The sequence below is a fragment of the Lepidochelys olivacea genome (genome assembly GCF_965140295.1).
Source record: "Lepidochelys olivacea isolate rLepOli2 genome assembly, chromosome: 5".
NCBI classification, from domain to species: Eukaryota; Metazoa; Chordata; order Testudines; family Cheloniidae; genus Lepidochelys; species Lepidochelys olivacea.
In genome coordinates this window covers 35,093,903-35,238,081 of record NC_140415.1, presented here as the reverse complement: position 1 = coordinate 35,238,081, position 144,179 = coordinate 35,093,903, and the positions used below count along the sequence as shown (strand labels likewise).

The window sequence follows — 144,179 nt, the reverse complement described above, 5'->3', positions numbered from 1 at the left end:
CTGAGAGTATCAATTCAGGATAAATTGCTTAGAGCAGGGCAGTTACAGCCCAAGGCTGAGTTTCCTTTACTATTAAGGCACACCAAACCAGCCAAACAGAGAGGACTTCGGTCTCACCCCACTGGCTAACCATAAGTCATACAAGCAATTCCCTTAGACACTCTAGTTTTCCAGCATCACCACCAGTGCCACTCGTTATGGGGACAAATGGTTATGAAAACCAGTACTACAGTAAAAGAAAAAAGGTTCTCCTGATTCCAAAGGACCAAGCCCCAGATCCAGGTCAAAATACAAGTCAGATCTTACCCACAAATCATGCTGATACCAATCCTTTAGAATCTAAAATCTAAAGGTTTATTCATGAAAGAAAGACAGACAGATGAGAGTTGAAATTGGTTAAATGGAATCAATTACATACTGTAATGGCAAAGTTCTTGGTTCAGGCTTGTAGCAGTGATGGAATAAACTGCAGGTTCAAATCAAGTCTTTGGAGTACATCCACAGCTTGGATGGGTCATTCAGAGCTTCCATGTAGCAAAGTCCCTCCAGAAGTAAGAAGCAGGATTGAAGACAAGATGGAGGGGTTTCCAGTGCCTTTTATATTCTCTGCCATGTGGAAGGACACCCCTCTGTTCTTACTGTGGAAAATTACAGCAGCAGGGTGGAGTCTGCAGTCACATGGGCAAGTCACATGTCCATGCATGACTCAGTTCTTCTACAGGGAGAGCAGCCATTGTTCACATGCTACCTTGAATGTTCCCAGGAAGACTTCTCATGTGGATTGGAGTCTCCCAAGGTCCATTGTCAGTTAAGTGTTTCTTGAATGGGCACTTAATCTGCAAATTCCTTTCTCAAGAAACGGACCAAATGCTTCACTAATGCTACTTAGAATGAAACACATTGAGATACAAGTACATAGCCAATATTCATAACTTCAATACAACAATGATACACACATACAGATAGTATAATCATAACCAGCAAATCATAACCTTTTTATAGATACCTCACACGACAACCTTTGTACAATATTTGCTGCAAATATATAACAATGGTTGCCACAATGATCTATGTGGTCACAGTTTGTGTCAATAATGTCACAGCAAAAAATATCCACCTCCCTTTATATTTTATATAAGGAGTCTTGAAGTTTAAATCTCCTCAGTGTTATAGATATGCTTGGTTTCATCTGCTTAGCTCTTGGAAGTCCCCAAGACTCTGGGCTGCTGGTCTAATGCTGTCCAGGGCCCCCGTGGACAGCTGTCCACCACTAGGGATTTTTTTCCCTTGAGAACCCCCTGTAACATTTGTGAACCCCCAGGAGTTCACGAACCCCAGTTTGGGAACCACTGGTCTAGGTGAAATTACTATAAGGTGGGTGCACAACTGGTTGAAAGACTGTATTCAAAGAGTGTTATCAAAGGTTTCCTGTGATATTGGGAGGATGTATCTAGTGAGGTCCTGCAGGGCTCTGTCCTGGGTCTGGTACTAGTCAATACTTTCATTAATGCCTTGAATAAAGGGGTGGAGAATATGCTTATAAAACTTGCCGATGACCCCAAGCTGGGAAGGGTTGCTAGCACTTTGGAGGACAGGATTAGAATTCAGAATTATCTTGATAAATTGGAGAATTGGTCTGATATCAACAAGATGAAATTCACTAAAGACAAATGCAAAGTACTGCACTTAGGAAGGAAAAATCAACAGCACAAATACAAAATGGGGCATAATTATGACCACTCAGAATGATGATAGTGGGATTGAAGACAGAGCCTCTTGGATCCCTCCCACTTGAGCCAGAGGGATGAAATATGGAGAGTGAAGCAGTATGGCAGAGAAAGATCTGGGGGTTATAATGGATCATAAATTGAATAGGAGCAATCACTGATGCTGTTAAAAAACCCAAATGTAATTCTGGGATGAATTAACAGTAGTGTTGTATGTAAAATGTGAGAGGTAATTGTTCACTCTACTTGGCGCTAGGGAAGGCTCAGCTGGAGTACAGTGTCCTACTTTGGGCATCACACTAAGAAAGATGTGGACTGTAATGGGGTATACAAACCCTACACTGGGCTGGAAGGGGTTAAAGGCCTGTACTGGGCCCTGATAGACTCATCCCTCCAGCACTGCAGAACATGTTCCAACTGGAGTCAGGGTTGAAAAGGGAGCAATCCAGCTCAGAAGGAAGAAGGCTGGGGAGGAAAACAGACCTACATGGAAGGCTCCTAACAAAGGCATCAGAGAAGTCTCCCTGCGGGAATAGGACTATATGCTGAGCCTGGCTGGGACTGATTGTTTGGTTCTCTTTTGTTTTTCCTTTGTACCTTATCCGGGACTGGAAGCTGAGGGAGGAAAGCAATGGTAGGAAGTGACCCAAGGTGTGTAGCTCAGGGGACCAAATGCTGTTCACCCTTCTAAGGCCTTGGGTCAGAGTGGGTGGGCCTGGGCTCCCCCACTACTGGGTGCATGCTAACCACTAGATCATCCAGCCTGCCAAGGACCCTATTACATGCATGAATTAGAGAGTCTACAGGAGACCCCCCCCAAAAAATGATAAAACATTTAGAAAACCTTTGAGGAAAGGTTGAAAGAACTGGGCATGTTTAGCTTAGAGACAAAAAGGCTGAGGGGCAGACATTATAACAGTCCTCAACCATGTAAAAGCTTTATAAAGAAGGCAGTGATCAATGGTTCTCTGTGTCCACTGAAGATAGGACAATATGTAATTGGCTAGTCTGTACCAAGGGCGATTTAGGGTTAGATGTTATGAAAATCTTTCTAACTATAAGGATAGTTAAGCACTGAAACAGGTTACTTAGGGAGGTTGTGGAATCCCTGCCACTGGAAGTTTTTAAGAACAGACTAGAGATAAAGACCTGTCATGGATGGTCTAAGTATACTTAACCCTGCCTAAGCAATGCGGGGAGAGAGAGATGACCTAGATTATCTCTTGGGGTCCTTTCCAGTCTTACATTTCAATGATTTTATGTGGAGAGCAATTAGGCAAATGTCTATAATTTTAAGGAAAAAGAAAAGGAGTACTTGTGACACCTTAGAGACTAACAAATTTATTTGAGCATAAGCTTTTGTGAGCTACAGCTCACTTCATCGGATACTTATACGTATTCATTTAAAAAGTACTCTGAAATATTGTAAGCTCTGTGTGTACTACTTCCCTCTACTAGATGAAACAAGCATTACACAACTGTGAGTCATCGGCCCTGTACTGTTAACACTGTTAACAGCTAAACTGTTGCTTCTACTTAAGTGTCTATTTTAAAACTTGTTTACTATGCACTAGCAGATACTTTCCATGGTTCCTTAGTGTTATTCCCTCTAGCTCAGGTGGGAGGGATGCAGGACGCTCTGTCTTTAGTCCCCACTACCATCATATCATTCTGAATGGTCATAGTGTGCAGAAGAGTGATAATTGTAAAAGTCCTAGGCAGTCATGGATTTGCCAAGATATTCTATTCATGATCACTTTAAAGTTATGTAAATCATAAACCTTAATTACAATGGTAGGTAAGGCATGTTTAAATTAAGCTTAATCAAAAATATTCCTTACAATTTATTGAACATTATATAGCTGTTTATTTAAAGCAATAAAAATCAGGGTAGAGCCTTAAACTCTTTTTATATAAAAGAGAAATTCAGACAAGATTAACCTGTTTACTGTACCAGAGAACCACCTAGAGTAGATTGTTACACTGTTTTCAGTCAACAGTTACAACATAAGTCCTGAAAGCTTATGAATGCATTTGAATGACGTTTCAACAATAGATGTATGTTTAATCAAAGTGCTGAAGCTTAAATTGCAGGTTCTGGAATGCATGAAGTTATTAAATAAAGTTCATGTCTTTTGTATTTACTTTTCTTCCTGGATGTAATATAAATACCTATAAAAGTTCAAAGGAAGACTAAATTCAAATAGCAGAATTGCTCTATATTTTTGTTTGACACCATTGCCACAGTTCAGGGCAACTTCCCCTGTATTCTCTGTCTGTGGTCCAGCAAAGGTTTCCTAGGCTCCGGGCTCTTCAACCATCACTTTTTTTAGGTTGAGACCCCATGTCTCTCTCCTTCTTACTGGGATTTTTCCAGGCTGCACAGTTCCTTGTGAATTCTGTAAATTCCGTAAATTCTCAAGCAAGTCAGACTTCCTAAGCAAGCCTGTTTTGCTTTCTCCTCAGAGGCTATAAACAGTATAATTCTCACAGTTAAGTTACCACACAGCCCTTCCTAAGCAAGCAGATTTATTTTTAAAGTGAAAGCATTAGAAAATTAAAAATAATAACCCTCACCCCCGACATTATAATAAGCTTACCAGAGATCACCCCCAACTCCAACAAGGGCTCTGCTAGGAGTCAGTCCTTCAAAGGGGTTTTCTGTGGGCACATAACCAGTTTTGCTCAGAACAACACACCTTGTGACTCTGAGTCACTCCTTTATACAATTTGTGACTTTGATCTTAGGACCAGGTAAACAGCAGACAAAGGTCCACTCCTCAGGGCGAAGTGTCAAAAGGCTGAGTTCTTGCATAACTGGAGGGGGCACTCTTGCATACACCTCCCCTACAGATTTCTCGAGAAACCCACCTAACATTGTTTGTCCCATAAATTCATTCTTGTCTGGAACATTTTTTCAGCTAGTCCTTTGAAGCTCAGAACACTTCCCAGTGTTTATATTGGTCATGTCTCCCCCTATGGAAATTCCATACAATTCCACAGTAATACCATAAACTTTGCATTTTTAATACAATTGACTCCAATGCTATTTAAAATTAATTCAGTAAGGTTTTATGAGGCTATTGCAAGAAATTGCCATATCTGTCACAATAATCAAATAGCTAGCCAAATTTAAAGCAAGGAGATCTTAAAAAGATCAGCTTCATCACTGACATAAGAACATAAGAATGGCCAGACTGGGTCAGACCAAAGGTCCATCCAGGCCAGTATCCTGTCTACCGACAGTGGCCAATGCCAGGTGCCCCAGAGGGAGTGAACCTAACAGGTAATGATCAAGTGATCTCTCTCCTGCCATCCATCTCCACCCTCTGACAAACAGAGGCTAGGGACACCATTCCTTACCCATCCTGGCTAATAGCCATTAATGAACTTAACCTTCATGAATTTATCCAGTTCTCTTTTAAACCCTGTTATAGTCCTAGCCTTCACAACTTCCTCAGGCAAGGAGTTCCACAGGTTGACTGTGTGCTGAGTGAAGAACTTCCTTTCACTTGTTTTAAACCTGCTGCCCATTAATTTCATTTGGTGGCCCCTAGTTCTTATATTATGGGAACAAGTAAATAACTTTTCCTTATTCACTTTCTCCACACCACTCATGTACCTCTATCATATTCTCCCTTAGTCTCCTCTTTTCCAAGCTGAAAAGTCCTAGCCTCTTTAATCTCTCCTCATCTGGGACCCGTTCCAAACCCCTAATTATTTTAGTTGCCCTTTTCTGAATCTTTTCTAATGCCAGTATATCTTTTTGGAGATGAGAGGACCACATCTGTATGCAGTATTCAAGATGTGGGTGTACCATGGATTTATATAAGGGCAATAAGATATTCTCCGTCTTATTCTGTATTCCTTTTTTAATGATTCCTAACATCCCATTTGATTTTTTGACTACCACTGCACACTGCGTGGACTTCTTCAGAGAACTATCCATGATGACTCCAAGATCTTTCTCCTGCTTAGTTGTAGCTGAATTAGCCCCCATCATATTGTATGTATAATTGGGGTTATTTTTTCCAATGTGCATTACTTTACATTTACCCACATTAAATTTCATTTGCCATTTTGTTGCCCAATCACTTAGTTTTGTGAGATCTTTTTGAAGTTCTTCACAGTCTGCTTTGGTCTTAACTATCTTGAGCAGTTTAGTATCATCTGCAAACTTTGCCACCTTGCTGTTTATCCCTTTCTCCAGATCAATTATGAATAAGTTGAATAGGATTGGTCCTAGGACTGACCCCTGGGGATCACCACTAGTTACCCCTCTCCATTCTGAAAATTTACTATTTATTCCTACCTTTTGTTCCCTGTCTTTTAACCAGTTCTCAATCCATGAAAGGATCTTCCCTCTTATCCCATGACAACTTAATTTATGTAAGAGCCTTTGGTGAGGGACCTTGTCAAAGGCTTTCTGGAAATCTAAGTATACTATGTCCACTGGATCCCCCTTCTCCACATGTTTATTGACCCCTTCAAAGAACTCTAATACATTAGTAAGACATGATCTCCCTTTACAGAAACCATGCTGACTTTTGTGCAAAAATTTATGTTCATCTATGTGTCTGACAATTTTATTCTTTACTATTGTTTCAGCTAATTTGCTCGGTCCTGATGTTAGACTTACTGGTCTGTAATTGCCAAGATCACCTCTAGAGCCCTTCTTAAATATTCATGTTACATTAGCTATCTTCCAGTCATTGGGTACAGTAGATGATTTAAAAGCCCGGTTACAAACCATAGTTAATAGTTCCGCAATTTCACATTTGAGTTCTTTCAGAACTCTTGGGTGAATGCCATCTGGTCCAGGTGACTTGTTACTGTTACGTTTCTCAATTAATTCCAAAATCTCCTCTAGTGACACTTCAATCTGTGACAATTCCTCAGATTTGTCACCTATAAAAGATGGCTCAGGTTTGGGAATCTCCCTAACATCCTCAGCCGTGAAGACTGAAGCAAAGAATTCATTTAGTTTCTCTGCGATGATTTTTTTACATGGTGCTGGTGGGAAGAGAGAATAACTCTCATCCTCCATAACCAGCTTCATCCATTGTCAGCATCTGCCATCAGATTGTTCAACTGGCCTGCAACTTCATGGTCCAGCTAGACTTTATACTGCCCTTGAAAACCCAATAGGCATGGCAGCAAAAAAATCCACTTGAATCTGCAGCTAGTTAGGAGGTTATGCCCAGTCCCATCAAACTCAGATCTGGCCCAGTGTTTGTAACATCTGGGATCAACTACTGCAGTTCCCTGAAAGCTCCAGCTTGTGCAGAACACAGCAGGTCACCTGGTCAATGGCACAGGGCTTCAGGAACAAATCTTATTAATTTAAGAACATAAAAACACAAGTGGCCATGAGTGGTTCATCTTGCCCAGTATCTTGTCTTCTGACAGTGGTCAGTGCCAGATGCTTCAGAGGGAATGAACAGAACATGGGAATTTCTCTCTGCGCAGGCTTCCCATTGAACGCAGAGTCCATTGCAAGGTCTGTGTCCTGATTTTCAAAGCCCTGCATTGAACTATTCTTACCTATCTGAGAGACTGTTCCTCTCTCTCTCCATGACTACGACCTCTCATGACCAGCTTCATTCCACTGGAACAAAGAACAGTCTACAATTGAGGAGGCTCACGACCTTTAGCAACAGAACCTTCATATGAGGCAAACCCAGACTATGGAATCAGTAGGCAAATGAGAATGATCATTCCCCTGATAGCATTCAGAATAAAATGCAAAACCCACCTCTTCGCACAAGTTTCCCCGCAACAATATCCTCATAAGAGTTAAAACCCAACAAAAACCCTGCACTCACCTTTTCCATCAGGGAAGAAAGGGATATAATTATTGCCATTCTTACTCTTAGGCAGAGTTCAATTACCATGGTGAGATGTACCAATAAAAGAACTGAGTGATAGATCTTTACTTGCACAAATTGAATCAGGTAATCACAGTAACAGAATCTAAGAGCATAACAGAATATAATAAATTGACTAATTTTCATGCTGAAGAGTGAGACTTTTTAGTTTTAGTACTTTTTCTTGACAGCCATGCCCTGGATATAAGACAGGATGTTATGGCTGTCATGATACCCAACGTGGCTATATCTCACCATCCAATGCAAAGGTCAAAGTAATTATTAGTCTCTCTCTTCTATAAGAAAGAATATGCAATGCCATCTGAAAGTGAACACATGAGTTATGAGGAGAGGCTGAGAGAACTGGGATTGTTTAGTCTACGGAAGAGAAGAATGAGGGGGGATTTGATAGCTGCTTTTAACTACCTGAAAGGTGGATCCAAAGAGGATGGATCTAGACTATTCTCAGTGATAGCAGATGACAGGACAAGGAGTAATGGTCTCAAATTGCAGTGGGGGAGGTTTAGGTTGGATATTAGGAAAAACTTTTTCACTAGGAGGGTGGTGAAACACTGGAATGCGTTACCTAGGGAGGTGGTAGAATCTCCTTCCTTAGAGGTTTTTAAGGTCAGGCTTGACAAAGCCCTGGCTGGGATGATTTAACTGGGAATTGGTCCTGCTTTGAGCAGGGGGTTGGACTAGATGGCCTCCAGAGGTCCCTTCCAACTCTGTTATTCTATGATCCTATGAAGTGGAGGTGATTGTCATGGAAATCATTCCACACCCCACTACCATTCAGTATGGGGAGTGAATTTTAACAGAGAGCTCCTAAGAGTTGTCTCCAACTCATCCTTGGAAAATATACTAATGACCTTTTACTGGCCTACTGTGAAACATCATCTATAATTCAGACTAAATAATGCTTTCCAAATAAATAAAGTACATTTTGCAATGTATTATCTTTACTTTTAAAAAAAGTCTGTTTGCTTACCGGCCAATTATTATGTTGGTTATGTTTCAAAAGTGCCCAGAGACGCTAGTCAAATCTGAGTCCCATTGTACTTAGTGCTATAGATAGTTTAAGTCTGTGCCCTGAAGAGTTTACAATCTAATTTAAGCCAGTATGCAACATATGGATGTAACAATCAAATGGCTAGTGAGGAAATTTGGAGAGTTTAACACATTTCAGTGGTTCTCCCAATTATTTGTGCAAATTAGCAAGTTCTACTCTACTGCACAAATTTTTAACAAACTCCTGTTAGTCAAGAGTGAGAATTATGAAATATTGAATACAACAGTGACTACTGAGGAAATCAAACAAACAATTAGAACATTAATAACTTGGAAATCTTCTGGTGATGGGTTCCTGTCTAAGTTCTATAATATTCTTTTTGCTTTGCTCATATTGGGCTCAGTCTAATGCCCATTTAGCTCAATAGAAAGACTCTCATTGACTACAGTGAGCTGTAGATCAGGTTGTGGGGAGAGGGCAGGGCTCCCTAGATTCTCCAGGTCCCACTGACCATCATTACCCTCTCTTCTCCCGCAGTTGGCAGCCACAAGCAGGGGGCTGACTCCTTTTCTTCCTTTCCCCTTGCAAGAAAGAAGGATCTGGCTGGAAGAAAGCCCAACCTCTCAGGCAGTCTCTAGTGAGTCAACTCTAAGGGCTCAGTCTCTCAGAGTTTATTGCCCCTTCATGGGGTTTACTTTCTACCTCTCTTCCCGTGGTGTATTGCTTTACTGTCAGTCAGGGTGGCTTCAGGAGCAGTGTTTCTCACAGCTGTCTTCTGAGATGGAAGACCTCTGTTACCAGCCATCTCTGGGTGGAGCAGCCTTCTTCCTGTTCATCCCTTTTAAGCTCCTCCCCCTCCTATCGGAATAAGCCTTGCGAGTGCATCTCATTAGCATGGAACAGGCCCAGAGGAGCTAGTTAGCCTCCTCTGAACCAGAGTGAGGGCATGTCCCTTCACACAGGCCCACTGCCAGCTGCTGGGTTAAACTCTCAATGGCTGGTGGCAGAACATCCTCATTGGGGACCTGGGCTTCTGGTACTCTGACAGGTTTTTGGTGGTATATTGATAAAACAAGTTCCTTACGTTGCTGGAGACAGCTATATTTAATTCTGATCTCACTGTCACAGATATAAATCAGGAGTAATTCCACCTAAGTCCACTGAGTTACACTGATATTAATGAGATCAGAATTAGGCCCACTGGGGCAGATTCTCCACTCTTCCTGAGCGCCATTTGTATGAAGTGTTTCAAGTAGTTAGTGCAGCTCTCTGAGCCTCAGCCACCTAGCCTTAGTACAAGCTAGAGCTGCACAGGAGCCATTCTAATTTATAGCAGAAAATTGGGTGTAACAAAGCTAAGCTCTTCCATGCCTCCTCTGCTCCCTATTCCACCCACCCCACTCCCATAACATGCACCCCTCCTGCCCTTTCACCCATGCGAGGGGGATAGCTATACAGGAGAAAGCAGAGCCACCTCCGGCAGAGAGTTCTCCACTGGCCATGTCTGGTTGTTTTAAAGCCACTTTATGCCACTTACATGGAGCAAAGTGGCCTGAGTGGACTGGAGAATCTGGCCCAGTGTGTTTAATTTATAGTGACATTGCCTACTGGCCAAGTTAGTGCAATCATAAGGCAATGCCAGAAAATGATTGCTGTATGAGTGAGCTGAACACTGGCAGGGGGCTGTGATAAGAAAAGAAAAGTACCTAAGTATCCAGTGAATTTTTCAGCAGGGAGATGCAAACACGCAGAATGACTGACATAGTTACCTTCAGTGCCATGAGAGCCAGCCTAAAAATAAGATGAATGTGTCATTTCAATACTATTGCACTTATAGATGAGCCTGTTAAAGGACAGCAACTCTGAACCACCTGAAGGTTGGGCAATTTGGATCTGATTCAGCAAATCTCTACTATTGTTTAACATCATTAGCCCGCCTTTCTCGTCCATTCTGTACCAGTGCATGTGCAAGCATGCACACACATGCAGAGGACACACACACACTCTCTGGCTCTTCAGGATTATTTTAAAAACGCAAGCAAAAGCAAATATATGTATATTAGATCTGAGATGTTGTCGCCAACCAGAAGGATTAGCTAAAGAGATGCTTAGAACTGTTATTAAGTCTTGTAGACTCTTTATACTCTCTGATCATCAGCCCAAGTCTCCACTGTTTTGGAGAGTGATAGTCTCCCCTCCCATTTGCTACCACATTAGGAGTCTGATTGTCCTCTTGCTTGTGTCGATTTTACAAGTCTGAAACTCCATTGACTTTGATGAACTTAGGCCCGTCGACAGCAATTCCGGGCCCTAGGGCAGAACAGTCAATGCCCAAGCTGCTTCCGGCTGTACTGCTGGTGCCCAGTGAGCTGCTGGCTGCGCGGCTGGACGCGCTCTTCCAGCATGGCCAGGGCTTCCACATGCCCGCCCGGCTGCCTTCACCGCCGCTGGTACCACCCCGCGGTCACCTAGGAGCCCTGCGGCCCACCCAGGGTATTTAAAAGGGCCCCGGACTCCCAGCAGCAGTGGCAGCAGCTGGGTGCCGCCGAGCCCTTTTAAATGGCCCAGGCCCCTGAGCAATTTCCCCCTTTGCCCCCTGCCCCCCCTGCCCCCCTCCCCGTCGGTGGGCCTGGACAGACTTACTCATTTTCTATGCCAACATCAGTAAGAGGAGAATCAGGCCCTACATCTCACAATGTGCTGTTTCTCCCAGTCTTTCAGTATGGTGTGGCAGGAGTGAGTGAACTGACACAATCTTACAACGGCAAATGCTTTTCTAAACTAGTTCATAATCTAATAAAATCACCATGTTTAAATGAAACACGTCCAAGTCTCCTTTATCTAAAAGCAAACATACCTGTGTAAATAAGGGGCATTTTGCTAACATTCAGTACAGTACAAATTAGCAAGTGGGTCATAATTTCAACATAATGGATATTTGTCAATTATGTTTGCATTACAGTAATACACAAGGGCTAGAATTAGGAGTGAATACAACAGCAAATAAAAGCTCTTAAGTAAAACCTAAGGACGGGAGACAAAGCAGCACGCAAAGAAAAATATTGAGGCATCACCACTGATTTTTTAAAAAAATGTGTTCAATTCTCTTCAAAGATAAAACCGTAAAATAAGACAAAGAAGAAACAGTGCAGGAGACAATACCCAGTAACCACAGAAGTATAGCAGGATTACTTGTCATCATGGCAAACAAATGAAAGCAGAAAAAGTCAGAGACAAATGGGAGGTCCACCAGTATGTCAGGAGAAGAATGCACTTGTATGTATTATAAGAAAGAGAAAGCAATAATTTTTATCCAGACTATAGGCTTGTTTAGAAGGATTATTGTGCACCACATGCCATTAAAGGGGCATGCCATGTTGCAAGGAGATTGTGGTTAGAAGCGTAAATCCCCTGACCACTTGTGCTGGAAACAGATTCCATGGAACTGTTGGCAAGAGTCGAGGGTTGGAAGGGTTTGATTTTGTTTTGCATTTCTGTAGTCCGTTATTATATGAAATTCTAATTGCAAAAGGCATGATAAAAGGAAACATGCTGTAGATACCAAAACATCCACCCTTGCTGAAGGTCAACAGGTAATTTCATTGCTTAAAGGTATTTGAATTACTATCTGGGATTGCTAACTTTAAATAAATCCTAGAATGTATACATACATGGGAGGATTGGTTTGCTTTTAGATAACATACTGCAACAAAAAATCTACTATGGTCTTGATCTGCAAAAATGTGTAGATGTCAATGGCATTATACCTGGGATTAGTGTGGCCCTATTTCTGTTCAATTCAGACTGGTTTTGGAAGGGATTTCTAGTGTCAAAGCAAGAAATTGATTGGATTGGAGAGAGTTTGTCTGCGAACATCTCTCTCTTAAAGCCAGTCCATATTGTTACATGTTCCTGGGGCAAACTGACTATAGTATGTGGCAAATTCGGAATTCACTAACTCACACAGGTGGCTTTTTTGAGGCTTGCCAGTTTTTCATGACCAGATTGTTCAAACTTGTAACTTTCCATCTGATTGGTGATGGTAGATCTGGACTGTTTCATTCTTCCCCATTGACGGTTCTGGCTGTAAGTGGAAGCTGCTCCAGTAATTTTTCTTATGGGTCATTTTCCTCCTTGTAGTTACAGTGAAGTTTAATTTTTCCCTCTTCTGGGCCTCTAACTCTTTTGTAGTCCCTCTCACCTGGCCTCTTACAGTAAGTTTTTTAACTCCCCATCACAGTAGCTTTATCTCACACTTTTTCATTCCATTGCTGTGCCTCTTATGAATCAGACAAACAAAAGCTGTACCTGGTCTCACGTTTACATTGCTATGCGGGCTCACTGATGCCTTTTCCCTATCCAGAAGTTACTCCTTGCACATGCAATATTGTCATTTTCAGCAGAAGTAGAACATATTAACTCTGTGTAACTTCATTCATAGTTTACAATACTTTCAAAAGGAAGGACTTGGTTTTCATTTTTGCAAAGGTTAAATAAATGTGAAGGTTACTCAGGCCCATTCGTCCCACCCTCTGCACTCCTCTTATAGAGACCTCGCTCATCACTTATTCTTCTTCTTTCTCCCCAGGCTTCCCCACACTCAGCCTTGATCTCCATTGCTTGTGTATATGGACTATGATTCAAGCCACTTAATTTGGAGCATTTACTCTTATAACCTGATATCTTTAGAACCTTCCAATCTTAAATGCAAATCTGTCTCGCTTTCAGTTTAGGGACAAAGGAGGGTTCAGTCCTCTTCTAATTATTGAATTACTTTAACCTGCCAGTTCTTTAGTTTTCTATATTTCTCCAGCATTCTCAAGCATGTATTTTTATATTTTGGAAGCAGCAAAGTTTATTCTGAGGATACAGATGGGACCTGTTCACTTTTAAAAGTGATTTTCTGAAATCTAGTTTATTCATATAGCCCATGACTTTCATAAATGGGCACGTTAGTCTAAAAAACAAACGACAAGCAAAAAGGAAAACCAAAAACTCACTACGTAAAATGCCCAAACTAAAGTATTGCTTTAAAATAACTCATTGTAGATGGCACATATGGAGAGTAGTAGTGCTGTGTCACGGTTATAGCAGGAAACTAGAAGTCTGTTCACACCTCTGCCACTGACTCACTTTGTGACCTCAACCAAAGCACATGCAGCTACATATTCACCAGTGGCCCCTGATGTTGGGCGCCTCAACTTTCAGGTGCCCAACCTTAGATAAACTGGCCTGCTATTTTTGAAATATACGATATGGATCTGAGTTTTCTTTGTGTTTCTCATTCCTGTCCTTCACATTCTGTCCTTCCTCTCTTTCTGGTTCCTATAAAATCTGATCATAAGAGTAATTAACACAATAAATGAGTGCTGTTTATTAATATCTAAAACTAAATCCAGCATGAAAAATTTCACGATGGTGCCTGTTCTTCATGTTGTTATGATCTATAACAGTGGTTCTCAAACTGGAGGTGCCGACCCAAAAGGGGGTCACGAGACTATTGTGGGGGCAGAGGTCATAAGAGTGGTGGCTGCTGGCTGGGGGCCCAGCTCTGAAGGCAGTGCCGCCACCAGCAGCAGTGCAGAAGTATGGTGGTGGTGGTGGTGGGGGGGTCATCACAGCCTGAAATATTTTCAAAGAGGGTCCCAGCAAAAAAAGTTTTGAGAACCCCTGATCTATAAATTGGGAGGACATGACTTTCCCAAATTCACCCCTCCATCGAGAAGAGGAAGAAGAGGAGGAAGGAGCCTTGACTGTAGGATCATTTCTGCCTTTCTCTCACCAGGATTAAAGAAGGTGATAGCTGCTGTGATCGTAAAATATTTTCATAAAATTAACACAGCTACTGTCAGAAACAGACGTGGCGTAAGTGGGACCAGTTCCTTTGAAATCGATGTTCCAGAATCCTCAGTGCGCCATTTAAGCAATCTGTGAAGGCAAACATCCATGAAAACTGAAGTGGAAAGGCATTCCTTTCTCACCATATATTCTGTCACATGTAGCAGAATAAGGTACAGCACACATTCCACAGGTAGGCAATCTGTAGGATGAGGGTGGGTGTGCACAAAAGAATAGAAAAGAAAACTCTGGCTGTAATTCAAAAATTGCAGTCCTGGGTGCTGTTACTCTAAAACCAGCCCACCAATAGATTTTGGTGCTGAAAGGACCTCAGCAATGCTGCCTGGAGTTCCACCAGGGCAGAATCTAGCCTTTATTTTATATTGACATTCCTGGGCCAAATTTTGCCCCCATTTCCTCTTTGTTGTTGTTGTTGTTGAACTTTTACTTCAGGAATAAAATGTAATGGAGAAAACAATCATGTACAATACATATCATCATACTAGACAACTGCACCATCAGTAGAGCTGTGCAAATAATTTTTTGGCTTGCTGGCCAAACTGGAGAAAAAAAATTGGATTAACCTGAAACAAACATGTTTTGGTTTCCTCAGTAGAAAAAAGGGGGGAAAAGTAGGTTGGACAAAATGTTTCCTTTAGATTTCAGGCATTTTTAACCTTTTATTTTTACTAAAAGCAAAGGAAATTTGGAAAAGCCATTTACAAAACGGCCAGAGGAAGAGATGGTGGTTCATTGAGCCTGAGAAACGAAGTGAGAATGACTCTGTAGCCTGGTGGTCTGGGAACTCACCTAGGAGGTGAGATACTCACATTCTAATGTCTGCTCCAATGATTAGCTAATTATTTATCCAAAGTGGAATAGCTTCAACAGGAAAGACTGAGAGAGACCTACCCCCGACAACCCAATAACCCATTAGGGCACTTATCTGCAATATGGGAGACCCAGAACTTGTCTACATGGTGACTTCAGGTATGTCTACGCGGCAATTAGACACTCGTGGCTGGCTCATGGCAGATGACTTAGGCTTGCGGGGCTTAGGCCCACAGCTGTTTAATTGCGGTGCAGATGTTTTGGCTTGGGCTGCAGCCCAAGTTCTGGAACCCTCCCACCTTGCAGGGTCCTAGAGCCCGGGCTCCAGCCGGAACTTGGACATCTACACTGCAATTAAACAGTCCCTTAGCCCAAGCCCTGTGAGCCTGAGTCAGCTGTCAAGGGCCAGCTGTGGGTTTTTAATTGCAGTGTAGACATACCCATAGTGGGCAGCAAACCAGGGTGTAAAAGGACAGTGCAGTAGATTGCTCTGTGGACCCTGCTACAACATTCTAAAAGGTCCATAGTGAGTTTTGATGTATTGGCAAAAGTGCACTGTACGTCAAAGCGCACTATGGAACTTTTATTATGCAGTAACGTAGCAGGGTCCACACAGTAATTTAGTGTGCGGCAGGCTAGCGCACTGTCCATTCACACCCCGCCTTGCTGGATATTAAGTCCCCATAGACACCAGCCCACCAGGTCAAATCCATGCACCAAATCAGAGTGGGGACTTGAACGAGACTCTCCCACATCCCAGGTGAGTGCTCTGACCACAGGGTGTAATGGGCCGGAGGGGGGAAGGAAGTGAAGACACTTCCTCCTCCAGTAGTTTTGTGAATGGTTCCTAAGTCCCTTTGTGACTCGAGCCTGCAAAAATATTTTTTGGTTGGAGTTACTTGGTGAATTCTCAAATAGTTTCAATCAACCTGAAATGGCATTTTTCAGCAAATAAACTATTTGTCCAAATTTTTTTGCCCAGGAGTTGGTCCTGCAAAAGCCTGAGCACCCACTGGAATTTGAGGGTGGGTAGTACTGTACTGAATCAGACTCTAAGGGCCAGATTCCGGGCCCTATTACCATTGCTGCAGTGGTGTGGATGTGAAAAAGGCAGTGAGCATGGATCTCCAGATGCTGGAATGACCCGAGAGACCAGAATCAGCCATATGTTATATAGAGCAGCTCTGGGGCTGCTGTATATCATGCTGGGGACCAGCCTGGGGGACAACAGTTACACAGGGCAATTCACCCTCTCTCAACCTCTCCAGAAATGCATTTACTCTGGGCCATACCCTGCTATCCTAATGCCTTACTCGGGCAAAATACTCATTGATGGCATTGGCATAGCAGACAATGCAATTTCCCCTAGGAGCTATAATATAAGATAATGTGTATACATGAAATTTAACTTGGGATCAATTATATGACAAAATGATCTGTCACACAAAGAGCTGCTAATTGTGTGGAGCGTTCCTGTGAAATAGTTGCTTACACTGATGGTGTGCAAACAGTGAAAGGTTTAAAAACACATGCTATCACTGCACTCTCTCTCTCTCTCTCTCTCTCTCTTTAAAGTACCCTATCAATTGGGCATGAAGTGCTGTTAACATACTGAACACATTTTACTTATAGATAGAAATATGATAACCAGATTACCGTATCTGTATGACATAATCCATGGAATTGACCATTCCAAATCTTCTCTTTTACAGTACAGTGAAAGAAGGAAGATTCCATCACAAATAAGTATGTGTCTATAAAAGTTCTTAAGGTACTGAATTAATTGTGACCGTCAAGAGAAAGCTCAACGTTTCTTGAAACAGCTAGAGCCTTTGAATTTTTAAAATAGAAGTCAATGGGAGTTTTGCTTGCATAGGTGCAGTGCTTACCTGGGAGAATCTCTTAGTTAACTAATGAGAGTTAGTTCTGTATGTCAAAGCACAAATCTTTTAAAACAGATTCGAGATTTTAAGGCCAGAAGGGACCATTATGATAACATAGTCTGACCACCTACATAAAACAGGCCATAGAAACTTAATCCAATAATTTTTGCATCAAATCATAACTTCTTGTTGAGCAACAGCATAGCTTCTAGAAAGACATCCAGCCCTGATTTAAAGACTTCAAGACTTTGTATCCCCTCTGGCAATTGTGACCTCACAAACCTCAGTATTAGGTCTTTTCATGAAGTCAGGATCAGATTACAAGGAAACAAATTGAAAGTGAAGTGAGGTGAGGAGCCATTAGTGGCCTCTCTCACCAGCTGCTCATGTGATGGATGGGACTGAACTGCAGTAAACCAGACACTACCATACATTCCCTCATGATGCAAAAAAGGGACTTCTAGTTAGGGGAATTCCTATTTTTCAGTAAAATATAGAATTTTTTTTTACTATGCCCATCCTAATACTTCTCCTAGTTCAAGGGATTTCAGTGAAGTTTTCCCCCTACTAATTTTCCTATCTATTTATATCTTTCTCGTATTGGTAGATATAAATGAACTATTTTACCAGTGGAAGGTTTTTTGGGGGGCACTTATTGCTGTAAAGGCCCTGATCCTGCAACTGCATATGTGCGAGTGGACTACATTCGAAGTCAGTGGGAGTTTTGCTTGCATAGATGCAGTGTCTATATGGGAGAACCCTTGGTTAATTAATGAGAGGGAAACGTGCAGTTGTAGGAGGAGGGCCTTAGAACTAATAACCTTTGGCTATTTGAAAGATATTTTTCTTTGTTAGAAGGAATTAGTTTTCACTGCTGAATATGGTGTTTTGAATATGCAAAGAACTATATGGGTCTCTCAACTGCTCTTGGGGCAGTCTCCCTGAGGTCTCAGATTTTTTCCTAACTGGCCTCCTTCTGTTCACCTCCAATTAGCCTGGTCCATCAACTTGACCTAAAATGAGTCAATCAGCCCTTAAACTCCAAGGCTTACAGTTGTTCTTTATCTCCTTGCCAGTTTCTTAGGGTATGTCTACACTGCAATAAAACACCTGTGGCTGGCCCATGTCAGCTGACCTGGGCTAGCAGGGCTCAGGCTGCAGGGCTATAAAATTGCAGCGTAGACATTCGAGCTCAGCTTTGGAGCCCAACAAGTGGGGAGAGTAGAACACAGAATGTTGCACATTCCAGATCAGTGTTTCTGGATCAGTTACACACTATTTTACATAGAGAACATAACTATCAACAGAACTGCCTTTTTTGGAAACAATTTCATACTCATAGATTTCTTTTCTGATTGTGTACTATACTAAAGTTTGTGAATTAATGGCAAATAGTTACAAATACAAATAGAAATTGGTGATAAGATGTTTCCTTATACTAATTTCAACCTGCCTTCCCACAGCTCTTTGTACCCTTAGGGCATTTTATATCATTTTGAATGGTGGGAGGTTAACACAGAGCTATGATGAAAATCTCTAAACCGTGACACATCAGAGCTTGTCTTTTAAATACCCTGATGCAGTTCTTTCTACTTTGGGATACTCCTTCCTATCATTCACATTGCAATTAGTTGGCTTTCCAGGCATGACTGCATATCTGAGGGAGAATTATACTCGGTATATGTGCGATAGATTCTTCTAGAACATTTTAAGCAAAATGTTCAAATATGCACTCAGTTTAGATTATTATGATATGTGTTATATGTACTCAAGTAATGTGCACAATGCACTGTACAAACACACAGAGCAAGTCCCAGCTACAAAGAGTTTACAATCTAACAACTCTAAAAAATGTGAAGGGGGAGGGAGACAATCAAAATATATAACTATTTTACATATGTTTTAATTGTACTAATCTCTCTGGCCCTTTGTATATTGCTTGTCTTCTTAGGTCCCCACCCCACAATCCACTTCATGCAGAGCCCCATTTACTTCAGTATGTCTCTGTGTGTGCAGAGATTCACTCATGCAGAGGACATTGCTGGTTTGGGGTCTCAGACTGTAAACTCTTCAGGGCAGAGACCAGGGGTGAAAGTAACATTAAGCACTTACTGGTACTGCGGGGCCTGGCTCCAGGCTCCTGGAAGGGGCGGGGCCTCGGGCGGAGGGGGTGTGGCTGTGGGTCAGCCCGGGGCTCCGATGGCAATTTAAAGGGCCCAGGGCTTCAGCTGCTGCTGTGGTAGCAGCGGCGGTGGCTGGGAGCCCTGGGCCCTTTCAAATCGCCGGCCCCAAGGCAGCTGCCCCTTTTGCCTCCCCCGCTGCAGCAGTGCTTTAACGTCAGCTGCGTATGGGCCGGTACCAGTGCCCACTTTCGCCCCTGGCAGGGATCAAAGGTGCTAATATTTTCCTGTGTGTGTGTAGAGTATTTAGCACATTGTGGGTGAATACAAATAATTTAATACAGTGCTGTGTATGGAATATTATGGAGGGATTATTAGAAGCACTAAAAACTGTAAAATAGAAGTATATCTATTCCATAGTTAAATTTGAGTTATGTGCTATAACTACGCTACTAACTAAATATGACACCTGATATTTAAATGTGAATCTAATGTATTGTTTCCATTTATAAGATTCACCTGTCATTGACTTCTAAGTGTATTTACAATAAAACACCACCACAATACATCAGCTAACTAATGTTACTTAATGTCACCTAATACTAACCACATAACTCCTTTACCAAACCAAATCAAAAATCCCCACTCAAGCCATGCTCCCCCGCCAGAAAAATCTTGGGTTGTTAGACAGGCCTTGCAGTTCTGAAAGTCAATAAACTTCAGATTTGTTGGATCTGTGGCCAGCTGAATGCCAGGAATATAAGATTTATAGAAAATTAAATAAGTACCATTTGATTATTGAAGTTCTCAGACAAGGTTGAAGAATGGTGTATTTGAGATGAAAGCATTGTGCAGTTGTTTAACTTCAGTCTAGCTATTTTACAGGCACTATTTTTAAATTTGTCCCAAACTTTCATAATTAAACCATAGTTTCAGGCCTGATCTTGTAAGCCTCCTGTTTGCAAGACGATGTGCAAGTTCTTAAAGTAAAACCCAGATTCACCAAAATCTAGTCCTGTGATTCCAGCTTGAGTGTGCAGGCCTGGTTAGAAAAATTTTACCTGTAAACAGAGCAAATCTGATATAGAGTCCCTGAAACAGTAAACCCTACCATGCAATATTTTTTTACATTGCTGTGGCAGTTAGACCCCTGAATTGGCCAGGGGAGAATTCTCTCTGGTGAAGATTTTGCATGTAACTCTTCCGCCAGACATTGTCAGCAGCAATAAGGCCTGGGTTCCAATGTTTAAGGGGTTACTCTGAAAATTAACAATCACCACTGGTTTGAACCCCAACCTGGAAACCTATGAAAAACTAAATACCTTCTCTCGGTGTTCTTAACACAGTATTGCCTATTCTCAGGATTTTAGGGCTGGAGCCAGCCTTGTGCCAAGCTCTAGCCCCCTAGGGAATTTGAGCCATGCCTTGGGGAAGACCCCTCTGATTGGCTGCCTGCCTCATTTGCCTGCCTGCTGGGGAAGAGAAACCAGTGAGAGCTGTTACAGGAAGAAATCTCTCGTCATCCCCTTCCCCTCAGCCATTCTCACAGGATGGGGGGAGAGGAGGTCAGGGAGCAGGAAGAGCCCAGCATCTCAGGGCAGCTCTGTTTCTCCTCCTCTCCCCTCTCCTGCCCTTCTATAAGCAATGGGGTTGGTTCCTCTTCTCCTTCCCCTTTCTTCCCCTCCCTGCAGCATCTGGCCTAGGAAGGGGCAGAGAAGGGTGAAGAACCCCTAGAACTGCCCCCTTCCCCCAGCCTGGAAAGGGTGCAACAGTAAAATCCTTTTAAAAAGTCTCCTGATTTTTGATGTCTTGAGGTTGGCAATACTGTTATCAGGCAATCCCTTCTAGCTCACAAGCACTGATTATTAAACAAGGAAAGATGTGTGTGAATGTGTGATAAACAAATGTCTCTAATACATCCCTCTTCACCCCATTACACCCCACTCATGGTTTGATGTCAGTGGGTAGTATAGTCCCAGAGTCCAGGAGTGCACTTTTGAAGGCCTGTGTGATGGGGTGTCCACTCTGCACAAGGCCTGAATCATAGAATCATAGAATATCAGGGTTGGAAGGGACCCCAGAAGGTCATCTAGTCCAACCCCCTGCTCAAAGCAGGACCAATTCCCAGTTAAATCATCCCAGCCAGGGCTTTGTCAAGCCTGACCTTAAAAACCTCTAAGGAAGGAGATTCTACCACCTCCCTAGGTAACGCATTCCAGTGTTTCACCACCCTCTTAGTGAAAAAGTTTTTCCTAATATCCAATCTAAAAGCCTGAAGGGGTTAAGGTGTCTAGGTGGGCCAATTAACTGCCCAGACTGCACCTGGAGGAGGAGCCAGGGATCAGGGATTAATTAGATGAGGCTCAACTGGAGAGGGACAGGCGGGGCCTGTATAAAGCCCAGGAGATGAGAACAGAAACAGGTGTAGGGAAGTAGTCTGCAGTCACTCCCTTGGAAAAGGGAGGTGCGTTTGGGGCTATAGAGAAAAGTAGCTTACAATTACTCCCTGGGAGGAGGGGGTTGTAGTGGACTGGCAAACCTGGGGGGCTGGGTGAGTCAGAAAGGTAGGAAAGGCTCAGGGGAGAAACAGCAAGGAATAGGATAGGATAGTGCTGACCTTGGCTGCTGAAGAGAGGGCCCCTGAGCTGAAACCTGGAATAGAGGGCAGGTCTGGGTTCCTCTACCAGCCATTGGGGAAGTGGCATGGAACAGGCAGTGGAGAGTAGACTGTCTGGACCATTTGCCCTGAAAGACTTTGATACTCTGGAAGGAGAGGACCATAGTGAACTGCCTGGAGGGCCAAGTCATGAAGAGGAAGCTGCAGCTCCTGAAGCAACAGGAGCCACTGGGTGAGAGAGGATGCCAGAGGAGTGCGCAGCACCTGGAAAGAATTAATCTCCAGAGTGGCCAGGAGGAGGTGATGCTAATGGTGAATGCACCCTGTGACAGCCTGTCTCCAGCCCTTTGGGGAAGTGCTGCCTACTGTGGTCGTCAGACTCCACCATCTAACCCGGCTATAGTGATTCCAGCTTTATTGGTGCCTCTTTACCAGGACCCTTGCCAGAATCCATGTCTTTTGCTACTGGAAGTAGAAGGTTTCAGAGTAACAGCCGTGTTAGTCTGTATTCGCAAAAAGAAAAGGAGTACTTGTGGCACCTTAGAGACTAACCAATTTATTTGAGCATGAGCTTTCGTGAGCTACAGCTCACTTCATCGGATGCATGCCGTGGAAACTGCAGCAGACTTTATATACACACAGAGAATATGAAACAATACCTCCTCCCACCCCACTGTCCTGCTGGTGATAGCTTATCTAAAGTGATCATCAGGTTGGGCCATTTCCAGCACAAATCCAGGTTTTCTCACCCCCCACCCCCCCCACACAAATTCACTCTCCTGCTGGTGATAGCCCATCCAAAGTGACAACTCTTTACACAATGTGCATGATAATCAAGGGTTTCACCACCAGCGTGTACCTGTTTGCAATTCACATGGCTGAAACATAAAGATACTTCTGAGGCTTTTTGAGGAACAGTTGCTTCTTTAGACACAACTCTTTCCTGCCCCCCCCCCCCCCGCTTTCGTTTTTTCTAAAAGAAAAAACCACAGGTCTTGTTTACAAATTCTGGGTGTTTGGTTTCTAAATGTTTCTCTTGCCTCATGCTTTCCTTTACTATCACTTGAAAACAAATAACAAGTTGTGGCTGTGGATTTTTCTCTAGTCATATAGATACACAACAATCCAAGCCTAATGTAACTATCATATTGTCTGCTTTTCTTCCTTTATTTAAATCAATCTTCTTCAGCCAAACATTTGCTACTTGCTCAGCACTTGGTAAAAGTAGTTCCACTGTAAAGATAAGCCTTCTCCTGTCTCTCTTGCAGTCCTCTTCCCTTATCTGCTAGAGCTGGTGTGGATTTCGTGGCTGGGGCAGAGGCTTCTATTTGCCCTTGGATCCTGGGCGGTGGGGGTGGGGGGAAGCATTCACCGGGAAGTCTCTCCTCTGAAAGCCCCCCAAAACACTTATGGCTCCCCCCATGAACCCTTCATGGCTCCCCAAGGAAGACACACCTCATGTTTTGGGTATCGTTGCTCTGTAGCATCAGGCCATGCACAAGGCAGATTAGATTACCCTACAAGGTTCCCCTGCGAGTCCTGGCATAAGGGGTCATGCTGGGGGTGAGGCCTGGCATGGGAAAGGCACGTTGGGAGGGAGGCATAGGGCCACAGTACATGGTGTCAGGGCGCCCCTTAGGGTGTCAAACAGGGAGCATGAAGTCTAAAATATTTACTGAACATTTCCCAAAATTTTACCCAATAGAATCAGTGGTGGAGGGAGGAGATTGGGGTAGAAAGCCCCAGGGGGCAGAAGAGTTTAGGGCCTGGAGTTTAGTGGGTCAAGGAGGGCAGGGGACAGGCCTTACCATGCCTGCACCACAAAGTTGAATTACTGGGTGGGGCTGGTGCTCTTCTGTGCCTCTCCCCGACACTGCACTAGACCAGCTGGGCCCTTCACTCCAGCCAGATGCCTGGGACTCAGGCAGCCTAGCCCTGCCCTGCACTGGGCCACCTCAGGTGTTACTGGGAGACAGTGGCAGAGTTTGGGCTCGTGGGTGGGGCCTGAGCAGGTTGCACCATAGAAAAGGCCTAGCAGTGGCAACACTGCAGGTCACCACTTTGATCTCCCCAGAACCAGCTCTGAGTCCTTGGCACCCCTCCACCCACACGGGCAGCATGGGGGGAGCTCCGGAGAGGCAGCACTGCCCCAGCCAGCAGCAGTCACAGCTGAACTCTGCTGCTGCTGTGGTCCAAGGGCGGTGGGAGGAGACCTGCCGGCTTGAGACCATGCTGCCTCTGAGGCCGCAGCACCAGCACTACTGGGGATGGGAGGGACGCAATTTTACTGAATGCGTCAGCAGCAGGTGTGGAGGCCTTGGCTACTCTCCATCCCTTCCCCCCTTTTTGGCACCCCCTGCATAGTGCCATGCTGCCACTCATTGCAGCCTGTCCCCAGCTGCCCATAATTTAGTCAGCAGCTCAGAACTGGGAAGGCTCAGAGATCGCTTAAAGCCATGTTAGGCCTGCCCACCCTCTGGGTTGTATGTTTTGTGGCCTCTAAGGAGCGCAATACAAAGTTGCATCCTAGGTATGTGCTTTAAGCTCCCTCCCTTCAGAGGTGTGTAAAGGTATGTTCTAAGGAATAATAATGGCTCAGAGTTCAATTTTTTGGACAATTTATTTTATGGTGTGTAACAATGATGATAATGTTCTGTCCCAGGATGCTCCCCACATTAGAAAACACATCCAGTGAACGGTTGAAACTGCATTTCCTTGTTACACCTTTTCAGTGGCCATAGTTTTTAACTGTCATAAAATACTGTACCAATGGGTCATACCTTATTTGAAATCACATGAGCGCACATGAACAATTTAGGATAACAAGTACACGCAGGAAAAAACACTCCCCTTCAAAAGTGAAGGATAAACATTAATGTTGTTAATCTGTAATAAGCCATTTTGACCTCTGACTTTCCACACTCCAACTTGACCTTCTTCTTGGCTCAGTCATGAGTGCAAAAGTGGCCATTAAACATCCACTTTAGATATACAGATCTTTACTTGGAGTTGATTTTTGGTAGTGATTAAGTGATTTAATCCTATTTGATATGAGAGCTGAATATTAACTATAAACTGGATACTCTTTTTTTTAGATTACCTTGCATTTTAAATTTGTACAGGGCCCAATACAATGTGGGCTCTGATCTCAATTAGGTGCCCTGGATGCTACTATAATACAAATAATAATAGGTTTCAGAGTAGCAGCCGTGTTAGTCTGTATTTGTAAAAAGAAAAGGAGTACTTATGGCACCTTAGAAACTAACACATTTATCTGAGCATAAGCTTTCATGAGCTACAGCTCACTTCATCGTTCTGATGAAAGCTTATGCTCAAATAAACGTGTTAGTCTCTAAGGTGCCACAAGTACTCCTTTTCTTTTTACAAATAATAATAATTATAATACAGACTGCAAAGGGAAAATCCCTTGTACAATTCCCTTCCACTGACAAAAGCAGTCTGGTACCAGAAATCTGATTCACAAATTGATAATTTTTTTGCAGCTGTGGAGGAAGGGAGAGACCTAAAGGTGGAGCTTTATGTACCCACTCACCTCTCTCTCCCAATCAGCACCACCATGTTTGGCAGGAGCTCAGCATAATATTTGTTTGTTGTAACTCACATTCTATAATGCCCACCCTCTGATGCTGATTATGTACCATCAAAACTAGTGTGTGCTATCAATAATAATTATTTGTTTAAAAAGAGAGTTTAGGGGTGTTGTATGGATTCCTGCACATGGAGTACACGCAGGCAATGCTCTCCTAATGCACACAGTCTGATGCTCTGGAACAAATACCACAAGAGTAGTACCAGAATGTGTGGAATATCAGTCATTAACGGCTAAGTTTTCAAAAATTGGTGTCTGTTGCGTCTCCAATGGCTTCTGCATATTTGCAATCAGTGGATACTGATCAAAGCTGTGGACTGGGGTCAAACCTTGGTGGGTTTGAGGCCATGAGCTGGGAGGAATGTGATGCGTGGGCTGTGGGGAACCCCCTGTTTATGTGGGGCCCCATGGGCTGGACCCCCTGAGCTACGGGATGCGGAGGGGAGGGAATTAAACTGTGGAAGGTCCATATGTAGTAGTAGGATTTTATGTTTGTATTTTGTATAATTTAGATTGAAGGATAAAGGATAATACTGTAGCATGTATTAAATGTATTGGTGTAAGATTTGATCATATCCTGACAGCCACCCTTTTTGAATAGCAGAAAGGAATGGCCTAATGGGCCATTGGTAGAGATGCATCAGCCAGAATCTGTCTGAGCTGATTTTCAAGGCAGTAACAGACCTTTTAGGGTCACCACTTTGTTGTAGGTTTAGCATTTTAAAATAAATAAAAGAATGCAATGATTGTTTTTCTTTTGCATTGCAACTTGATATTCCTGTTCAAATGTTCTGTGTAAATCAATTCTGTTTTGTGAGTGAATGAGGAATGTGTGTGTTAGAAGACAAGTGTGAAGGCCATCACTGAACAAGATGTTCTAGGGAGGAACCTAGGACAGAAGCAAGGATACCAGAAGAATACAACATACCCCTACTGAAATGTTAGAGGGCAGACTGATGACTCTAAAGATGAGACAGACACCTGTCAATGGGGACAAGATAGCTGTGATCAAAACCAGCATGGGGTAACTCCCTGAGAGACTTAATGAAAGAACAAGATAAAGGATGAGAAGAACAATTTAAGAAAACAAGCACTTGTCAAACAACAATTGATTTCAGCATGAGGATACAAAACTCATTGTTCCCAATGAAGGAGAATCCCTATATAAACAGGGTGCCTTGCCATGAAACTTTGGGTTCGTCCTGCCAAGACTTCCCCAGAGCATCGTGTCACGACCGACAGAACCCGGCTCCTCCCTACCCGTGATCAACCTAGCTGGCCACTAGATTGATCTGGACTCTTGACTGATAACTATAACATTGACTGCAGGACTGTGTGTGGGTGTGATTGAATGCATATGCTAATTGTTGTATCTTCAGTAAACACAGCGTATTGCCTTTTCCCCTGAAAAAGATCCCATGTGCTTCTTATAAGCATAACAGGTATGGTCTTTCTGTGGAAGCATTTGGTCTGTGGCCTCCTGAGCTGCAGACTGTAAGTGTGTGTGTGTGCTCTGAGCCAAGGGGCGTGTTTTTGGTGGGACCCTGAGCCATAGTTTCCTGAACTGGTTGGCTGTGAAAGCATGCCTTGAGACAGTAGGATGTGGCAGTCCTCTGAGTGTATGCCATTGGGAGACCACCTGAACCATGGAGTATATAGTCTGGTGTGCCAAGTACCCCTGAACTGAAGCTCATGGGGGGGGGAGGGCGTGTGCCATGTTGAATGAGCCAATGGGCTGTATTCTAGTGGGTTGCACAGTGTGGACAGCACCCTCAGCAAAGGGCCACGTGATCTCCAGCACTGTAAAAACCCCACCTCCACAAGGGGATTAGCTACCGGCACTGGGAGCTTGGCTCCCAGTGTACACCGCCACTTTACAGCGCTGAAACTTGCATTGCTCGGGGGTGTGTGTGTGTTTTCACACCCCTGAGTGAGAAAGTTTCAGCGCTGTAAAGTGGCAGTATAGACAAGGCCTTAGAGTTTATACATTTTGTCATTAGTGTAGCCTGATGAGACACATCTTGTTTCTGTGTAGCTCTCAGTGTGACAGCAGTCATATCAACTTTTCTGTATATTACAATAGCACACTTGAGCTGAAATGGCAGATGACATGAAACAGTGACTAATTCAGTTTTTTCGTGGGCAAGGCTGCTTAAGAAAAGTGATTAAAAGAGATGCAGTCTCAAATGCCAGCCTCCGTGAATCAGTTTTGGCTCTAGACTGTTTATTGTTCATACAGTGATATGAGTGAAAGGAATATTTTCAGTCTTCATCAGTATTCATCTATCCCCCACACAACACACCTTTCAAGATCCATGCGTCCCACACGTACCTATCACATATGGTGTTCCTCATCCAGTGCACTAAACGCCCCACTAACAACTATGTTGGTGAAATCAGACTATCGCTACACATCTGAACGAACTTGCACCATACCACCTCAGGATGAACATTTTTCACAAAGTGATCACTCCATATCTGACCTCTTAGTCCTCATCCTCAAAGGAAACCTGCAAAATACCTTCAAAAAGATGAGCCTGAGAACTTGAATTCATAACTTTGCTGGACACTAAAAATCATGAACTTAATAAAGACACTGGATTTATAGCTTATTGCAACAATCTGTAACCCACTAACCCTTCTTTTTCTTCCTGTGACTGCAGAGGTGTTAACTGGCTACTTCATCTTGAATGGTCTCTGGGAATATGTGTTAACTACTTTTGCTAAACATTCTATTCCACCTTGCATTTAGCTTTGACACTCTGAGTACCTTTCCCAGACCTGAAGAAGAGCTTTGTGCAAGCTCAAAAGCTTGTCTCTTTCAGCTACAGAAGCTGATCCAGTAAAAGATATTATCTCACTCACCTGGTCTCCAATATCCTGGGACCAACAGGACTACATGGATGGATTTAGTTGGGGTTTGCCCTGCTCTGAGCAAGGGGTTAGACTAGATGATCTCCTGAGGTCTCTTCTAATCCTAATCTTCTATGATTCTATGGCTACAACACTGCAGTGAACACATTAACATTTAAATGCCTTTTGTTGCTGTTACCAAGCTTTACCACTAAGTAAAGCTATGGTCAAGTTTGAATGGCTCATCTATCTGTTTTATTTGGTATTGCATTAAAAACTGGAATTGGGAAGGGTTTAATAGGGTTTATTATCCAAACTCTGGCCAAAATTCTCCTTTCAGATTCATATGGTAAACTTCAAATTTGATTTTCTGCTTGATGTGTGTAAAAAGAGAAGTGTACCATAGCTAAGATTTGCCATTCTGAGCACAGCAAAACTAGCAACAGTTTAAATCCATCAAATCTGCAGATTTCAATTGTTTCTGGCTATATACGTTGAGATGTAGGAGGATTGGTCCAGAATTTGGCAGGCTGCCCCAAATTATCAATGTACAAGAGAAAGGAGTTTCTGCCTAGCATATGACACTGCAGTTTCAGGTTTATCCTCTCTTCTGGGAGGGTGACTCCTGAGTACCCTGATTTTGTGTGATGTGGGCTATTTAATTTGATTTGTTTTAGTAACTGATGGCAGGGATACCTAGAGCCCTGAATAGATACCCATTCTTAATCTTTGTATAAATCTAGATTATTAATATTAATATCCTGCCTATTGCTGAAGAGGCAATGGAGAGACAGTGTCATATTTTCATGTGTAGTGGTGGCTATTCATTAATTCAGGAGGTCTGGATTTCAGTATGAAATATTATTGGACAAGGTAACCGGGATATCTCTGGCCATGAACCCAAAGATTTTGTTGTTGTGGTGGAGTCAACAGGTTAATTCCTTTAAACAGAGTGGAGGTCTTACATTGTATATAGTCCACAAAATTGACATATGATCATTTTGATTTTGAAACCTAGGCAAGATAAAGAAGGATTTTTTGATAAAACAACTAACGCTACTGGTTTTGAATAGCTGACTATCAATGTGCACAGGAAAAAAAAAAAAGAGCAGACAATGAACAATGGGATTAATTGAAAAACCCAGGGAAGGATCATCCACTATTAGAATTTTTGTCATATAGACTGAAAGATCTATAGGGATCTCTCCCCCTCTCTCCCCCCGCACCCAACAGGAGGAAATCAGGCATTGGATCAGGAAACAGATCTTTCTCTTCTAGAAGAGTTTCTAACTCATTGCTCTCTTTGCATTTCTTTTCTGAATGCATCCGATGAAGTGAGCTGTAGCTCACGAAAGCTTATGCTCAAATAAATGTGTTAGTCTCTAAGGTGCCACAAATACTCCTTTTCTTTGTAATGTGCTGTGTAAACAACTGTATTGTAAATTGCAACTTTTACCTTTCAATAAAGTGGTAAGTTAAAAACCCACTACAATTGTGAGCTAGCAGTGCAGTATATGTAACCTTGAAATCCTCAGACTGTTTACATACTAAATGATAATTCTCTAGGGCCAGGGTTTTAAATAGAGTACTAATTTGTTTTTGCTTTTTCATTGTTTAACATTTTACTGTTGTTTTAAACAAATAAGCCACCATTTATGAGCTACAGACTGACAGCTGACGCAAATCCTGTCGCATGCCAAAGTATTTCTTAGTCTACTTACACACACACCTGTGAACTATATTAGTCATTATTGCTAAATTTAACATGGAAAATAAAAGGAGATTGAGCAACGTTAAGGTGTGGTACAAACTGACAAAAGCCTGAAAAAGTTAAGGATGAAACTCCATCTTTCATGTGCCAGTTTGTGTCTACATAATGCAGTACACATACTTGAGGTTAGCTATTTCCTGCAATGTCTGTAATACCTCCGCATAATGGAGCACATGCAGAACAGAGTTCCTGCTTCAGCTTCGTATTTCCTGGTTTGTATCCATTTGTGTAACAAACGTAATGTTGTTTAACCTCTCAACTGCTGCATGGACATAATGGACAGTCACCTTCAGTTTTTGTTGCTACAAGAAGGATGCCTGGAATGAAAGGTTGTCCAGTGGATAGACCATTGTACTGGCAATTGAAAGACCTGGGTTTTGTAGCTTTACCAGTGATCTGCTGTATGACGTTAGGCAAATCATTTTACCTTCCTGGACTCTTTCCTGTTTCCCTTCTGATACCTCTTCTGTCTTGCCCATTTAGACTTCTCTTTGGGGTAGGGGTGGTCTTTTACAATGTGTTTGTATGGTACCTATCACTATGGGGCTCTGATAATACTGGGGGCTTCTAGGTAATAATAATAATGTTTAGTTCCCAGGGAGAAATGGTAGAAATAAAGGGAAGGTATCCTCTTCTTCCATGGTACTAAACCAGATACATCAAATTGCATCACATTCCACTCACTGGGAAAACAGAGCACTGTGTACTGTAGATATGCCCTTTGGGGATTCCTGTAATATAAATAAATACAGAGACTCCAGTCATGATCAGAACTACTTTATTCTCGGCACTGTAGAAGCACAGTAAGAAACAGTACCTGTCCCAAAGAACCCACACTTTAAAGACAGGACGTTAGCAGTGGGTGCAGCACACAACAAAGGGTGTTGTAGTAAGTGGAGGACCCAAACGGTGGTAGGAAAGTACGGCTACATAGAGTAGTTACGTGCGTAATTTGCAAGGTCACAATAAGGTATGGACGGAGAGTCCCTAACCAATATTTTTATTTGTATGTAATTTAGCATCTTGACTGAATTTACATCACTGTCATCAGCTAATCAAACAAGATTCCTTGAAATCCTGCCACACTTTCTACTCTCTTGAGTAGATACAGGATATTTAGAGACCTGTCATACTTTCCAGAGCCAAAGTGTTTGGGAAGCAGTTGTGTCATATGAACTCCTTAAATTTAGCATATACATATCTATAGAAGAGGATTCTGGTATTCCTATGACAGGTTTCAGAGTAGCAGCCGTGTTAGTCTGTATTTGCAAAAAGAAAAGGAGGACTTGTGGCACCTTAGAGACTAACAAATTTATTTGAGCATAAGCTTTCGTGAGCTACAGCTCACTTCATCAGATGCAACCATTACAATACAGTTCTTTGGACCATGAATGTTCTTCCATTGTTTTTATTCTCTGTGCAGAATTTCACACAATTGCTTTACATGCATTCAAGAAAGCATAAAAGGGAGAATGCTCTAATTCATTCATTGTATGCAGTGTTGGTCCCAGGATATTAAAGAGACAAGGTGGGTGAAGTAATATCTTTTTCTGGACCAACTTCTGTTGGTGAGAGAAACAAGCTTACCCAGAGCTTACTCAGAGCTTCTTCGGGTCTGGGAAGAAGGGCTCTGTGTAAGCTTGAGAGCTTGACTTTCTCACCAACAGCAGAGGTCCAGTAACCTCACCCACCTTGTCCCTCTAATCCACTCAGACATATCTGAACAGACAAGGGATGGGGGAAGAAATGAGGAGCTCTTCATTGAACTAAGAAATAATAGAGACAATACTGGAAGAAAAATTAGCATCCTTAGGTGTATGAGTCCACAAGAAAAGGTAGGTCAGAGTGGGCACTACATAAGTCTTCCTCCAAATAACCAAGCAGCTGGGAGCCCTTCAGATGGATCCGTTTCTCACAAGAAAAAGCCTCCAGCTAACAAAAGTGAAAGAGATCTGGGAGTAACATTGACAGATACCCTGTCACACAAGTGATCCAAGACTCTGTTGTACTTATTACCTCCCCTATGTCTGATAGAAAAATGATTCAGATGGTAAAGGAAGAATAAGGTGAAGTAATCCTGATCACCCCAAGGTGGCCAAGAAACGTGAATACAACTTTCAGTGACAAGAACAAGGACCAGTCCTTCATCTACACTCCAAACCTCTACATTTTAAAGCCTGGACACTAAAAGTGAATAAATGGATGAAAATGCCTTTTTTTTAACAGTTACATAGACCTCATTTTCTTCAGGACATCTACTCAGCAAGCTTATCATAATACCTGGACCATATTTTCTTTTTGATGCAAGGGTAGAAACTTGAACTCCTAAAACTCAGACCTTCCAGCAAAACTTAATTGCTGAAAAACAGGAAGACAATTTTGGAAAATTATAGTCAATATATTTTCTTTCAATTTTTTTGTAGCAATTCAGAATCTGAGTGAAAGTTTCACTAAATTTTAAAAAATGCCCACGGTCTTCAGTTATAGTTAAAAGTTACCTGGTTATGTATGAAGTTTTAAAAGTTACTTATTACATTTTGGAAGCACTAGTTTGGGCAGGAAGTAGATGGGCTATGGTTACGTGAACATTCTTACTAGGCAACAAGTCTTCAGCTGCCTCTAGTCCTGCAGAGGGGGTACAACCTAGAAGTCAGGACTAGTAGTTATGTTATTCAGAGAAAACTTTCAATGTCTCTGTAATTAGATAACAAGTTTTCTATTCCACGCACAATTCATGTGAAACTCTAGCGAAATGCTATAGGCCTGATTCTCATTTACGCTCAGGTCACTATTGCCAAAGCAATGTAATCTGGCCTTAGTGTAAATAGAAATCGGGCCCAATGGGATTTTTGCTTGAATAAGGCCTGCAGGATTCGGTCCTAAGACTATAAAACTAATTGAGATGGGAAATAATTGCATTTTGTTATATGAAAAACTCTGATGTTTTCATGCTATTGTATCTTAATTATTTAAGTTAAATACAGAAATTAATTTTGCAGAAAAGATAAGGATTTATGCTTATTTTGAATTTAAAAAGTCTTAAGATAATGGGTTAAAGTTGATTTTTCTCAGTATTTATGGCACCTGCATCCTGAATGGATAGATCTTTTCTCTCTAGAATAATTTGACATCCTCGCATTAGACAATGTGGGTGAGATAATATACCAGCACCACCTAGAGCCAGTAGAGGCAAATTGCACTGTTTTCATTTATAAATCCCGTGTTTTAGGGGTTTAGTCTATGCTGCAAAAACTTACTGCACACTGAAAATTGGAAGACCATGTTTTTCGCATGTAGGTAAAATAATTTTTATTTTCCAAATCACTAGTTTTTTGTTAAGTTGAGTCAATGTGATATTTAAGAGGCCTCCTAATTAAAATGGCTTTTGTTTTTTCTGTTTAACTCTGAAGAAACTTCAGTTTAAAAATACCATGGATTGATTCCTCAGATGCTCTAAATAAGCACTGAGGATAACAGAAGTTGTCGGCATCTCCCTGATCTTTAGGCCAGTTTTCTGCTAGTTCCATCCCCAGAGAAATTTAAAGCAGCCTCAGGGCTGCTTAAAACTACACCAGCTTGTAGCAGGCCCCATGGGCCATTACAACAGGTGGTGATCACCGGCTCACAACATGAACGAAGAGTGATGCAAAGAGACCAACATGGGATCAAAGATTTAAAGTGAAGCCCACAATCCAATTGATTCTAAACTGCTTTATACGGTTGTTATAAGAGTTGTTCTTTTATTTAACTTTAATAAATCTGCTTTAGTGAGACCCAAAACAAAATGTGTGTAATGTATGGCACAAAGGAAAATCTCCCACCTACCTATTGATTTAGTAGGATTAATACTGAGGGGAGCATGGAACCAGGGAATGAATTAAATGGAAACTTGTCACTGAGACTGTTTACTCCTTGGCTCCATCTGTCACTCTAATATGGCTCCCATAAATACATGCAAAACCCCAACTGCACAGAGTTGTCACAGAGAAGCTGCTACAGGCTCTGGGGAATCTCTGTTACCCTCCCCTCTGCAAATTTAGGGTCCTTTTTGTTTCATTCCCCTTTGCACTTCACAGCTCCTACTGACACACACAGAGCAGTGAGCAATCGGATGGGGCATAGAGACAAAAATGCTCTGTGTATTTGTATATGCTGTTCTGCCCAGACGGTGGTTCCCATTCACTCCTAATGCTCTCTGTGGGCTTCTTCTCCTACACTCACAAGTACTTGACAGAATAATATGTAGCAATTTTCTAACACTTTCCATCTGAAGGTCTCAAACCACGTTACAAAGGCGCACAAGCAGCCACATCCCTACTTTATAAATAAGGAACATGGGGCACAGAGAATTTAAGGCCAAAGGGCTCAAATTTAGGTGCCTAATGTTAGGAAGTTAAATCCAGATTTAGGCACCTAAATAAATTGCCTACTTTTCAGAGGTACTGAGCACTCACAGCTTTCATTGACTTCTAAAGAGAAGGGATGGGAAGGAGGGCGGAGGAAGGAGCAATGGAAATGAGAAAGGGATCTTTTTCTTGGTAAAGAGGCCTGACTGTTTAAGTGTGGTAATGCTGGTGATAGCTGTCAGCCTGTTGGAACTTTCTATCTCTTGGGCAATCGGAAGAGGCCTGGAAGAGCTCACCTGACCCACCTGTAATTGTAGGGAAGGTGTGTATGTGGGACAAGCTTCTCTCAGATCCTCAGGCAAAAGGAAGTGCCCCATGGCCCCATGGAAAATATGCTGAATAATGCAAAGAAAGGCAGCTTAGTGGTTTTATGCCCGATGTCAGCAGGAGCTCAGCCCTTAACTGCTATTCTAAAAACAAAACACTTTTTGTTTCAAAATTCAGTTAAGGTTCCTAAGCGACAACATTGTACTTACCTACCACATTGTTTACAAACCCCCACACACTTAAAACAAGGAAATGAGTATTAAGGCACATGCTAAGTCTTACTGTATTAATCAATAAACACTTTTTTTCTGACCAAGTACAAATAAATCCATATTTCACAACAACCCTAACTCTAAAGTTTTTATGTGTAGTAGGTGTTTTTTCTCTATCTTGATTTCAGTATTTAAATATGCTTAAGATAAACTGATAAATGGATAAACATTTTATCATCCTTTCTCCTTTGCTACCCAACATGCAGAGGAGATTTACAAAAAGTTCCTCCAAAATCCACTACATTATCTTCCCTCAAATTTCTCCTTAAAAATCACTCCTGATGTCTACAAGTAACAATGACTAGAAAAATGGTATGCTTAGTATACAAATCATAATAGTTTCACAGGTTTCAGAGTAACAGCCGTGTTAGTCTGTATTCGCAAAAAGAAAAGGAGTACTTGTGGCACCTTAGAGACTAACCAATTTATTTGAGCATAAGCTTTCGTGAGCTTGAGCTGTAGCTCACGAAAGCTTATGCTCAAATAAATTGGTTAATCTCTAAGGTGCCACAAGTACTCCTTTTCTTTTTGCGAATAGTTTCACAGTTATACTGTGCTTCCCCCCTCTGCTTTTGTATCCACCTCTTTTTTCTTGTCATATATTTAACTGTAAGCTCCTCCAGGCATATTTTCATTATATGGGTGTATAATGGCTGGCATTACGGGCCCTTGATTGGAGCCTATAGCCACTAGTGTAATACAAATAAATAAGGTTTCAGAGTAGCAGCCGTGTTAGTCTGTATCCGCAAAAAGAAAAGGAGGACTTGTGGCACCTTAGAGACTAACAAATTTATTTGAGCATAAGCTTTCATGTAGCTCACGAAAGCTTATGCTCAAATAAATTTGTTAGTCTCTAAGGTGCCACAAGTCCTCCTTTTCTTTTTACAAATAAATAAGTTAAATTTGTCAACGACAATGGATTTTTGGCAATGTATTTATAACAGGGTTCTTGAGAATGAAGTCTTATATATACAGTAGTTTAACAGGAAGGTGCATAACTATATATCCTTGGGAAATTTTGCTACAACTGTGGACTTGCATTGAGGCAGATGAATATATATCATTAATGTGCACATGTATGTTTTTTGTTTCTTCTTCTAAAGGGTTTTTATTGTATTTATATTTTGAGATGCTGTTGAATGAATACTATTTGTTTTGGATTGGTCTTAAGGTGGTTGTGTTGTGATGAAATATACATTTTTAAAAATCTCAAGAAAGCAAAGAAAATTGGGATCAACAAAAGCAAAGTTAGGCCAAAGCTGAGCACTTTTGAGAAACCCACACATTACATTTTGATAGATCATAATTAAAATTGACAAACAAAGGCCAATAATATTATTTTAGGAATTTACTCCAAATCAAATTCACTGAAGAGCTCACAAAGGACCAGATTGTGAACCCTTTGCTCACATTGTTGAACACTTAAACATGACTAGTCCCATTACGTTCATTTCAAGGCTACTCAGGTAAATAACTGCTCATCAGTGTGAACAAGAGGTTCATATTCTGGTCCAAATTGACAATTCCATATACATAATAGTTAATAATTCTTGCTTGGTTATTGCTTATTCATGGAGCATTCATCCACCAAATTGGTGGTTTCATATGCTGTAATGCATGCCAGCATTTACTACTGTCCAATTATTCTGCACTGTAACATTATATGACAATGTTTACTGAAGAATATTATTTTAAGAGGAATTAATATTCAGTTAAACGACTATCTGAAGTGTTGCAAATAGGACCGTGTGTGGGTGAAATGCTTACAAAACCTACTGTATTATTTATTTTTAAAGAAATCATGTAAAACAAAGTTAAGTGACTCAGACGCTTTGCATTTCACGAATAAATTGTGGGATTATGAAATGACACTTTTGAAATAAATCAAGCAGAAAGTATATTGTATTTGTATTGTGTGGTATTCATTTAAGTATTACTCAAAGCGAAAGTGCTAGCAAATGTTCTCCTTCATGACCTTGCTTCCCCAGTGCCTCATAAGAGTTGTGTGTACAGCCACACAGCTATAAAACTAAAGCTGGTTGTGAAACTGGGATTTTTTTCCTACAAAATAATTTGAAGGAAAAATCCACTTTTAAAAATTTCTGCTCAGAATAGTCCAGTCTTTCCACAGGAAGTTTAGAAAATGTGGGAAAGTGTTTCTACCCCACTTTACCACCCTAGAGGAAGGTGGTAGCGGCTCATCTGCCTTATTCAACGCATACTTTGGTCTTGTCCTTAAAACTGGTCACATAGGTGAGTAGTTTCACGCATGTGAATATTCGCAGAAGTTCAAATCAAATCTGTGAGATATTTTTATGTGGTGTGTTTAATGCTTTTGGCCAGCAGTGTTTCTAACACTGCTCTCCCCATACAGTATACAAAACATGAATGACATATCCTTTTTTTAAAAAAAAATCCAAGAGTTTTTTCTTACTGTTTTAGAGATATCACATATAGTGTAAAAAGAACAGGAGGACTTGTGGCACCTTAGACACTAACATTTATTTGAGCATAAACTTTCGTGAGCTATAGCTCACTTCATCCGAGGCATGCAGTGGATTATGCTCAAATAAATTTGTTAGTCTCTAAGGTGCCACAAATACTCCTTTTCTTTTTGCGGATACAGACTAACAGGGCTGCTACTCTGAAACCTGTCACATATACCCTAGTTCTTGCAAAATGACATCACACTAGTTACAACACAGATTATGCTAAAGACAGCACACAGATTTCCAAATAAATCAACATATCAATGATTAATTAGATGAATAGGACCATTTCTTAGACAGAGAGGGGAGGACTTGTCGATGCCCATTATTTCTGGAGTAAAACAGACACATCCCCTGCCTCCGCCCCACCGCATCCATTTTAGAGACTAAGCAGGCCTGTGATGACGGTTTTGCATCCAAACCGGGCCAAGACTCACACTTCCAAAGGGAAAACAGGCGTTTGCTAAAAGGTGGCATAAAATATTTCGCTGGCTCGCCATTTCATTTCATGCACTTTTCCTCTGTCCCGCCCCCGAAGTTTGGCATTAAGTGAAATGTGGGGAGGAGGGAAGGGAGGAAGAAAGAGCCCAACGTAACATTTGATGAAAGCCGGCTCGGGAGATTCAGCTTCCTAGCGCCTGCGGCCGGGATCGCTGCTGCTGCCGAGCGATCCTCTGCCCCGCAACTCAGCCCCAGCTAACGCGCCCCAGGCTGCGGTGGGGCGGCGAGCAGGCTGGGATGGGGGCAGGGCAGCTCCGCCAAGCCTGTTAGAGGGCCTGGCGAGCCAAGCCCCGCTTCTTTGCCCGCCATCGGTGGCAGCAGAGGGACCCCCGCGAGCCTTGGCGCTGCTGCCAGCAGCTCCGCCCCGCTGCAGACAATGAGGAGGCTCGAGCCGCCCAGCCACCGCGGGCCCGGGAGCAGGAGCCTCCAGGGAGGGAGCGGGCAGGCCCCGCCGTTTACCTGCGTTCCGCGCCCCAGCGTTCCCAAGAAGGGAATCCCCCTCAGTCACAGAGCCGGGCGGCCAATCAGCTGCCAGGGCAGGGAATTCCCGCTTTGCCTGCCGCGCGTGCGGTCTGTTTAAATGGCATGTCGGTCCCTCTGGGAGATCTCATCGGGGACAGGCAGGGGGAGAGTGGGGAGGAGGGGAGCGTAGCGGAGAGGAGTGGACAGGGGATAAGGGGGCTCCTAGAGGGCAGAGTGTAAGGCAGGCAGAAGGCGCAGGAGGGAGTTTAAATAAGAAGGGTGGCTGTTAAGGGCATCTAGCCCATCACTCTGTCCTTGAAAAGAGGCAAAAAGCCAGATTGGCTCCGGACCCTGGTGTCTCAAAAGTGAGTGATATTTATTCGCATGGGTGCACATAAGTTAATATAGCTACATTATAAATAAGTACTTTTTAAGGTAGATAATCCTGGCAGGAGCTTATCTTCAGAGATGGAGTGGAAATTAGAAAGATCTGCTTCTAGGAAGGTCAAGACAGATGAAGACATGTTGTGGGTAAATGCCATTCATTTTTCTTTTTATTCTAACTCACCAGTGCTTTGCTGGAGTAGAGTAAAGTGATTATCTTCTCACCGTTACAGAGTACAATAATTGTGGAACAAGTCATAAAGATCATACTTTTTCCTAACTCAGGCAGAACTCATGAAGTCAGCTGAGAGTTTTAGCTTAGCAGAGTGGGGAAAAGGTACCACAGACTTCAATAATTTTGGTACAAGAGGGGGGAGGACTGCAGGATTTGATCTTCCACAAATTTCTGGTTTCATTTGACCATTGATTTAGACTGGGGATAAAAATAGTTGTTGCTCAGATGATACATTTAACAGCATTCTTTGTACTTCTGTATTTTTTTAAGGAGAAAGTAATGAAAACACTTGGGAAAGATCTTAAGCAGATGAGAAAACAAAGTTTACAGAAGTTCACTAAGGTAAGTACATATACAAAAAAATCTGCTTTGTATATTTTTTAGGGGCAGGGAGGAAGGGACAGAAAAAGTAGAACATCTATATAATAATGAACACAAAAATAACATTTTAAGAGATTTTTTCCCTGTGTTATTAGAGTCACTACAAATGAAGCTCATTTAAATGCATAATGTGAAACCGTAGACAAAAGTGCATAAACTACTTTAGTGGCAAAGTGGCAGTGATATAATGAAAACTTCAGAAATAGATCCTGGGATTCTTTCTTCATAGGGTTATGGGGACCGATTACTGATTAATATAAGCTACTTGATCTGGTTGAAGTGGGTGCAGGCATGTGCGGAGATGCCTGTCCATGCAGCATCACAAGCCAGCTGGCACATACTTGTGTGGTTGCATGGTAAGGAATAGAAGAAACAATGAAGAGTGAAAACATAGTGGATAGATCTAAACTTAGAGTTTACCATGTGTTAATCACCAACAGTGTGCTTGGCAATGTACAAGATGCAAAATACAGACAGCCCTTACCTCAAAAGCTTACAGTGTAAATCTGGTGAGTCACTTTAGTAGAATCCTATGTGAGATTCAGATACACTTAGGGATGGAGGCAATGTAAAGGGAGACGCCTAGACTGGAAATTTTAGAGCAGATAAACAGGGTACATTAAAGACAGAATATAGTACAGAAGTGTAGTAATCACTGACACGCAAGTATATTACTATACTGTTAAGTATCAAGGGATAGCCATGTTAGTCTGTATCCACAAAACCAACAAGGAGTCCGGTGGCTCCTTAAAGACTAACAGATTTATTTGGGCATTTACTGTTAACATTCATACAAGCAATACTATTGGGAAGGCACAATGCTAGACTAAACATGTTGAACAATAGCTAAGCTATAGAAAGCTGTCTGTGGGACACAGAAAATGGCCAAGAAGCACTGATGGAGCACAAGGATGTGACAGTTTGGCAGTGCATTGCTAGCTGGCTGTTGAGAACTTGATATATGAACAGTTGCTAGCTGCACTCCACGTTGTTGCATTCAAAAGCATCATGGAAGTCATGGAAATAGCAACCTCTTGTGGACTGTGATGGGAATCAGATCCATATTAACCAACTCATTCATTTGGCTTCTGCCTAGCCGTGGCAACTGGACAAGTAATTGTTCATATAGGTGGGGTTTTTTTTTTTGATAATTCAGGAGTATTGCAAGATAGAATTCCTTTTGAGTGGTATAAGAGCCCAGTTTTGAAAAGCAAAGAGAAAGGACCACAATCTGTCCTTATTTACATCCATACAACCTCTTTGGTTCTGCCTTCAGTAACATCCATACAGCTCACTACCCATACGAGTCCTAAGATCCAAATTTATAATAATTAAACACTGTGAAGGTTAATTTTTATCAGCAACATCAATTTTGCTCATTACAGGCCTGATACAAAGGCCCATTGAAGTCAATGGGACTACTCACATGCTTAAAGTTAGCCACATGCTTAAATGCCTTGCTGAATCAGGGCATGAGCTAGAATGGTTACCAAAAAAGGGCAGAATTTAGCTTGATTCTTATTTAAATTACACCAGTGTTAATCCAGGGTGATTCCAGTTAAATCCAGTAAAACTGATGTGAATGAAAAGCGAATCTAGTCTAACACTCTCTGAAGTTTTGGCTGACAGTTTAGGGCCTGATTCAGATCTCACTTTTTACTGCTTTACACTATTGTAACTCAACTGACTTCCTTGGAATTAGTCTGTATTACCAGTAATTTAACTAAGATCAGAATCATGCCCTTGATATTTATTGCATGTAAGTATTTACATTTTGGGTTGAAATACATATTGAGTTAATTTTGAAAGAGGTTAGCAACATTGAAATTAGATGGAAAATGGAGTGATTGCTCAAATGGCTCTTTAACTTTTCCATCACTCCACTTTGCAAAGTTCCTGTTACGAATAAAATTCAGTCACACCATCTTTAAAAAGGAAATATGTTGCCTTGCTCAGACTCCCTGTGTCTGGTAGGCAGTGTACTGTTAGCTGGCTGCTTTATGTGAATCTAGCAGTCTCTACTACACTGTCACCTGCTGCAGGGACAGCTCCCTGTTATTTTAATGAGATGGACTATGAAGACATCAGGATACCAACTTGTGAGAACATTGGTGGTAACTAAATGTGTGTGCTAGGAAGGCAGTGTATTGTTAGCTGGTTGAAAATCCGACACCAGCTAACTTACACCTGCTATCTTATTGCACATACTGTGATCATCCAACTGCAGCAAAACTTATTTTACATGACAGGTTTCAGAGTAGCAGCCGAGTTAGTCTGTATCCGCAAAAAGAAAAGGAGGACTTGTGGCAACTTAGAGATTAACAAATTTATTGAGCATAAGCTTTCGTGAGCTACAGCTCACTTCATCGGATGCATTCAGTGGAAAATACAGTGGGGAGATTTATATACACCCATTGTTTCACGTTCTCTGTGTATATAAATCTCCCCACAGTATTTTTCACTGAATGCATCCAATGAAGTGAGCTGTAGCTCACGAAAGCTTATGCTCAAATAAATTTGTTAGTCTCTAAGGTGCCACAAGTCCTCCTTTTCTTTTTATTTTACATGGTGCATCTTGTAGGCCCTTTTTATTTTCTTTTGTTTAGCTCTTATAATGCTTTTAAATTTTGATCAGCACTTAGAGACCAATATGATAGGAGGCCTTATAAATACTTAAGTCAGATAGACAGATAGTAGAATTCAAACCAACAAGCAATGACTTTCCTAAATTCTTTCCTTTGAAATGTTCTTGCTGTTTTATATAGAATATGTCAATACATTAATAAAACAACATTAGGCAAAATTTACATTTTTTTCAATGAGCAATTAAAAGCTGATAGAGTTTAAAAATTGACAAACCCAAAGGTGTTCAATCAAATGTCCTACCAAATACCCCAAAATTATATTTTAGTGTCATCATGACATTTCCACTATTGTACTGGCGAGAGAGGAAAGGGGAACAGTGTCTTGAAAATGGTTCCCGTCTTCTCCAAGTGCCTTCAAATTTGTCAACATTTTTGTGGTTCTGAAGTACTAAAAATGTATGTAGTGTTTCTAGGGGTTCTCACCAGTTCCACAGAGAGAAGAACTCTAATCTGAATGTTATGATCGTGCATAATGAAGACCAAAGAGATTGATTTTTTTCATGTTGTTAACACACATATATATAGTATACCGGCTACAGTCACTGCATTACTGCTTTGCAAGAAATATCAGCCTCATACTGAATATTGTTTAATTTCTTTCCCTGTCCTTATGTTAACACACTTGATGGGTACAATTCCATTAGGTTCCAAAAACCACTCAATTCCCACTGACTTTCTTGTGTGTAAAAGGTGCTTAGAACTTTTTGGGACTGGTCCCTTTATCCTTGTGTATCATTTCTCTGTTCTCAATGATTTTTGCAACATCTCCTATTGTAGCATTACTTGTCAATATTATTAATGTTCTATTAACTCCTCTTCAGGATCACTAATTCAGATGTTCAGGAAAACTGGGGTTATTGTCTTCTGCAGCAAACTTATTGGATGCCTCCCTCAGATCAATGCACTGTCATTTACCATTCACATTGCTAGGCACTTTGTCAGTTTTCTGTTCAAGGGAAATGGTTTATAGCCAGCTAATTTAAATTAATTTTAAAAGAAATAAACTTAGTTTCTTGATAGGAGTATTTCAATATTAGCTTAAAGCATCTACAATCCTGGTGTCCAAATGCTGGTATTCATTTGATGAAATCCATGCCTTGTATTTGTATCTAGGCAGTTCTTATTTAAAAAAAAACCAGACTATTTCATTATATGAGCTCCCAGGTAAGCCAAGTAACATATATACCCCATCATTCTTGCAAACTCTCCAAGTGAAGACCTCCCAGTGAAACAGCATGTGTGTATATGTGGAGGGCTTGCAGCATTAAGGCCCATAATAGAACTAGTTTTGTGTATGTGCTGATTAGGCAGTGTATTGTTAGTTAGCTGTTGTTCACATACCAGCAACTAAATACACTTCCACATTAGCACACAATCTTGCATCAATATTTAGACAAGCAGATTACAAGTAGTTATTATGAGCCTCTCTCTGTAAAGATTGTGGGCCAGATGCTGAGCAGATCTGGCCCACAACTGTAAATGTGTGTTGGCATAGATCCATTGACTTTAGTGGCCACTAAGCCAAATTATACCAGCAGAGTATCTGGCCTGTAGATATTGTGGCTTGTTCGACATCAGGAGTTAATATGTTTGGGTCTGATCCTACAAAATTTTACTTATATGAATAATCACATTGACTTCAAAGGGACTACTTGCACATGTGAGTATTGCTTTAAGGTTTAGGTCCCATATGAAAATGTGCATTTCATACAATAGTATGTAATGTAACTTTATAAGCTGGAAACATTCAGAGAGGATATAAAAAGATTCCTAAGGGAACCAGAGACACAGTTTGGGAATTGTTTGGTTTTGCTTGACACTACTTCTGTTGGTCGTTTTGGGGTCAGAACATCCAACAGAGAGGAGGTAAGATACTCCAGCTCAAGTCAGGTTGGTTGAAATGTATTTGGAAAATTTATATTCCTGGTGGCTCTTTACGATGGAAAGGAGTCCCAGGTTAAACCATTCCTGCTGTAGATTATGGGGAAGAAGTGAAGATCTGTGAAAATGGGTAATTATTTGATTTCCAAGATATACCTAGACACCAGCGCTTAATTTGTGCCAGGGCTTGCCAGGGCTGAGCCCCGGCACCTCTAGGCTTGGCAGTTCATAGCCCTGGTACCTCTGGGCTTGCTGCATCAATTATGAAAGTAAAAAAAAATGTTGAGCCCTGGCACCTAATTGCTTGAGCCCTGGCACCTCTTTCATTACCAAACACACTTAAAGGACTCAAGACACAAGTTTTCCTTCAGGTTTCCCACTGGAGAGCTCCTTGCTCTCCCCTGGGTCTCTTCCTCAGCCAGCTCAGTACAAAGGCCTCTGGCCCTCAGGAAGAAACCATCAGTCTACACTCCTCCCCAGTCACCCTCAGACACTGCTGGCTTTTCTCCTTAAGTCGTACACCCTACCCAGGTGTGGTAGGGTGGTACTAATTGAATAGGGCTGCCAGGCCCCATGCCTCCTGAGCCAGAAAGGGGCAGACTGCCCTGTCACAATGTCCTTTACTCTCACTACCAGCCTGGATGGAACTACTAGTTGGACTAATGACTGAGGTGAATGCCCCAAATGCCTATCGTTCCCACTCGCCAGCACCTTTGTGTGGATTACAAAGGATATGTGGTATAGTTTGCCTCTTACCTAATCTCTGTGAAATTAGTATCCACCCACAAAGCTGTGTGAATAACTGCACATTAATGACTGCTGTTTACTTGTACCTACATTCCACAAACAGTCAGGGCTGGATCAACCGTTTGTGGGCCTGGCGCCAAACATATTTGTGGGTCCCCATGGAGGCAATGGAGCATGGTGCGAGGAGGTCAGTCCCCAGAGCAAGGGGCCAGCCAGGGGCAATGAGGCATGGCATGGCAGGGGCGGCCCAGCTCCGCCCAGCCCAGTGCGAGGGCACTGTTTACAAACCAGCAGTTGCCAGACGTCCAGTGGCCCGCCTGGCCCTGTGCTGCCAGCGTGTCCCTTCCCCTCAGGGGGTGGGCCCATGTTGTGCCACACAGCCCCCCCTGCCCAACATCCCCCAACTCCCTATGGCCAGAGCCCCTCAGGACCCACTATACCCAACACCCACCCCAGACCCCTCCACAAATGCACAGCGCCCTGCACAATACCAGCCCTGCCCAGCGCCCCCCTGCCCACAACCCCACCACAAGTGCCCAGCACCCCCCACAGAACCCCCACACCCTAGTGCCCCAACAAACACACCTCCCCCCCCCACAGACCCAGAAGAGACCCACTCCCCCATGCCCTGCCTCTCGGCCACACTCACCTGCCCTGCTGGGAGGTGTCTGTCTCCAGGCTGAGCTGGCAGTGCAGCCAGGGTTGGTCCCGGGGCAGGGAATCGCTCCGGCCCCTTGGGAGTGGCGTGATCAGCCAGGCCAGGGCCTGCCCTGGCCAGGCTCCCTGAGGGCCCACTTGCCTGGAGAGGCCCAGCCAAACCCCTCTCCCCCAACTGTTGTCCGCCCCTGCCGGCTGAGACCTGAGACTGGCCACGCTCCTGTACCAGTCCCAGGCAGCTCAGCTCCGGGAGACAGGTAGGGCCAGACAGGTGGTGGGAAGCAGAGACTTCCCGGAGCCGGGGGTGCACTGGGGTCCGGCCGGGGGACAGAGACAAGTAGGAGTGTGGGGATGGGGACGGTGATGAACCCTCAGTCAGCCGGCAGGCAGGCTGAGAGGAGCAAGTGGTGGGTGGGGGAGCCAGCGGGGTCTCAGGGCGCAGTGCAAGCAGAGCAGGCCGGGGCCCCTTCTGAGCATGGGCCCGGCTCCATGGCGCCATTGTAAACCTGGCACTGTGAACAGTACAAGGGTGAAATTCCTCCCTCCAGCTTGGCCCCATGTGCATCGGCAGATTCGTTTCTAGTGTTTCCAGTGCTGCTCTCCGTCCAGGTTTCTGGCATTGAGAACAACTTCACCTTCCACTTTGGCAGTTTTGGCTATGCCTCTTCCCTCCCCAGCAATGCCTTCTTTTGGCCTAGGGGCTCCCCAATGAAGCCACAGCCTCCAACCAGATTCAGCTTCAAGATCCTCACAGTTTCCCCTCTCCCACACCACAAATGGTGAGAAAGTGTGAATACTTTACTAACTTTGGTTTGAAAATGCCACACATAACCAGCCATCTTTATTCATCATTACACTTCAGCTCTTCCAGATGTGATATTTACTATAGCGTATCCACTCTTAGAATTATTCTAGTAATTTATCCTGCTTTGTCTCAGACTGTAAAATACAGCCACAATGCCTGATGAATCCCAGCTTGTCTGCTGCTTGATTCACAAAGTTTAGCAATCTAAGTTTGCCTAGCTCCAAATAAAATAGGGGCCAATCTTATCATTGCTTTAGTGTTAGATTCTCCAGAATGCTCTCACTGTGTATGGCTGCACAGTGTCACAGAACATTTTGTGAAATATATCAAAATACACACAATGTATGCTAGGAACCATTTTGTGATTTTTTTCTTTTTTAATAAACAATCTTCATAGAACTATCTATTTACAATTTTTTTTAAAACTTAGTTTGTAATTTTCACAATTCATCAACCTTCCTCTGTTAATGTAGCAAAGCTGGTATTTTCAGTGGCATTCAGTTTTAACTACTCTGGTGTGATGCTTCTGGATTGATACAATGGCCCTAAAGTAATTCAGTCACAGAAGTTTCATGATTGGCAATCAAATATAAAAAAAATCCCCAACACTTGTTACAAGTAGCTGGGAAACAAAGCTCTTGGCTTGATAAATTAGTCAACTTCATACTCATACAAACCCTCTGTCTTCTTTTTTAATCATTTTCATGTTGGTGACATTATTAACCATTGGCAGCAGTGTGAACTTACAGGGCACATTAGCAATTTTATGCCAAACTAAGGGTCTGATCCTGCAAAATGCTGAGTGCCTTGCAATTCTCATTGACTTTATTGGTGCTCAGTATGTCGCAGGATTGGGCCCTATATTAGCGCTTAAATAATTTGTAATTATTCTCAGTATTGCCATTAAAACCAAAGAGAAATTTAAACATTTGATGGTCTAGCTTCTAGCATCATTTAACAGGAATGTATTAAGATTGTCTATACATGCGGTAAAATGGATTCACAGACTGAATGGCCTTTTCAGAGATCTTCTTTCTTTTTCAAGATGATCTGCCTGATCAGGGATGCTACTTCTGGCTTGATGTTTTCTATGGGCTCTTCAGGTCTCCAAAATTTCACAACTTTACCTTCTGGGCTGACAAGATACTTCCAGAAATTCCACCTAGGCTCTTTCTTTGAAGAATCTGCAGAAAAGGCATCAGATACTTTTAGTGGCCTCAAATACTGCTACCCTTGCAATTGCTTAGCCACAGAGCAGCTATTCTTTAACATTCATTTGAAAAAAGGAAAATCCCATTCTGTGTTAAGTCTCTTGATCTGGATGTTTGGATGGTTCTATTGATCGAGGAGGGTGAAATGAAAGACTTTTCCCCTTCTCTTTGAAGCAGTGTAAGAGCCAAATACTCTCTTCTGCTTCCTGGGGAGCATGACATGGGAGAGTGCTGCCACCTCTGTAGTTAAAGCTCTTCTCCCTGCCCTACAGATGTCCCTCAGTAAGGGCTCCATAGTATTTCCAGCTCTATGGGCTAGCAGGGGGCAGGTGGGTACAGGAGATGGGGATGTTGGGGGTGATGGCTGGGTCAATTTCTGCATGATTCTACCCCCTCAGTCTCATGGGGCAAAGCCTCAGAGGTTACTCTGTCCTATGGAATTTCTGGGAGTGGAGGTTTCTGGGGACGACAGGCTGTTAAGAAACACCTGGCAGCATGGCTCCCAAAGGCAGCAGCAGTAGAGTCCCTTGCCTTTGCCATGTCCCTGGAGACCCTCATGGATCCTGCAGATTTAGCTGGTGGAGTCCCTGGCCCTTTCTTGGGGGAACTCATAGCCTGATGGAAGAATTTAAAGAAAATTGTGAGTTCAGAATTATCACTTCTATAGGGGAATAAGCCATGTAGTGGAGAATAGGGTCCCACATTAATTCATTAAAAGTAGCTTGGCAGAATTTGATGGTATTTTTTTTTCATTTTGATGGATAATATCAATGTTTGTTTTTAAGTAATTTAAAATTTTTTTTCAATTTAAATTTTCACAGTTGCATAAAACTATGGGTTTTAGGCATTTTTTCTGATTTTTAACAATTAACATTTTCATAGTAGCGGGAAATTAGGGGTGTATGAGGCAATGGGGGTATCAGACAATATTTATTTAATGACAGCAGACGGTTAGATTTAAAAAGTTAAAGCTTTATAACCGATGAAACACAAACTGTCACATCACATGTCAAAATATACAGATATACAAAGTAAATATCCTTAAGTCAACTCTAATAAGTTCTTAAGCTGCACTTTTCTTACTTTGCTTATCTGTAAATTTCAATGATCATCAATTGAAATATTTTTCGTCATTTGTGTATATACTGTGAAGTCGATGTGTACTGACATTTACAGATACAAATCTAATCCTTCCAAACCTAATTAAAAGCCATTGGCCCAAGTCTGCCACTGAACCATATTCATAACTTCCACAGCCTTAATAGGAATTTTCCATGCCAAGGAATGGCGGGATATGTTCTATGTCATGTTGACCCTTTTCTGTTTAATAATTGTATCTTGATTTAATTGTTATATCTAGGATCAAGCTGAATTGCACACAGTGCAAGTCAGAAGAGGAGGTCTTGTGGTGGTATAAATTCACCATTGCCCTCCTCCTGATTCTGGGCTAGAATACAGAGCTAGACTCCCAGTGTAAATTAGAGCAGCTTGATGACTGCTCTAATTTACAGCAGCTGCAATAGTTCCCACGGTCCAAAACCACTGCTGGGGATCAGTGAGATTTAGCAGTGTCCTGAGCATAACCCCATTGCACTGGCCAATCTCCCCTTTTGCTGTTACATTGGGATGAAGGAGTGAAATAACAGTGCTTAATTTGTGCCAGGGCTTGTCAGGGCAGAGCCCTGGCACCTTTAGGCTTGGCAATTTATAGCCCCGGTATCTCTGGGCTTGCTGCATCAGTTATGAAAGTAAAAAAAATGCTTCAGCCCTGGCACCTAATTGCTTGAGCCCCAGCACCTGTTTCATTACAAATTAAGCACTTCATAAGAGACTCTGTACCATCTCTATGCCACTGGAGGATCCTCCTTGCACTAGGATGATTGTTCTGGGGCTGGATATACTAGTTGTATGGTCAGAATCAATGGGTGGTGTAGTGCAAAACTGTCCCAGTGTGGCTGAGAATTTGACCTAGAAAGTATTGAATGTATAAGAGAGTGAAAATATCATCCTCTTTGGGCAGAAGCTGCACAGTAAATTCCTTTGAGGCAGGGGACTGCAGGAAGGGAAAGGATGAATTTCATAAAATACTTTCAAAATATACAAATAGCAAATAAACTGATTTTTTGTCTGTGTCAAACAAGGTATTATGCATTTTAGAACAGAAAGAGTGAATGTGGTATCTCTCTCCCTCCACGGGTATGGATAAGTATTTATTTAATGTAGTGAATGGGGCATAGTCTGCATTAATTTACACCATTTGTAATGTAACTGAAGTCAAACACTCTCCTTGTCTTAATGATCATAATGCTATCTGAGGGGATATTAGGATTGAAGGGAGTATAAACTAGTGCAGAATTTGATCCATTGTTTTTAGTTAGGTGAAAAGAAAACATATTTGAAATTCAGACTGGTGAAAAGATTTACAAAATCTGCAGTATCTTGTTGTTTTGCTTGTGATATGGCAAGTGATTTTTGAAACTTATCCTCTTTAAAAGTACTTAGTTGGCCCCCATCACCAGAGCAGCTGAGCACCGCATACTCATGGAACCCTATGAGGCTGGGAAGCATCACTATCTCTGTTTCCTAGATGAGGAACTGAGGGTAAGTGACTTACTCAAAGTCACAGAGGAAAGCTGTGACAGAGCATAGAATTGAACATATCTCTCCCAAGTTACGGGCTAGTTCCCTGACAACTGGACCATCTTTCCTCTATTATACAGAAATTCAATGGTAACCAAAGACCTGATCCAAAGCACATTGAAGTCAGTAGGAGTCTTTCAATTGGCTTAATTGAGCTTTAATTTAAGCCCTAAGTAAATACAGCCTCATTCCTATTTGTGAGAATACAGGGCCCATCCCTACAAACCCCTACTCATCTGAGTAAGTTCCAGTGGCTTCTCATGTGAATGAGGCATAGTTGTGTGAGTAGGTTTTGCAGATTGGATCTCAAAAATTTACAAAATGAGTTAATGTAAACCAGTGATTATTTCCCACTGTTCATGCATAACTTGTATCTAAGTCAATAAGATATACATGTCTGGTAAGAGGGGAATTTGCTGATCTACACATGTTTGTATTAACTGTTGAAATATTAAGAAATATAAGACAATAATGACAGGTTTCAGAGTAACAGCTGTGTTAGTCTGTATTCGCAAAAAGAAAAGGAGTACTTGTGGCACCTTAGAGACTAACCAATTTATTTGAGCATAAGCTTTCGTGAGCTACAGCTCACTTCATCGGATGCATCTGATGAAGTGAGCTGTAGCTCACGAAAGCTTATGCTCAAATAAATTGGTTAGTCTCTAAGGTGCCACAAGTACTCCTTTTCTTTTTGCGAAGACAATAATGGAGATTTCTCTATTAAATTCTCTCAGAAAGGTTAATATAGTGTTTTGAACAACTTTTCATATAAAATATTTTGTAATGACAATAAAAAATAGACAACAACAGTTAAATCAGGCCATTACATGTTTGCTTTAAAAATAATATTGTAAAGAGCAGGTAACATTTTGGTTAAGAGTAACCTCATATAAATTTGAAAAGATTTGGTTTAATGTTTTAGAAATCTTTGATTAATTCCTAGCAGATGGAAACTGAGATGTCTTCTGTCCCTGTTCCTTCTCCTCCCTCCCCTCCCATTTCTTTACCTTTCTGTTCTTCTGCCATTTTTTCTGTTCTCCCCTTATGTTTTGGGGGAAAATCAATATAAATAAAAAAATATTGCAATGATATGCAGCATAATATATAATAGGCAAATATTTACCTATCAGAAATTTAAATGCAGGTTCTGTTTCAGATCCTAGAATCTTAATTTTGTGGAAAATAGGGAAAGTTGCTCCATAGTTTCCCTTGGCAAAAGATTCTATTTCCTGGCTTGAGCTAGGCTCCGATTCTCCAAACTGATTGCACGGAAAGGCCAGCACAGTGAAGTGGGATGGACCAAACTCTCTGTGTAATTCCTGCAGCGAGATGTAATTTTTGTCTGTGTGCTGGCAGTAACTGGCCACGTTTACAACCAAAGACGCCTTCAGAGAAATAGAAGGTGGAACATTTAGAAAGAAACGGCAAGTTCCTAAATTACTTCAAGTCTTAAAGATATAACTTTCAATAGCATAATCTCTCCTGCTTGAATACTATCTGTGACCATTGGAGCATAATCTCATTAGATATATTAAGAATATCAGAAGCTGAAATCAGGTATTCTTTAAGATACATTCTTTTAATAAAAATCATTAGACCCTTGAAAAGGATAAAATGTTTTTAAATTACAGTTTAGTCTTAAAAGCACACATGCAAAGTCAGACATTTAAGGATTGTGCATAATAAACAGTCTCACATTATATATTTTAGATCAGCCTCTAAAATATAATTGCAATATGCTGACATTCTTCGCTACTGTGGTTAAAATATATTTGTTGCATTGTTAGAGCATTTCAGTTATAACAAATCATATTGAATGACCATTTTACATTATTCATTATCACTAAACTTAATATAGCATCTGTACTGCTAGCTTAGCACTCAATACTGAAGGAACAGGGGATTTTAGCAAACATCTTTATCTCCCCATAATGCTACAGTGTTTTTACCATATGTAAATTGAGTATATCTGTTGCTCTCTAAAGTTTTAGTAAACAAAGAAACAGTGCTTTGAAGATGCAACTTACTTTGCCTCTGTACTTCTCCAGAGAAACGGTCCTCCCTCTGGAATCCTTCACTTCAAAAGAATAAAAATCTTTGATTTTAGGTTTTAAGAATTTGAGCTGCAACAGGCAGAGCATCACTGTACACAAAACCATTGACAGGAAAACAACAAACACCCTTGCTTTGGGCACTGAACATTTTAAAGGATAAGTTGCGAGAGGCTCCATTTTGGAGAATTTTGAGGGAAGCCTCAGCAGGCCTGGAATGTGAGGAGGAGCTGAAACATGAAACCTGCAGCTACTCTACACAGACCATTGTAGCTGCTCATTTTGTCCCAACCGTCGGAGAAATGTTTCTGGGTTTGAAAGCTGCTGCTGGTTCCCCCAGATGTAAGCCAGTATGAAACACTAGTTTGATAATATGCACAAATGTCTCTCAGTAAGATAGAAATAAATTAAAACTCAGTGCCAATTACATTAAAAAAATAGTTCCGCTTAACTGGCCCACACAAATAGATTCAGAGCCCATGTTCTCTTGTCATTGACATTAATGTTACACCCATGTAACACCACTGACTTCAAGGGAGGTAGGGCCTGATCCAAAGCCCATTGAAATCAATGGAAACACTTTGGGTCTGTTGTGCAAATGCCTGTGCTCTAAGTGGTCCAAGGTAACAAAAGTTTAACTCAGTTTGTTACATAAAATTGTTCATAAAATTCAGCAAACATGAAAGAACAAATTAATCCAGACAAAAATGGTCTATTGACTCCACCCCAGGACTGCGTTAAGACTGTAACTGGAAATAAATGGAGTATAGAACTGGAAATTAATAGATCCAAATTGGTGTGTTGGAAATTAGGACTAACTGGCAAACAAAATAATAAGGGGATGGGCTATTCTGCCCACCACTTCCTGTTGGGGTCCTTAAAAAAAGACATTGTGGGGGAGGTGGGGAGGATCAAAATGGTAGAGAGGTGAGCTAGAAGTGAGATTTACCATCGTGGCTTCCACTTCCATCTTCTGAGACCCCAGAATCTAGCACAACACTGTTGGACCTTCACTGTCCTGATCCTGAGAGATGTCCTGGCCAGACTGAACCAGAAACAGTGACCCAGATGACATCACTGGCTCTGGCTAAATTCCAGATGCCACTTAGAATGTGAGACTTGGTTTCCTGCTGTCTTACCTTATGTATTCTCTTTCCTGTCTCTCTTCCTTTCCTTCTGTTTTATAAGAATCTGTTTTCACCAGCCAAGACTGCATCTTTTGTAACACTGCTGTGAGACCATGACCAGCTAGGCAGCTAAAAGCAATGTATGGATGCTGGATGCTGGTACAAGTTTGCCAGGTTTTGGAGGGGCTGATAAGACTGTGTGCTGAGCCCACATTCCTTTAGCAATGAGGTTGCAGGTGAAAGTCAGCACTAGAGACAGAAGCTGAATTTTCTATCTTTGCTGTTCTCTTCTCTTCTCTTCCCTTTGGTACATGTTTGACTTATTTTGTCTTCAAGGAAATGAGACTGTACCTTTAACAACACCAGGCCCAGGCCATCTCAACTTCTTTTTGTTTCACCAAAAAAGGCTAGTTATTACCATCATTAATACCATCTAAAAGACTGTCAGACTGAAGGATTTCCAGATAAAACTCTAAAGGGAAATGGAATGAGGGATATAGTTAAAATCCTTAATTAATACATTACATTTCAAATGCTTTAACTGTTTTTTTTTCTTTTCTGTATGTTTAATAAAAAGTTTAAAAGATTTTGAATGATGTGTTTGTCATGGAACTAAGCAGTGTCTGTACCCAAGCCCCTGAATCATGTTCAACTGTTTAGTGTTGTCCAGTGACAAGCTCATATTAACATCTTTTACTCTCTGAGCCCATTTATTCCATTGAATTTGACACAATAGGTCCCAATGAGCTTTGGGTCCCATTGACTTCAATGAGCTTTGGATCAGGACATTAATCTGGATTTACCATTGAGAGAAAGTCAAGCTTAAACCATTTTTTTGGGGTGGGCGTGGTGTATGGAAAGCTAACACAGAAGATGGGCATAGTTTTGCTACAGTGTATCTGGCTTTTAATTCTGTCTGAGGACTGGAGAGGAAGAAGGGAATGCATCAGAAAGAAGTGAAGTTGCTAGAGGTTTGGAATCCCAGATATAGGCAGGTTAATTCCGGGGGGCTTCTCAAGAAAAATGTGAAGATGCTCTACAAGTATTTTAATGACACAATTCTGAAACCCTCTGCCTTTATTGTATTTTTTTTAAAATAAGTCTTCCTCTGTGTCATTCTGGATCACACCTGTCAATTCCCAGTACCTAAACTGACATTTTTGAAGGCATCACTACATATCTGTGGCAAAAGTTGCACTTACTGGATTTTTTCTCTTTTCTTTTCTCTTATTTTGTTGGTTTTCCTCTTCTTTGGTTTTTTATACTCCTCCATCACTTCTGACCTCATGTCCCCTGACACTGCCTGTCCCCCCTCTTCTTCTTTCTCTCTGTTCTTTCATCTCCTGATTTCCTTTCTTCTTTCCACACTCCCATTTTCAGCCTTCTCTATGACGGGTTTGCTCATAGAGACCCCCTTCGGACTGCCACCTGATGAGCTGAGACTACCTCTGAGCCCATTTTCTCTGCCAGTTTGGGCCTCCAGAACCCTGCTTTGTTGAGCCAGACACACCAGTCTGCTCCAACACAGACCCAGGGTCTGAACCACGCGCCCCAAAGCTGCAGACTTAACTGAAAACAGTGTAAGAAGTGCTCCTGTCTCCAGCACCCAGATACCCAGTTCCCAAATAAATCTATTTTACTCTGTATAAAGCTTATACAGGATAAACTCATAAATTGTCCGCCCTCTATAACAATGATAGCAAGATATGCACAGCTGTTTGCTCCCCCAGCAATTGCTATAATTGCTAACTGGGTTAATTAATAAACAAAAGTGATTTTATTTAGTATAACAAGTAGGATTTAAGTGGTTCCAAGTTATAACAGACAGAACAAAGTAAGTTACCAAGCAAAATAAAACAAAAACATGCAAGTCTAAGCCTAATACATTAAGAAACTGATTACAGATAAATCTCACCCTCAGAGATGTTCCAATAAGCTTCTTTCACAGACAAGACTCCTTTCTAGTCTGGGCCCAATCCTTTCCCCTGGTACAGTCCTTGTTCCAACTCAGGTGGTAGCTAGGGGATTTCTCATGACTGCTGCCCCTTTGTTCTGTTCCACCCCCTTATATAGCTTTGGCACAGGACGGGAATCTTTTGTTTCTCTGGGTCTCCACCCCTCCTTCTAAATGGAAAAGCACCAGGTTTAAGATGGATTCCAGTACCAGGTGACATGGTCACATGTCATGGGAAACCTAAGCCTTCATTCTTCCTGGCCTGACTCACACGAAGGCTTGCAAATAAACAGAGCTATTTACAACCAATTGTCCTAGTTGATGGGAGCCATCAAGATTCCAAACCACCATTAATGGCCCACACGTTGCATAATTAAAATAGGACCTCAGAGTTATATTTCATATTTCTAGTTTCAGATACAAGAATGATACATTTATACAAATTGGATGACCACACTCAGTAGAGTATAAGCTTTGTAATGATACTGTACAAGAGACCTTTTGCATGAAGCATACCCCAGTTACATCATATTCACCCTCATTAGCATATTTTCATAGAATCCTATGGAGTGCAACGTCACATCCTGAGTTTCTTTCGTCTTTCCACGCTCCCATTTTCAGCCTTCTGTAAACTATCATTTGTCTTTCACTTCATTCCAGCTTCCAATTTCCCCTTATTCCCCTCCGCTCCCAATCCTTAAATTCCATTCAAGAATTATTCTTTCTTGGTCATTTCTTGCCTCTCCATCAGTCTATCTCTGAGTCACACAAAAAACTTGCTACATCACCTGCTCAATATTATGCATCTATATTGTGAAGGGGTGATCAGAATGGAGTGCTGTGTTTCAAGAGTGAAATCCTGGCCCTATTGAAGCCAATGGGAATTATGTAAGGATTTCATCCCAAATGAGGGCATACCTTGGATTTAGATAATAGCATAATACTGTTTCCAGTATTTTCTGTCATATTTATATGGCTACACATTTTGTTTGCTGTTTTTGACCAACACTACACAATGAACGTGTTTACATCAAGCTGTCGAGATGACCCGAGGTCTTTTCATGAAAGGTTACAATCTACTTTGCATTTGTCAGCACGGACTTTCTGCCATTGTGCTGCTCATTCACTTAGCTTTCTTAGGCTTTCTTAGTTTAACAGGAAGATTGAGAGCAAACATTAAGTAAAATCAGGTATTTGTGTGTGTGACTCCTGTTAGTGTGTGGTAAGTGGAGCTTTGGAGTGCTGGCTGGGATCGGGTGTTCCAGCAGCATGTGTGGAGAAGGGTTCAAATGCATCATTGAAAACAAACAAAAATGCAATCAAAAGGAAACATATAAAAACAATATTGACTTAAGAAAAGTCTGAATTTGTCTTTTTAGTCTGGGAAATCTATGCAGGAGTTTAGCCTTCCTGGGGTTTGGCTTGCATTTGTTACTGTTATTGCTAAAAATTTTTCTAAAGCTCTCTAAAATGCCGAAAATCGTATCTGAAATTTCAAAAATGTCTGGGGGAAGAGTTCTAGGTTCTCCCATTTAAATATTGTTCTTCCCTATTGTCTTCCCACAGCTTCCCCATTCTTGTTTGCATAGCTGCATGCCTGAGTGCAGCTACTGAGTCTCTCAAAGTTTCCTGCTTCTAATACAGTGCGAGACTTTCTGGAGGAAAGATGATTTAGGGGTTACGGGTGCTAGTCCAGAACTTGGGTGACTCAGGTTAAATTCTCTGTCCGATTACAGACCACCTGTGTGAACTTGGGCAAGTCACTTAGCTTGTCTGGGCTTCAGTTCTTCATCTGTGAAATGGGGGTAATAGTTTTGGCCTACCTTACAAGGATATTGTGAGGCTAAATATGTTAATGATTGCGAGATGCTTAGCTACTAGGGGTATGTCTACACTACGGAATAAGGTCGAATTTATAGAAGTCGGTTTTTTAGAAATCGGTTTTATATATTCGAGTGTGTGTGTCCCCACAGAAAATGCTCTAAGTGCATTAAGTGCATTAACTTGGCAGAGTGCTTCCACAGTACTGAGGCTAGAGTCGACTTCTGGAGCGTTGCACTGTGGATAGCTATCCCACAGTTCCTACAGTCTCCTCTGCCCATTGGAATTCTGGGTTGAGATCCCAATGCCTGATGGGGCTAAAACATTGTCGCGGGTGGTTCTGGGTACATATCGTCAGGCCCCCTTTCCCTCCCTCCCTCCGTGAAAGCAAGGGCAGACAATCGTTTCGCGCCTTTTTTCCTGAATTACCTGTGCAGACGCCATACCACGGCAAGCATGGAGCCTGCTCAGTTAACTGTCACCGTATGTCTCCTGGGTGCTGGCAGACGCGGTACGGCATTGCTACACAGTAGCAACAACCCATTGCCTTCTGGCAGCAGACGGTGCAGTACGACTGGTAGCCATTCTTGTAGTGTCCGAGGTGCTCCTGGCCACGTCGGCTGGGAGTGCCTGGGCAGACATGGGCGCAGGGACTAAATTTGGAGTGACTTGACCAGGTCATTCTCTTTAGTCCTGCAGTCAGTCCTATTGAACCGTCTTATGGTGAGCAGGCAGGCGATACGGATTGCTAGCCGTCGTACTGTTCCATCTTCTGCCAGGCAGGCAAGAGATGAGGATGGCTAGCAGTCGTACTGTACCATCTTCTGCCGAGCAGCCTTGAGATGTGGATGGCATGCAGTCCTTCTGCACCGTCTGCTGCCAGCCAAAGATGTAAAAGATAGATGGAGTGGATCAAAACAAGAAATAGACCAGATTTGTTTTGTACTCATTTGCTTCCCCCGCTCCCCTGTCTAGGGGACTCATTCCCCTAGGTCACACTGCAGTCACTCACAGAGAAGGTGCAGCGAGGCAAATCTAGCCATGTATCAATCAGAGGCCAGGCTAACCTCCTTGTTCCAATAAGAACAATAACTTAGGTGCACCATTTCTTATTGGAACCCTCCGTGAAGTCCTGCCTGAAATACTCCTTGATGTAAAGCCACCCCCTTTGTTGATTTCAGCTCCCTGAAGCCAACCCTGTAAGCCGTGTCGTCAGTCGCCCATCCCTCCGTCAGAGCAACGGCAGACAATTGTTCCGCGCCTTTTTTCTGTGCGGACACCATACCAAGGCAAGCATGGAGGCTGCTCAGCTCACTTTGGCAATTAGGAGCACATTAAACACCACACGCATTATCCAGCAGTATATGCAGCACCAGAACCTGGCAAAGCAATATCGGGCGAGGAGGCGACGTCAGCGCGGTCACGTGAGTGATCAGAACATGGACACAGATTTCTCTGAAAGCATGGGCCCTGCCAATGCATGCATCATGGTGCTAATGGGGCAGGTTCATGCTGTGGAACGCCGATTCTGGGCTCGGGAAACAAGCACAGACTGGTGGGACCGCATAGTGTTGCAGGTCTGGGACAATTCCCAGTGGCTGCGAAACTTTCGCATGCGTAAGGACACTTTCATGGAACTTTGTGACTTGCTTTCCCCTGCCCTGAGGCGCATGAATACCAAGATGAGAGCAGCCCTCACAGTTGAGAAGCGAATGGCGATAGCCCTGTGGAAGCTTGCAACGCCAGACAGCTACCGGTCAGTTGGGAATCAATTTGGAGTGGGCAAATCTACTGTGGGGGCTGCTGTGATGCAAGTAGCCCACGCAATCAAAGATCTGCTGATATCAAGGGTAGTGACCCTGGGAAATGTGCAGGTCATAGTGGATGGCTTTGCTGCAATGGGATTCCCTAAGTGTGGTGGGGCCATAGACGGAACTCATATCCCTATCTTGGCACCGGAGCACCAAGCCGCCAAGTACATAAACCGCAAGGGGTACTTTTCAATAGTACTGCAAACTCTGGTGGATCACAAGGGACGTTTCACCAACATCAACGTGGGATGGCCGGGAAAGGTACATGACGCTCGCATCTTCAGGAACTCTGGTCTGTTTCAAAAGCTGCAGGAAGGGACTTTATTCCCAGACCAGAAAATAACTGTTGGGGATGTTGAAATGCCTATATGTATCCTTGGGGACCCAGCCTACCCCTTAATGCCATGGCTCATGAAGCCGTACACAGGCAGCCTGGACAGTAGTCAGGAGCTGTTCAACTACAGGCTGAGCAAGTGCAGAATGGTGGTAGAATGTGCATTTGGACGTTTAAAAGCGCGCTGGCGCAGTTTACTGACTCGCTTAGACCTCAGCGAAACCAATATTCCCACTGTTATTACTGCTTGCTGTGTGCTCCACAATATCTGTGAGAGTAAGGGGGAGACGTTTATGGTGGGGTGGGAGGTTGAGGCAAATCGCCTGGCTGCTGGTTACGCGCAGCCAGACACCAGGGCGGTTAGAAGAGCACAGGAGGGCGCGGTACGCATCAGAGAAGCTTTGAAAACCAGTTTCGTGACTGGCCAGGCTACGGTGTGAAAGTTCTGTTTGTTTCTCCTTGATGAAACCCCCCGCCCCTTGGTTCACTCTACTTCCCTGTAAGCTAACCACCCTCCCCTCCTCCCTTCAATCACCGCTTGCAGAGGCAATAAAGTCATTGTTGCTTCACATTCATGCATTCTTTATTCATTCATCACACAAATAGGGGGATGACTACCAAGGTAGCCCAGGAGGGGTGGTGGAGGAGGGAAGGAAAATGCCACACAGCACTTTAAAAGTTTACAACTTTAAAATTTATTGAATGCCAGCCTTCTTTTTTTTGGGCAATCCTCTGTGGCAGAGTGGCTGGTTGGCCAGTGGCCCCCCCACCGCGTTCTTGGGCATCTGGGTGTGGAGGCTATGGAACTTGGGGAGGAGGGCGGTTGGTTACACAGGGGCTGTAGTGGCAGTCTGTGCTCCAGCTGCCTTTGCTGCAGCTCAACCATACACTGGAGCATACTGGTTTGGTCCTCCAGCAGCCTCAGCATTGAATCCTGCCTCCTCTCATCACGCTGCCGCCACATTTGAGCTTCAGCCCTGTCTTCAACCCGCCACTTACTCTTTTCAGCCCGCCACTTACTCTCTTCAGCCCACCACCTCTCCTCCCGGTCATTTTGTACTTTCCTGCACTCTGACATTATTTGCCTCCACGCATTCGTCTGTGCTCTGTCAGTGTGGGAGGACAGCATGAGCTCGGAGAACATTTCATCTCGAGTGCGTTTTTTTTTCTTTCTAAGCTTCACTAGCCTCTGGGAAGGAGAAGATCCTGTGATCATTGAAACACATGCAGCTGGTGGAGAAAAACAAAGGGACAGCAGTATTTAAAAAGACACATTTTACAAAACAGTGGCTACACTCTTTCATGGTAAACCTTGCTGTTAACATTACATACATAGCACATGTGCTTTCGTTACAAGGTCGCATTTTGCCTCCCCCCACCAGGTGGCTACCCCCTCAACCCTCCCCCCTCCCTGTGGCTAACAGCAGGGAACATTTCTGTTTAGCCACAGGCAAACAGCCCAGCAGGAATGGGCTCCTCTGAGTGTCCCCTGAAGAAAAGCACTCTATTTCAACCAGGTGACCATGAATTATATCTCACTCTCCTGAGGATAACACAGAGAGATAAAGAACGGATGTTGTTTGAACGCCAGCAAACATACACTGCAATGCTTTGTTGTACAATGATTCCCGAGTACGTGTTACTGGCCTGGAGTGGTAAAGTGTCCTACCATGAAGGACGCAATAAGGCTGCCCTCCCCAGAAACCTTTTGCAAAGGCTTTGGGAGTACATCCAGGAGAGCCGCGAATGCCAGGGCAAAGTAATCCTTTCACATGCTTGTTTTTAAACCATGTATAGTATTTTAAAAGGTACACTCACCGGAGGTCCCTTCTCCGCCGGCTGGGTCCAGGAGGCAGCCTTGGGTGGGTTCGGGGGGTACTGGCTCCAGGTCCAGGGTGAGAAACAGTTCCTGGCTGTCGGGAAAACTGGTTTCTCCGCTTGCTTGCTGTGATCTATCTACAACCTACTCCTCCTCATCATCTTCTTCGTCCCCAAAACCTGCTTCCGTATTGCCTCCATCTCCATTGAAGGAGTCAAACAACAGGGCTGGGGTAGTGGTGGCTGAACCCTCTAAAATGGCATGCAGCTCATCATAGAAGTGGCATGTTTGGGGCTCTGACCCGGAGCGGCCGTTCGCCTCTCTGGTTTTCTGGTAGGCTTGCCTCAGCTCCTTCAGTTTCACGCGGCACTGCTTCGGGTCCCTGTTATGGCCTCTGTCCTTCATGCCCTGGGAGATTTTGACAAATGTTTTGGCATTTCGAAAACTGGAACGGAGTTCTGATAGCACGGATTCCTCTCCCCATACAGTGATCAGATCCCGTACCTCCCGTTCGGTCCATGCTGGAGCTCTTTTGCGATTCTGGGACTCCATCATGGTCACCTGTGCTGATGAGCTCTGCATGGTCACCTGCAGCTTGCCACGCTGGCCAAACAGGAAATGAGATTCAAAAGTTCGCGGTTCTTTTCCTGTCTACCTGGCCAGTGCATCTGAGTTGAGTGCTGTCCAGAGCGGTCACAATGGAGCACTCTGGGATAGCTCCCGGAGGCCAATACTGTCGAATTGTGTCCACAGTACCCCAAATTCGAGCCGGCAAGGCCGATTTAAGCGCTAATCCACTTGTCAGGGGTGGAGTAAGGAAATCGATTTTAAGAGCCCTTTAAGTCGAAATAAAGGGCTTCATCGTGTGGACGGGTGCAGGTTTACATCGATTTAATGCTGCTAAATTTGACCTAAAGTCCTAGTGTAGACCAGGGCTATATAAGAATCTAAGGGTATGTGTTCACTTACAGTGCTGCAGCGGCACAGCCTGTATCTATTGATTTTATTTGGGCTAGATTTCCATTTTTTGAAGGGTGCTTGATTGACTTGGAAAAGCTCCGTACCTTGCCATTTCATCATGCTTTTTTTCTTTTTGCTTACTGTTTTCTTTTGTGTTTAGTGCTATACATATCTTCTCTGACTCTGTAGCTTCCATGCAGAGTTTAAGAATTTTAATTTCCTTATTTCAGGTGCTTTGCAACTAGCATAATTACTTTTAAAAATCTCCCTGCTGAAAGTTAAATATCTGAGTGCTAGATTTTGGTACTATCCCTCCCCACAAGGGTATTGAACTTAATTATAATGTGGTTGCTATTACTTAGTGGTTCAATGATAGTTATAACGTGAACCAACACCTGTGTGCTATGTAGTACTATGATGAGAGTAGCTGCTCCTCTTCTGTGCTCCAGAACTAGTTGATCCTGTCAAACTGTCCTGCAATAGGATGAGTAGCAACTTCAGGGCAGCCTGTTAAGAAGCAGGGCACAAACCCCAAGCTAGTTGTGAGTTCCATACTTTGATTTCACAAGCCAATTATCAAATGTAAACTCCTCAAGCAGTATAAGACCCTTAACATGTCACAGACAATCTCCTTGGGTACTCTCTATCTTGCATCCAGGTAAGCTTGGCTTTGTGGTAGATGGTCCCTTTCACCAAAAATCACAACAATATTCAAATTACTCCCAGTCCCAAAGGACCAGTCATTTATCCCAGGTCAGTTGCATCATAGATCTCACACCAAAGACAATACTTATTGTCAATCCTATAATAATCTATCTAATGGTTTATTAACTAGGGAAACAAAATAAGAGAGTTATTCACAAGATTAAAGCAGATAAACATACACACATGCAAATGAGTTACAGTCATAAGTTTCAAAAGGTAGTAGCTTCTATAATAAGCAAGCTTTATATGTCCCTTAGGGCTAACCCAGCTAAACACTGGGGATCTCTTGCTTATGCCTAGAAAATCTTGCCCTTAAGAGTCCAAGCAACAGAGAAATACAGTTTCTTCTAGACAGGGATTTTTATTTCTTTTCCCTCTTCTCTGAGCTGCCACTTCAGCTGATGGAAGGAATTCATTTGAACTTATCCTCTTGATGAGCGGGGAGAGCAACCAATAAAGTCTTTTGTCCTCTGATGTTCCATAATAATTTGTCTGATGTTGCTGGGCCTTCTCTGTTGGGCAGGACATCACACCTTTTGTTTTAGGTCAGCATTTCCCACTAATTAACATCTCACTCTGGTTTGGAGCTTTAGAGTCACAGTCAGAGGCTTACAGTGTAAATGCTCAAATATTAACTTACAATATGGGATACAGATGTTATAAGTATGGGTGGCAGGTATAAGAGGCTTGGAGAGGCTAAGCCTCCCCACATGGGGCAAGAAATGCTGGATGTGGCGCATCGCTCTTTGGAGGCCAGCCGGTGCCTTTGGAGCACCGCTGGCGGAAGCTCCTGAGAAGTGTGTGGGAGACACTGGCACCTGGACTGTGGACCTGCCCGTGCTCTGCCCCAAGGCCTCACTCCCCCCTGACCTCTTCCCCCATTACACCCCTGTGCCATACCTCTTCCTCCCAAGGCCTCCCCTTGGTCTCCCTCTTTCCCCAAAGCCCCCCATGTCCGCTGCTTGAGCTTCTCTGCCACCACCCCTGAGGCCTCCCCACTTGCCACTCGCTACTCTCCGCTCTCTCACCGGAAGCCCTCCCCCAGACTCCTGCTTGCTTCTCTCCGTCCCCTCCCCCAAGAGGCCCCTGCCCACTGCTCGGAGAGGAGGGGCAGAGAGGAGAGGGCTGAAGGGCCTCAGGAGTGGAGGCCAAGCTGGGGCAGGGTCTCAGGGTGGAGTGGGTAGGGGATTGGGCCACAGTCCAGGTGCCAGTGGCCCCCCCACTTATAGCGAGCTTCTGGCACTCGTGCCCAACCACCCCAAATGCAAGAGTCACACACCACCTATGGGTTATAATCCATACAGCAATTTACAAGCATTCAATAAAGTCTAAACACTAAGCACATTTTTACAACCTTAATACGTATTTTAACAACAGTAATATATACAGGTGAGGCTGACTAATTCCAGCTATGTATTTGTCAGCATCCAAGTGAAGCATGGGGACCTTGGCATAAGCTGGCATCTAGTTTGCCAGTGTCACAGATCCATGAACGTTTCATTTAAGGTGTTAAGAAATTGTGTCCTGAAGTGACCAGTTTATATGCGAGAAGTTGAAATGACCCATTATTGCTTTATTAGTTGTACTTACAGTCACAGAGTGTGGGGGAGTCCAGGCCCTGCACCCCTCTTCCAGGGATTCACTGAGACTCTCAGCCAGCCAGTAAAACAGAAGGTTTATTGGACAACAGGAACACAGTCCAAAACAGAGCTTGTGGGTACACCCAGGACCCCTCAGTCAAGTCCTTCTGGGGGAGCAGGGAGCTTAGACCCCAGCCCTGGGGTTCCCTGTGTTCTTCCACCCAGGCCCAAACTGAAAACTAAACCCCCCCAGCAGGCTCTCTCCTGCAGCCTGTCTTCACATTCCTGGGCAGAGGTGTTACCTCCCCCTTCCCTTCCTGGCTCAGGTTACAGGCTCTCAGGTCTCCCATCCCCAGGGCACATTCCCAGGTCAACACTCCCCCCTCCCTGCTGCGTCACATCGTCACACTTACCTCTTTGGTCTCTCTTAGCATTGCACACCCAATGTATTTCTCCTGATCTGGATGTCAGTAGTATGCTTTATATTCTGATGGCTTTGGAATTATATCCAGTGATGCTGTATTGTCCTTTGGGGAAAATCTTGCTCCTTTAATGTGGATTTGAAGGACCTTGTTAGCAGTGGCACTGATGTGCACCCACATGCCAATAGCCATGGGAGTTTGAGAGGGGTTGAGGGAGGAGCAGGGACAGTACACTTGGATTTGTGACCACCTGGATCCACTAGCCATTTCTCTTCATAGAGCAGAGACACAGGCACTGCAGAGGCTGCAGTTGTGTTCCCAGAACAGCTGCGCTGCTACTCTGCAGATCTGCAGGTCATGGGAAGAAAAATTCCTTCCAGGCAGCTCCCAGAGAGATCCCCTGCACAGCCTGCAATTACATGGGCCACATGCTGGGAGGCAGGATTGCCCATATGCATTAACAGTGAAAAGGCTTTTCTACAGATATATAAAATGATATAAGTGCCAACACTATATTAAGTCATTTGGATTGTTTGACAATCCATGGGTTTAATAACCATTAACCTTCCTATCACATAATTATTACAGCTAAATTCTCTACTCTTTTAAATAGATACCTGATTCAGAAAAGCCCACCTATTCAAGATTTAAAAGTTGCATTGTGAAGAAACTGACGTCCAGAGTCCCTGTTGCTAGTAGCCCTATCATCACAAGATGGCAGCAGACACATGCAAGAAATCACCTTGAGCAAACTTTCACAGAGTGTCAGCCTCTTAATCTCTTTCCAGCTGATGGATCTGAGCTAGTAAGGACTCCTGCAAAGATCTCAACAATCCCAGGTCAGTCTGCAGGTAGAAAAACAGCATGGGGACCGGATCACTCTGGAGATTCACAAGGACCTCTAAAGTTCCCAGTTAATCTGCATCCGGCCAAAGCTGGTAGTGACCAAAAGTGGTGGGTTCAGTGTCCCACCTGAGATATATGTGTTGATGTCAGTCCAGTTCCTAGTGGATAAGTATTATTATTAGAGAGACAAGGTGAGCAAGGTAATATCTTCTATTGGACCAACTTCTGTTGGAGAGAGAGACAAGCTTTCAAGCCACACAGAGCTCTTGTTCAGGTCTGGGAAAGGTACTCCCAGCATCACTGCAAAATGCAGAGTATTATCATTTGTACATAGCAGCATAAGTGTGCAGGAGCTTTAGAGGGAGAATAAAAGCACAGGGTCTAATTCATCTTAGTGGAATTATACTGCTCTTAAACTGGTGTAAAAGGAGAATTAGGCCCATGACCCCTTCCTGTGGAATGTACAACCTAGCATAGATAGGGCATGACATGCTAGTAATGCAGGGACAGGTGACATCAGGGAAGGCAAAGGGAAAAAAAGAGCCAGATCCTTGTGTCCAGACAAGTTGCTTTCAGTGTAGGACCACTTTGGGCCCCTGGTCCTGTGGGTAGATGGGGGCTGAGTGCTCTAAGATGCACTGGTTTGTAACAATACCTTCAATGGTTTTACACCAGCTGAGATTGCCTGGAATGCTGATGCTCAGTCTGTAAGCTGGTTTCTTGGTGAGGGAGGTGATCATTTCCTGGCCTGGCTTGGACCAGCTCTGGCAGCCCAGAGGTTGTGTGGTGTGTAGAGGGACTTGGGAGGAGACCCAGGCTTGTGTCTGTCCTTGTGTGTGTTGGCAGAGAGGAGTTATGAGGGAGCAGGCAGTAAACTGGCCAGACCTATGGTAGCTTTAACTGAGAACCTGAGGCTGTGTGGGTCAGCTGAGCTCAGTGCTGGCTCATTGAAAGAACAACCATGAAAAGGGTACATGGTTTCCTTGCTTCTTCTGGGGTGCCTGAGATTTGATTCCCATATGTAGCAATATCGAGGACAGATGGGGAAGTCATTCACTCATTGCATGCACACAGTTGGCTGAGTTATGGGACAAAGTGAGATCCATATTTACCTGATTCAGGATCCAAATCATTAGACACCTAATAAAGGTTGCTCCTAAAAATAGAGAGTGGGTTGTCACCCTGTTCCTACCAGCCAAAGACTGTTAGGGACACTTGCAATGTGTGCCACTTTCCTCTATTGAATGGAATGTGACAGTTGCTCAAGAGTGTGATCCTAACTCTAGTCTCTGGCTCACAAAGAAGGTATAAGCCCTTAAACAAAAGGAGTTCTCCCTTCTTTAGCTTTAATGGTAGGAGCTTGTCTGTATGATGCAGAAATCCCTGCGTTCCATTTCTGATGGCAGTGGTGAAGTTGTGTGTAGCCAGGGAATCCTTGCCAACATTCCTAGGAGACATTTTCTCTGGGGCTGAGTGCAGAGCCCTGCTCCTACCAGCCATGAAGCCTGGAATCAAGCTATCAACATAAAATTTGGATTCTGTTGGTGATAGTGCATTGTTCTACTAACAAAGCATCAGGCCAACCCTCAGGATTAGTGTTACCAAAGAATCTGCTTTATAATGGAAAGGAACAATACAAGCATTGGGCAAACGTACTCTTATTTTTTAAAGGAAATGTATCCATTAAAACCTTTTTTGCAAGGTTTTCAGGTGCCTATCAAAAATTCTACCAACGAACCTTATGTCATTACTAATGCCACAGCTAAGTGTCATGAGACAACTTACTTACAAGGAAGAAATAAAAGGAGAGCTGAAATTGCAAAGAAGCAGGTAAGTAATGTAACATTGCATATGTGTTGACAGGATTTATATTAAACCCTTTTCTGATATTTGCATTGTTAGCATATTTTGTTACCTTGTCCTCTTCCCAGAATCTCCTGCTTATTTTCTACCTTTTTAACATGTCAAACAGTGACAAGAACAGCAGGCTCCAGAGCAGCCATCTAGATAAGTGTAATTAAAAATTGCTCTGTCACTTGTGGTTAACTTACATTCATGTGTCTCTGCTTCTCCAGACTATAGAGAGATAAGGATAGTGGGGTAATATCTTCATTTAAAGTTTTATTGAAAACTCACTTCTCCCATGAAGAACATGGCGCTGATCCATGTCAGTAAAAATTATCACTACATCATGAAACACAAACTATACTTTCTCCCTCTCTTCTATCTTAATTCTATCTGCTTGGACTCTCAGTACAATCTTATGTTGTTCATTTGCTCAGTCTGTAAGCTGTTTGGGTCAGTGACAGTGTGATGGCTGCCATCTTTACTGATACATTGGGGTTTGAACCGGGGATCTCCAGAGCTAAAAGCATGAGCTAAAGAGTCAAGGTTATATAGCTAGGGGCTGGAGCAACTGCCTCTGGCTTTGGCTTGTACAGCACCGTTCACATGTCAATATTGTCACAGGGTAACTGGCCCTCTGAAGGGGTCAGGAACCCAGCCTACCTGTGACAGGATCTGCTAAGGAGAATGAGTCAATGCAGATCCACCAGTGAGTAATTAATTGCCTAGGGTGACAGTTAATTGAGCCCTCATGACCCTAATTAGACCCAGGTGTTCCTTAACCAGTTAGGAGGTCCTGGAATACAAGAAGCTCCTGAGAAAAGGGACTTCTCAGGGGAGCTGGTTAGAGAGTTCACCAGGAAAGGAGACCTAATTAGGGTTGCCGCCTCTAAGGAACAAAAAACAGACCATAAAACTGGACAGCTCACAGTGTGTACTGAGCATCCTTACAGATTTCCCAGGACATCTACCTCAAAAAAAAAGGAACAATCCTGGGGAAACCTGGGGATGGTAACCTGAGACCTACGGAAGTTGCTCCTAGGAGGAAGACATTCAGAAAGGGGAGCACTATAAACATCAAGCTCTAGGAAGATCTTGTCCTGGAGCAAGAACAGCAGCAGGAGGTCCAGACTGCAGAGGAACTATACTCTGTTCTGGAAAAGAGTTGCAGTAGCTTGATCGTTAGGTTGACCCTGAGCCCAGAGAAGGAACCCTTCCCCCAGGTCATGGCAAGAGGCCTGACTCCAGAGTGGGTCCTGGGTCAAGAGGACCAAACTGGTGAGGAGATTTGACCGAGGAGGTTGATGGACCCAGGTGGGCACAGGTAGATTAAGACGAACTTGGCCCACTGGCTAGGATGTTTGCAGTGAAGACTTGCTTGTGTGTCTGTTTGACCTTTGGTTAAATGAATTAGAGCCCTGAAGGGGCACTGTTCATTATGTAAAAGCCTTGTTGAACTCACTAAAGTCCGTTAAGGAAAACTGAGGCAGATACATACCCACAGTTTGGCACCAGGCTACCAGAAAGTGCTCCAGGGTTGTGTCCACCTTAATAAATAATACATATGAATAATAATAAAGAATACTGATGTGCCATTTTCACATAATCTTTTTTGTGACCATACCCACACTTTAAGGATGGAGCATAGTTGTTAACTCTGAATGTCTTTGCTTCTATTGGTTTGTGTCACATCATTAACATTATTTAAACATAAATGATAGGCTCTGGTCTAAGCACACGAGCAGCCAAACTATTGTCAAGTTTTTAGTAAGTGTCACGGCAAAGGAGAGTTAGTGTGGGTGTCTTTTCTATAATACTGAAAGAAGAACAGAAAACAGTGATCAGCGCTGACTAGAAATATATGGGAGGATGCTCTAATAATTTTCTACAGGTATAGTAATGAATAAGGCTAAGATATAGTCAGTGGGTGGAGTGTCTGTCCCCTAGACCCGCTCCAGCAGTGGCTGGCGTGGCTTCCCTGGAGGCCACCTGAGCAGCTGGTCCTGGGGTCAGTCACACTGGATGCTGCGGAAGTCACAGAGGTCGCAGGAAGTCATGAAATCTGTGACTTCCATGACCTCCGTGACAGACACGGAGCCCTAGTAATGAATGATCATTTAAGATGATAAATAGTGCTCATTCTGCCTGATAGTGGAAGGGGGTAGTGCAAATCAAGAATAAAAGTCTCTTGGACATTCCAGTGAATGTGTGGTCCTTTTGTGGTCCAGAAGATTATTTCCCCATGTATATAGTATGTTTTCCATATAAATGTCTGCACTAGTTTCCGAGACATTCAAATCCAAGTAATCTGATTATCTTTTTGCCAAATTGTCTGTATAAATCATTAATAAAATGCCTCTCAAAGAGGTCATGGTTCAGAACAGCTCTGGGACATGCAAAGAAGAAATATTACTTTTCCAGTGATGTGTCTGTGAGACATTTCTTGTAATTATTAAAGTAGGATTTAGAAGAAGAGCAGCATTTTGCCCATTTGGAGAGATTGGATTTCATAAACATTTTTTAACTAACATGCTGTTAATCTTCAGCGGTGGGTGAACGCATCAACTATATTTCCACCCGTCTGAAAAAAATATTACAGACCAAACTAACATTTCTTTGACCTCATAACAAACCCACAGAGAAACTGTCATAATACTATTCAATGCAATATGAATAAACATTTTGGCCTCTTGTTACCATCATTAAGAAGAAATGTGGTGTCAGGGATAGGTGAAGAGGTTAGGATCAAATAAGAACTGGCCTGAGCCTTTGCCCAAATCTTGACCATAATCTTAAACAGGTCTTTTCTGAAGACTGAAAAAGTTCCAGTAACAGTTTCCTTCCCCCCACACTTACTTTCCATTATCACATGCTTAGCATTTTCTGGTTATATCTGAGACCCAATGCAGGGAGCATCAGAAATCTCATTAAAGACCCTATTTCCATGAGATTAGCCGCCTGATTTTCAGCACCAGGAGATTCAGATAGTTTTTGACAAGGTTTGGATAAGCATCTGAACTTTTGGGTGGCAAGTAGATGTTCTACGGAGGGAGGATGGTGTTGAGATTAAGGCACATGGTTTGGAGATTAGAGACTGATATTCTACGCATCGCTTTGGTACAGACTCAGTGCCTGACAGGAGCCAAATCACTCAACCTCTTTGAACCTCAGTTCCCTCATCTGTAAAATGGGAATGATAATACAGGGATATTGTAACGGTTAATTCGTGAGTGTTTGTAAAGTGTGTTGAGTCCCTTAGATCAGTGGTTCTGAGCCACGGGTCCAGGGCCTCAAGCAGGTTTCAGGGAGGCCTCCAAGTAGGGCCAGTATTAGACTCGCTGGGGTCCAGGGCAGAAAGCCAAAGCCCCACCATGTGGGGCTGAAACCCAGATTCCTGAGACCCGCCACCCAGGGCTGAAGCTGAAGCCTGAGCAATGTAGCTTCATGGGGTACCCCTGTAGCATTGGGCCCAGGCAATTGCCCTGCTTGCTACCCCCTAATGCCAGCACTGGCTTTTATATGCAGAAAATCAGTTATTGTGGCACAGGTGGGTTGTGGAGTTTTTATAGCATGTTGGGGGGAGGGTGCTCAGAAAGAAAAAGATTGAGAACTTCTGCCTTAGATGGAAGGGGCTATGGATGTGCACATAATGATGTCATGCATAAATACTTCAAAATTCCTCCTCAATAATGTTTTCATTTGAATATATTTGTAGAAATGTCTTACTCAGCTGTTAATGCTCCAAGAGGGTGGATTTGACATCCCAGAAAATGACAGTATAAAGATCTGTGGAAACACTGAGTGTATTTGGAAAGGTATGCTACTGGGACAGTGAATGCTATTAGTATATCTTGGCAATAAGGACAATATAAGATGTTACTTGGGCACCAAGAGGATTCTTTGATTATCATATGAGTCTTGTTTATCTACTGTTTATGAAAAATGTTAATTTGTTTTGATGGTCTAGTTATTTCTACGCATCTCAAATTCTCAGCAGTTAGGTCCTGATCCAAACCCTTGTAATCAACGGGAGTCTTTCCATTGACTTCAATGGGCTTTAGATTTGGCCCTTAGTACCAGACTGCACAGATACTAATAGCCATGCTGATCAGCTGAATGCTCCATAGCTACTGGCCTTAATTATGAGTCAAAGCAACAGAAATATCTCTCAAGAGTTCTTTTAGACTAGCTGGATAGAAAGATTTCCTCCTCTCTGTGGTTTCTGCTTCACTAATTTTAATTAGTGAGAGGCTCAAATATCTGATTTTTTTTTCAGGGACCCTCAATATGGAAGCTTAAATATGTGGGATGGAGACATTTAGGTAGACAGCAGTGGGCAATTGCTTGGCCCCAGATTTTGGTAATCCTCCTTGGTATTCTGACTGTCTGAGAGAAATTTTCAAACGTGATCAAATATGTTGTGACTGCAGGAAAAGGACAAGAAGCCTTGGTCCTCTACAGTTTTACATGTCATTATGGAACTTTAGTAATTGCCCACAGAAATGGCTACTTATGTCTGCAATAACCTGATGTGCCTGCAAAAATATAGGCATGTGAGCTCCTAACGGACGTGTGTATAGTTTTGAATCCACAATTTAGGCAGCTGCATGTGAATATTTAGCTTGCTGGATCAAATTGTAGAGGGAGGTAGGAGAGTCAGAGGCTCATCCTTCTCAGGTGCTACCCTGAGTTTTCTTATCTTGTTTGTCTGTAGCCAAAATCTTTAGGCATTAAGCCCAATGGTGACTGGGGAGAGATTTTTAAAAGCATAAATGGTAGCTAGGTGCCCAGTTCCCATGGAAAGTCAATGTGAGGTAGGCACTTAGCAACCATGTGTGCCTCTGAGAATCTGCCCCTGAGAATCTGGTTTTGGTCTCAGTTACTCCGGTGTAAATAAGGAGTAACTCCAATGAAGTCAATGGTGTGAGAACAAATCAGGCCCTGGGTGGTTAATAACAGTGTTACCTAGTGGATGGAACAGCGGACTAAGTGTCAGGAATGCCAGGTTTTATTCCTGTTACACACTTGCTATGTCATCTTGAGTAAGTAACTTAGGGTAAAATTTTCAAAGGTGTCTAAATCCCATTTCCAGAAGTGGCATGGGCACTTGGGCTCAGATTTTTAAAGGTATTTAGGAATTGCTCTGCTCAGTTTTGCAAAGCCTAAAACCCAGATGCTAATCCCCCTAGATTAGGCACATAACTCCTACTGGGCCTAAGTGATTGAGATGGCTTAAATCCCATTTTAAAAATGATTTAGGAGCCTAAGTCTCACTGCAAGTCAATGTTAATCTGTTAATACATCTGTAAAATAACACAAAGGGGTGCAATGAGGTTCAGGCAGCTCAATGACGTAAAAAACTCACACATGGAATATATTAGAATGCTGTGGTTTTATCACAATGCACTTCGGGTGGGTACATTAATCATGAGAAGAGAAACCACAAGTGCGTTATGCTGATCATCCCATCCTTTATAATCAACTGTGCCATACCATAGTCTGTATATGCTACAGAAGAACTGTTTTAGGAATGCTTTAAAGAGCTTTTCAATTTTTATTGTGACTGTCTTATTATATTCCTCCCTCTGTAAAACCAGATGTCTTAATTGTCACTAGTTCAACTGTAGTGGGCTGAGAGAGAGTCAGACAGGTCCCTAAAAATAACCTAAAATAACTTTTCTGTACCCATATGTCACACCTTTATCGTCAGTTATTTTGGGCCCGTCTAGGGTTAGCAGTGAGTGCTGTGTGTCCCCCTAGGCATGAGGGAATTTCCCTTATCCAGTGACTTTTGCAGGAGTACAGGATATCAGACTTCAAAGTCCCAACATGTTTATGCATTGAACAAGTTGTCACTGGCCCAGGGATGACTCTTGCTCACCTTCAGTCTAAGACAAGTGTCACTTTCTGGGAGCAAATCCCATATTTGAGAGAGGAGAAAATGTTTGTCTGGCAGTTTGATTTTTTATTTTAATGGCATATGTTTGAACCTGCTCTGTGATGTTGGAATGCTAGGATAAATCCTGGGGAGAGGAATATGAGATAGAGCAGGGCATCATGAACAGAGTTGTTTATGAAAAAGCAGATTCGTCCGAAGGAGCCTTAAGCTCTCATCACAGACACATTGATTAGGAAATTATCTGTTAAAAGTCTAGGGCTCTTAATTCTCGAAACCCACATACGCTGCATCTAAACTGGGGAAATTTACAACCTAATCCTGCAATGAGCTCTGCCCAGATGGGCCCCACTGGCATTCTGTACAGAGCTCCTTGCAGGAACACTGGCTTAGTCTTAACTTCATATGTAAGTTTAAGAAAACAAAGAAAAGTCTTTAAGATGAATCCTCAAGTATGGCTCTAAACCCTGCATTTCCCACAATCACACTTCACTTACAGATTCCAGTGGAAATATTAAAGGGTTTTCAGAAACACAAATACAGTGAAAATGGCTTAGAGTCAAGCGATTTGAGCCTGACAATCAGCTTTGTGGAATTTTTCATGAAATGTATTAAAAGATTTTATGAAATCTCTCTATAAACATGGAAGGAAAACTGGCAGTTTGGATTTAAATCTTGCCCTGAAGCGACTGAAAAAAACAAGGAAATGTTTGGGTTGCAAACCCTCCAAATATGCTAAATTCTGCACAGAACAAGTAGAGACATGGCCCCTACACTGAAGAATTTACACAAAACACTGAATTAATGCATGAGAGCTAGAAAGTGAAACCAGCTAAAAAGAAAAAATGAACCATTTACCCTGTTTTCCCTGTCCAAGTTGAGAGAAGTACAAAAAAGTAGGGTGAAAAGAATTTTTAGCAGTGAAGGTATTTAGCCATTGGAACAATTTACCTAGGGATGTGTGGGTTCTCCATTACTTTTAAAACAAGGCTGGATGACTTTCTAGAAAATCTGCTCTAGCTCAACCAAAAGTTATGGGCTTGATGCAGCAATCACTGGGTGAGTTCTGTGGCCTGCACTATGCAGGAGGTCAGATTAGATTATCCTAATGGCCCCTTTTGACCTTCACATCTATGAATCTAGGTAATCCAAGGTGAGTGTTAAATACATTTATCATATGGCTCTGCAATTTATGACAGATATGACTTTCACAGATGGTGTTTGGGGGTGTGTGTATGTATATATGAACTGAGGTTATAGCTTTGTGATAGATTGCAGAGCCATGTGATAATACAGATTTGTTCTTGACAAACTTCAACATTTGCTGATTTGAAAGCTGAACATTAATTATCCTTGTAAATCAATTTCCTTAGAATGCCTGGAGCATTCCTTATTCATTCTGAATATCTTTATCTAAAGAATTTGACAAAAATATTCCTTGTAAAGGGGGGTTTCAAAATGGCACAAGGAAGGTGCACAGATGCGAATGCCCATCATGCTGCTGCAAGATAATTTCTGAAGTGTAACAAGAAAATAAAATCTTGTTGCTAATTACATAGCTCTTTTCTACAGGACGTGGGGTCTTTGCATCAAAACGCAGACAGTGACCACAAGGCTGACGGTTCTGCTTGCTCATACTTGTGTTTTTCTGCTGTTTTTTTTCTGTTTCTCACTTCTTCCTCATCACATACCTAAAATGGAGTGATCAAAGACATCAAAGGCAGGCCTGATGTGAAAAGTCTTTTCCTGTGGTTTTGTATTGGGGGGACTCTTTTGATGGGAACTTAAAACCAAATAGCAGCAAATATTTAGAGAATGAATTAACCACTTCATTTGGGGATTTTGAGGTGACTGAGCATCTAAGAAGCCTTTGAAAGTTAAAGACCTTTTAACAGAGAACTAAAGCAGGAGAAAAAGGCAAGGCTAAATTTTAGGGCTGTCGATTAATTGCAGTTAACTCATGCGATTAACTAAAAAAAATTATTCACAATTTAAAAAATTAATCGCGATTAATCGCAATTTTAATTGCACTGTTAAACAATAGAATACCAATTGAAATTTATTTAATATTTTGGATATTTTTGTACATTTTCATATATATTGTATTCTGTGTTGTAATTGAAATTGAAGTATATATTGTTTTTTATTACAAATATTTGCACTGTAAAAATGATAAAAGAAATAGTTTTCAATTCACCTCATACAAGTACTGTAGTGCAATCTCTTTGTCGTGAAAGAGCAATTGACAAATGTAGATTTTTTTGTTACATATCTGCACTCAAAAACAAAACAATGTAAAACTTCAGAACCTACAAGTCCGCTCAGTCCTACTTCTCATTCAGCCAATGGCTGAGACAAACAAGTTTGTTTACATTTACAGGCGATAATGTTGCCCTCTTTTTATTAACAATGTCACCAGAAATGGAGAACAGGCATTTGCATGGCACTTCTGTAGCTGGCATTGCAATGTATCTATGTGCCAGATATGTTAGATAGTCGTATGCCCCTTCATGCTTTGGCCACCATTCCAGAGGACATGCTTCTATGCTGATGACGCTTGTTTAAAAAAATAATACGTTAATTCAATTTTTGACTGAACTCCTTGGGGGAGAATTGTATGTCCCCCTGCTCTGTTTTACCCACATTCTGCCATATATTTCATGTTATAGCAGTCTCGGATGATGACCCAGCACATGTTGTTCATTTTAAGAACACTTTCACTGCAGATTTGACAAAACACAAAGAAGGTATCAATGTGAGATTTCTAAAGATAGCTACAGCACTTGATCCAAGCTTTAAGAATCTGAAGTGCCTTCCAAAATCTGAGTGGGATGGGGTGCGGAGCATGCTTTCAGAAGTCTTAAAAGAGCAATACTCAGATGTGGAAACTACAGAATGTGAACCACCAAAAAAGAAAATCAAACTTCTGCTGGTGGCATCTGACTCAGAGGATTAAAATGAACATGCATTGGTCCGCACTGCTTTGGATTGTTATCAAGCAGAAGCTGTCATTGGCATGGACGCATGTCCCCTGGAATGGTGGTTGAAGCATGAATGGACTTATGAATCTTTAGCGCATCTGGTACATAAATATCTTGCAGTGCTGGCTACAACAGTGCCATGGGACTGCCTGTTCTCACTTTCAGGTGACATTGTACATAAGAAGTGGGCAGCGTTATCTCCTGCAAATGTAAACAAACTTGTTTGTCTGAGCTATTGGCTGAACAAGATGTAGGACTGAGTGGACTTGTGGGCTCTAAAGTTTTACGTTTTTTTATTTTTGAATGCAGTTATTTTTTTTGTTCCCAATTCTACATTTGTAAGTTCAACTTTCATGGTAGAGATTGCACTACAGTACTTGTATTAGGTGAATTGAAAAATACTATTTCTTTTGTTTTTTTACAGTGCAAATACTTGTAATAAAAAATAAATATAAATTGAGCACTGCACACTTTGTATTCTGTTTTGTAATTAAAATCAATATATTTGAAAATGTAGAAAACATCCAAAATATTTAAATAAATGGTATTGTATTATTGTTTAATCGCGTGATTAATTGCGGTTAATTTTTTTAATTGCTTGACAGCCCTACTAAATTTGTTTCACGCTGGCCTTTGATATAATTGAAATGGAATATAACAGGATGCTTTATTCTGGCTCAGGTACACTTCATGAGGGGATGAACAGGGTGGAGGCTTTAATCTACACTTAATATTTACATCTAATATTTTGGCCCTGGCTGGGTGTGTGGCCAGCCCCCACTGTAAATTAGAGCACCCTCAGGGTGCTGCAATTTATGCCTGGGTTTTCTCTGGCCTCATAGGAACCATGAATAAAACAACTATTGTCTGAGGAAAACTAGTGGCAATTTTAATGAGTGAATCACATACTTTGAATCTTTAAACGCAGGCTGCCAGAATGGAGTGAATAATGAATTTACTGCTCACAGAGTTTCCACTAATACCGAATCTTTCATACCATTTGTCCCAGAGGTCAGGCTTCATATTACTGGCTTACGCAATGATTACTGTAAGTTTTTTATTCTCTTTCATTACTTGGGTGGTTGAATTTTGTAGGAGAGTGGGAACTTTTGTATTTTATGTCTTAAGATGGGTAGCTGAAGTGTGGCCCTTACACCAGATGTGGTCCATGGAGTTCTACAGTGAGGCCTATGGGTAATCTCATTTTTCTTACAGGAGTGCAGCCTGTGAAAACTATAGGTCCTAATATGTATTTTCAGGCTGCTTGGATGAAAATGGAGCAGACTGCATGCTGGGAATTATAGTCTCCATGGGTAATACCTCTGTAGTTGTAGTAATTATAATAATACCTAGTTCTTATATACTGCTTTTCATCTGTAAATCTCAAAGTATTTACAAAGGGGATAAGTACTATCATCCCCACTTAATAAAGTCAAGTGCAGAATAGGTGTTATTCTTGGGCTCATAGCAGTTTACCTATGGGCCAGTCCCTCTATTGGGCAAAACTTGAAATCTGGTTGTATTCTGAGATTTAACGGAGGTAGTTTGCTGTTTATATGATATATACATTTTGGGGCAATTTTTCTCCCAGGCCTTTAGCTGATCTTTAGTAGTGCACATGCAAAATTACACAGGAATGTAAATTTGCTTGCACTCTCCACCTGCAAATACCTGGGCAATCACTTTAAAAATTCTAACAATCATGAACACGCAAGTGTTAGAGCTTCCACTTGCAAACTATCTTGTCGCTGCATTTTTTTGTGGATTAACATGAAAACATTTGCATATGTGTATTTGACAAGTTCACTTGTATCTGTGAATGTGCACAATTTTGCTGATGCATAAATTGAGTTTGGGATTCTACCCTGGTTATTTACACTTATTTCACTCAAGCTGTCTGCTCTCTGAGAGTGCAGCATCAGCACAGCTCTGTTCCTGCAAATGATTCCTTATTAGTGTTGGTTTATATTCATTTTTGATGGCAGCAATTTGGTTTACAGGCAAAGTAAAGGAATGACAGATTTAATAATTCTAAAGGGTAACAGCTTTGTTATGAAAATATTAAGCAAGATCCCGCCCTACAGTAAGGTCACTCCATGCTGCTGGAGCAATGCAAAATGACCTTAGAGTTGTGCTAAACAGGCAGATGAGAATTCCCCAGTAAGTGGAGGGAATCCTTGGCCGGTGTAACCTGCTGTAGAGTATAACATCAGACCTAGAGTGTAGCCAATGCTACATTAGTCCTTCCTGGTATAGGTAATGTTTTGAGGGTCTGGCCAAGGTATGTAGAGATCTGACTTACCAGTGTACCAGTCAATGAAAGTTAAAGCAGCTCCTGACCATCACGGTATCACAAGATGTGGAAATATTGCCTGGCGCCATCTTTGCCTGCCCACTCCTGACCCGAACTCTGGAGCTGAGGATGCAGCTCTTTGTCTGATTCTTGTTTTTATAGTGTGTGCAGGGTAAACTTCAGGATTAGCCCTGATGCCTACAAAATAAGGGAAGGATTATAATCCTTTCAGGTAGGGATTTTTTCTTTCTGTGATTGTACAGTGCCCAGCACAGTGGGGCCTTTGGATACTACTGTAATATATATATATTTAATAATAGCCTGCAAGCAAAGGCTTAAGTGGAATCATGTTTGGTGTACTAACTATGAATCTGGGAAAATAACATCTTGTACTCATTCACAAAGGTGGACATGGGAAGGATCCTGGCACTAGTAGAGTAACTTGATTCATTTGGTTCTTTCTCTTTAGTGTCCCAATTGAATAATAACCTGCATAATTAAAAACTATCCCCTTACAGGCTTATTAGTAATTTTAACTAATTTTCTTCTAGATCTAAACATCCTGGACTGGAACCAGGAAAATCTCATTGCCATTGCTCTAGGATCTGCTGCCCACATTTGGAATGGGGAAACCCACCGAAGCACTGAAAGAGTTAATTTAAACTCCAGTTTAAAATATATTTCTTCTGTAGCCTGGATAAAAGAAGGAACTTGCCTTGCAGTTGGCACCAGTGATGGAGAAGTGCAAGTACTGGATACCTTACTTTTAGATCCTTTTTTCTGTTTAGATAAAGTGGCCACAAGACAATTCACATCACATAGATTCTTTTTATTAATAAAAAGTTATGAGTAGTGAACCATATAAAATTCAGAAAATCTCTGTTGGAGAGAGATTTATAGCATCTCCTTAAGCAGTGCTGCACCTCACTAAATGCCTTGGTATTACCCACCATTACCTAAAGGTAATGGAGCTCCGAGAGCCACGTAAGAACTTGTAGCTGGGTAAATGATTCAGTCACCCAAGGGCCTCTAGAGATTTTGCAGCCATGAGTTGGAACCTCTCCACACAATTATTTTCTCCAGGGTGCATACTTTTTTTACCATGACTTTCTAATAGATTGCCCTGTGATGTCTGCTTTGATGACATTTGCAATTAGAACCCCGGGCAAAATTCTCCTATCGGATCCACAGAGCAGATCTTGCCCTCAATATTCTGCTGTCCCTATATGTATAGAACTCCTGATACAGTACACCCCAGTTATCCAGAGATCTTGGGGAACACCTGGCTGACACTGTCAGATGAAAGGGATAAGCCAGGAGAGCCAGCCCTACGGGCTTGAAAATCAGTAATTGAAAGAGCACATTAGACAACATTTTCAAGTGTGGATTTCTAGATATCGACACCTAAATTAATGGCTGAATTTTCAGAGGTGGTGAGTAGCTGCACTACTTTGGGAGTAGTGATTTAGGAACCCAAGTGTGGAAGTGTTGGCCGGAGAGCCCAAAACTGAAGTCTTTGTGTGAAGAATGGTTTTCAGGATTGAGCTCTTGACCATCAGCATCATGTCAAATTAAAACTGAATGGTGGAAGAGGCGTGGCAGTAAAAAAAATCTTTTTTTACTTGATTTTAGAATTGTATTTTGTGTTTTGTTTTGTCAGTTATGGGACATTGAAACCAAAAAGAGGTTGAGAAACATGTTTGGCCACCTGTCTGTGGTGGGAGCCATGAGCTGGAATCATTATATACTTAGCAGGTGAGCAGTTCAATATATTCATAGGATGCTTTGTCCCACAGCTTTTTCCTATGCTGTTTACCTATCTGCCTACCTATCATGGTCTCATGAGGTGAAATTCACCCTTATGCAGAAGGCCAGCACAATGCCTATCCACCACATAGGTCCCATTTTGAGGACTCAAGTGACAAATAAATGATTGTTAGACGATTTGCTGGCCCTCCGCACAGGGGTAAATTTAATCCCAATTGCCTAACACTTTGTATCTAAGCACTATTTCAGTACAGGGGTTGAGGTAAATCAAACATATTTTCCTCAGCCATTATGGATTTACAATCCACTTCTCTTTATGTTCCCAATTCATTTTCTCAAAGACTTGTAGGGCTGATGAGAGACCTGCCAAAAATTGTAATTATATTTGGTGTTATATTCTCTGCTTTGTAAAGCTTCCATTTCAAAGCCATGTGAAATTCTGATAATTTGGGTTATAAACAGAAACAAAAGCTGTGTTTCATTCATACTTGGTTTACAGCCTTGAACCTTACAGTAAAACTCAAAATAAAACTTTTTACTATCTCTGGACAGTGACACATTTCTGGAGAGTTTTGTGGTTTCACTTTGTGTGACAGTTGATTGTAATACATCTGCTAGATAGCCTACCTACACAATATTCACTAGTTTCAGTTTGCATTTGAACTTTGCCATATGAGACAGATGAAACAGAAACCAATAGGTTACAAATCTATCTGAACAGAAAATGACAGTAAGATTCAACAATGCGCATATGAACAAACACTAACAAATTGATCCGTTTCTGAGGGTTAAAATTCATCTACGAATGCTCTACTTATCATTTCTTAGCAAATTCTCCATGCCATTGCAGGTCCTCACATATAAGGAAATCTTTGTGCATGATGACATACACCCTGCATACCATGTGATGAGACTTGACATATGCTACCCAAATTTGCCCTGTGGAGCCAGTATCATTCCATAGAATATTAATGAATTAGCGGTCTTCTAATTCCCCTTAAAGTATCCAGAAGAAGGTATCACCCCAAACCCACAATAAACAGAAATCTGCCATTTTGTAGCCGTGTACTTAAGCCACCACTTTAGCTTATCTTGTTGGAATCTATTCAGGCATTTGGGTGCTTCATTAATTTCAAGAATTTAGTATGTCAATATAACACAGGCTAATGAAACACTCTCTTTACCTTACAAATCACTCATTCCTTTTTGCATTTATGTTAACAAGAGGCTACAAGTCAAAGTGATACTTGACTTGCATATGAACAACCTAAGAATAAAAGCCTGTCTTGAAAGAAAAGCTCAGCACAAAGGGGCTATGACAATTTACTCTATGGGATAGTTTGCTGTAATTATTATATAGACCAGATCTTCTTGTAGTGATGTCAGATGCCTGGCTTTACCAAGTAAGGAAAGTTATTATTAATCTAGATGGTAGTTTTCCCAGTCTGGTCAGAATGAATTTATGAATGACCTATGGAAGGATCTCTCATTTTGCCACTGATTTGCTGGAGTCCTTTGCTGGGTAGAGAATGTTATCAGCAGCAAGACATTTTAAAATATTATTAATTTGCCTGATGTTTTTGTGCTGTATAATAACCATGCCACCAAGAACCAGACTGTGACCCTGGCTATGCTCCCAGGGTAGTAAGGGAGCCCCCTTAGTCCCCTGGGGGCCATTACTTGCCTTCCTATAGGAGGATATATCAGGGTTCAGGAGAGGGTGCAGCCTTGGATCCATTCCCCAAAATGCCAGTCAGTGCAGCTGAGCCAGCATGGCAGGGAAAGTAAATGGAGCCAGGTTTGTGGTTGGTACAGATTACCTCTCACCCTGCAGGAGCTGGGGAACCTGCGACCTGATGGTGACTCTGTGAGTCAAGGTCTGGTTCCTGATGTGTTCCCCAGGCTATGCAACTATGTACTGCCCCTTAGCTGGGAGTCATGGCAAAGTCACAATTGACCTTGCAACATATGGTTTGAGGATTGGCCTGCTAAATCCAGGGTTGTGAGTTCAGTCCTAGAGGGGGCCATTTATGGATCTGGGGCAAAAATTGGGGATTGGTCCTGCTTTAAGCAGGGGGTTGGGCTAGATGACCTCCTGAGGTCCCTTCCAACCCTGATATTCTATGAAGTATTTCACAATACAGAAAAAATGGCTGAGTGCTTTTCTTAGGGATGATGGAAGTGATTGAATTGAATTGTTTATAGGTGGAAATTGGTAACATACACTAGACTATCTCTTCAGGTAAGTGCAATGTGTAATGGAGAACAATTAATCTCCCTGACCTGGGCTGGGCATCCACTTTTCCCTGTTCCATTGTATGGCAGCACTACAACTTGAGTTCGCTTTTGACACTGGCTTGTTTTGCCTTTGATTTGTCACCTTGTTACTGTATTTGACATACATGATCCCCCTCCCCCATTGTTGTGTTCTGCTTCTGAAGCCACAGAAGACTTGTGAATTTGCAAACATATCTGAGCTCTATCTTGCTAAATGATGCTGTCTCCTGTCATCTACAGTGGTTCAAGACTAGGATTAATTCATCATCATGATGTTCGGATTGCTCAGCACCATGTAGGGACCCTTTGCCATAACAAGCAGAGTATTTGCAGCCTGAAATGGTCCACAAACAACAAGCTGCTGGCAAGTGGGTCCAGTGATGGTCTATTGAATATCTGGCCTAATGACCCCGGTGCAACAGTGCATTGCAAGCCATTGAAAGCCATACCCCATGCCTCAGCAGTAAAGGTACAAAGGAAAACTGCTCTATTATTTTATTTCACATATAGTACATTTAACAGAGAGAATAGATATTTTTCTAAACATATTTCCATGCAGTATTATTGCTGATGCAGTAAAACTATGACCTGAATAAAAGGCTGTCAAGATAAAATAGTGTAGCCTTTTATTTTATTTAAAGTGAATTTTGTAATGTGGTATTATACCACCGTGGGTTTCAAGCTTAACAGAAAGAAAAGGAGTACTTGTGGCACCTTAGAGACTAACCAATTTATTTGAGCATAAGCTTTCGTGAACTACAGCTCACTTCATCGGATGCATACTGTGGAAAGTGTAGAAGATCTTTTTATACACACAAAGCATGAAAAAATACCTCCCCCCACCCCACTCTCCTGCTGGTAGTAGCTTATCTAAAGTGATCACTCTCCTTACAATGTGTATGATAATCAAGGTGGGCCATTTCCAGCACAAATCCAGGGTTTAACAAGAACGTCTGAGGAAGGAGGGGCGGGGTTGGAAAACAAGGGGAAATAGGTTACCTTGCATAATGACTTAGCCACTCCCAGTCTCTATTCAAGCCTAAGTTAATTGTATCCAATTTGCAAATGAATTCCAATTCAGCAGTCTCTCGCTGGAGTCTGGATTTGACCAGTCGGAGAACACTTCAATCTCTCTGGTCACGCGATTACAGACATGAAAGTTGCGATATTACAACAGAAAAACTTTAAATCCAGACTTCAGCGAGACTGCTGAATTGGAATTCATTTGCAAATTGGATACAATTAATTTAGGCTTGAATAGAGACTGGGAGTGGCTAAGTCATTATGCAAGGTAACCTATTTCCCCTTGTTTTCCAACTCCCCCCCCCTTCCTCAGACGTTCTTGTTAAACCCTGGATTTGTGCTGGAAATGGCCCACCTTGATTATCATACACATTGTAAGGAGAGTGGTCACTTTAGATAAGCTATTACCAGCAGGAGAGTGGGTTTGTGTGTGTCTGTGGTGGGGGGGGGGGTGAGAAAACCTGGATTTGTGCTGGAAATTGTCCAACTTGATTATCATACACATTGTAAGGAGAATGATCACTTTAGATAAGCTATTACCAGCAGGAGAGTGGGGTGGGGGAAGGTATTTTTTCATGCTTTGTGTGTATAAAAAGATCTTCTACATTTTCCACAGTATGTATCCGATGAAGTGAGCTGTAGCTCACGAAAGCTTATGCTCAAATAAATTGGTTAGTCTCTAAGGTGCCACAAGTACTCCTTTTCTTTTTGCGAATACAGACTAACACGGCTGTTACTCTGAAGCTTAGCAGAGTGAAAGTCACCTCTGCTACTTGCTTTAGATTTAGAGTGTCTAGGAACACATAAAGACTAAAGGTAGTGACCACACAGACATTCAAAAGTACAAGGGCTAGTCTCTTTTACAAGTTTTATTAAAGTTACAATTAAAGTTATGATTGTCCAAGCATATAGAAATTTTATACAGACCTATGCACAAGTCACAAATGTAGTTATACTCGCATCCTTAACAATCGTGTTTAGGGTCAAGGGGTTTCTCATGAATTGCTCATCAGCAGAGGGATGGTTCCTGCTGGAGTTTCCCATAGGGAGCTCAATTTTCCCGCTCTGGGCACCCTCTTTTTATAATGTAATTCCGTAGCGCACTCTGCGGTTGGGGCATGTGTTAGAAAAATGTGCTTACTGGGTATCTTATAAGCAAAAATTACTCTTACGTTAATTTCACCCATTGGTACATCTTTTCCCATAATCTTAGGGCATCGGGTTAACATTTCTTATCTCTATGGCCTAGCATGGCTAAGCTAAAATCTTACAGGCCTGAGCCTGTAGGCCTTGTGTTTCAGCCCTAATTACATAGATATCTAATGCATGATTGTTCCTTCTAACTACTGATCAATTTTATACTTCTATAATCCTACAACTTACTCTATTTAATATACAATGATTATATATGACATAACTTGTTAGTTAATCCTGGTCACACAATAAATGAACAATAAACTAAAATCATTGGCTACAATAGTACTTCTTCCATTGCTGTACATGGACTTTTAAACTTTTAGGATTGCCCAATAGTCCTGCTTAAGTTCTGCTACCCAGAATGCACTAAAGTTAATTTCAGACACCAGTTCCCCTAATGAATCATTCTAGACCACAAGTAAGTTATTAGCAGTTTTTGCTGGTGCTATGGTTTCTCAGATGTTTTCCCCCCACCCTTTCCATTTAGGAGCTATTTTAACTATGATGCCAAATAAAAATAAAATGTACAGAAACAAAAACAGTAGCTCAGGATCAGAGGACTAATACAAAAACGTTCTGCCACTTCTAGAAGAGAAGCATTAGAATAAAATTGTAGCTATTCTCCTGGAATTTTTAAAAAACAAGGTGTTTTCCTCCCCCTCATAACCTTGCTTTCCTTCCTGGGTGTAACATCTGGTGACAATGGTTATGATGGGATGCGTAATGAGGGGAAGCACTAGATGATTGAAAGTGTGGGGCCTAGATTTTTATGGGCTCCTTAATCTTTAAAATACCTGAATCTGTGGAAGAGTAGAGACAGCAGAAAGCAGCAATAGGAGTTGGGGGAACCCAGGTTTTATGGGCTGTGCATCCCTGAAAATAGTTTGAAACTGCAATGGAACAGCAGCAGTAAAAGGTACTGGCAAGCAGCTGAAAATTGGTGGTATAATTGGTGTGTTTTATTGGCACTCCACCAGGTATAGTCTGCAACTTAGGAGTAGGCAAGAAGCAGTTCGAAGAAGTCCTAGAAGCCTGGAAGCATACAGGTCATAAAGAGTGAGGTGCTGCTGCAGTCCTGTCTGGCCTTAAAATCTATGGATATATGAAACACAATGTATAAGCAACAGCCGGAGCCAAGGGAACCTGAATTTATTGGCTTACATGGAAGTAGTGAGGCCACAGTGAAGCATTGGCAATGGGGGCCTGAAGCAGTGGCTGGAGCTGAGGGAGCCTACATTTGTGGTTTCCCTGGAAGAAGTCTGGGCTGAGTTAGGTGTGTATGCATTGGGATGGGGAGCAGAAGCACTTCGAGTTCTGACCCAGGGGTGTTCTGAGTGACTGTGCTTCATTTCTCCAATCCATTTTATAGGCAGAATCAGTTACATTCCCCATTTCCCCTCTTCCAGCTAACCACCTTTTAATCCAGCATCTTATCTATTTACTTTCCTTTAGGCTATGAACTGGTGTCCATGGCAGTCAGAAATCCTTGCCACAGGAGGTGGAATGAAGGATGGATTTTTACGTGTCTGGGACATAAACACTGGGAAAATCATTGAAACCACAGACACAAAATCGCAGGTGAACGCATAAAATGTCTTCAAACTTAAGCTCTGTGAGCTGCACTCTCCTCGTACAGCTATATTCTTCAGGCAAAATCCCATTGACTTCAATGGGAGTTCTGTGTACAGAGTGGCTGCAGGGTTCTGTCTGTCTGTCTATGCATTTCTACTACACTCAGTGCTGTGTTATCTCGTTGTGCTCAGGATCAGTTCATTCATGTGCCAGTCATCACCACCCCTGTTTCCTCACAACTTTTAATTTGGTCGGAGAGGAGGTAACAGGGAAGTGGTCTCACAGCAGAGCCATGTGCTATCCATCAACCCTGGTATTGACCAAATGCCTAACGAGGAGAGGAAGATGTGAGAGAAGCAAGTTTCTCAGGAAGCATGAGAGCACTAGAGCGGGGAGAAGCATGAGGAGTCAGAGAACAACAATCAGTCTCTGTAGGTTGAATATGAGGAGACAGTGGTCCAGATTCTCAAGTGTTGTAAATTGTCATGGCCCCATTGATTTCCCTGGAGCTATACTGATTTCCATGAGCTGAGGCTCTGGCTGAGGATTTTGTTTTTAGATCTGGCAGGATGTCACCCTTTTTAGAAAGGATGATAAGGTAGCTGCACTCAGTAACAGTCGCTATAGAGGGAAAACAAATAATCCTTTCATGAATATATAACTATTTTTCTGTTGTTGCTCAGGAACTTGTACATTTTGAGCATTTACTAAGAACATTGTCAGTCTAAAAACAGTTGAATGGTACATGTAGATCCTTTAAAAAATTTAAATGATTTTTTAAATTACACTAGATTTGCTCCCTGTTCTGGTTACCCAAAACCAATGAATTAATGACTGGACAAGGCCTTCCTAAAAATCAGATGAAAATATGGAAGTATCCCACACTTACAAATTCAGCTGATCTCTATGGTAAGTATTTCAGTAAACCAGTTTTTATCTCTCTAGTTGCACTTTCTCTCTCTCTCTCTCTCTCTCTCTCTCTCTCTGTAATCTATGCATTTACACACACACACACACATAATTAAATAAAACAAGCTAAAAAGCAGCCTTTTCAGTCACACACACAAACAGGTGTGATTGAATATACTTTGACTATTTTATATTGAATATACACAAACTCGGTGTGCTCATGAATGAATATCTATATACAATATATATATATACATACTATATATGTGCATCTAATTATCTATCCATGTGCACACATGCACACACAATGGATGTCTATGTATGTGATTGGAAAGGCTGTGATTTAGCTTATTTAACTTAACAATGAACTACCTCTATAAAAATACTTTTTTGGCAATGGGATTCCTTTACATCAGCATATATTATGCCGGAGGCCATTTAAGACCCAGACTGAAGGTACCCACCATTTCTCCCTCTTCTGTAGGTCCCACAGTCCAATTTCACTGAGCATGGAGGACTGGATAGAACTCTTGTTTCATCTCTGTCGCTCAAAAATTAGCTGACATGGACACTACAAAGCTTTCCAAGACTTATCCCTTCTTCCTTCCGTGGGGTTGAGTGAACTAATGCAGGACTGCTCCCATCCTGTTCTGGCCTGGAAGACATAGTCCACAAGCTGACTGTGGATATTGAGTCTAGCAGCTCAGAGTGCTACCTGTAGAACACTAGGCCAGCAGCTGCTTCCAAAATAACTTTTGAAATAATTCTTTCCACAGGTCTATTTGCTAATTAGCTTTTTTGTTTGTTTTAATGAATGACTTTGACCTAATAGTGCAAAGGAATGTGTGTCATGTACCGTAGTGACAGCTAGAATGAGTGTGTTTTCCTTTCTGCTATGTGAACGGTGTTTCATGAGGCTGTGGTGCAGCAATACGTCCTATTAGAGTCTTTTCTTGCAATCTGTGCTTCTGTTAGCTGTCACTCCCATATGTTAAGTTACAGATCATCACTTGTTTCGGCATAATCTGAAACAATTCAGCACAGGCATCCAAAATTAAATTAAAACACATGTCCAGTTTATGTACAAAAACGCACACAGATTTGTATACCTAAGTGGGTAAGCATTTACTGCAGTTCCATTTGTGTGTCAAGTATTTGCATGCTCAATGGCAAGTTATCGCTAACATGGTTTTCTTTTTTTTGTATAATAAGAGTGTCTGTTCATTTAAAAATACTTTTTCTGGCACATTTTGGGTGCACTTTTGTGCAGTCTTTAATCACTGATACACACTGGCTGGCTTTCTTACCACTCTATGCCTTTCTACCATGGTACTGATAGTAAATCTGAATCCATTTTCATCCATTAGGGTTGCACTGGGTGAAATTCAATCCTGAGGTGAAATTCATCCCCATGCAGCATCCGCATAAAGCCTGTTGAACACCTAGATCCCTCTTTATTTTGAGGGGTTAAGAGGAACGATTATGGTGTATACTCCACAGAGTCTCTGTGGGGGTCCAGCCAAGCAAGTGGCTGCAAAAATACATTCCTATGCGTCTCTTGTGTGCCGGCAACTTGGTTCCAACACCAGCCTATGGGGGACTGGCATCAGTGGTCAGATTGAAGGTAAAATGGGGGAGGGAACTGATGCATACTTATACATATGTTATGGCCACAGTATTCTTGTGCAATTGGCAGAGAAGGCTGAAGAATGACTTGTTATATTTGTGGCACTATTGGTTTAAACTTTTGCTTTACATTCAGTCGGTAAGTACAATCTGAGACTTTTCATGTGTTTGAATAGCATATGTTTAAAAAGCCTGAATGCATATGGAAATTAAACCTGCTTTTGCTTTAACTTTTGATAAAAACTCAGCTCTCATGCTTACATATGAAACACTCAGCACACAAGTGACATTTGCTACAGCAGCACAGTCACCCGGGGTCACTCCATTTCCTCTTGAGTTTTACCTCTTCACAATGGAAACTAATTTTCTTAACTGTGAAGACCAGATAATTATGAACCAGAAGAAGTTTCTACTGAAGGGGACTCTGCCCTGTTATAAGCATATGGAGTTAAGAGAGAAAATTGATTATATATATATATATTATCCAAGAAACCCTTAGTCACACGAGTTTCACAAGAAAGAAAGTAACAGATGAGTCATTATTGGGTTTCAGTTTTTAGAGGCTGGATGGTGCTGAGCACCTCACTTGATGGGCTGAGCTTCTGCAGCTACCGTTGAATTTAGTCGGAGTTGAGGTTGCTCATACCCTGCAGGTTCAGAATACAACACCAGTGGAATAGAACCATCTTTTTAAAAACATTGAATCCATTCTTTGGGTATTTCTGGTAAGTCTCTGACTCTTTTCCTTCTGTGTTTATTATAGCTGCCCAGAGGAGACTGTGTTAAGAATTCTTTGCAATGCAGACTCATTCCCACTCACATGCACTCAGCATAGGACTGCCCATCCTGCACTCTTGCTTAATGATCCAGTAAGGAAGCAAAGCCTGAAAACTAATCCATAGTGGAAATAAATTAGTGACAGTCGCACTTTAATATTAAGCCTTGGGCAAAATTCCAGCCTAAGGGCACTACTACAATTAAACACCTGCGGCTGGCCTGTGTCAGCTGATTTGGTCTCACGGGCCGCAGCTAAGGAGTTGTTTGATTGTAGTGTGGACGTTGGGGCTTGGGCTGGAGGACTGAGCTCTGGGACCCTCCCGTCTTGTGGGGTTCCAGAACCTGGGCTCCGGCCTGTGTAATTAAACTGCCCCTTAGCCCGAGCCCTGAGTCAGCTGACACGGGCCAGCCACAGGTTTTCAGCTGCAGTGTAGACATACCCTTAGAGTCTCTGCCAAGTGACATCAGCATCAGTACTGCTCTAATTTGCTCTAAGTCAACATGGCCACAAGGGGCCATTCCAGCAGCCTGGCAGTACTAAGGGACAGTATCTAAGGGACTCGTATGGCCCTCGTTGCCATCTGAGCATCTCATCTTTTTAATGTATTTATCCATACAACATCCCTGTGAGGTAGGGAAGTGTTGTTATTCCCATATTACAGATGGAGACTGAAGCACAGAGAGGTTAAGCAAGTTGCTCAATGTCACACAGGAAGTCTATGGCAGACCAGGGAACTGAACCAACTCTCCTTAATCCCAGTATAATACTTGTCCATCTTTCCGCTATGGCTCTGTCTGAATTTTCTCAGCTATGCCTGCATGCTGGGGGAATCCTTACATAACCAGGTAAGCCAGTTTTGCAGCTTTGTGCTGATGGAGTGGGGCAAAGTAGCCACAGCAGCCAGCCAGAATCTTGTCCCTAATTTTTTCTATAACCATGGGTGCACTCAACATACAACTCCAATAAATTATTGTGTAGGAGCTTTTTCAAGAGGGCTTTATAGTGCAAATAACTCAGAAGTTGGAGACACTATCTCATAACTGCTGAATCAGTGGCAAAGTGTTTGAGAAGCATGTGCAGCCACAGGAGAAAGATCAGTAGTGAGGCACATTACCAGTCATAGATTAGACACATATTTTGACTGCAGTGGAGAATCAAGAGTTCAGGTTTAAAACTAAGTGGCATAATATTCTCCTTTGAGAGAAAAGCCTTGCGGAGCTTTTGTAAAGTCCTGATAGTTCAAATGTGACCCCAATAAGAGGAAAATTTTGCTTTCAGCTTTTTCTTAGTGTAAAACTGCTGTAAATCTTAGGCTTGCTCAAACCAAACAGCACATCCTATGCAACATGTTGTGCAGCTGTAGTTATAGTAAACAAGCCTTACCACGGGTGGGCAATTTTCAAAATGGCAAAGAGTTCTCATTTTAAAATCATGACATCTCCCTGATCTCTGTTATAAATATTGTGGTTTTGTTTTGTAGGTCATAAAGGAAGAGTCTTGCATGTAGCACTGAGCCCAAATCATAGCAGGATCTTTTCTCTTGCGGCTGATGGAATGGCTTGTGTGTGGAAATACTGCTAATCTGGCGAAAGCAAGGACTTTCAGGAGGATTATTCTAGTTAGTTGTGGCAACTTTTTTCCATTGACTTTTGAAAATGAGCAGTTAAAGGTTTTTGGCAATGACAGTAATATAACAAATCTGCATTTTTCCAAATGAAACATGGAATAAAGATAACACCTTTGTTCAAGAGAAAGCACTCTTCTAGTTAGTTCATTATCACATGGAACGTGCTTGAGCCCAAACTGCCCATGCTTTAGATGAAAAACATTCTAACTCTGATTAATAATATCACATTTGTTTTCCTTAAACCCATAACACATGCACAGAGAGCCAACACGAGGACTATGCACCAATTAAGTCTCACTTAATGCCTGTTTTGAGCCATAGGCCTAATGAAAAGTTCTATATTGGCCTATTCTCAGGAGTACAGTCCATTAGGGTATGTGTACACAGCCCACAGAAGCAAGCCTCTCAGCCTGGGTTGACAGACTTGGGTTAGCAGGGTTTGTGCTAGCACAATAAAAATAGCTGTGTAAACAGTACTTTGAAGTTGGAGCTCAGATTCTGAAACCTAGGGAGGCTTTTATTAAACCCCACCCCTCTGTATTTCAAAAAGTTTTTAACATCTAAAATAATAAATGCATAATAATCATAATTATATGGTCTTTTTGTAACTTACTAGTCAGTTACTTGTCTATGTCCAGGAAACAGAGGCTGTGAGTCTGTGTGGCTTTTGGCTTAAGCTGTGGTGACTTACGTCTTTTGTTTTAGAGGTCACCAGTTTGATCCCCTGCATTAGCAAAGATTATAGCTATCATAGTTACATAGTTTCATACTTGCTGGGGCAAACTCTCTTTGATTTTTTAGTAAGACTTTGCCTGAATAAGGACTGAATACTGACATAAGCTAAATAAGGACTGCAGGATTTGGCCCAGTGATCAGCAACCTCTCATTCAAAGCATTTTAAAGCCTTTGCAACTCCATGGATGTCTCTGACGTTCTCCTTCCACCATCTGAAAGCAGGAGAAGCAATGGACTTGGAATGGGCTAATGAGAGACAAGAGAGAAGGAAAGGCTTGCCTCTGTTCCCAAAAAGACCCTTGAAACATTTTTTGTGTGTGAAAAGAGCCCTGTAGGAGTAGAAACTCATGGCCCTTTCTGTCTGAAAAATATTAGAATAGAATAGAATGGTTCCTGTAACTCAGCTGGGGAGGTGGGAGTTGAGATGAGTGATATAAAGTCAGCCCATGGTTTTCAGACAGAAAAATTCAGCTGCGGTGGAATGGGTGACGAAAGGCAGACAATGTTAAGGGGGCTGCAGAGGCATCTAGAAATGAATCTACGATGGTCACATCTTTTATTCTCATCCATAATTTAAAACCACATCTCTGCTGTTTGTAAATCACGTAAGAACTGACTTTAGGGCTGGAGAGCAGACACCACCAGTCGCATTTTCTCAGATGTCACAAGCACATCAAAAGTTGTTCATTTACAAAAAGTGTGATATAGCCCAAAACCTCTGGTTTAGTGGCCACCTATTGTGGTCTTACTTCAAAGCAGGTTGGAAAATAAGAACTCTTTGGTGGTGCACGTAGAAATAACTACAAAAAAGCTGAGGTCTAAGAACAGGAAATTATTAATTCAGAGTTTGTCTTCCAGTATGAACATGGCTATTGCAGCTGATTTTAACAAGCATTTAAAATCTGTGACCAGAATAGTGATTTTCCCCCCCTCTCAGTTGCAGGAAAAGCAGAGGGAACAGTAAACTGTGAATTTGTTTATTTTCTCCTACTTATTTCTGGGATTTTTTCCCATTTTTCTGTTGGGGAAGTTTGAACATCATAACCTCACCAACTAGATTAGGGGAGATATTTGTTTTGAATCTGATCATACTTTGCTTGATAAATTGGAAGGGGATTCTCAGAAAATACAGTGCTGTGAGGCTGATCCTTTCTCTTTCTTACATTGCAGAGGTCCTTAAAATGTGAAATCTTGATTTATTCTAATTTTTCCATTGGCATTACATTTAATGGTGACGTGGGAACTTGTTTCTCTCCTTGGGCTGTCAGAGTTAGTATTTGTTAAGCTTCTGAGCACACAGCAAAGCCCATCTTTTTTCTCTCTTTGCTAAGACTGTTGAGAATGAAGTAGATTGAGATGGATATATTTATGGGCAGTCCTTTTTCTATGTGTATGTTGTGTCTTTTCATTTCTAGTATCGGTACCCAGAACACTGGATGGGTACCTAGAGACGTATTTAAATAAATAATTAAATTAAATTACATTAAATTAATGCACTAATGAATGCATCCATCTTAAGTATTCATGTATTAAAAAACACAATAAAAAGACTGTGGAATGTTTTTGTTGTTACTGCCTTTTGTGACATGGATGTGATGTAATTTAGCACTTCTGCCATAGATGGAACACTGTAGAATGAGTATCAGAACAAAGAACTGCACAAAAATTATGTCTACAAATAGCAGTCTCTTGAACTTTTGAATAATCTGTTCAAGGATTGCATCCTCCTGGATTCTCTAGAATATAACAAGGTTGTTCTCAGAGTGCTGCATAACTGAAGAGATTAGAAAATTTAGATCCATGGAGCTCTTCGATTAGCTTACAGTATAACCTACTGAAATGTTCACGAAAGAACAGACATGGGGTTTGCTTGCTTAAATTCATCACCTTATCTTACATGCATCAGGCCTTCACTGCTACAGGATGGTCTGCTGTGATGATTCAATGATTAAATGATTATGCCTGTTCATTTCTCACTGGCTACCTCATTAGCTTGTAGTAAGTGGAAATCATTGCATTCTAGATGGCAACATGTCATTAGCTAATCATGGGTTTCAGAGTAGCAGCTGTGTTAGTCTGTATTCTCAAAAAGAAAAGGAGTACTTGTGGCACCTTAGAGACTAACCAATTTATTTGAGCATAAGCTTTCGTGAGCTGTAGCTCAAATAAATTTGTTAGCTAATCATGGTCACTCTTCCCTATCTATCCAATAAACTTTTATTGGCCATTGCCTAGAGGGGGAGATCTGATCGGAATGGGTGCTGTTTTCTTGATCTGAAGATCTTTCCAGTTTAGGTGAGAGGGCATTTCAGTATCCAGGCTCACTAGTGTCTTTGCTGTAAATGCCAACAAGTTTAAACAGCGACAGAGGTATTTAGGTTATTTTTACTATGTGAATCCTGAGCCACTAGGAATGATGCTGAGTCCAACTGATCTTACAGAAGCCATCAAACAACATTCAGGTAAAATAATTGCTATTCACCAGAATCAAACTGGGGAAGATTCAAGACATTTCCCTAGAGAAGGAAGGCTTCATATTTTGTGCATGCTTATCACATGTCTTCTAGCCCAGCACGTCTCTTAGACTTTACTATGCCAGACCCCCTCTTTCCTAGTCTCCTGGGTTCTGTTGTGCTAGGAGGACCATGAACTAGGGTGACCAGACAGCAAATGTGAAAAATCGGGACTGGGGTGGGGGGTAATAGGAGCCTATATAAGAAAAAGACCCCAAAATTGGGACTGTCCCTATAAAATCGGGACATCTGGTCACCTTACCATGAACTTTATCTGACTGTGAAATGGAGAAAGGATGAATCTTTGGTTTTGAGCAAATTGTTGTTTTTAATTGACAAGTATGGTGTCTCTAACATCCAAAATGAAGGTAAAGAGAAGGAGCAGATTAGAAGAAAAGAAGAATGAGAAAATGCTACAATAAGGCGAAAATAAGAAAATGACAACAAAACAAAGAGTGGACAGAAAGAACAGAGAGTGAATTAAGGGGAGTTTGTGGGGAGAGAGAAACACAAGATAGAAACAGTCCCAAATGGCAAGTGTCTTTGAATATCAACTACATATTTGCCTTTACATTTTTTACTTTAAAAATCTTTATATCTTTTTCTCTCTACTTGGATTTTTAGAATCACTTCTGCACTAACCACCGGCTTTGTGCTGGTAAGAGAAAAAGAAATTGTTCAGACTTTTATTCAATAGAGTACGATTAATTTTATTCCCTCTGTTTAGGCAGAATATTTTGGGTGTAAATTCCAGTCACTGGGCCAAATTCAGCTCTCAGATACATTGGTGTAATCCCATTTGGCCTGGTATCCTTCTATCCTCCCTTATTTACCCACTATGTGTGTATGTGGTTCTTTTTACAGAAGAATAAGTTAAATAAGTAATAGCAGGAAATATGATTCCTAACTGAAAGCAGTGGTTAAGCACTGGAATAAATTGTCTAGGGAGGTTGTGGAATCGGAGGTTGTGGAATCTCCATCATTGGGGATTTTTAAGAGCAGGTTGGACAAACACCTGTCAGGGATGGTCTAGATAATACTTCGTCCTGCCTTGAGTGTAGGGGACTGGGCTAGATGACCTCTCAAGGTCCCTTCCAGTTCTATGATTCTATGTAAAAACTATTTTAGGAGGAAAAATACTAAATACTGCAAGTACTGACTTGGTGCAATAGAAACACTCATGAAATATTGAACAGAGATTTTTGTATTTGGAACTTTTAGTAAGAAACTTAGTTTCGGCCCCAGGAATTTAAAGTTCTCTGTCTTCCCTACCCACATCAAATGCTATTGGTATGACAACATGCTTTTTTTTTTTTTTTAACTCCAGCAATATGTCAGCTGATGCTATATGCATGGCTGGTTTTAGTCTCTGTTTTGCTATGTTGTGTATCATCTTCAATGCTTAATGGCTCATAAAGAATGCAACAAGATGACATTTTAATTAAAATCATATGCAATATATCTCCACCCATTAAATATTCTTTTCCCTCTCATAAATCTGTTAGCTATTTCCTATTGCTGGAGAAAAAACTCTGAAGATATTTATGGAACTGGAAGTGGCTGAGTTTATCAGTATGCACATGACAATACATCATTTTGGATCACAATCCTGTTGCTGGAAATGTTGGAAAAGTGGTCTGATCATTTCATGGCTAAGATATCACTGAAATCTAGCTAACTACTGACACTATAGTCATGAAATAGGACTTTTATATTTTACCAGCTAGTATTTATTATACTAATATTTTATCTAACCAGAGAAATTGTCTATCATTTCACTTGAGGGTTTTATATAGGTGTGACACTCTGTACCTTAAAGTAGCACCCTGGAACCTCCATATTTACCACTGTCATATAATTATGATATGTTTTGTACAAAGTATGCCTTGTGAGGTATCATGTTAAAAGTCTTAATCAGTTGAACATTAATATCATGTTGGATCGTATGTACTGTCATTGTATGTGAACTTATGAGGTATTGCTATATATGTAACTGAAATATGTTGTGAGGTTGGGAACACCCACAACCAGCCTTTCAGTTGCAACAAAGGTGGTCCCATCAAGAAAACAATCCGCTATCCCCGAGGCTCCTTAGAGAAGGCATGTACTCAGTGGAGACGGCTTGACCAATGGGGACTGACTGACCCCCAACGTCACAGCAAGGATCTTTCTAGCAGCTGGAAGAAGGTATGAAAAGAGAGACAGTGACATCATCAATTGGCATCTCTCCCCCACCATCTCAACAGCGGGAAGAACATCTGGAAGAAAAAGATTTTGAACTGGGGAAGAGTGGTCCCAGGCTGGAAGGGTGTCTAGTCTATGTATTGAGGAACTGTAAGCTGCTTGTACCATCTGTTAGGGTGAGACATTGCTTGATTCAAATCTTGCTTAGTCTGTTCAAGTTAGAATTTAGACCGAATTTCTATTTTATTTTTTAGGTAAGCAGCTTTGATCTCTTTGCCTGCTACTTATAATAATTTAAAAGCTATCTTTCTGTAGTTAATAAATCTGTTCATATTTTATCTAAAACAGTGTGTTTTGGTTGAAATGCCTGGGGGGAATCTAAGCTCAGGTTAACAAAGGTGATGCATGTCCACTTCTACTTTCCTATGAAGAAATGACGAACTAAGTAATGAACTTACACTGGTCAGGCTTCTGACCAGTGCAAGATGGTACAGTTCTGGGGTGCAAGACTGGACAGCTGGGGGGCATTGGTTGAAGCCTCCCTATCTATGGTTCATGAGTGGCTGGGAGACCATTAATGTAACTCAGTTGGGTGTGTCCCTGCCTCTGGATGTCTGTGTAAGTGCAGTGCCTGTCAGAGGCTTGTAACTTGACATCAGCATCACATATGAGAGGCAGCCCAAGTTGGTGGGTTTGGAGGGCTCAGCAGTCCCACAGTCTAGGTTGCATCCTGCAGACCCTGTCACAATGGAGTTTTCAGCTGAATGTTTAACATAATGTATGTTATAAACAAGTATATACCCTGACTGGTTTGCAAATAGTTTACATGTTCAAAACTGCACATAATATTTTTACTGCAAGAGACAGGGTGTTCCAGATAATTGCATATTTCAAGCCACAGACTTTATTGCCTTTTCTTTATTAAATGCAAAATATTATAATGTAATGAAATGGTTGAAGTTTTGAAATACATAGACGTTAGGAAATTCAAAATCATTAGATTTCACAGTCAAATAAACTTCCCTACAAAGTATGCAGTCTTTGAAACTCCTCAGGCTGCCAGACCTAACAGCCCCCTTCAGAGGGCCTTCAGAAGATGGGGGGTAAAAATAAATCATGGGTTCTTCAGAGGAAGGAGAGGCATCAACAGTATTTCCAGGATTCTGGGGTTATTCCTAGAATCTCAGTGACTCTCCAGGATTTTTACGGAAATCCAGATATAGATATGTGTAATTATTCTCAATATGCAATTAGGACCAAATTCTATTAAGTTCAGTGAGAGTCGGATTGGACCTTGAGCTGAAATGCTCATTATCTATACAGAGATCTAGTAAATGTGCTTTGTAAAGGTGAAGTAATACTCCTCTCCTTAGCCATGAAGCACCTGTGTAGCCCCTCTGTGGCTGAGAATACAGGGCATATACTGTTATAGGAGAATGCTATGCTTATGTTGTGCTGGGGTTAAGGTAATTTCTTTGCTGAAATCACATATATGAAATTTGTGCCCCAAAGTGAATTCTGATGGGAAAGTTACAAGCGATTGAAGGGGCTTATAGTGAAATTACCACTTCAATCATAGTATGTACATGAAGCTATTGCATAATACTCTGATCATACTGACTTCATCATTCAAAAATAAATTTTGTTACAAGTAAATATATATCAGAGCAACAGAAAATCAGTCAGTGATTGACTCAATCTATAAGTCACCCCCTATGGTTTTCTTTATCCAGAGAAGATGCGTCTTCGTAAGACGAGTGTAGACACCAGGGCTTTGAACGGCACCACACTTGTTTTTCTTGCCAAAGGAGGTGATGCCTTTCAATTCACCATTACATATCAAAGGACCACCAGAATCCCCCTAAAGAAGAGGAAGACAAACTTGACATCAGAATTTACAAAGGTTTGAAAACACACCGCTAATTAAACTGGTGCATGTGTGTGTGTGTATGTGTAGACAAGGTCTGAGGAAAGTTTTCAGAAATTAATTCTTACTTCTATGGGTCTTTCCTAAGAATATGTGTTCTGTATCTAAAACAGGAAAAAGGTTTGAATCTGATCCATTCATTTGTGAATTAAATAGAGAATAAATCTAATCTAGTAGTAATGAACATGTCCTTTTTTTTATAATCTGAAACAAACTGGAAACTTTGCCCTTTGAATGCAGAAAGTTTCTGGAAATAATTAGTAAATCTAATCGAAAAGTAAAACTTCTATGTTTGGTTGGAAAATTAATCATCTAGTAATGTCCTTGTCGGGGTGTGTATAAAACAGATAGTACAGTGTGTTAACCGTTTTATTGCTGGATAGAAAGGCTTCTATGAAAATGGAGAATTGGACAAAACCTTTGAAATCATCAGTAAGTCAAGCCATAATATACCAGACAAAGTTGCCAAGAGGTGTGATTTTCCCCCATGTCCCCAGTGTATATAAATGGATGGAATATTCTGCAACAGACAAAAGTTAATCCTTTGTCTTTTTCTCCTCTTTCTCCTGATTTAGATTATAAGTAAAGTGGATTTGAAGATCTATATTAGGAATTTTGATAGTGCCCATCAAAGTAGTATCTACTTTCCTGATCCTTCAAGCCCTCATTGGTACTACTCATGTGATTAAAGTTATAAATTTCTAAAGTATATTCAGGATCAGAGACTAAGTGGTTATAAACTAAATCAGTCTTTGTTAAGGCCTGAAAATGTATTACCTACACTAGGATCAATTTAGTGTATAAATATGATGTAGAATAAATGTTTTTAGACTTTCTCAAATATTTTTAGAACAACAGCTTTGGATCATTCCTGATGACAGACTGTATGAGAGAAAGATGCATGACGTGAAACAAAGGAATGGGAGTGACTATTAGGTATTAGCCATTACTTCTGGATAGATTGGACAACCTCCTTTTTGAATCTACCAAATGCACTTGGGTGTTCCTTTACTGTATCAGAAATGAAATGATACAAAGCCATGAAATGACTCATGAGAAATATAAGCAAGACTTGGGTCTTGACTCTGCTTCCATTGAAGTCAATGAGAGTTATAGAAATGACTTTAATAACAGCAGAATCAGACGACTGGGGCCTCATCTTGTAAGGTCTTGAGCAACGTTTGTAGAGTGGTTTTTGAGCACCCTCAACTCTTCAGAGGTGGGTACTCACTGCTTCACAGGACTGGCCTAGGAACCTCAATGCAAACATGTACTTATTTTCTGTTGGAGTGCAAGTATATTAAGTTCTCAATTATTAAATTTGTCTCTCTGCATAAAATTAGAAGCTATAAGGCTAGTCATGAGTAACTGGGGTAGGGTCTGCAGTGGGTACTCAATTATTACCTGCCAGAGAATGTGAATACTAATGTTTTTGTAAAAGTCCACTTCTTGATGGATGATTCCACTTATAGCAAAAAACATTATATAATAAATTAATTATGTAAACATTGTAGAAATATGGCTGTTTATGTATAGCTATCACCACTTGATATGGCTGAAATTTGTTTTATCATTTGACTTATGTACATATGAAATGCACTAGACCATGTAAAGCCTGTTCCAAAGCTCAGTGGAGTCAATGGGAGTCTTTCCATTGATTTCAGTGGCTTTTAGAATAGGCCCATGTAGCTTAATCTGAATTACCATTGTAGAGACTGGACATTTCCACTGCTCTTTCTCCACTAAAGACCATTTGACTGCAGAAAAGGAAAAATATTTTCCTCTTTTCCCTGCTCAGAAAAGCATAAAAGTCCAGTGGCCCTCAAGATAGTTTACAAATCAGAAGCTTTGATTTTAAGTCTTAGGAAATCAGATCAGCACAGTCCTTTATAACTCCCAGACACACAAAGGGCTTGTCTACATTACCCGCTGGATTGATTCAGTGGGGGTCGATTTATTGCATCTAGTCGAGCGCTCTCCCGTTGACTCCGGTACTCCACCAGGGCGAGAAGCACAGGCGGAGTCGACGGGAGAGTATCAGCCGTCAACTTACTGCAGTGAAGGCAAGTAAGACAAGTAAGTAGATCTAAGTACGTTGACTTCAGCTACGTGAATAACGTAGCTGAAGTTGCGTAACTTAGATTGATCCCTCCCCGAGTGTAGACACTTGTTTTGCAGCTGAACTAAAGACCTGAGCATTCTGATGGGCTCATCATACCCATTGTTCTATATTTTATTTTTAAGAGCCTCTAGATGGGTACAATCAGCATATCTACTTACAACACATGAGTCTTTTCCTCCGTTCTTATCTCCAGCACACACCATGTTCATAGTTATAATGGGTTTATAATTATAGTGATTCTGATCATTGCAGGTTCTTCTGTCGATGATGGTGATGTTGACTTCCCTCAGGATATCAGAAAGTTTACGCTCTCGATTCTTAATTATTCCCCATCCTGCTACTTGGCAATTTGTTCCTGGTTTGGGATCAGTGTCTGTGTTAGGTAGCTTAATGGTTTTCACAGCTTTATTAATTTTTGCTGTTTGTTTAAGCTATTGGATAATAAGAAGACATGGTTATTGCAGGGGGAGCTGGTAGTAACCCCTGTCTTTAAGTTGCTCAATACTCTCCATTATGATTATGAAATATTTTTGTGACCTTTTCTTGGAGAAGATCTCATACCTTTGGTATTCAGCAGCAGACTACTCTTGAGCTAGGGAAGTGCCTTTCATTTGCCCCATGAAATTTCATTCAGCTTTCCATAAGATACTATGAAAAATCATAATTTCCCTTCTCTGGCTTATGGTCATCAGAAAATTTTTGGCAACTTGCCAAAATAACTGAACACAGGAATATTCCAAAGTGCTGGGCTTATACCTCTGCCAAAGCAGCAAAACCACTGTATTGGGAACATCTGGGAGTAGGGCTGGTCAAAAATTTCCATTGAAACTGTTTTCTGACAGAAAATTGGGTTTTCATTAAAAAAGTTTTTGTGTGAAATGTGTCTGCTTTCTGCAGAAATTTTTGTTTAACTGAAAAACTAAAAAACGAAATATTGTGACATACCCAGACATATTTCTATTTAGAATGGCTTTGCAGTGCTTCACGTAGGTTGGGAGTTTTATGCTCCAAATCTCTTCTATGGGCTGGCTCTCTGGCTGGCCTAAATTTCCCATGACGCATCATGACCAAGGACTCCTATGATGCACCTTCTTCCAATACCAAATTGGGAGAAAGTGATACATTATGGAAGATGGAAGTAGAAATTACCACATCTGAGGTGGAAGTCAAACTCAAACATCTTAATTGGACTAAACTGGGGGCCCAGGATTACTCTCCATCCAAAAATATTAAAGGAACTGGCACATGAAATTGCAAGCCCAACAGCAAGGATTTTTAATGAATCTGTAAACTTGGGAGTTGTATCCTATGACTGGAGAATTACTAATATAGTACCTATCTTTAAGAAAGAGAAAAAAAAGTGATCTGGGAAACTACAGGCCTGTTAGTTTGACCTCAACTATATGCAAGGTCTTGGAACGAATTTTGAAAGAGAAAGTCATTAAGGACATAGAAGTAAATGGTAATTGGGATAAAATACAGCATGGTTTTACAAAAGGTAGATCTTGCCAGACCAACCCCATCTCCTTCTTTGAGAAGATAACTGATTTTTTAGACAAAGGAAATGCAGTAGATCTAATCTACCTGAATTTCACTAAGACATTTGATACAGTTCTACATGGGAAATTATTAGTTAAATTGGAGACTATGGGGCTTAATATGAAAATTAAAAGGTGGATAAGGAACTGGTTAAAGGGGAGACTACAATGGGTCATACTGAAAGGTGAACTGTCAGGCTGGAGGGAAGTTACTAGTGGAGTTCCTCAGGTATCAGTCTTGTCACCAGTCCTACTTTATATTTTTATTAATGACCTGGGCACAAAAAGTGGGGAGTGTGTTAATAAAATTTAGAGATGACAGAAAGTTGGGAGGTATTGCCAATATGGAGGAGTACCAGAATATCATACAAGAAGATCTGGATGACCTTGAAAACTGGAGTAATAGAAATGGGATGAAATTTCAATTGTACAGAGTGCAAGACCATGCACTTAGGGACTAACAACAAGAATTTTTGCTATGAAAAAGGCTAATTCAGTCTTAGGATGCATCAGGCAAGGTATTTCCAGTAGAGACAGGGAGTCTTAGTACCATTATAAAAGGCAGTGGTGAGACCTCCTCTGGAATACTATGTGCAATTCTGGTCACCCATGTTTAAGAAAGATTAATTCATACTGGAACAGGCGCAGAGAAGGGCTACTACGGATGATCAGAGGAATGGAAAACCTATCTTATGAGAGGAGACTCAAAGAGCTTGGCTTGTTTAGCCTAATGAAAAGAAGGTTCAGGGAAGATATGATTGCTCTCTATAAATACATCAGAGAGATAAATTCCAGGGAAGGGGAAGGAGTTATTTAAGTGACATGCCAGTGTTGACACAAGAACAAATGGATATAAACTGGCCATCGACAAGTTTGGACTTGAAACTAGATGAAGGTTTCTAACCATCAGAGGAGTGAAGTTCTGGAAAAACCTTCCAAGGGGAGTACTGGAGGCAAAAAAGCTAACAGGCGTCAAGACTAAGCTTGATAAGCTTATGGAGGGGATGGTATAATGAGGTTGCCTGCAATGGCATGTAACCAATCTGCGATTGCTAGTAGCCAATATCTCCAATGGCTGGACACTAGATGTGGAGGGAGCTGCCTTACTACAGAGAATTTTTTTCCAGGTATCTGGCTAGTGGGTCTTGCCCACATACTCAGGGGCTAACTGATCACTATATTTGGAATTGGGAAGGAATTTTCCCCTGGGTCAGGTTAGCAGAGACCATGGGGTTTTTTTTTACTTCCTCTCCAGCATGGGACATGGGTCACTTGTGGGTTTAAACTGGTGCAAACGGTGGATTCTCTGTAACTTGAAGTCTTTAAATCATGACTTGAGACTTCAGTAACTCAGCCAGAGGTTAGGGGTCTATTACTGGAGTAGGTGGGCAAGGTTGTGTGGCCTGCAATGTGCGGGAGGCAAGACTAGATGATCATGATGGTTCCTTCTGGCCTTAAAGTCTATGAGCATATCAGAAAGCTATTGGAGAGCTAGCCCCACAGAGGAGAATGGGAGCATAAAGCCCCTGAACTGGAACTCCCTTGAGGGACCACAATGCCATTTTGAATAGCAATATTTTGTTTTTTTGGTTGAAAAATTTTGCCAAAAAGTTGAAAATTTTCATAGAAAATTCAGAGTAAAACAAACAGACGAAAAAATGTCAGAACAGCCGACAGGGGGAGGGGGAAGAAAACTGGGCTGGGCTCAGCTCCCCTTCCATGGCCCTGGCCCTAGCACATGGCCCCAGTGGCTCATTCCCCCACCCAGAGGGGTACATGGAGCTGGAGCTCCCCTATCTCTCAAGAGTGGGACGTAAGAAAGAGAATTAGGCCAGTCCTGGTGACTACTCCATAGACCCAGCCCATGTCCTCAATTGCCTACTGCCTGCTTCTGGAACAGTAGCCTTTCCTTTAGCCAGCTACAGTTAGTCCTGTAGCTCATGTGGTAGCAATCTACCCTACAGAGCTCAAGATTCAGGGATTTAAGCCTACTGTTGCATAATAGAGGATCTTTTGTAACTGAATAGAACACAACATATTTTTGCCTTTTTCCTTTAAAAAAAACCTAGGAAACTATACATATCCCCCCAAAAAACTACATTAAAAGAATGTTAGATTGCAAAGTCAAGTGCTTGACATTTAGGAAATGGCAGATTTACAGTTGCTTATGAATTTCATTATCACATAGTCTTTAATTATCATATGATATGCTATTTTTTTTCCACTGGACCCCCTGCCTCATTCACTCAAAGGGTGCACTGTCAGGCAACTGTAAATTGAGCTTTTCCTAATTTCCTAAATAACATTCTTTTAATGGATTTTTAAAAATCTAATGTATAGCTTAAGAGAAGTAAAAATATTAAATGGGAGTCAGATATTTGACTAACAACACTTCCTATAACAGGGATCAGTAACCTTTGGCCTGCGGTCCGCCAGGGTAAGCCCCCTGGTGGGCTGGGCCAGTTTTTTTACCTGCCGTAGAATCATAGAATCATAGAATATCAGGGTTGGAAGGGACCTCAGGAGGTCATCTAGTCCAACTCTCTGCTCAAAGCAGGACCAATCCCCAACTAAATCATCCCAGCCAGGGCTTTCTCAAGCCTGACCTTAAAAATATCTAAGGAAGGAGATTCCACTACCTCCCTTGGTAACGCATTCCAGTGTTTCACCACCCTCCTAGTGAAAAAGTTTTTCCTAATATCCAACCTAAACCTCCCCCACTGCAACTTGAGACCATTACTCCTTGTTCTGTCATCAGCTACCACTAAGAACAGTCTAGAGCCATCCTCTTTGGAACCCCCTTTCAGGTAGTTGAAAGTAGCTATCAAATCCCCCCTCATTCTTCTCTTCCGCAGACTAAACAATCCCAGTTCCCTCAACCCCTCCTCATAAGTCATGTATTCCAGTCCCCTAATCATTTTTGTTGCCCTGCGCTGGACGTTTTCCATTTTTTCCACATCCTTCTTTTAGTGTGGGGCCCAAAACTGCCAATGTCGAATAGAGGGGAATGATCACCTCCCTTGATCTGCTGGCAATGCCCCTACTTATACATCCCAAAATGCCATTGGCCTTCTTGGCAACAAGGGCACACTGTTGACCCATATCCAGCTTCTCGTCCACTGTAACCCCTAGGTCCTTTTCTGCAGAACTGCTGCCTAGCCATTCGGTCCCTAGTCTGTAGCGGTGCGTGGGGTTCTTCCATCCTAAGTGCAGGACTCTGCACTTGTCCTTGTTGAACCTCATCAGATTTCTTTTGGCCTAATCCTCTAATTTGTCTAGGTCCCTCTGTATCCTATCCCTACCCTCCAGCGTATCTACCTCTCCTCCCAGTTTAGTGTCTGCAGATTCGGCTGATCACAGCTCCCACTGGCCACAGTTCGCCGCTCCAGGCCAATGGGGGCTGCGGGAAGCGGTGCCGGCCGAGGGTTGTGCTGGCTGCTGCTTCCCGCAGCCCCCATTGGCCTGGAACAGCAAACCATGGCCAGTGGGAGCTGTGATCGGCCGAACCTGTGGACGTGGCAGGTAAACAAATGGGCCTGGCCTGCCAGGGGGCTTATCCTGGCAGGCTGTGTGCCAAAGGTTGCCGATCCCTGCCCTATAACATTAGATTACGTAATACTTTGCATAATAACTAGTTAACATATTCAGATGTCAAGTATAGGCTATTATGTGCACAAAAATATTTTCTATAGGCAGTGCTCCTTATAAGAAGTCAGAAGTCTGCACAGGAAGTTTGGGAAAGTATAAAATGACAAATGAGTGTAAGCATAACAAAGTCAGAAATATTATATAACTAAAGATTTAACTAACAGTTACATAACTAAAGATTTTGTCTAGAGTCTTTGTAAGGCAGGTAGCATGCCATCACATATCCATACAGGATAGAAAGTTGCATATGCTTAAAATTCTGTTTAATAAAAATTCTATACCTGCAGAAGCATAATGTCATTTTCTTTTTCCTGCTCATTAAAGCATGGGTAGCGAATTGATCTTGCAATCTTAAAAATCTGTTGTTCTTTCTCTTTCTTTGAAAGTGAATGAGCTCCAAGAATAACTGTGCCTGTATCACTGAAAAGAACAACATAGTTAATTGTATTAATTATACAAAACTATACATGCGTTCGGTAGTGTTCATTTCTAGTAGGTACTGTACTCTCTTGCTGATAAATACACTGCTGTAATTTGTTCTATAGTGTTCAGTTGCTTAGCTACAAAGTTGATCAATCTCTTTTCGTATGCCAAAGCAACAAATAATAATTAATACAATAATAAGAAACAGCACATTACTATTAATAATTCATAATTATAAATAATTACATGAGCTAAAATCATACAGCTATATCTGTACCTATATGAATTTCACAGGGTCTTGGAGGGGTTTCGGCTTTCGGGATACAAACCTGTCCCTACAGTTTTGGTTCTGGGATTGATAGAAAAGTGGAAGAGATCTATTTTCTGGTTTCAGTTTGGATGCATCAGAAATTTGATGAGGACAGCTATACTGGGAACAGAAATCTTATAAAAACTGACACTTATGTGATTTCTGCCATTTTGGGCTGAAATCTCATGAGAACAACTAATGGAATCTGGATGCTGTTTGATCTGAAATCAAATCTGAACAGTATCATTGCTTTGACCTTGAACCTGAATCCCAAACCTTTGAAATATTTCCGATCAGGATCTCAACACTGTCTCCTCAGCCCACATCTAATTCAGCTCAATTGCCTCCCCTTAAGTGTCTGGCCTCCTTATAGACTCACCAGACAATGGCGGTGTCGCTTACTGATCTGTGCTTGCTAGGGGTTCCTTGAATGGATGCCTAGGATTCTATGCTCTTCTTGGCCAATCAAGGACCAGTTTTATATCAGACCATGCCACTAATTGCTCCAGTGACTCTAAAGTGCACTGTGATTGCATGGGAGGAAGTTGCACGTGCATTTAAGTTGAGCTGGGATATAGGATTGGAGGACATTCAACAGCTCTTCCAATCTCAGCAAGATTTGCCCTTTCACCCATTCAAGCACTGTGGGCAAGGCTATGGGGAAATGATCCTTTTTTCTTAGGACATTATATTGGTGTTTAATTGCTGGTTGAACTTTATGCTGGCTAGCTATTGCATTTTCTCGTTGTTCAGGTCAAGCCAGAATTGCTTTCTGTTTTCCATATGTTCTTGTACACTAATATTGTAACTGTGGGGCCCCAAGTAGTCTTTACAAGGAGCTAAATATATTCACCTGTTTGGGCTGTGACAGCAGGAATTAATCTCTCTCTCTCTTTCTGAATTGTGGGATCCAAGCTTCATTGGGATTGAAAGACTTAACAGGAGAGACACTGTGTGGGGTCTGGCTCAGTGGCAGCTCTAACCCTCTTGATGGGGGTAAAAGGTGGGACTTGTGTTTTAAATCTCATATCCACACCTGGGTGGGCCAGATAGATTATTCGGCTAGGTAGCCTGTCAGTCAGGAGAAAGGTTGGCTCACAAGCTAAATTATTAAGGCCACCCTAGCCAGAGGCGGCAGGTTTATACAATTTTTGGTGGTGCCCAGAACAGGTCCAAGTCCCGCCCGTCCCCACCTGCCTAAGGTTCTGGGAGGGTGTTTGGGTGCTGGGTGCCGGCTCTGGGCTGGGGCAGAGGGTTGGGGTGCGAAAGAGGGTGAGGGGTGTGGTGCTTACCTTGGGCAGCTCCCGAAAGCGACCTGCACACCCCTCTGGCAGCGGCTTCTAGGCAGGGGCGCTGGCGGGGTGTCTCCGCATGCCGTTGCACGCAGGCACTGTCCCTGCAGCTCCCATTGGCCATAGTTCCCAGCCAATGGGAGCTGCGGAGTCAGTGCTCGGGGTGGGGGCAGCGCACCGAGACACCCCCGCCCCCTGAGGCTGTAGGACGGTTCTGGCCACTTCCGGGAGTGGGGCAGAGCAAGGCCAGGTAGGAAGCCGCCTTAGCCCTGCTGTGCTGCTGGTGGTGGTGGCGGTGGCCGGGGGTCCCCGGGCCCTTTAAATCCCTTGGGGGTGGCGGGCAGGGTTGGGAGATGCTCCGGGGGAGGCATGCAGGGATAGCAGGTGGGACCGGGGGAGAGACCTGGCCCCGAACATTGGTGAAGCCGGGGCCCCATGCCCTGAATAATCCTGGAGCACTGGCACCACGGGCCCATATAACTCGCCGCCCTGACTCTAACTGCAAAGAGTTTGTTCATCCTCACCTTCATTTGTTTATCTTGCTATTTCACAAAGTTAATTCATAAAGAAAATAATTTAATTAATAAATATATAAATTAATACATAAATTAAAGAGCTATTTTAGCGTATCCTCAGGTAATGAACTGCATTCATCTTATACAACGAAATGACACAAATTTCATTCCACTTTTGTGGGCAGCTATTTTGTACTGCTTTGAACTTTGCTCAGCAAAATTGTGATTGATTAAGAAAAGAGTCAATAAGTCTTTCCTTGAGTTAACTGCTGCTATTCTATGCCTGCGTCCAAATAGTAGTTAACAAAATATCTCTGCATATAGATAGAAGGTTAGGGCACCTTATTATAGCTTTTGTTATTCACGAACATGTTGAAATGGAGACCACAATTGCTTGGTTGCCAATGTAAATGCTAAAGTATAATAATAAGATTATAATCCCAATTACACTAGCTATACAAAAATATAAGAGATATTAATTTTCATGCTTCAGAAGATAAGCTACTAATTGTCTGGAGTTGGAAGAAACGCACCTCACAGGCATATTATTGCATAATTATCTATTATGACAGGATACCAGAGTAGATGAAACATTAATTTTATTTGTTGTGGCAATTTCTAAAGCATGCTAGATCTACAGTATCAGGCATTAGCTTTGGTTCATATTGTGTATTATTTACTTTGCTGTTAAACTAGTAAGAACATTCTATGAGATAGAAATTTTTAGAAGAACTTACATTTTACAATGGGCTGCCGTTAACACCCAATTCTCTTTGATCAAAGCTCCTCCACAACATTCTTTCCCTTTGATTAGGGCCATATATGGTCTTGAATGTGGAGTCACTGCATACCCTCCAATGATATCCACACATGAATCTAAAAATAAAAATAAACCAGGCTTGACACAGTTGGGACAGCATATAATGTAAAAAAATCCCATTCATAGAGAAAGGGGTAGCGTAATTTTACAATATAATGCATATAAATATATGCACAGACTTACAGTGCTGGATGTAGCTGTATTAGGGGTGGGATTTTTAAAATGGGTCTGTGTTGGTCTAAATCTGCTTCGATTGAGTTCAATGGGAATAGAATTAGGCCAACCCTGATTTTGAAAATCCCACCCTAAAATACTAATGGTCTTGCAGAGCTTTACTTGCTTGAGCTGCAGTTGTTTCCATTGCTAGGTTCATCAGCTTTCATTATGCCAAAGAACCCTGGATCTGACACTGTCTAAACATTATGCAGTGTACTCTGAAAAAGTGGATACACAATTCACTGCATAAATCAGATAAAGTGTTAAATGAACAATATTTTTTCAAAAAGTTTGGAAATGAAGAGATTTATGCCAATTGCAGCATCATTTCTGATGGAATTTTCTGACTCGTGGATAGATATACATTTTTTGAGAAGGGAAAACATGCAAGGTTAATATAACTCTTCTAGACTCCAGTTGCCTCCCTCCTTTGCAGGTTGAGTTAAGATTTTCCCTTCATATGTTATTTTTTGATTTGTCATAAGGCTTAACTTTTACAATCAATGGAAAATAAATAAAAATGTATTCTTTCTCTTACTTACTGATAACTTCATTATTTAAATATATCTAGCTACATGTTGCTCTACACACATCATGAATTACAATGACAATGGATAAAAGCAGCACTTACCTCTAGGAATTACCAGGAGAATAATGGTAGCAGAAGCAGACAAAGTGAAGAGAAGCCCCATTATTGCTGCAGTTTGTTCTTGTATAATACGTGTCTAATATATATTGAAAATGAAAAGGATGTGGTTTTTTTTTTCCTCTGAAGGACATCTGACATTCTGTAACTGTGAAACAAGAAAAGAACCACAATATAACTTCTACGATGTCTTGAGGAAGGTGTCATTTCTAAGCACAGCACCTGCATCATGTATTGATGAGGCATGAAGCTAGGAGCCCCTGAATAGGGCTGGCTGGAAAACAAGTTTAGAATTCAACAAATTGGCATTTGCTGACAAAAAATGTTTGGTTAAAACATTTCTGACCAGCTCTACCTCTGAGGTCAAATCCCAGGCCTAACATTAGCTCACTGTGTGTTCTTGGGAGAGTCACTTGACCTTGCAAGCCACTGAATATCGGTTTCCTCATGTTTAAAATACCTCAGTAACGTGCAGTGTGCTAGTTGGCTTAGACTTGCACATTTCTTGAAAATGTAACGTACTAACTACTATTAGCCTGAGACAAGTGTCAGATCTTGTGCAGTATGATCACTCCTGCTGAGACACAGTACAGCTGATCTTGAATCAGTGTGGACATGAAGACAGAAAAAGAGACTAAAATGCTTTAGGAAAGTGAGATGATACAAAGATTAATTAGCCAAGGAAACTGCTAAAAAAGTGTTTTATTTCATCTGTATCTTATTTAAAGAGGAATGTGCTTAACCGAGAACAGAGGATGTTTAAAAAACTGTTGAGGAGGGGAGTGACCATTATTCGTTTGCTGCATCTTCATACTAACTAGAATGAGGGAGCGAGATTTTCTTATAGTTCTTTTCTGAAATATTCTGATTGTACAGTGTGCCTAAGATTTTGGGTGATAGGAACAGGAAAAGGCCATCCAGCTTTCGATATGCGGCATTTTTTGGTTGATCTTAATCCTACATTTGGGCTTCTCCACATGCTGGCCCTGTCCCTTTACCAAAAGAAATTGAGATGTCTTTTGAACCCCCTGTGTTTCACTTAATTTCTCTGATACCACTATCTTATTTCATATGTTTATTATCCTTTCTGCCCAAGTTCTCTATTTGCTCCCCGATTCATTATTTTTGATGTCTCTTAATTTTTTAAGCTGTTTCCTGTGTGATTTGTTAAGTTTGGTGGGATTGTTAGGGGAATTGATTCATGTACAAATATAATACATCTACTGCAATTAAAAAACCCAAAGACCTTGTAATGAATCTGTGGCCACCTGCATTCAGACACCACCTTTGCCAAAGCCATATACATCTGACATAGAGAATAAAAAGTTGGACACTGTGTTCTCTTCTACTTGTGCAGAAAGTGACTTTGCCATTAGTTTTTTCATTCGCATTAAGACATATACTCTTTGCAGGCCAGCCACTTGACTAGATCCATCAGACCAGAAGCCATGGAACACATGAACAATAGCTGTGTCTTTAGAGTCCTATTTGGCAAAGCATTTATGCACATGCGCAAATTTAAACAGGTGAATAGTCCCATTGAAGAAGATAGTTTTGATGAGGGAAAGATATTTTAGGGGAAATAGTTTGATGTGGTCTCTGCCCTTGCATAGCTGCTGATTGGATGTAACAGAAGTGTGCTTTGATTTAAAGAGTGCTTTGGGTATTTGCTCAGAAAGTAAAGCTACCCATACAATCTGGAGTTCCACCTAAAGATAGGATATAGTGTCAAAGTTTTGCTGATATTGAATGTACAGATGTGTGTATTTTCAAACTTGACCATAGCTAGTAATAATTATCTATTCTTGCTGTCATGGAAAAACATTTCAGTACTGAAACCTCATTCAGCGGACTTGTGGTTTTCTAAGCCATTATTAAAAATAAGAGCGACATGGTTTTGGAGCAGTTATATTTCAATTGGTATTTTAAGATCACTGTAGGTTTTCTACATTCTTCACACTAGGGTCAGACCGTTCGTTTGTAGTGGTTTAGCAGATGACGTGCCCAAGATCAGTGGAATCACAGGTGGTCTGAAATACGGATTCATACCTCTAGCTGCTGGGCTTGCTTTAACGGTGCAGTGGTTTTGTTACTCTGATGGCTACTGCCGCTGGATCTTTCCTACACGATCAGACACTTAGGTCATGAATAAGGCTCTTCCAGCCCTGTCTATCCTGGGCTGCTCTTTGCATGGCTTCTGTGTTGTTAAGTCCCATAAGTTTTCCCTCTCTGACTAGTGTTTGACTGAGGGATTCTTCAGTCAGACACTTTTGTGTGTTCTCCAGCTGCCCAATGCCACACCTGCCATAGAATCATAGAATTGTAGGACTGGAAGGGACCTCGAGAGATCATCTACTTCAGTCCCCTGAATAGGTACATCCTCAGGTCCTTCCCCGTGGGTCCCATGGGTATGACTTAACCCTCTTCTGCTGTTCGAGCCAGTGGCATTTCTCCTGGTCAGCAAGCTTCTGTTGCTCCAGCTCTGTCTCCAGCTCCTGCCATCCTTCCTGCATGAGCAGCCTTTTCCACTCCAGTCACCATGTCTCTGGATCTGTAGCCATCACTGCTACTTCTGCTGGACACTCTGGAATCATCTCCTCAATCCCCAGCATGCCCTCAGGAGGAGAAGGGAGCTCTTCTGGCCCCCCGTATGAAGGAGGTGTGATGCTGTATGGAATATGTGGGACACTTTATGATAAATTGCAGGAAATCTGACCAGATATGCCATGTGAGGTACCTGCAAAAATGTTATAAATTGCCAAGTATGATAATCTTGTTTATATGTTTGTATCACCTTTGTATTGTGGGTTATAGATATGTAGGGTATATCTGTATTTCCAAATTTGTGCTGTGTTTCTGAGTAACACCCCCTGACAGATTGGCATCAGCACTGCCTAGCCTGTTCAATGGCCCATCAGGGGTCATCAACTGTACAATGAACCCACTGAAAGGCTAGGGACTACACCTTATGAGTCAGCAAGGCATGTAAGGGCAGGCAGGTGGACAGAGACCTCTAAGGCTTTTCCATGCCATGTGCTGTGAAGCTTGTGTTTAGAACACAGGAATTACAAGGCACATGGCAAAAGGAATATAAAGGGCAGTTACATCTTCTCCACTTTGTCTTCAATCCTGCTTCTTACCTCTGCAGTACCTGTTCTACAAACTGAAGCTCTGAACAAAGGACTGAATGACCCATCCAAGCTGTGGATGTGTTCCAGAGGAACTTTCAAGCCAGCAAACTCACCAATACTGCTCATATATGGACTTTGAAATCTTTGTATGTATGTGATTGCTTTACCCTTTAACAACTCTCTTCTTGTTCTTTCTTTCTTTTATAATAAACCTTTAGTTTAGATGCTAAAGGATTGGCTGACAGTGTAGTATTTTGGGTAAGATCCAAACTAATATTGAACTTGTAACACGGCAGAACCTTTGGGGTCAGAAGAACATTTTGTATAGTGAGCAGAGTTTTTTTTAAATAACTTCTCACTGTACAGGACGTATGTGCTGATTAGGAGTCAGAGAGCTGGAATGCAATGAAGGGGATATATGATTTCTTTATTTAGCTTCTTGATAACCAGTGTGGGGAATCAGAGGCATAGTTTGTGACTGGTTGGGGAGTTACTTCAGTGTTAACAACCAGGTTCTGGGAGAATCTGCTCTCCCTTTTGCAGACTGCCTTGATCTTGGCATTTTCAGTAAGGGCTGCCCCAGGCACAGCAGGTCAAAGAGGTACCCCATCTTGCCTCAGATCAGCTGCGAGCAGCATGGTTTACCTCCAATCTCTTCAGATCAGCAACAGACAAATCTGGCTCATACAAGGTCAACAACTGCTGTTTCTACAGTGGCTCCTAATTCCTGCTCCTTTCTCTCTTTTTGCTATTCTTTTCCCCAAAAGATCATGAGAACCAGAACCCTTTTTCTTTGTGCTTTTTCCTTCTGCAGTATTTCTTTCACTGCTGTTGGCACTTATGGCAAATCACATTATCACAGATTCCAGCATTGTTACAGTTTCAGGGTAACTTCACCTGCATCCCGCCCCCACTGGTTTTAGTTCCTGGAAGACCTGCAGTAACATAATCATACAGAAACTATCCATAAATGTAATACAATGGCTCCCAAAGATACTGCAATATCTATCACAGTCCCAAATATTTTCATCTTCTTTTCTGGATAACTCTGGAGACAAGGTGTTATTGACCTCTGGCATTTGTTATACATTCATTCCATTGATTACCTAGTATTTTGCGGACACATTTGCTATTGGAGGTAGTTATATGTCTGTGCCAGTATCTTTGCATTTGCAGGTTTCACATCCATGTGCTAAGCTGGGGAAAACCTTTGAGTTGAAGATTCACAGTCTGTTCTTTAAGTTGTAGGTTTATGATACCCAAATCTTGTTTAAACTGGTGAATGCAGCTGCCATCACCTTGCCATTTGGTAACATTACTTCCTTCTGGATTTCCCCATTTACTTGCATCTTACTGCCAAGGTCTGGGAATTGATTCACCTCTAGTATTCCTTTGCCTTATAAAGTAATGCTTGAATTGGGATCTGCAGGGGTTCTCATTAGATCAGTGGTTTTCAACCTGTGGTCTGTGGATCCATGTTGTCAAGTTTCCTCCCCCACTCTGAACTCTAGGGTACAGATGTGGGGACCTGCATGAAAAACCTCCTAAGCTTATCTTTACCAGCTTAGGTCAAAACTTCCCCAAGGTACAAAATATTACACCTGTTGTCCTTGGACTAGCCGCTACCACCACCAAACTAATACTGGTTACTGGGGAAGAGCTGTTTGGACGCGTCCTTCCCCCCAAAATACTTCCCAAAACCTTGCACCCCACTTCCTGGACAAGGTTTGGTAAAAAGCCTCACCAATTTGCCTAGGTGACTACAGACCCAGACCCTTGGATCTTAAGAACAATGAACAATCCTCCCAACACTTGCACCCCCCTTTCCTGGGAAATGTTGGATAAAAAGCCTCACCAATTTGCATAGGTGACCAAAGACCCAAACCCTTGGATCTGAGAACAATGAAAAAGCATTCAGTTTTTTACAAGAAGACTTTTAATAAAAAAATAGAAGTAAATAGAAATAAAGAAATCCCTCCTGTAAAATCAGGATGGTAGATATCTTACAGGGTAATTCGATTCAAAAACATAGAGAACCCCTCTAGGCAAAACCTGAAGTTACAAAAAAGATACACAGACAGAAATAGTTATTCTATTCAGCACAATTCTTTTCTCAGCCATTTAAAGAAATCATAATCTAACACATACCTAGCTAGATTACTTACTAAAAGTTCTAAGACTCCATTCCTGATCTGTCCCCGGCCAAGACGACTACAGACAGACACAGACCCTTTGTTTCTCTCCCTCCTCCCAGCTTTTGAAAGTATCTTGTCTCCTCATTGGTCATTTTGGTCAGGTGCCAGCGAGGTTACCTTTAGCTTCTTAACCCTTTACAGGTGAGAGGAGCTTTCCCCTGGCCAGGAGGGATTTCAAAGGGGTTTACCCTTCCCTTTATATTTATGACACATGTGAACTTCAGACTGTAATCCTAAAGGGTCTGCAAAAAGTTGTCGTTATCAACCTGTGGTCTGCAGAGCCTTGGGGGTCAACTATGCCTAAGCTTTCCGAAGGGGTCCGCAAATGAAAAAAGGTTGAAAACCATTGCATTAGATTAAACTACTAAATTCCTTAAAAGATGTAGGGGGCATTCATGAAGTGGGCTGATTTTAAATAATAGAGTAGAACAATTGTAGGAGTAACGCAGTGTCACTGGCCCCATCTTTGACCACTCTAAATGAGGAACTACAAGAGTGGGTGGTGCTCAGGAACACTCATCTTAAAATAATTCAGCCAGACCACATCTTCCTGCAATAGGTATTTAAATACATCATACGTTATACATCACACCTTAGAACCATTGTTCTCACCTGGAAATGGTGTCAATCATGGTGAGGTGGCTGTCAGTTTTACTGTTCTCTGAAACAGTTGCTAATCTACCTCTAAGGTGTTAGTAGCCTTCCCAGGATAAATACATACCTTCCTTCTTAACATGGATTATGTAGGAAAGGAATTTTCCTCCAGGGCAGATCGGAAGAGGCCCTGGAGGTTTTTCGCCTTCCTCTGTAGCATGGGGCATGGGTCACTTGCTGGAGGATTCTCTGCTCCTTGAGGTCTTCAAACTACAATTTGAGGACTTCAATAGCACAGATATAGGTGTGAGGTCTTTTTTAGGAGTGGTGGGTGAAATTCTGTGGCCTGCATTGTGCAGGAGGTCAGACTAGATGATCATAATGGTCCCTTCTGGCCTAAATATCTATGAGTCTATGAATCTATGTATATGTGACATGGTTGTGCTTTTTCTCTTTTATTTCAGAGGGCTGCATGGAGATCATTGGAGACACACAGTATTTCTACATTCTTGGCCTTTCATGGCTGCTATACAGAAAGGCAACTTAACTATGTGTGAAGGAGCTCCAGTTAAAAAACCCTGGGTTTTGACAGTAGCACACTGTAGAAAGTATAATTTGAGATGCCTTTTTACACTGTGGCAGTTAAGAGTTAATAATACATGATATACCATCATGCTAATAAAGAAGGCTTGAGTGCTGCACTTTTTTTAGTAATAAAAAACCAGCATTTTTTGTCAATAAGCAGCTGATCTAGGACATCTAAATTCTGCTGTAAGGTATTTTTTTTTAATTCCAAGATTTCATTACATACAATAGTCACTATGGGTCAGATTCTACCACGCTTACTCATGTTGAGGAGTATCTTTTGCAAAAAGTAGATTCTCTGAAATCGACAAGGGTCTCTGAGGAATAAGGTACTCCTTAATGTGAGTGAGAATTGCAGAATCTACCCCAATGCAAAATTAAATTCCCTAGGTAGTGCAATGGGTTGATGGCTGCCATACAAGTCTTTCACCCCTGGAAGCTTAGCTTAGGTCAAAAGGGAAAACATTTGTAGTAGCCATAGCATCGCCTCCAGGCAACTTTGTCCGCATTGCAGAATAAGAATGGCCCAATCCTGACATCCTCACTTGCTCCTCTGCCAATACCCCCACCGGAGTCAACTGGAATTTTACCTCAGTGAAGAATATTGATGTCAAGATCTGGCTTACTGATTATAGTTCGCAGTTATTGCACCTTCCATCTGCAGGTCCCCCGCATCTGAAGGTCTGAAAGTGCTTTGTAAACTCCAGTGAATTAATCCTCAAAACACCCTGGTGAGATAGTGGAGTTTATTATCCCCATTTTACAGACAGGGAAACTGAGGTGATGTGAAAGTTAAAGAATGAGTGGCAGAGCTGGGACTAAGACACAGATCTTGGGACTCTCAGTCCTGTACTTTAGCATCCTTCACCAAAACTGCTTCATAGGTCTGCAGAGTGGGGAATAAAATAGAATAGGTGCCTAATTAGTTAGAACAACTGGCTCAAAGTAGGGGAGGCATCTATTGTCTGTGGCAGGGATTGAAATTTCCACCTTTTTTCTTGGTTCGATTACTCTTTTTTGGGGAGGGGAGAAGAAGCTCCTGTATTTATTTTTCTACTTGTATAGTAAATTTAATAATTAAAATCATTTTAAGTAATTTTAGTGTTGATCCTGACTACCCTGTAGGCTGGAGTCCTCCTCAGATAAAGTGTGAGCAGCTGCTGTGCCCCATGCTGTGCCTTCCCTACTCACTTAAGGAGTAAAGTGGAGGGGAAGAGAGCTCCCTTGCTCCTGCTAAAGCAGAAGACCTTTTCATTTCTCTTGCTGAATGCATCTGACTTGGAGTTTTGTAACTACTGTATGGAATAGTCACATACAGCAAGTTTATTGTCAGACAGTTTAATAAAATATGCTGCATTGGGGATTAGATGGTTTAGGGATTTGCTAAAGGATATGGAGCCTTTCACCTCCAGATTACCACATCAGATCTGTCCTCAGTCAGTAGTCACTGAAAGCAGTTCAGATTTGACAGCTCTCCAATGACCTATGTGGAAAGATGGGTGGTGGGGGGATGGTGTGCCTAGGACCACACAAAGCCTGAGTAGAGAGAAAGGAGCAATTAACGCTGTGACAAGCTGCAACTGAGGGAGAGTCAGGGTTGATAAGCTTCTAGTGGATGATGAAGCACAGCTGGGCAAGAGGCAGGCTAAGCTGCTATAAAACCAGAAACTAGATCATAGCAAAGGGGCTCTCACCTCTAGCAGTCATTTTCTGGGCTTAGAGTGGGAAAGAAGGAAGCCAGGGGAAGCATAGAGGCCCTCGGATCCTGGCCCTGAGGGAAGGGGGTACCTAGAGGAAGATGGAGACAAAGCCTGATAGATGCAAAGTAGGAAGCAGCCCAGGGAAACTGCAACAAGGTTTGGGACAGTGCAAACCTTGGCCACTGGTTGTAGGCCCTGGGCAGGAGAAACTACAGCAATAGGGGAACCTAGATCCACCCATCAGGCACAGTCTGGGCAGATCACCCAGTGGGACTTTGCTACTCTGAAAGGGGAGAACTATAGTGACCTGGCTAGAGAGCCAAGCCATGACAAGGGAGCACCCTGACTCCAGAGAGAAACAACAGGGCAAGTGACTGAAGGAGGGGACAGCAGATTGGTGGCAAGCTAATCGTGAGTTGAGCCCCAAGGAAGGGTACCGGTGTTGAGTAGAGAACCCTGTGACAGGGAGTTAGTCTAATTTTTACTGAAAAGGGAGGGCTTCATGTCACAAAAACCACCAGCACAATTAGCACTGATGGCTATCTTATAGGAGATACTTAGGACTGAATGGGCATATAACAATTCTGCTACCCCAGAGGTAGTACTTCCAGATCAAAGTTCACGTAGTATTTATTATTTTTGATAAGGTGAGAACAAAGAAGAAAATAAGGCCCCACGGGGATAGGGTAGGAGCAAAAACTGTATGGAATTGTGTGATGAAACTTGCCTCACTACTACTTGTACTGTGTCGGTTTGGTAGACCAATAGAGGGTTTCAGGTTCTAGTGCTGTCTAGCTGGCAACTCCCACAAGAGTTAATGAGAAAAAAAAAATGTGTCTTTTAGTGAAGACTTGCTGCTGGATCAAAGAGAGGGGTTTTTTGGGGTTTTTTGGCTCTACGCAATCTTCACTTTGCCATAAATAAAATATCCTGTATGTAGTGAGGTTGGGGGTCTGGAGGTGAACCCAACAGAATATTTACTGGCAACTTGGTTTTACAGGGCTGAATTAAATGTACAGGGGATGACACAAAAAAAGAAGAACGTGAATGAGTATTTTTTCTGGCTATGAATTACTTGCTCAGAACTCTCGGGGAGATTTTTTGAAGGCAGAAAGCTCCTCTAGGTGCCCAGTTTCCACTGGTTGTCAATGGGAATTAGGCACATAATTCCCCTTTGTGCTTTTTGAAAATCACTTCCCCTCCCCTCTACAATAGTCATATAGACATATATTGAAGCTGGAGAGCTCCTCTCTTTCTTCATTCCCCTCATTGAAACTAATGGCAAAGACCTATTGACTTCAATAATGCAAGATCAGGTTCCCAGGCCCTAGTTTGGCAAGGTACCTAAGCATCTGCCTAACTTTAAACATGTGTGTAGTCCTAGTGATTTCAATGAGGCTACTCAGGTGCTTAAAATTAGGCACATTTAAGAACCTTGCTGAACTGGGGTCTCAGGTCTGATCCAAAGTGAAGATAACAGAAAGATTCCCATTGACTTCAGTGGGCCTTATATCAATTCCTGAAAGACAGATCCAGCAGTCCTTACACAGGCAATCCTTCCAGCAAAGTCAGTGGAAATTTTGCCTGAGTAAGGACCAGACTCTAAATGTATAGTTACCTGAATGTCAGCCACAAAGTTTAATTTCATGGACTTGGATCACAGTAGTGAAAAATGTGGGTGACCCAAAATAGGAAAATAAGTTTTCATCTAAAATTTAACCATACCATTGTGCTTATTAAGGACCTTATTCCAAGGGGAAAAGTAGTCCGTGCAAAGCAGGGTGAGCCTCAGATAGCATAGACCTAACAATCTAACCCACTACTTGGAACAAAAATATGTGCAATTTGTAGCCCTGTCCTTTATATATAAAATTTCCACTACAGTATATGTGTGTATATATAGAGAGAGTGAGTTTTGGAAGGAATATAAGCTCCTATGCTTCAGGGTGCAATCCAAACTGTTACTGTTGGGGTCTAGTAAGAAACTTTCCCTATGGGAAGCTTATTCCATTTCTGTCTACTGAATATTTTTTTGCTGCTGCTTCTTCTGCAGCATTTGGTGCTAGCCACTGTTGGAGACAGGATACTGGGTTAAATGAACTACTGGTCTGATCCAGTATGGCAATTCCTATGTTCCTATATATTTACTAATATATGAATGAATATGGAAATAGCCCCTTTCTCATGTTGCTGTCCAACACACACACCTAATATATATAAAAATGACATAATATTCAAGTGTGTCATATTTTCACATAAAGGACTATTTATATATGGCCATTTCACATGGAAAGGCAGATAAGAATCTACTCAATAAACTTCAAGTATATCTAAGTATCAATCATTTTGCATAAAATAGATGTATTTCTTTATTATGTGAGGGATATATTTAAAGGTACATTAACTTTTAAAAACCCCCCTTCTAAAAAGGAGATTATGATGAAAATGTGACACGGCTCTCCGTTTCCTGAGGGATGTTACTCAGTTCTAGTTGTGACTATCTCTTACTGGATTTTGTTTGAGTTACAGATTAAGGAAGTCAGAAGTTAAAATTGTTCTTGGAGCCCATCAAGCATCCACAGCTGAAAAAGAAGAGCAGCTATTTAAGGTAATGTGCTACTTTTCCAATCCCCAATTTAAGTGTTCTTCCAAGGAAAATGACATAATGCTCCTCAAGGTATACTGCTAATTACTGGTATACTGTTACAATGAGAATTTTGCAGATGATCATTTTGGCGATCCATCTGAATGAAAGAAAACATTATTCTGAAAAAAGAAAAGGAGTTCTTGTGGCACCTTAGAGACTAACAAATTTATCTGAGCATAAGCTTTCGTGAGCTACAGCTCACTTCATCGGATGCATTCCGAATGCATCCGATGAAGTGAGCTGTAGCTCATGAAAGCTTATGCTCAAATAAATTTGCTAGTCTCTAAGGTGCCACAAGAACTCCTTTTCTTTTTGCGAATACAGACTAACACGGCTGCTACTCTGAAACCTGTCATTATTCTGAAAGCTTAGCAATGTCACATAACGCTCCATTTCTGGTTCTGTTCATCCAGAGTGGATGACAGGACCACGGCACCATCAACTGTGATGGGATTTGATGCCCATTCTCCACTCTGTAGCTCCCTTTAGTTCATCAGCTCAGCAACCTTTCAAAACCCCTGCTATTGCTTAGTCATTTGATAGTATGCCTGAAAGGAAATGCTGAGGTGTTGTGTGCAGATGAATCTGGGCTGTATTTGAGACATCCATCATACAGGACTGAGCAAAAATAAGGGTATCTTTTTTGGATGAGAGAAAGAAGAATCTGTAGGCAGGAACTCTGTAGATGGACAAAGTTGTTCAGGGCTGGGCTGGTGGTTCCAGGGCTAATCCAATGTCCCTGGGAAAGATGGCCTCCTAATTAGAGTAAGCCTAATATCTCCCTTGTGTTCACCAGGAAGTGTTTTTTGTGAATGACTAAAACGCACGTTTAAAATAAATGAGAACACATGAAGGGAATTCTAGGCCTCTGAAATAATTGTGTAGAGTTATCGGAAAAAAATAGCTGGATATCATTTGAGACTATTTAACCCTCAAATGTTATTAACACAGTAATATGGCAGTGACACTCTGGGGAGACTCAAAGTAAATAAGTGACCAGAACCAGTTATCAACCCAAAAGGAAAACAATTGTGCAATGATTTCAGAGACTGGTTGATTGATGGCAACACATGCAAGTTAGAAACCATGAAAAGAAAGCCATAGACCAGGTGCTTTCTGCTGGAAAAGTACTGTTCCTGGCTTGTGACCTGGAGCTGTCAGCTGCCAAACTCAACTGGTGATAGACTACACTCTAAACAAGCCTGAGGTTTTTGTTTTTTTGCGGGGAGGCATTTTAACTGTCTTTGAGCGTGGCCATCATCAGCTTGAGGAGGAATGAACTACAGTTATTTGTACAGCTGGAGTATTACAAAATGGATCAAAAGAAAAGAATTCTTGGGTGGGGTGTTATTGACAAAACTCTGTGTTCTGCAGTTACTGGGACACCATTAGTATCCTGCCTTTTTATTTTATATAGAAGCAAGGATACCACTATAGTTGGAGCCTCCCTAAAATGCTCACATCTATTGTTCTCACTGTAGAGACATATTATGATTAAGTTGGGGTATTTCCAACCCCACAAATATTGTGGTTTGGAAATTTCCATATGAAGCAGCCACACTTTATGGCATATACATTTGGTTTATTGCACTGTCCATTTGAAGCGACCAACCTGGCCAGAGCAGTTTAACTGACAATTCATTCCTTCAACCCACCATAAAATACATAAATCCCTGTTCAAATGAGATCATGGGATGGTAATTGTGTTTGGAACACTGAATTTCCTTTTGGCAGCATCATCAAATCCCCCAGTTTTCACTACCAACAATCTTAGTGGGGTTATGTCAGTGTTTTCATTACTTTTCCATTTGAAAGTCTGATAGGCTCATGCAGGCCTGTGATGAAGAGTGAGGCTGTCAGATAATGACAGAAAACTTGAATAGTTCAAATCCTTTTGAACTTTCCTGATTTCAGAACCCTGATCAGCAGTCCACTATAGCCCTAGGAAATATGTTGTCATTATGGAGAGTCTAGGAACTGATTTTTCCCTATATAAATCTCTTTTGTAGCATCTGATCATTCTGGGCTCTTTCTTTTCACAACTTTTTACTAGGCACATTGCATTGTCATTACGAGTTTTTACATTTATCTATTCCTAAGCAAAAGACCAGATTCTGAACTCATTTACACTGCTGTAGATCTGGAGTAGCTATGTTGACTGCAGTGGAATTCCTCTGGATTTTTGCTGGTGAAATTAAGGTCAGAATCTGTCCTTAAGAAATTTGAAAAGTATTAATTATTGGAAGGGAAAACATTTTTAAAGAGTCTAAATGACAGTTAAAAATGACTGACTATGTTTTCCTTCGTCTTTGTATCACTGTGCATTTTTTCTCTTTTTTTTTTTCCAGTTGAATGGTAGTGCAAACTGAAATCAGTATTTTGCACTTCTGCTAGTACCCAAGTCCAAAGAAGATATCAAAGCTGTAGGAAGTGCCAGGTGACAGGATGGGAAATCACTTCTTCAGGAAGCCATCATGGGGTCGTTAGGAAGCAAATGTTACAATCGTTGACAGGAAAACCTGCAACAGAAACTATAAAAACCAGAAACAAATAACTAACAGCATGTAGTGTGTTGGAGGGAAAACCAGATTTTCAAAGAGAGATGCTTGTCAGGTGAGAAGTGAATTTACAAGGCAGAGTAGATATATTTTTAACGGCTGATTTCTTTGACTCATAAAAACACGCGCGTCACTGAGAGAGTTTGTGCTTTTAACCACATTTACATCAGCTTTATCACTGCGTGTTATGGTATTACAACCACAGTTAAAACAATATACATATTTTAGGTCTAACCCCTAGGTTGCCTACTGGAATTCTCATCCCTGAGTTAGGAGCTCAGGCATGGGAAGAATTAGGTGTCTCGGGAAGGAATTCTTAGAAGGAATTCACCTGGGAGGGGGAGATCTGGCTTTATGTCCCTGGTCCAAATCAGGCAGATTTGGGGTTCAGACCGGAGAATCTCAGATCAAAGATGAATGCCTTAGCCGCCAGGCTAGTGGGTATTGTCAGCTGTCCTTCATGGAGACCTGAGCCTGTAGGAGTGCTCTGAGAATGCTGGCAAGGTATGCAGGGCATAGGTGGTGGGTGGAGCCCCCCTTTGGGGAGGCTAGCCCCCAGCTCCTCCCCTTCCGCCCATGACCTCCCCATGGCCAAAGCCCTGAGACACCCCCCCCCCGTTCCCCCCTCCACAGCCAGAACCACTAGCCCCCCCATGCCCGGAGCACATATCCCCCCTCAGCTGCTGAAGCCCCAAGTCCCCCCACCCAGAGGAGCCCCAGGCCCGAGCCCCCTGGCCAGGAAGAGCCCCAGGCTGGCTGAAGCCCTAAACCTCCCTCCCCTCCCCTGCCGGGAGGAGCCCCAGGCTGGCTGAAGCTCTGACCTCACCCCACCTGGAGGAGCCCCAGCCTGGCCGAAGCTGTGGGCACTCTCCCCCCACACCCAGAGGAGTCCCAGGTCAGCCGCAGCTGCCCCTTCCCAGATCCAACCCGCCCAGGGGAAAAGTGTCTGTTAGAAGATGCTTTTGATATGCCCCATGCAGGTTCTGGGGCAGCTGAGGAGGGGCATGTGCCTCCTCTGCTGCCCTGGAACCTGCATGGGGCAGAATAAAGCAAAAACTTCACTGCCAAACCCCGCAACCGGGGTCTGGCGGCTGCGGCAGCACTGGGGGAGGCAGAGCCTCCCCGCCTGTTATACTGGCTGCCCATGATGCAGAGGAACACACAGTCTGATTATCTTGCTTCTGGGACTTTGGCTGTGCTAGGGATCTGGGCAGTTCATTAATTGTGGGGAACCATCAGGATATAGGTGGCTTTGCACATGCCTATGATCAGAAATTTAGGCACCTAGGGTCTTAGGTGCTTATGGGTTTAGATTGCTGAGTGGTGGGCTTGAGAATGTCAGTGGCACCCAGTGTTGGACTTCTTCAGCCTAAAGAGGCAGTTAGGTGCTTGTGATGGGGTATGCACCCACACCAGCTCTGATAGTTAGGGCCCTATCAAATTCAAGGCCATGAAAAACACGTCATGGACCATGAAATCTGGTCTCCCCCTATGAAATCTGGTCTTTTGTACGCCTTTACCCTATACTAGACAGATTTCACGGAGTGGTGGAGGGAAACCAGGGTTTCTCAAATTGGGGGTCTTGACCCAAAAGGGAATTGCAGGTGAGGTCACAGGGTTATCTTGTTATACCAATAAAATAAAAACCAGCAGGATCTTATTAAAGGGAAAAAGGCAAAATACCACATTTACTGTGAATACAGGAAGAATCATAGTAAGCAGTTAGTTATAGCTATAACATTCCATTCAATCTCATATTTATTCACACATTCGTTCATACAAACACACACACACAGGTTCTGCAAGGTTGTTATCATAGTTACCAGCCTTAGAGTTGCCCATGCCAAGCCACTGGCCAGGTGGCCTGGACACGAGGAGGGAGCAGGGCCTTTTCAGATGCTCATCTGATGCTCCTGGAAGTTGGTTTGCAGAATCAGACCCCCCAAAGTTCTCACTTTCTAGAGTCCATTTTTATAGGAATTTCTTCCTATGCCAGTCTATGGGAATTGCTTCATCATGCTGTTGCTGAATCAATCAGCAGATAGCACATTCCTGACAGCTCCGTGCTGCTAGATGTTATCTTGTTCTTTGGTTGTCCCATTCTTGAGGCTGTTGGGTGGATTCCAGTCTGCCCTCCGGGGGTCCTCTGGTTATTTCCACTTGACGCCTTCTTCAGCCGATGGACACTGGATTCTTAGGCTGGCACCTCCCTGATCATTCAGTTATTATCCACACCAAGCATCCATCCACATACATCCTCTATCTCTATTTTAATCACAATATCAATACAACAAAAGGGCGGGGAGTCTCTGGGTGCTGTTTCTGTTGTTACAGAGTATTGCTTTGAGTCTCTCTCTGTGTGAATTGCTTTGAGAACAGACTCTGTCTTAGAATGTACTAACACAATTAGCAGCTTGCAAGTTTCACACATAGAGGGAGAGAAACAGTACCCTGGAATTTAAACTATGGGGAACCAAACTCATTTGTGATTTTAATACAGAACTTCTTTAATATGATCCAACAATCTTAGGGGGGTCACAGTATTGCCACCCTTACTTCTGTGCTGCCTTCAGAGCCGGGCGGCTGGAGAGTGGCAGCTGCTGACTTGAGGCTCTTGGCAGCACTGCCATCTGCAGAAGCACAGAAGTAAGGGTACCAGTACTGCAACCCCCTTACGATAACCTTGCAAACCCTGCACCCCATCCCCACAACTCCTTTTTAGATCAGGATCCCTACAATTATAATACCATGACATTTCAGATTTCAATTGTGGAAATCATGACATTTATGATTTTTAAATCCTATGACTGTGAAATTGACCAAAATGGACCGTGAATTTGGTAGGGCCCTACTGATAGTGTTAATGAGGGCCTGAGAGGCCAATTAGGCTACCTGGTGTCACCCGCGAGAGGGAGAGTGAAGCCCAGCTGGAGAAGGGCTGGGACAGCACTATAAAGCCAGAAGGCTGAAAGCAGAAAGGAGCTGAGTTTGAGTGCTGGTGTCTGGCTGAAGACAGTGAGGCTGGGCTGTAGAAGCAGGCTGGGCTGCGGCTGGCTCCATCTGAAAAGAGGCTGAACATGGACCCTGACAATGGAGGTATAGGGGATGAAGAGAATGTAGCCTTGGACTATGAAGGAGAAGAAGCTGGGGATGAGGAGTGGCCTCGGATCAGGGAAAAGAAAAAGACTCGATATATCAGAAGGAATGCACAAAAATGAAAAACAGTAACAGTATAAAAGTCAACATTTCATAATTGTCAGATCAGTGACAGAAGATTTGAAAAAAAGGAGATATTAACCCCCTGAAAATGGTGAAATGGATAAAGTGAACTGCTGGTGATGTACAAAGAACTAAAAAGAACAGAAGTACTTGTGGCATCTTAGAGACTAACAAATTTATTTGAGCATAAGCTTTCATGGGCTAAAACCCAATTCATAGGATGCATGCAGTGGAATTAGGTTGGGTATTAGGAAAAACTTTTTCATTAGGTTGGATATTAGGAAAAACTTTTTCACTAGGAAGGTGGTGAAACACTGGAATGCGTTACCTAGGGTGGTGGTGGAATCTCCTTCCTTAGAAGTTTTTAAGGTCAGGCTTGACAAAGCCCTGGCTGGGATGATTTAATTGGGGATCGGTCCTGCTTTGAGCAGGGGGTTGGACTAGATGACCTCCTGAGGTCCCTTCCAACCCTGATATTCTATGATTCTATGAAAATACAGTAGGAAGATATATATATACACAGAGAACATGAAACAATGGGTGTTCTCACCCAATGTGGGGGGGAGGAGGAATAGTTTTACTTTGTGTAATGACACATCCACTCCCAGTCTTTATTCAAGCCTAATTTAATGGTGTTCAGTTTGCAAATTAATTCCAATTCAGCAGTCTCTCATTGGAGTGGTTTTTGAAGTTTTTTTGTTGTAATATTGTGACTTTTAGGTCTGTAATCGAGTGACCGGGGAGATTGAAGTGTTCTCCGACTGGTTTTTGAATGTTATAATTCTTGACGTCTGATTTGTGTCCATTTATTCTTTTACATAGAGACTGTCCAGTTTGGCCAATGTACATGGCAGAGGGGCATTGCTGGCACATGATGGCATCAATGCTCAAATAAATTTGTTAGTCTCCAAGGTGCCACAAGTACTCCTGTTCTTTTTGCGGATACAGACTAACACGGCTGCTATTCTGAAAAAAGAACTAAAAGAATGCAGGGTGGAGATCTATTGATCAGAGTGTACACATAAGGAGCAAGCTGGAAAACTTCTGAAAACTGCAACCTCAGGGAAAATGGAAGTTACTTGTCAACTGCCTAAATTCCTGACGGAAGCAAGACGGGTTATGTATGGAGTGCTGCTAGGATTGTCTGAGGATGATATCAAAAAGAGTATAGGCGAAGATAAAATATTGTTTGTTAAATGAGTACTTAGTAGGAGAGAGAGAGAAAGCCAGCCATCTATAGCTATACTCATAACATTTAGAGATGGGACACTTCCAGATTGGATTCAAATGGGGTATCAATCTTTCTGTGTTAAACCATATATTTCTTCCCCCTTGTGAGATGTTATAATTTTGAAAGGTTTGGACATGCAGGAACATTGTAAGGGAACAATGAGGTTCAGTACATGTGAAGGAAATCACTCATATTAGAACTGGTGTGGAAGGAACAGAACCTAAATGCAGCAATTGTGGGGGAAAGCACAGTGCAAAATATAAAGGACGTGCAGCAACAGAATGAGCTAGAGAAATAAAAAAAAATTAAAATTAATCATACGTGGATGCTATCAAACGATACCCACTCCAGAAAAGAAAAAAAGAAAAATCCACAAGTCAGAGAAAAGATGCACAGGGCAGCATAACACATCTCTGGTCAGGGAGAAGAATATGAGAGGCTTGGGAGCTGATGTATTGCTTGAAGGTAAAGAGATGTTTATAGCATTCGTTATAGAAGTCATCAACTGCACATTGCAGATGGGAAATAAAACAGGATTAATATCATAGCAAAAGCAGCAGAAAAATATCTAAAGATAGGCAACCTCTCAATAGACTTCATTCATGGGATTGTAAATGAAGGTAATAATACTACTTAAATAAAACAGTCTTAACTATCCTTAGCTGGAATGCATATAGTTTAATAAGGCAATTAATAAGGACAGGAATTTTAAAAAGCCATTTTTGAAATGAGGGGAAAAAACCTGATGTAAAATGTATGCAATAGGGCTGTTGATTAATCGCAGTTAATTCACGCAATTAACTCAAAAAAATTCATTGCGATTAAAAAAATTAATCGTGATTAATCACACTGTTAAACAATAGAATACTAATTGAAATTTATTAAATACTTTTGGATGCAATGGGAAAGGGCTCTAGCAGTGGGGAACTGGCAGAGCGTTTCCTTGCTGCAAGCACCTTTTCCCACTTCTGGAGTCATTTCCTGCAGTGGGGAAAGTCTCCAGCAGCAAGGAGGCAGTGGGGCAGTGTAGATGGGGAGGTATGGCTTGGGTGAGTAGAGAGCCATATAAGATATGTATGCAAGCACCTACCTGTACCCTTCAGTCATATTTTTATTTGCCTAAGCTGTACCTCGTGGTATGCCCACTGTGTATACCCATGCTAGGCAGACTACACAAATATGTACAGTACATGTCACTGAGAGAAGCGTGCATTGTAGATGTACCCTTTGTTTAAACATGACAGATACATATGCACTAATACCTGATCTGCATGGGCTCAGTGGTGGATTAGCCACTGGGCCAATGGGGCCTGAGCCCGGGGTCCAGGTCAACTGGGGGGTCCTGGAAAAATGGGTGCCCCTGCTCTGCCCACCTGGTGCTCCAGTCGGGGAGTGGGGTTGGGATGCGGGGGCTTACCCCGCTCTGCCCGCCTGCCCGATACTCTGGTTGGAGAACAGGGGCTTGCCCTGCTCTACCCGCACGGCACTCTGTTTGTGGCAGGGGCTTGCCCTGCTCTGCCCGCCTGGCGCTCTAGCCGGGGAGCAGGGGAAGCCCCTGTGCTCTGATCCCATTTCCACAGCAGGAGCACCTGGCAGGGGGACCCACTTGCTCTGGCCCAGGGGCCTCGCAAAACCCTAAACTGCCCCTGCATGGGCTAGATAGATGCCTGTGTGCATCCGTGGATTGCATGTGTGCATGCAGAAGTACTTACATCAACTATTTGCATATTTGTGCATGGACAAATTGTACCAATCTACTTCCTGAAAATCAGACCCTGTATATAATTGTATAAAAGTTAAATCTGCAGTACAACAAAGATACAATAGAGTATAAATCTAACCATGGTTGTCTATGGAAATTCATGTGGAAGGGCAACCAAATATGTAATAGAGACTAATTTGCAGCGCTAGTCAGAGAGGAGTGCTGGCCGTAACATGTGATCTAACAGTAAACAAAATATATTGCCATGTTCGTGACTATCCAGACCACATTAGAGCAGAGCTAAAAGTGTCACTACGAGGAAAGCCACATAAAGTCAGTCTTGGTATTAAACGTATTTAAAGTAATACCCTGTCCCTTGCAAAGTCAGATAAAATACAGGTAGAAGAACATCCTCCTTGTAAAACTGAGAGAAGCTAATATCAAGTCCATATGGTTACGTCCACTCAAGGCTTCAGTTTCTAACAGCAGATAAACAGTTGTTTAGACTGTTGCGACTCTGGTCTCCTTCAAAATGAGAAATCTAGTTCTGTTTCCTTTAACCTGTCATGTATCAGTGATAAACACCAGCTGCTTCTCAGGTGTCTTTTCAGCATTAGCCCCTCTCAGTGCTTAATTTGGGTCAGGGCAGAGCCCCAGCCGCTCTAGGCTTGGCAGTTCAGAGCCCCAGCACCTCTGGGCTTGCTGCATCAGTTATGAATGTAAAAAATACTGCTTGAGCCCCAGCACTTCTTTCATTACAAATTAAACACTGGTCCCTCCCCTCAATTTCCAAACAACACAGCTTTTGTAATAGACTTGTGTCTCTCACACACTCTCTGCATCTATGTCTGAAATGTCTTTATTGGTTATAGAGGGGAGCCCGAGAGGCACTATTTTTCTGAGTTGCCGGGGGGGTGCTCGACCAATGCTCCACTCCAGGCCCCACCCCACTCTATCCCTTCCCCTCAGCATGTCCCGCCCTCCCTCACCTCTTTCTTCCCCTGCTCCTCTCCCCCCCATGCCTCCTGCACAACACTGAACAGCTGATCATAGTGGGTGGGAGCACTGGGAGGGAGGGGGAGGAGCTGATGGGGCGGGCTGCTGGTGGGTGCTGAGCATCCACTATTTTTTTTCCATGGATGCTCCAGCCCTGGAGCACCCATGGAGTCAGTGCCTATGGTGAACCCCACACTAGAACACCCTGGAACTTCACGAAGGTCTAATCCAGACTTTACAGCTGGGGATAGTATCTGGTTGGTTTACTTCTTTGTCAGTCACCATAACTATTTCAGGCTCTATCACGGTCTTCAGTTAAAGTGATAGGAGCTTAGGAAATACATTCCAAGAAGATTGTCTAATCAGTGGTAACTTGCCATACATTCCCATTTGTGGAGTAGACTGAGATTATATATATATGTGGGCCACTCTGACATTCCATCCAATAGAGGGCATGGGTAACTCATACATTGTGAAAGGATACAGATACTAGTCAGCTACTCAGTTTCCGTAAACTTATGAAGTTAGTTCACTTTTGTGTGTATTGCAATACAAGTTTCCACATTCCACTGTCTGGATTAATGCGTGATTAATGTCTTGTATTTATTTTATCTGTAAAACCAAAGTGCATGTTTAATGTGGACTCTTTTTAAAAAACAAACTTTTAATACTTAATAGAGCGCTTGGTACGTCTTGTGTCAACAAATATTGTTTCCAGAAAGTGGAGTGGTATGTTTTGATTATGGATCCCATCTGCAACTTTTAGTCAAATTCTTTGTTTAATGTTCCAACTACAGAGCCACCAGTCTGCGTAAAAAAGCTCTCAAAGGGATCTTCCTTTTTGGTAACTTGATCCGACATTAGTAAGAAGTGTTTTCAGAACAGAGTTTAAAATGCAAACACAAGATAATTTTCCTGGATACCTAACAGAGGGAATTAAAGAAACTCAAAGGGCTCTTTCGATTTTTGAACAGATCACAAAACAACGTACCATACACAGACAAATTAAATCAGGTAATTTTATTATGGCCATTATACCTTTTCCTCATGGTTTACCAGTTTCTATCATTTATCTCCATCTTATATAGATTTAGCAGGCAATTCAGATGCCTCAATTTCAGTATGTTTACAACACACCACCACCTTATGTTGCATATGACCTTGAACTTAGTAATATTTGCTAGCAACCTCTTTTTCTTTCTAATAAATTGTAATTGGTTACTAATAGCTCCGTCATGATGCAAGATATTTTGATATACATAGTTACAGAGCTTGTTAAATCAGCTACTGTGCATTAAAGTGCAGTCACAAATTTTACAGGACATGATGCACCAAGTGACAATCTCAGCGCTGTATCAAGTCCTGCATACTTGTTAGGACAAAACAAATCAATGGAAAGAGGAACAAAATAATACTTCTTAACTATTGTAATGAAAGTCAAACGGAAACAGTGCTAATCTTCCGCTACTTCAAAAAGAAACTATGAGATTCGTTTAACTGGTCTGCAACAGGCAATCAGTAGGGTTGATATATACAAACACCACATTCTTTAGTGCTTATTTCTGGGGTTGGCATTATTTCTTTTTTTTCTCTCTTTGTAAAGAGAGAGTCTTCACAATATAAACTGATCTAATTTTGCTCTGTTAACACATTCTCACAAAAATCTCATTTCAATAATACCAAGGTGCTTTGGTAGCCAGGTGATATTCACCCTATAAATACGTAAGACAGGTAAATAGCTAAAAACAGCCACAGCAGAAAAAGTTCAAATTCTTTCCTCCTCATTCTGTTCACTTCAATTAGGTATCACTTCTACCAGTCAGCATCCTATTTGCCTCAGTGAAGTGCTAACTTCAAAGCCATGCTGGAACTTGTGATGTAGAAAAAATGTCTAAAATATGGCATTGCAAACACACGAAGAGTTAGGAATGATAATTTTAAAAAACAGAGAAAAAATAAGTTGAGTATCTTTGACAAGACTTGAGAGTTACTGTCTTCCTTGAATTCTTGTAATGACCAAATAACTGGTCAATTCTATCTGAATGAGTAAATTACATGAAATGATAAAGTTATAAAGGTGAATGGTATTTTTAATCCATGCCAGGCACATCTCATACAGCTAGGTTGATCAGACATCCTGTTTTGGCTGGGACAGTCCCTTTTTTAAATCCTGTCCTGTCCGTCCTGACTTTTTTGGCAACAGTGGGCATTTATCGCATTTGCTCTTGCCAACTTCATGCACTGATAAGAGCAAACAGGACAGAAGCCCACTTCGGTCAAAAAAGTGGGGTGTGGGGGGAGGGGCGAGCGGCTCGGGCCAACCCTGCCTAGGGAGGGGGCGGGGTTCGGGCTAGCCCCATGTGTTGTCCCATTTTCTCTTTGGGAAATATGGTCACCCGACATTTAGCAGTGTGTAGATTTCAGGTTTCTGGGGATCTCTGCATCCATAGCCACACAAACAATACCACAGGACACCATTGCAAATAAGAGGACCACCTGAGTGTCCCTGGGAAAAGAACAAAAGCAGATTTTTGGCGAGAACAGAAGCTAAAGAGTGGTGAACTAGATGGTTTAGGGGACTTGGGAGATTGAGCCTTTCACCCCTACATGATTACTAGGAATCCAGCCAATGTTTGGAGTGGCTAAAAAGTTGTTACCATCTAGCTGCTGTGAGTGGCCTCTGTGAAATGAGTTTGATGCTCTCAATCCAATTCACAGTGGTGGTCTTAGCAGAGGCTGATAAGTGAATGGGCATAAGGACTGAACAATTTTCCTTTCACTGCTAGCTGAGGGTTAAGACATATTGATGGATCAATGTGGGGAAGCCTGTACTACCATAGTCCATCTGTTGTGTAGATAATAAAAGGCATCAGCCTCTGGTGCTGACAGTCCCGAACCTTTCACTGACGTTCTGTTACGTACAAAATGTTTTATAAACAAAGAAGAATCATGTCAAGAAAGGAATTATATTTATCGAGGCAATGATCCTACCTTCAGCATCATGAAGCTGGAGTGTGAATTTATGATGCCATAGATGGTACTGCTGTATGGTTCATTTTCTATTGTAGCTATTTCTAGGGTATGTATCCATTCTGTACCTGAGTACCAAGCGTAGTATTTGCCTTGTTAAACAAATTTGACTGTGCTTATACAGCTCTTAGAACAATGGAGCTCTAATGCTGGTTCTGGCATCTGATCTGTATCACAATGCAAGTAAACAATAATAGTAATTATATTAGGTAAAAGCATAGGGTTTTTCTCTGAATATAGTATTTTCTCTGAAAAATCTGTCCAATTTATACATGATATTTAAGTTACTTACCTGGTATGCATCTTTCCACGCATCTCCTGCACACAGCATAGACTTTGTTACTGGAGGATCAAGGTTATAGTAATGATTCCCATTGCAGACATGATGATCTGTGACAGTGGCTTTGACTTTATGAATGGTATCCGGTGCTACTAAAAGTTTTGGGTCACTTGCTCCCCATCCTGTACCATGGCACTTGGTTGCAGCTCCAACATCTGCTGTAGAGTTTGGTTGTAGCAAATGCAGATATTTGTTTAATGCTCTATAAAGCTGAACATTTAAAAACAGAACAAGCCATTAAGCAACCCCATATAATAACATTATTAAAGATACTAAGGCCCTGTTCAGCCCAAATTGTCCTCTCTAGATCTAGCTTACTGAGTATACCAAGTGCTGCAGCTTTGAACACTGTTTCCTACTACAAACAACTACCTCTACCTCGGTAATGGCAGAATCAAAGGTTTTCCATTTCTGTGTGAACTTTCTTCCCCCCTTTCAGCTCCCTGAGGACAAAGCTGACAGCTGGGGTGTGTTTTGCTGAGGCAGGTAGAGTTTGGTCATAAACCTGATATAGAGCCAACATCCATAGCCTTCAGGGGCTTCACACAAAGTGTGAAGTTCTAGGCCGTGTGAAGTTCTATGATTCTAGGCCGACAAGTTTCAAAGCATAGTACTGTTTCAAATGGAGCAACAGTGGCCATTATGTTATGGACGGCATTCAAATGGATAGTATTCAAAATAGTAACTACACATTATTTATTTAAACAATTTGAGCGTGTATGTGCAGTATTTTTACTAGCATGTATCATTCAAATCACAGTTCTTCATAAAATCTGGGTAGTGTATGAACTGTTTGATCTTAAATACTTGTCTAAAGCTGTCATTCTTTGAGAGAGAGTAAGTGCCTAGATCTGCCTTTGTTTGACCTGCACAAAGAAAGAAAAAAACAAATCAGTGGATGTTGAGATGTATGGTATGTCACAGTCACTCTATCAAACTAGTTACCTGAGCAAATGATTGCGACTTTTAGTCCTTTGGTCAAATGCATATTTTGCTCAGGCATTTTGACTTAACTGTCAGAAGCTTCCTGGCATTTGGTAAAATGATTGAAAATTAGCACCAAGCATTTGATCAATGAATTAAATAGGCAAAAGAATAAATACCTCACATTTTATTACATCCTCTTAAATGCAGTAGAAATAGTACAAATGCAATTTTATCAAAGTCCATAAGTATGTTTCACTGTACTTACTCTGCAGCTTTCTGTGTAATTAGCCTGCTACTATGTTAATTATTATGGACCAAATCCTGAAGTCTTTACTGTTTTTTCTTACTTTCTAGTCAAAACTCCTATTAATTCAATAAGAGTTTTGGCTAAGTAAGGACTCAGGATTTGGCCACATGAAATTAACTGCGTAAAAAACTCATTTAGCCATTAGGTAAAAAATGATTATACAAACATTATGCATAGTAAATCCAAGAATTACCAAAATTCTTTGTTAGCCTTAAACCCAATCCTAAAAGCCTTACTGAGAGAAAACTCCAATTAAAACCAATGAGAATTTTGCCTGAATACAGATTGCAAGATCATGCTCAAGATTAGTAACATTGCTTTATCTTATATCTGGAAAAATAATACCCTTATAATTTTCCCCAGAATATATTAATGATATAAAAGATATTGAAATTTGAACTAGAAATTGATTTAGACGTGATTAAGACAAACGTTTTAGATTGTTTATAAACTCACGTTTTCAGGGATGTTTGGTGTTTTATTAAACTCAGAACTTACCAGAAGCAATGAACAGCATTAGTACCCACTGATTTTTAATCAGAACTGCTTCACAAACATACTTGTCATTACTTTGAATGGAAACAGTAAAAGGACTTTAATTGGCTTTGATTTCTTTACCTCTGATAATTTCAGCAGAAAAACTTTCAAGGATAGATAGGTATCTGTATAAAGCATGTGATAATTGTCTCTTATATTATGCATCATAACACGTTCATGCGTCATAACATGCTGAAGAAATAAGGTGAAATTCTGACCCTTTGAAGTCAGTGTCAAAACTGCCATTGACTTCAATGGGCAGGATTTCACCCATAATGTAAGCAGAAACATTACCCCAGAAAAAAAATATCTGGATGTCCATGTGATCTGTGAGGTGGAGGACAAAGAATGTAGAAAGGGTCTACTGGGCCCTAGATAGAGACCTTGCTGACTCCTTGGAGGAACTGATAGACTTGCTGCCCAATATGCTATTAGAATCCTTCAAGTGCATTGTTCTTAGAGTCCTTCACCTTCCATAGAGACAATGTCAAGGATACACTAGCATCCAGTTCCCATTCTTCATAGCAACCAAAGAGTTCATCCAGAGCATGTCCACACCCATACACTTAGCCTGACATAATATTATTATTATGGCAATGTCTTCACTATACTGATCTAATTGCTTGGGAAGCAATTATATACTACAATGATGGGTGCTACAAAGACCCATAGATAGATAGATACATAGATAGTACTTACATCCCCATGTAGCATAAACACCAATTTAAAAAATGCAAATGACAGCTGGAAACCTGATAATTTTTCTTATGTAGATAAATTATGACAAGTTGTTTCTTTTCTCTAACCACAAGGGTTATGATTTTGATAATGTATCTTAAAATATGTTTGAAATTACTTTATTCATAATGATACCTAAACCAAACAAGTAGCAAAATTTCAAACCTATGACCACAAACACTAAAGTTAGCATTCTGTTGAGTAAAGCAAGACCTGAGCTCTTAACAGCTTTGTCATAAACTACAGAAAATAACTACACAGTCATATCTAAAGTGTATAAAACACAACTAAAAATAAGGAACAAAATGCTATATTCTTAGGATGTAATATTTTAATCAATCTTTTGTTCTAGTGGGATTTTCAAACCAATGCTTTAGTGCAGAAGAGTACAAGTCACATTCCGATTGAAAGTATGGTTCCATTCTGAGAAGCAGCTGTAAGAATGGCATTGCTGGTTTCCATGTTTATTGTGTCTCAAAGACTCGCAGCAAAATATGTTTGTTTCCAACTTCCAGCTCAACAAATATGAGTCAGGGATCTGAAAATCAAATTGTGTCTCACTTATTGTCAATGATAAAGATTCTTCATTCAGAACTTGGTTTATAATTCTGTTGATGACACATGAGTCAGAATAGAATTCAGATCATGCTCCCATAGCTTATGCTGGTCAGTAAAGAGTGCAATTTACACATATTAGGCTTGGTTCTCCATTGCACTACATGTTGTGCTGTCATTTATACCAAGTAAAATGAATGTAAAATGCTAACTCTCTGGTTTGGTGTGTTTTAATCCAACTTTGCTCTGGAGGAAATGACAACCCAAGATGCAGGGCAACAGAAAACCAGGCCTATTTACATTTTCATTTCCTACATTAGATAATAGCTGTATTAAACAGAGAGAGAGAGAGAGATATGTAAAATTATATCCAGATTACAACAGCCATTAGAATTAAATATTGAGTCGGTTGAATGTTCATATCTGAGCATCTAAACAGGATACGCAAATCTTCATTATACCTCTAGGCTAAAATATATTTTCTTTGTCTTCAATTGGTGAGGAGGCGAAAAGTTTGGGGTTGGATCTTTAAAGACTCCACTTTGTTTGGTGTCTGGGCAGCTGTGACTCTGAAAGCAAAGAATTTTTTCTTGGTGAAAGACTTTGGTGGACAGGAAGTGCAGGTTTGATTAGGGAGTGATGGATTACCAAGAGTGAAAAGTCATGAGAGAGGACCGAATACCGAAAGAGCTGTTGAAAAGGGAGTGTAGAGTGGAGGCATAGCGCTAATTTGGACTGTGACTGATCTATCAAGGTAAGTGTTGTATCCAGAATAAGAGATATGGGGCTTTCAAACAGCTGTTAGAAGCAAAAAGGAAAATATACGTCTTTCACAACTCTCAGTCACTAAACATTTTAGACCTAATTTTCAGTTGTGCTGAGGCCCCATTACATTGTTCTGGCAGTATAAATGGACATAAAGTGGTGAAAAGAGATCTTAGCATAACTGAGAATCTGGTCCCTGTTTTACCTAATATTTTCCAACTACCTGTTCATCATGTGTGATAAAGCTGGCTTTGATCAGCTGGTGGCATAAATGCCTCAGCAAGAGAGTAATAAGGTACAAATTTTTAATAGTGAATGTAATTAACTATTGAAACAATTTACCAAGTGTTGGGGAGGGAGGAGGGGGAGATGGGAATTCTCCATCATTGGGGATTTTTAAATCAATACCAGATGTTTTTCTAATATATATGTACTAGTTCCACCACAGCTATTGGATTTGAAGTAGGAATTACTTCACGGAAGTCCTATGGCCTGCATTATTATGCAGGTCAGACTAGATAATCACAACTGTGCCTTCAGATCTATGAAGCTATGAAGAATTATGCATAGGTATAATTTTAACATTGTTCTGACTTAGAACACTATCATTTCTTAAAATGACTATAATTGCTAGTCCCTGTCACTAATTGCAAATACATCATCATCAACAGTGATTTATATAGAAACTATAGGGCTATTTCCTTAGCATCAAGCTATTTAGTCTGCTTAAAGAGGAAGTAACTACGTCTGCAATTATGTACTCTGCTTCCAACAAGTAGGAAATGTCCCAAACCATCTATATTTATCAAATAAAAATTGAACCACAGCGTTATATGGAACAAAGGGCAATGAGTAATTCATTGAAAAGATACAAGAAAGAAAGAATACAAAAGGGAGTCCTTGTAACTATCACACTTTCCTGATTCTTATCTTTTGCTTCCTATTTCTGACTTCTTATTTTGGACTTTGCAGCTTGGCTTCCTTTTGCAGCTTCCCTTTGAATCTTGCTTGTTTCATAGCATTGTGCTTATGGCTTTTTGTAAAGGAAGCCTGAGGAAGGATTGGCTAGTTCTGGAATGCATGGAAAAATATGTTTAGTTTAGGGACTACCCATCAGAAATTAACCATAATGATTTTCATATCTCTGAACTGATGATAATACTTAATACTTGCACAAAACTTTACATATCCAAAGTACTGAGTAAACACAATGGGGAAAATGCTTAGGCTTTGACTCAGTTTTTACTTGGTCCTTATTGAAGCTAATAGTATAATAGGGTAACACCTAAGTAAGGACAGGATAAAAGGCAGAGTAAGGGTCTTTAGCTTTGGGTTAATGAATACCTAGTACTGTGATGCATTGCTTACATTATTTTATATGGTGAGGAGTCTATTTCCTCTGGTTCATAATGCTCAATAACAATTGGAACCAATCTTGCAAAGTAATAGGTATAACTAAAGCGCCCACAAAAATGGCCAAGTACCTGCTCCACCCCTGAAAACCCTGTATTTACTTGAGAAAATGGACAGTTGCAAAGGTATTATCCGTTCGCCTCTATGCACAAGTCCTAAAGTTGCATGTGTGCACACACATACAAATGCAGGATGCTCTGTTCAATACAGAAGGTTGAATGCTGGGTCTTGTAGCCTGTTTTTTTCAGAATAGGGTACCAGTTGTACAGCTTGGCATTGCTGTGATGTCTGCTAGGTGGCATGCATGGCAACATGTACTGTAAACTACTGTCAATGATGGCTATTTTAATGCATTAGGGGTCTGATCTTGAAAACCCTTCCTCATTTAAATGATATGAGGGCTTCTACTTAAATCAGGCTAGATTTTCTGCTGCTGTAAACTGGGGCAACTTCTTTGACTTTCACTGCGCCAATTTACAACAGAGAATTTGGACCAGGGTTTGCAAGATCTAGCCTCTAACAACTGGGTGCAGCTCAATAGGAATGAAACACCTCATGGATTCATTAGGTAAAAGCAACGAAGCAGCCATTAAAACCACAGGGACTGATCACTGCATTTATTTCACTACTTAATCAGTGGACAGTTTGGTAGCTCATAACCAGTGTATTTTTCCCGTCTTTCTCATTATTTTCTCCATTGTTTCTTATACACTACCTCTGTATTTGCTCATATTGTTTCCCTCCATATATGTGATTCTTGATACATTGTTATAATTTATTTTGGCTCCTGACTACAAGTACAGAATACTGGTTCCATTCTATTCCAAATAATATTGGCTTGTTGCTATGGGAGTGTGTGGCTCTCTTTTACAATTTCTTTTTCCTTCCACATCTGTGTGTAATTTTTGATTTATCATCTCTCTGAGACATTCTCCTTGAGGCAACCCAAAAGTGCAAGATATCTTTCGTCCTTTTAGATTCTGCTCAGTGTTTTACACGAGTACGGCCTAAATCTACTTACAAAGAAGGACTTTACCAGCGTGCTCTCTAGGAGTGGTAGCAGGGTATGCACAGGCATGCATACTTATACCATTCTGCGCACTCTTCTACTGTTGTTTTCTCCCAGAGATGTCTCTCTTTAAAGGTAACGTGGCCTTGTGGAGAGAGTTAGGAAACAATACTCAGGATTTTCGGGGACGAGTTCTGGCTCCACCTGTGACTTGGACTATTTACACAATGTCTCGGAGTCTCAGTTACCCATCTGTACAGAGGAGCAAGTAATACCTACAGTATTCACCTCAGAGGGATATTATTATGTAGCTTAATACACTGGTGTTTGTAAATCACAGTGACATGCTCTGATGAAAGACGAGATTGTATAGGTATAAAGAGAGCATTAGGCACACAGCAGAACATTAATTCTGTTCAAAGTAACCACAGGGCTCATGACTGCGTGTGGTTAAACTTGTGCTTTATTTCTGGAATGATAACTTGTTCACTGGAGAGTTGTGGGTGTCACATTTGGAATGGGGAGAGAGGTTTGTTTGGGAAGTACTCTTAGGTCTCTCTAGAAAATTTTGCTGAGTTCCTAGAAGGCAGGGGAGCCTTCAAAGAAATCCTGCTGCTTTCCTTTGGCAAAACAAGCATTTGCAATATGTCATGATCTCTCCTTTTCTCGAATCGGGGACAGTGTGTCTATTTCCAGTGTGTTTGTTCACCCTAATCTTGCACTTTCCCCCCCTCACCTCTCTGGTTGCTAATTGCACTGCTCACTTCCCCACTTGAATTCTTCCTTTCCTTTCCTGGGGTGGTTGTGTTGGATTCTGAAGGCCAAATTGTCTGCTGTTATCAATTGGCATCGCTCCATTGCAATCAGTAGAGCTGCGCCAATTTATACTCGCAAAGATTTTGGCCCAGATGCTTATGGATTTGCTTTTAAATGAGACGTGTACAGTCCTGAATCTACTGGTGAGACAGACCTGAGCTAGTGCATTTAAAGAAACATCAACTGGCACTTGTAAACGGAGCTTCTGTTCTGTGTTATTGTGAAGCTTATAAGAAAGACACGTCACAAGTTCAAACCTTGGGTGCTGCCTGAAACCCCTCACTGCAAGTGTAACAGCTTCTTGGGCATGTGATACATATATTCCCGTTATATCATCTTTAAAATGTATTGCTGTCTGTCTACTTCTTACTGTGTTAAAAATGAACAGCAAAATACAGATATGAAAAGACCAGGAGCAGAATGTTAAAAGACTCAGAGCATCATCAGAATTAGAGATAGGAAAAAAATATTATGTTCTCTATCCCTTATTCTTGCCAATGTAAGATTTCTCCTTAAAAGGCTGAATGGAGATTTGGATACACACTTCAAAACCAGGTGTATCTTTATAACATAGCTTAACCTTTGGGGTTTTTATAAAATTGTACAGAAAATCTTACAAGAACTAGCTTTCCTAAATGATTCCTAGTACTCCCTGCTTCTGGTTGAGCCAGAAATTGTACCATCTTGACATGTTCATGTGTAGTCCTGTTTGGAAGCTAGAAGAGCAAAGATGCACAAAAGTGAAAAATAATGGAAAGAGAAGTTAACCAAATCTTTCTGAGACTCAGAGTAGTGGGGTGAGTTTTGGGTGAAAGTTTATGTGAGGGGGACTGTTCTTATTTTATCTGAATCAGTTTGCATATCCCTGCTCAGGACTCAGATTCATCCACTCCAAGAGCTGTCCTGCTCTGTAACAAGACCTACTCCCCTTCAATTTTCTCAGTCTCATCTGCCTACTAAGTTGCAACATTCAGCATTTAACGTTTTTTTCTTAACCATTGCAAAGTTACAGAACATCCAAAAATTTGGGCATTGAAAGGTCCTATTCTATGCTATTCTGTTCCGCACTGCACTCGTCATTGTAGTATCTGAGTGCCTTAAGCAATGTGACTAACAGCTGTCATGTGTTTGCTCTCTCATCAGCTCTCCTGGGGGGAGAAGTATGCATACTGGAGTGTTTTGGTTTGGAATTTTTGTTATATATATACCTACACCCACATGTTGCTATATGTTTATGTTAGAGAAGACAAGGTTAACAACATAGGATAGGTGGCCACATACAGAGTTAGGGCTCGGTCCTGTTCCCATTAACTTTGATGGCAGCAGGATTTGGGCCTTAGAGGTTTGTTTAGTGATTATATTGATTTTTAACTCTTCTGGAGATTTTTCCTTTGCATCAAAATGTTTCTATCCCTCTGCTGACTCATCTGTCTTCCTGAGTTGCTGGCCTGTTTGCCATTTCTTGTCATAGCTCTGACAGTTGGAATAAACCTCAAACTGGGGGAGGAGTAAGGACTTTGGGCCTAATTCTCCTATCAGCTACCCTGGTGGGACTCAGGATTAACGCTGCCTAAGCTGATGAAGTGAGATCAGTGTGAAACCGGAGTAGGTGGGAGGAGAATCAGTTTGCGCCTGTGTAGACAGTGATGGTGAGGGACTGAGCTTTTCCCTGTGATCATTAGGTAATTTTAGGAAATTAAATTGATCATTTTCTGAAGTTTCTGGAGAGGGACCTACAAAATACTGGCTTCTGTCTGACTCATTTCGTAGGTTTAGCATTGATCTTTGAATGACAAATATATCTATCTAACTAAATGCTGATGAAACTGGTATTTAGTTTTTATGAGTATCCGTTCAGTGCAAAGCAACAAAAGTATCACTCACATTTTTTGGCTCTTATGTTAGCTAAAGGGCATAATCACATTTTCTTCTTTGAAGTAGCCATTCACTTACTTATTGAGAAGAAAGCAAGGACTTATTTTTTAAAATGAGCTTCCTTCAGCACTGGTACAGTCGGACATGATTTTTCACCTGGCCTCAGGAACACTATTTGTAGGACAAAGCGGTTCTGTAAGTGATATGTTCAGCCTCAGAACAATTCCTGTCCTGAAAGAAGGTATGTAACCGACTGAATTTTTTTGTTTTTTGTTTTTGGCAGACGTCCTTGAGCATTTGAGACGGATGTGAGAGCGTTTTTAGTCCTCATGCAAAACAACCAACTAAACATAACAGATTACATCAGCTCAGGCTTTTCAATTCCTGGATGGCAGCGGAGTGCTAATCCAACCTTCATCCTGGATTTCACAAACTAAAACAAGGGAGGCTGGCAGGAGGACAGCACGGTCGGACTGAGGAAATTGACGACGGTGAAGCATGTGGGCAACACACTGTATAAAGCTCATAAACTTGTAGGCTGATGTGCAGCTACTTCTTTGGATTCCTCATTGCTGCTTCTCTCAGCACAAAACCACAAAAGGCTGAATGTTAAACCTGCTTGAGCGTTTATCACTGTGAGACATGAAGAACTTCCTGTTTTTCACCATCCTCCTGGTACCAGTGCACATCGGAACTGCTTGGAGTGCAAAATATGCAGTTGATTGCCCTGAACCTTGCGACAGTAATGTGTGTAAAAGTACTTTGCGCTGTAAGCGAACAGTGCTTGACGACTGTGGCTGTTGCAGAGTCTGTGCAGCAGCCTTGGGGGAGACTTGCTACCGCACTGTCTCAGGTATGGATGGTGTCAAATGTGGGCCTGGGCTGAAGTGCCAGTTTTACACTGAGGAGGATGACTTTGGTGATGAATTTGGTATCTGCAAAGGTAAACAATATTCACTTGCATGCATCTACTACCTAAATTTATTGCTGGCATCCTGCTTGCAGAAAGTTAAAATTGAAAAGTGGGATTTTTCATTTCAAACAATAATATTATCCTTTGCAAAGAGGAGAGTGAAAAAATATCCTC

General features: G+C 41.7%; 4 protein-coding genes across 11 annotated transcripts in view; 2 read left to right on the top strand and 2 right to left on the bottom strand.

Moving 5' to 3' along the window:
* The first annotated feature begins 38,730 nt into the window (after positions 1–38,730).
* Positions 38,731–93,610, top strand: CDC20B (cell division cycle 20B). 5 transcript variants are annotated; one of them, XM_084629135.1, is made up of 12 exons: positions 38,731–38,891; positions 39,416–39,487; positions 65,310–65,535; positions 67,245–67,372; positions 71,103–71,202; positions 77,193–77,312; positions 79,109–79,305; positions 80,218–80,312; positions 82,842–83,070; positions 86,274–86,399; positions 87,185–87,302; positions 91,187–93,610. In XM_084629135.1, exons 2-12 carry the CDS (start codon positions 39,425–39,427, stop codon positions 91,285–91,287), a joined length of 1,503 nt encoding a protein of 500 aa, XP_084485261.1. In that variant the 5' UTR covers positions 38,731–38,891; positions 39,416–39,424; the 3' UTR covers positions 91,288–93,610. The 5 variants fall into 5 exon arrangements, with proteins under 5 accessions (XP_084485261.1, XP_084485259.1, XP_084485260.1 ...); XM_084629133.1 differs by having other exon boundaries at positions 38,731–39,057; XM_084629134.1 differs by having other exon boundaries at positions 38,731–39,057; positions 88,670–93,610.
* On the bottom strand, positions 46,263–52,404 carry GPX8 (glutathione peroxidase 8 (putative)). Of its 3 annotated transcripts, XM_084629139.1 has the most exons (4): positions 52,140–52,399; positions 51,236–51,497; positions 48,004–48,087; positions 47,314–47,445 (listed from the first exon to the last, which is right to left on the bottom strand). In XM_084629139.1, the coding sequence occupies exons 1-3, from the start codon at positions 52,341–52,343 to the stop codon at positions 48,044–48,046; spliced, it is 510 nt and encodes a 169-aa protein (XP_084485265.1). In that variant the 5' UTR covers positions 52,344–52,399; the 3' UTR covers positions 47,314–47,445; positions 48,004–48,043. The 3 variants fall into 3 exon arrangements, with proteins under 3 accessions (XP_084485264.1, XP_084485266.1, XP_084485265.1); XM_084629138.1 differs by lacking the exon at positions 48,004–48,087 and having other exon boundaries at positions 46,263–47,445; positions 52,140–52,395; XM_084629140.1 differs by lacking the exons at positions 48,004–48,087; positions 51,236–51,497 and having other exon boundaries at positions 46,263–47,445; positions 52,140–52,404.
* Positions 93,611–98,464: 4,854 nt separating the features above from the next.
* LOC311521158 (granzyme A-like) lies at positions 98,465–110,268 on the bottom strand (the record flags this gene model as incomplete). The annotated part of the gene is made up of 5 exons (XM_084629320.1): positions 98,465–98,626; positions 100,973–101,245; positions 106,282–106,420; positions 109,278–109,416; positions 110,208–110,268. 5 exons carry the CDS (start codon positions 110,266–110,268, stop codon positions 98,465–98,467), a joined length of 774 nt encoding a protein of 257 aa, XP_084485446.1.
* A 33,187-nt stretch (positions 110,269–143,455) lies between these two features.
* The window catches only part of ESM1 (endothelial cell specific molecule 1), a 7,778-nt gene continuing 7,054 nt past the window's right edge, over positions 143,456–144,179 (top strand). Inside the window, exon 1 of one of the 2 annotated variants that reach the window (XM_084627784.1) lies at positions 143,456–143,945. In XM_084627784.1, the coding sequence (XP_084483910.1) occupies positions 143,735–143,945 (211 nt within the window). In that variant the 5' untranslated portion in view covers positions 143,456–143,734. Of the gene's footprint in view, positions 144,036–144,179 lie in introns of both variants that reach the window. The other variant, XM_084627783.1, reaches the window with a different exon arrangement.

Excerpts from the sequence above, each read along its gene's own strand:
- GPX8 (XM_084629138.1), bottom strand. The coding sequence starts at position 52,343 with ATGGAGCCTCTCGCAACTTATCCTTTAAAATGTTCAGTGCCCAAAGCA. Across the intron at positions 51,498-52,139 it reads TGGAGAAGTACAGAGGCAAA|GCGTCTTTGGTTGTAAACGT; the intron begins GTAAGTTGCATC and ends ATTTCTCTGAAG. Across the intron at positions 47,446-51,235 it reads TGCATTTAAATTTCTGATAG|ATTCTTCAAAGAAAGAGCCT; the intron begins GTAAATATTTGC and ends CCTTTTCTGCAG.
- CDC20B (XM_084629133.1), top strand. The coding sequence starts at position 38,995 with ATGGAGTGGAAATTAGAAAGATCTGCTTCTAGGAAGGTCAAGACAGAT. Across the intron at positions 65,536-67,244 it reads AAAGATCTCAACAATCCCAG|GTTTTCAGGTGCCTATCAAA; the intron begins GTCAGTCTGCAG and ends CTTTTTTGCAAG. Across the intron at positions 77,313-79,108 it reads TGGCTTACGCAATGATTACT|ATCTAAACATCCTGGACTGG; the intron begins GTAAGTTTTTTA and ends ATTTTCTTCTAG.